Source organism: Salvelinus alpinus, chromosome 38 (genome assembly GCF_045679555.1).
Source record: "Salvelinus alpinus chromosome 38, SLU_Salpinus.1, whole genome shotgun sequence".
Lineage (NCBI taxonomy): Eukaryota > Metazoa > Chordata > Actinopteri > Salmoniformes > Salmonidae > Salvelinus > Salvelinus alpinus.
In genome coordinates, this window is record NC_092123.1 from 9,155,344 (window position 1) to 9,299,522 (window position 144,179).

The 144,179-nt window shown below is 43.2% G+C and overlaps 1 protein-coding gene and 1 long non-coding RNA gene across 5 annotated transcripts; one reads left to right on the top strand and one right to left on the bottom strand.

Moving 5' to 3' along the window:
- Nucleotides 1–12,539: 12,539 nt before the first annotated feature.
- On the bottom strand, nucleotides 12,540–95,306 carry LOC139566454 (zinc finger E-box-binding homeobox 2-like). Of its 4 annotated transcripts, none has more exons than XM_071387637.1 (9): nucleotides 95,169–95,306; nucleotides 33,924–34,175; nucleotides 26,379–26,447; nucleotides 23,834–24,040; nucleotides 22,612–22,826; nucleotides 20,386–20,494; nucleotides 17,953–20,039; nucleotides 16,368–16,470; nucleotides 12,540–14,659 (listed from the first exon to the last, which is right to left on the bottom strand). In XM_071387637.1, exons 1-9 carry the CDS (start codon nucleotides 95,239–95,241, stop codon nucleotides 14,070–14,072), a joined length of 3,705 nt encoding a protein of 1,234 aa, XP_071243738.1. In that variant the 5' UTR covers nucleotides 95,242–95,306; the 3' UTR covers nucleotides 12,540–14,069. The 4 variants fall into 4 exon arrangements, with proteins under 4 accessions (XP_071243738.1, XP_071243736.1, XP_071243737.1 ...); XM_071387635.1 differs by having other exon boundaries at nucleotides 16,290–16,470; XM_071387636.1 differs by having other exon boundaries at nucleotides 33,924–34,178; nucleotides 95,169–95,305.
- Nucleotides 95,243–101,483, top strand: LOC139566455 (uncharacterized). Its single transcript, XR_011673106.1, has 3 exons — nucleotides 95,243–95,349; nucleotides 97,078–98,477; nucleotides 99,769–101,483. It is a non-coding gene; the product is annotated as an uncharacterized lncRNA (long non-coding RNA).
- The last annotated feature ends 42,696 nt before the right edge of the window (nucleotides 101,484–144,179 follow it).

A 144,179-nucleotide genomic window follows, 5' to 3' on the forward strand; every position in this document is an offset into this window, starting at 1 on the left:
AATTTTTGAATCTCTGCAGTCTACTATTCTTTCGCACATGAACAACTATAATCAGACAAGATGCCTGTCCCGAACTCTGTTTCCCTGATAGCCGATCAAAGTATAATTTATTGCTCTTCAGCTTTAACAAAGTATCTCGCTTTTCCTCCATCGACCAGCCAACATATCATGGCAATTAAAGAACAAAGGAAAGGGTTACCCCCCCCCCCCAAAAAAAAAAACTCTACAGTATGATGAATGCTATTAATAAACTGCACCTCTAGTCCCTTCCAATGTGAAAGGCGAACCTATGAGTCTTTGAAGCTCCTCGGTCTTCCTAACTTAACCCAGTCCCTGCTCGTCTGTAGCTCTGCAAGGCCCTTTAATGTGGTGAGCCCACGAGCCGTTCCTACTGCCACACAATCACGTCACTGTACATCTTCAGAATAGGGATTATTTCCACTTCCTGGTCCGTTTGAGCTTCAATCAAAAGGCCCAGGACCCACGTACAAAAGAAAAAGTAAAGTAGTCCATAAACTGAAACCAGATGAAGCTTCTCTATTTTTACCTTTTCCTGCCAAGAATAGTCTGAGACATCCTGTATGGTTAAGGTTGAGACCCAGTGACTTAAGAACTCAATTGACTGAGGTTCGCTGAAGGAACAAAGACTTTTGGTGAAGGAACGAATTTCCTATCCAGGTGCTTTTGTACTCTATCGAATGTATTTTGATCTTGATCTTTGGCCTTGCTAAAAGATAATCCTAGTTGCACATTTACTTCAATGTGGCTGGTCTTCATCTTATCAAGCATTCTGATGATCATTTTTTTATGATATAGAATAACAGGTGCAGGAGGAAAACCCTTATCACACACCCTCATCTGAGATGTAAAACTTTTCAGAATGTTTTGTTGTCAGGTGTGAAATAACTTAATTGGGTACTGGGTATTTCAGAGTTCTCTTCTCCGCTGAACGCTGCAAATTCCATTGTGATTTGCTGCTCATTAAGGAGTGTCCCCCTCGGGCAACAATTCTACACCTGTGACCATTCAAAAATGGCTCGCACAAACTACGTACAATCAGTAACTACCGTACTCTAAATAGGAAACAGATAACAAATATAACTAGAGATACCTATCAGCTCCTATGGTTATAATCAGATTAAAACATAAAGAGGTTGTACAAAATTAGTTTCACGCTGAGACAAGAAAGAGAATCCAAATGAGTTTGCTATTGCAAAATGTATAGCACTTGCTTTGTCGTTGTACTATGGGTTTCTATGGGAGTACAATTCAAATCAAATCAAATAATCTGTTTCCTAACTACTCTCAGATCCATACGCATTCAGAACCGGAAATTGAGATTAATGAATTGTATTTAATTCTAACCTTTTTTATAAGTCAAGAGTTCTGCTGGGTTATTTCTAATTTAAAACTGGAGCTGTACCAGCCATTAACACCCCCCGATCCTTATTAAAGACATTTCAGGGCATGCCATAGCCACAAGGCATGGTTTAAATATATATCATTTAGTGTCATTTCGAAGGGAAGGTTTTAGAGAGAACTATTGTTACTCTAATTCCGTCCTTGCTTCTATGTGTTTTAAAAACGAAGACATCATTTTAACTGGATCCGTTTACAAAGACAATGTATTTGAATGTGATGCTTTTGGAGAATGTATTGATATTACACAATTAACGGAAATCCTGAAATTGTATCAAATTGGTACTGCTTCTAATGATTGCTAGTCGACGTTCTGTGTAACAGTCCATACGGTAAAGGAACAGTGTAAATGTTTTGTCGTGTGTTGTGTGTTGTGTGTTTAGAACTGTGCTAATTTGAGGGCCATAGGATGTGACAGTAGCCTGGGAATGTAAGCCAGCTGGAGAACCAACCATCCAGCCATCCAACCATCCAGCCTTACTGTTTCCTTAGCTAGCCAGACAACATGTGGTCACCAAAAAGAATCACATCAAAACACCGAACAAATCAAACTACACCAAAGACAAAACATAACAACTCATTTGCACACAAAGGAAAACTGAATTAAATATGGCCTTCCTCTGAAAATGACTCTTGTAAACAAGGAGCTGTGCTAAGATGATACAACTGGATAGGCACTCTATAAGCAACGGTAATCATCACTCACTGTTTTCCTCAGCAGCCAGCCGGTATCCCTCTCTCCCTCTACCAAACAGTCTTAGGATTCCAAAACAGACCAAACAAGGACGAAACACAAGTTCAGTTGGTAGGCTAAATTAAGTTGGCTTAACTTATGAAAAGGTCATGTATCCCTCTATTTCACCTTACGGTAGATTACATCAAATAAAATAGATAACGGGACACTACGGCATCTATTCGTTACTGTGGAAATTACTGTTTTGTCGGCCATGGCTCTATTTCTGTAACTAATCTCTGGTTATTCAAATGTGCCAGATGTTCACTGGGGGAAAGAAATGCATGAGTTTACTGGCCATCCTTGAATTCATGATGTCCCAATAAAGAAGACTGTTCCCTCCCAGTCAAGTTAGTACCTCCATACACCGTGTCGCCGCCATTGGCAATTACGACTTATGGTGATCAACAACAAGAGACGCTGCTCAAACTTTCCTTTTCAAAATATTGTGCTCTAACTCCAAACTTGGAATAGAAACCCGGAATAGTAACCCACAAAACAGTTGTCATGCCCCTAAAGTGAGACAAAAATAAGAGTTGATCTCCATTCACTATGTTCAAAGTCTTCTTAACGTCTTGCTTGAATGACTGGGAAAATATCCACAAACACTGGAAACCATTCAAAATGGAATAATATTCATTTTTCCAAGAAAAAAGATTATCATATGCAAAGTGTTTTAATGTCTTTATATTCATGTTATAGAATTTAAACTACTTCATCTTCTCCTCAATTCCCCGGGGAACGTTCTCACCAAGTTTTCAGTCGCACATTTTTTTGGTGACTTTAATTCAACTTGGCACATATTTCTTAGAATACAGTGAGGCTCTGGGGAAAACATAAATGTGGTCTCACTTGTTAGTGGAGGTTTTGTACTAAAAAAGAATCAGACAATGGCTGAGGGAAAGGCCCGCCGTACGTCTTGCGAGGTATTGACACAGGAGCTATCGCAGAACAAAGTGGATCCGTGAGAAAGGAGAGAGAGAGAGAGAGAGAGAGAGAGAGAGAGATAGAGAGACAGAGAGAGAGAGAAAGAAAAGATTATCTTAATTATCATTCAGAAGCCGCTTAGAGCAGCACCTGTGCATGAATAATATCATTTATAGGCACATTGAGATGTGCATAATTCCCCTTAAATCACACACATTAACAGTATAACAAGGGATGAACAAGTCTGGCTCTCTCGCAGGCTCAACTCGGAGCGAGGGGTAGTCATTGTCAGCCCCTCACCTCCTCAATAAGAATGTAGTTCTTTATTCAAAGGTTCAGGCTTTCTTTTCATTCCAACATTTGACTACTCAATGTCGTCCGGTGGAAAGGTCTTATTAGGCTGCATATGCCCGAATTTCATATCTCGTTTTGGAGTTTCAGTTTCTCAGCACATGAAATAACTACGAGTGTGTTTGAGATTGTATAGCTTCAACCTGGATTAACTTCAAGAGGTTACGGTGAGCTCTACACGTGCCATTGTCTAGGTGTGAGAGCCATTTTATTTGATAAACAGTATAAGCGAATGACTCAGATATTCCCGTGTCTCACACATTCCCGTGTCACACTTCACCAAACCATACAGGATCATTTGGTGAATTACAATAAGCTTAGGTATACAAACCTTTAGGTGAAAAAAGGGGAATACTCATGCTGTGCAAGACCTTGATAAATGCAAAATAAAGCATGGAACAAGATTATCAGAATAACCTTCCCTACAAACTGTATAACATGTCTGTCTTCACAATAATGCATACGAAATTCCATGACACAAGAAGACCTTGGAGCAGCATTTATTGTACAAATATTCAGTAAAGGTTAGGATACACACAGAATCTGCAGGCCTGTTTTACACAAAGCTCATTGGGGGATAGGGAGCAGTACAGACGGTGCAAGGCATGCATCGAGAGATATAGGAAGGAAGGAGAGATTAGAGAGTTCAATATTCACATGTACAGGGTTGCAGATATAAATACAGGGTACAAAGTGAAATAAAACAATACAAATAGATAATAATAACATTTGAAATAATAATATATATATACGGTACAGCAACAAATGAAAGTAGAGTAGATCAGCACACCGAAATGTCAAGTATTCACCCACTGCAGACCACAACCCGCGCTGTCAAAAGTTCAGTGTAATAAGAGAAGCCTTTGTGTGGTACTAAAATCCAACAGGCCTCCGTCTGGGTGGAACACTTCAGGCCGAACAATGCCAACAGAGATATGGAATTTGCCTCCATACATCATTAGCCTGCTGACCGTCCACTACAGTGGGATCCATGCAGTGTATGTGTGTGTCTGTGTGTGTGTGTGTGTGTGTGTGTGTGTGTGTGTGTGTGTGTGTGTGTGTGTGCGTGCGTGCGTGCGTGCGTGCGTGCGTGCGTGCGTGCGTGCGTGCGTGCGTGCGTGCGTGCAAAACCTACATGTTAATGACGCTATAAATGTCATTTATGGGAAGTGAGAAGATCAAGTTTTTAACAAAGGATGAACCTCAAGGTTGAACTGTAGCATCCCTCTACCCCTCTCAATGAAGCATGTTCTAAATAACTATGGGTTCTTACGGCTGCTTATAGCAAGCGGTCATATAATTAAAGGAGCTACATGTATAATTCCTCGTTGTAATTTCAGAAAATGTCCATAATACATCTGCAGTATATATTCTACAATGCAGACATTCTATTTGACACAAAAAAAGTCAGACCGGCTTCTGTTGCACCCTTCCTATCTTACATCGGCATCACTAAGGAAATCCAGACGAAATCAGTTCGTATGAATATTCTAATATTATGAAATATATTTGAACTCTGCTTTATTTTTCTCCCCACTGTTTGATTTCTATAACATATTGCATCACAATAAATTATTCATGTCAATTAGCTTTTCATCTTCGAAGATCCAAACTCATGTGATCCTTTCAACAGCTATTTATTTCATAGCGGCACAGAGCTCTCCCTAGAAGCATACTACTATCGCCTGAGGACATACCTCTTAAATAAAAGCATCAGATCTTTGCATACCTACGATTTACATATTAAAGGAATGGGAGATGAATGTTGGAAGAATTGGGCATAGCAGTCTAATCATTGCCTACCTCTGACTGGAATTCTAAATTCTTCTGGGTCTCCCTTCTGAGACATAACAGAAAGAAAATTAAGAGGATCTTTTCAAGTTCATTATTCTCGAGACTATTCGAGTGCTCAGCACACTTTTACTCGGAGCGATCAGACTCGGTTGGTTGTACGGTGCTCCGATTCTATTTCTGACAACTCAATTCCCAGAATTCATGGATAGCCTGTATCCTATCGACATGGAGTGAGTGTCGTTGTCTTGCAGAAAGACTGTTGTTCTGACAAATTGAAGATGCTTTGGACGTTTACCAGATTCACTTTCTGTACTGTATATACACTGAGCGTACAAAACATTAGGAACTCTGCTCTTACCACGACAGACTGACCAGGTGAACCCAGGTGAAAGCTATGATCCACTTCAATCAGGGTAAATGAAGGGGGTTAAAGAAGGCTTTTTTATCACCATGAAGATAATACCTTTGACAAGATAGAAAAGATAACCATTTATGAAGTACTACGATACCACCTATGACCAGAGTTACAGTATAGAATATAAATCTCATCCACTAGTCATTGTAAGGTCATTATAATAGAAACTGCCCTTGCAATTACAACCTATGCCGATAGAAGGTCCAGCGAGATGGCATGAACCAAACGTATCACCCTTATCAAGCTGGCACACCATTGACTCATGTACCCTATGGGTATGCATGCCCTGTATATGGGCAGACAGGAAACGAGGTTGCCTGACCATGGCTCCAATGGGTCAACGCCGTCATGGCATCACTGCCATACCATGTATCGTCACTTTGACCAGTCCTGAGTCTGACCCACTTGTCTGCCCGATCCACCCATCCACACGGGGAAGTGCGGCCTTCCACTACGTCATCCCCAATTGGGCCTGACACTACAGAGGTCAACAGTGATGCAATCTCACCACAGGGCTAATTAGGATATGCCTTCGTAGGACACCAGAGGAAGTAGATGAAGTATCCCCCCATTAAAGTCCCTCTCGGGGGAGACAGCAGATTGAAGCTCCACTGATCACTTAAATGAAGGACGGAGGAGACACTCAACTCAACAAACTTCATTCCTGTCCACTCACTGGCTAACTTCCGCTTGAAAGACGTCAGCAATACAAGCAGTCCCCCGGAGAGATAGTGTGTGCGTGATTGGACTCAACAGTTACATGTCAACATTGTAAGCATGACAAAATTGTGCATCTAATTAAGCAACGTTACCCATTGAAAATATAGAAAATGCCGTGTTGTTATAAATCCACATAATGTGGATAGTTCACTAGCAAATATCTAAAAGCAGCATTGTTTCTCTATTCAGCTGTAGTCCCTCCGGTGGAAGTTATCATGTTTCAATTGAATGTGCATGTCTCAAAGACAGCAGAAACACAAGTGTGCGCTGTTGTCTTAACTGTGTAAACGCATTCATTTTGAAGGCATCGGCACACACAGAGGGCTGTGGAGCATCACCCGTCTATGGATGGATCCCATTAAAAGTGTTCCCTGGAAGGTCATGTCTCATATTACACACGGGACAGACATGGAGAGTTACAGTAAGACTGGCTTTGTTACACACAGAACAATCTCAGCTACCGCAGCGGTACAGCCTGGTCCCTGCAGATAGCTAGCGGCTGCCATGGTGGGCCACACCACCCACTTCGCTCTGGTATCCCCATCGGCACAGCACAAACACAGCACAAACACAGCACAAACACAGCACAAACACAGCACAAACACAGCACAAACACAGCACAAACACAGCACAAACACAGCACAAACATGGCACAGAGGCACTTCCCAACATTCTTCTCATTCGACTCAACTCCAGTCTTAACAGACACAACCAACGTCTTTTTGAAACGGTTCAGTGCTGAATCACGTCTCTGGCGTGAGAGGTCTCTGGGATTCACAAACCCTGGTTTTTAATGAAGTAAAAACAACACCCACACAGCCATCGCTAGCTTTTCCCGTGCAAATGTGGAGATGATTACAAGTGAGAAAAGCAGAGGGGGTCTGGCTTTCTATCAAATAAATCATGTTTTTTTCCCCCCCCTTCCTCTTCTTCTTGTCCACACATATTTCTAGGTGATTAGTGATGATGTACGCTCACAACCACAACTAGGTCTCATTTACAGCTGATACGAGATAGGTCAAAAATATACTTACAACCCTTAAATCAGAACCTGCTTGATATTGACAACCAGTCAAGCGTATCTCTACATGAAGGAAGCATACAGTATATTTTAGAAGAAAGATATACTGTAGATATTGAAGGTTAGTGATACAGGTGTCCACCTTACAAACCCTCCATGAATTAGTAATCTAGTACTAGTAGCCTACTCAAAGGCTTTCTGCATGTCCTGGCAGACAAAATATAGAATGAATTCCTTTACATAAATACAGTTTAACCACATGAAATGACATGCAAATGAAGTATGCATAATATTATACCCAGTGAATAAGTTGGCGCTACAGCCTCAAAACCTTCCTTTTTAGAGTGAGAAAAACACTTTTACAATACCGTTTTTGTGGTTTTACGTAACAGCCTATGATTGAATAATCATTTCTCGGGGGTCTTTGATCTCATAAAGGGGAGGCAACTTTAAACGTTGTGCAGATTAAGGTTTCAAAGCAAAAGAATGACACAGGACTTTGCAGCATGAGTCAAGTATCATTACACTTCAAAAGTGCAGGCCTTACAATAAAGCTAATCATTAAATAAAAGGAAAAATACCTAATTATTGGGAGCCAAATACATATTATGAATCTCTCTTGTTCGCAGAGCTGAGCGCTAGGAAATACATATTAGCCATGGGGGATTATTACTATGTTCACCAGCCTCGCCACTTTCGGCATTATCAGCCAGGTTTGTTCCACTGACATCCATAGAAGATGGCTGAAATGAATTCCTTTGAGTACAATATTTATATATGCTTACAAGCAGATGACACTGTCCCTATCTCAAAAAGAAAGAGAGACACAGACACTGCCTTTACAAGATGGGCAGTTCAGTTAATAAAGTTACTTTTCGGTCCGTCTCTATCACAAAGTACATCAATCTCTTTAGCTATAACAATATTAATCCATAATTGGTCAGTGTTATAGGTGCCCAGCTACACTTTATCATACAGTCTCCTTCAAACAGAACAATGTGCTCCAAAGACTTATTTTATTGAAGCATGTCGTTGTATTAGATAGCCACTTCAACCTAACGAATCGATGATAATTATGTGATATGATCAACACTAGCATACATACATATCCATGGAATGAAATTATACTCCCGAAAAAGTGCTTTATCTCAACAATGTTTGTTATATTCTTTCCTTTTTCTTGAGATATTAAGCTATTTAATTACTGTTAAGATCATTAAGGAGTGATTTTAAGTATAATTTGCAGTTCGTGAACTGTTTAAAAAAAATTACACTTAATATAATTAACTGCTGTCATTAGGCCTAATCCCAGTAGGATAGGAGGGAATGCTTGCTTTAAGAAATTACATATATGTAAAATTGCATACATTTCAATCCAACAAAAAAAGGTTTGGGCTGCAAAGGTTCGGCTCCCTCAATGGCATAATTATCTATTTCCAGAGTGTCCAGTGTAAAAACAGCCCATTAACTCAGGGACTTATACACCGTGCATAATCATATACCTACCATGTACTAACCTCATAAATTAATTGCCAATGGCCTCTTCAGAGCCAGCGCTAAACGTTGTACTGGGGTTAGAGAGGCCATACGAACATTTGAGCTTCAATCATTCTAGCTATTAACAATACCCTGTTTACTATCAGTCAGGCTGTGTACAAATCATAGCTTGACATCAGAAAGGAGGGCAAGCAGACAATGAGTCTTGCGAGAGTTAAATGACTACATGAACCGTACTTTGAATTACATCGTCCTTTTTTTGTCTGGCGGTGAAGTATCTCATTAAAATAGAGATATTTTCCTGTCAAAAATAGTGGGGACCATGTTTAATTAAGTCAAGAGGACAGTAACATATTAGTGATATGAAAGTCTAGGCAGTCATCCACCATTCGCATGATGCCTTTCATAAAAAATGCATGTGCCCATCTTGAAAGGATCACTATAATTTGTGACGGAGTATTGTGCCCCATTGAAATTAATATCCCTGGTCAAATTTTGTACAGAAAACCCTGAAGGTGATCGCTAGCTTTCAGAAACCAGGCTACTATAGCCTAATCACCCTATACGGTGATGGGATCATGTGGTTAACCGTTTCATTGATAATGTTAAAGAAGTGTCACTTTGTTTTGGCCAATAGTTTAATCACCTCGGAATCATCCCATCCTCCTGTCCTATGGCATCGGAGATTATCATTGTCGTCGGCCAAAACTGACCAGTAATTTAAATAGATATGATTACACCTACACCGGCATGCTGGGCCTAGCACGAATTAAAGTCCCCTAGAAATGTGTAATGAGTGATGTTCCCTGTACCCAGCTGAGGCCCTGCAGACACAGCCATGATCCAGCATTCTAATCGCCCGTCAGCCGAAGCCGCTGTTGCTTTGCATTAGAATCTGTGTTTGTGCATATCAAAGATTCCACAAACGCGTTTGGCAAAACACATAATCACTTTCCCCTCAGAGAGAGAGAGAGAGAGAGAGAGAGAGAGAGAGAGAGAGAGAGAGAGAGAGAGAGAGAGAGAGAGAGAGAGAGAGAGAGAGAGAGAGAGAGAGAGAGAGAGAGAGAGAGAGAGAGAGAGAGAGAGAGAGATTTTTATAAAGGGGTGAAAGTATGGATGGATAAACAGTGCAGACTGATTTGCAAGAGAAGAAAAACAAACAAAAAGAAAGGAAGTCTTGGTAGAGAAACTACCTGAAAACTGTATCAATGTGTAACATTGACTCAACAACAGTGTGCCTTCTCTATGTAGGGCAATGATTTGCTATGGTATGAGAGTGTATTGATGGACTGGGGGAGGAGGGGTCCAACTCACCATATCACAAGACCAACATAGTCGAAATAGCTTACTTACATACAACGCCTGCTTTTCCCGCCATGCCTCCTTTCCATACCATGTCAACTATGCGGCGAGGGTGTGAACAAGTGCATCAAATAATACATGCAAAATAATAAAAGTCTATGCAGGGGTCTTTGCTCCACGCAACGCCCAACCCCCTCCGATTTTGGAGAGCATTGTTGTCTTTGTGCCCTTTACTGCTCGCCTGCCTCCTCTCCACTCTGCACCTGCTGCATTCATCAGAGTAGGGAATGCAGGCAGGGCAGGCTTGGACCTCTAGTACTCCCTCAACTGAGAGTGATGGTATTCAGTCTGCTTGTCCTGATACTTTATCTTGGAAATCAATGCATGAGATAATGTTGAAATATGTCCGAATTGTATGTTATTGGTAAATAATGTATTGTGGTCAATGCATACTAAACATTTACAGTTGAATTTTTCGGTCGGTGAAGTTTTCCTGTGTTACAGCCCTTTTGCTAAATCGAGTATTTTACATCATCAGGCAGAAATCCATGTGTGTTAGCATCTTTGTCGCAGATGGTGTAGCCTTTCATGATATGCAACACATTTAAAAAGTTGAGAACTCCTTGGCTTGCCATCATTCTCAACAGTGCATTGGAGCACAAACTTCACGAGGGACTCTGCCCTTCAATAAGGATATAGGTCTGGTTGGATGATTTTCTTTTATTATTATTATCATCATTTTTTTTGTCTGTTTTTGTCCCACCACTGGCACACTGGTGCACCACCTGCTCTGGGTCTCTTTCTGCTTGGGCCAGACTGAACAGCTAACAGCTGGCTGCTCTTCTGACACTCTGATTGGCTAATCCCTACTGGTCACTTGTGCTTCTCCTGCCTGCCTGCCTGTGAACTTTCTCTCTCCCAGTGCCAGGTCTGGGCCTTCTTCACAGGGGCCGTCCTTCATACGCCCTGAGAATGATATGGGCAGCATATGGGGATATGTAAATAATTTAATGAGGTCAAAAGTCTGAGCTCTCCTCTCTACCTCTCTTACCCTGGATATATCCTGGATCCTACATCAACCTCCTCTTATTTTTTTTTGCTATATGTTTACTAAATGTTTTGGAAATTAACTAAACGTTTTGGAAATAAGCTGCGTATCCTTTATTCAGAGTTAATTCTACTGAAAATAAAAAAAAATCAGTTCAGTGGTACACACTTCTATTTTATTTTCCTTCTCATCTGAGAACTTGGGAATCCCAAGGGCCATAAAGTTGCCCTATATAACATGTCAGCGAGGTACAGTATGTGTTGAGCCAATGACAACATTAAGTAATGTAACCATAGTAAGACTCGGAGATATCAATGGAAGCAAATTGCACACCCTGAAGGCAAAATCTACACTTAATGTCTGAGTCTATACCTAAAACCAGGGATGAGTCATCAGAGTTCATATGTTCCAAACACACCACCAATCTGGCCAAAACGTACGGCAATATGCCATTATTAAGAGTCACTGTAACAGCATGTTGTCATGAGGTGTTTTTTCCTCCCAAACATTCGACTAGCTCGGTTAAGTATTTTCAAATGAAGTTTGAAAAGGAAATTGTTCTTTACTTCAAAATGATTGACTGGGGCGAAACAAATAACAGTACAACTTCCCTCCTAACGTCATGACCTTCCTTATTGTGGCGAGGAAGGTTCTAGAATGTGTCAAATACATTCCACCTGTAGTGTTCTATCCTCCTTGAAGGTATCTCCTCCTTACCTCTGATCTCTGTGGAAGCGTTGCATTCTTAATCGCCCCGAACAGTTAACAGTAGATGGTTAAATTCAATGGCTAATCGTTTAAGACCTCCCCTTTTATCTGTGAGATAGCACCGAATGATCAGATGGCATCAGGATCAATATGAAAATTGGAATATGCAAAGCATGCTCTGCGTTTGGCATTGCTCAACCTTTTCCCTTTCATCTCAGCCTTTTGATGTTGCTTTGAATCTGCATATGCAGTGTGAGCAGTTAATAGCTGTAAGTATCTTCACACGAAAGTACTTTTACAGTAGCTGGCGTCCACCTTTTCATTTTAATGACTAAATTTGTTTCTTTGCTTTTTTTCTCTCTTGGTAATGTGACTGTCATTAAACAATCATTAAGTCTATTGAATGTTATAAAAGTATTGAAAATAATGAATTATTGTGTGACTCAGTATGTGAAAAGTTGAAATCATACGAGGCAAACTATACAATTTTGGGGGATTGTGGGTCTTTTACTTTCAGACAACTCCTTTTCTGAGTGACAGGTGTAGTTATGTGGTTCTCGAGCACTGCTACAAAAGCACAAAAAAAAAAATTAAACATAAGGCATTTGTGTTCTGTAATTTGGCTACTTTTATTCGAGCATGGTCATTTCCAAGAGAAATTACAAATTAAAAATTCAATAATACTTTTACAAAGACATTTCAGGAAAGATTTTCTTCAGTCATGGTGTCATACATTGTATCTTAACAGTCCCTCTTCATTTTTTTAGCAAAAAAAAAAAAAGATGAAGAAAGTGGAATTTTTTTCGTTAAAAATACAGTGTTTTCACAATATTGTATAAAAGTTCCCAAATTTGGAATTTCCAGTAATTGGAAAATAAAGGAAATAAAACAAAATAATATAGTTGAAAATTTGCATTTCACAATTAATGTTTCAAAACACAATAAATGCTCTCTTTACGTAAAATTTGCCCAATGATCAACGCCAAGTTCATTTTTACTAAAATATATCTATATATTGAAGAACTATAATACTGTACACTACAGTATGAAATAAATAAAATTAGGAAATATAAAATGGGCCACATAAATAAAATGTTATTCAACCTACAAACAAAATGAATGCAATTTTGTTGTTTCAAAAAATCGTTTGGTGTAATACTGACAAAAGTTAATGAAATAAACCTGAAAATTGCACAGACATATGTAAACTAAGGAGCTGCTGCCTAGTGTCCTAATACTGACATGGGTGCTTGAAAGAGCAAGGTGAGCTATCTCTTAATACCGAAGCTGGTGAAGAGGTAACATGTGTCACCCTCCTTTCACACAATACAAGGATGGCACTTGCAGAAACACACAGATTAAAAGGTTTGCATATAAGGCTTTTTCTTATCAAAAACACCTTACAAAGGCTTTCTCCTTCATTGTTCACACGATCCTTCCATCTACTGTACTGTACTGCCAAACCGTTTCCCCTTCATTTCAAGGTCTCTTTAAGACTTCAGTATCTTAAAATCAAACAGGTAATATCTGTTAAGTTCCTTCACAGAGAAATTCGGAGGCCTAAAACTGTGTGGCTAGCTGGCCTGACAACAGGGCAAAACTATAGACAACACATTAAGTGAAAGATAAGTAATACAACTGATGGACTGTAGCGTGGTCACTACTGCTTTTTTCAACACTGTATAAATATATACATAGGCAATACTTTTTTATTATTTTTGTAGTGATTATAGAAGCGAAGTGCAATTTGTACAAGTCACTAGTTTGTGCTATAAAGACTATGGAACACAGAGTTTTTAGGATGTTAGCACCACACATATTTTTAGGCCTTAATACTGTACAATTTTTAAAATGGATTCATTTATTCATTTTTCATTTTTGCATAATGCAGCCTCTTCTTACACAATTCCCCCCCCCCCCACCCCCCCACCCCACCCCAAAATCAAACTTCTAATCAGTGTCTCCTTGGGCAGACATATACAACCACCACCCCTTGAGTCCTTCAATACAAAGCTTCCTAGAAGCTTCAGGCACGTGCATGTACAGCTTCAACTCAGCAGCGTTTTAAAACCAAGCAGGTAACAATACTGAACAGAAAAGTAAGATGGGAAGCTTTTTAAATGCAGTAGTTTTATTACATGCCGTCCTCCATATTGTCCTCGTGATCCGATTTGGTTTCTGTTTTCCCGTCCAACGAACTATCGTCCATTGAGTGCTCGCCGTTCTCCTCCTCATCCCTCAACGTGTCTGGATCTGTGTCCATGCTCTTGTTCTCGCTCTCCTCTTCCTCCTCCTCAAAATCCTCTTCCCTACGTCCTATTTTCGCGTACGTTCCTTCAACTTCCTTCTGACGATCTCTCATGCCTCCGTTCATCCCTCCGTTCATCCCTCCTTCCCTCAGAATGCCCTCGCGCTCCTCCAGGTCGGGGTAGCCCTGAGGAGTCATGCCCTGTAAGTAGGCCCGGCTCAATAGTAGCTCTGTGGGCTCTAGGTGGCCCTTCTCTCGGGCCTCTCTCTCGGCCGCTTCCCTCTCCTCGGCCTCCCTCTTGCAGTAAGAGTAACGATGGTTCATGTGCTGGGAGTAGGAGCCCGAGTGAGAGAAGCGCTTCCCGCACTTGTCGCACTGGTACGGTTTCTCGCCCGAGTGCAGTCGTGAATGTTCTATGAGGTGGTGCTTGTGTTTGAATGCCTTCTTGCAGATTTGACACTGGTGTGGCCGTTTACCTGAGGAGACACAAAGGGAGAGGAAAGCAGACATGAGTTTCCCAGCTCGCTACGTTGTTACTACATTTCACACAATTATAAACATCAGGAGGAGAACAAACACAAACTAAAAGTACATTCAGATGATTCGAATGGTACGAAGCAACTTGAACTATCATTACAATATCAATGCTAACTTTGTCATAACTTATTTGTTTATTCTGAATGAGGAGATAAACAGCTTAAATAAACCACAGGGTCTGTCATGTGTTTACACTATGAAATTCCCTCTTATCGCTAAAGCATGGAGGAACAGAATCACAAGCACTTATTTTCGGCGTAAGTGCCACACTGATGGATGCAACGTAAATAAACCACCGCAAACTAAACAAACAGAAAGCTGTGACAAATAAGTAAACAAATAGGAGATGAAAATTGAACGAGAGACTCCTATGGCTACCCTGATAATCTCAGAAGAATAATTCTACTTTCTAGACGCCTCTGTCCCTCAATTATATTGGGACTCATCTCTACTCTGCTCACCGTGTAAGACGGGACACCCTGAATGCAAAAGTGTGAGACGAGAAACTCGAGCCGCCCTACATTGATGGAGTGAAATTTCATTACATCATGCTACCAAATGATCTGGCTAAATCAAAACTCTCCTAGCAGCCAGCGATGGTGGCTGGTCATGGTGTATATCATGGGGTGGGGAGTCGGGGACAGTTGCACCCCTTTTGAATTTGCTACACCTCAGCACATCCGGAAATATAACAGTCTATCTGACACAAATCATAAGACAGAGTTTCTCCTTTGGCATTTCAATCCGCTCGTGACGCCACTTGTGCCACAAAGCACAGACACCAAACACATCTGGCCAATTCCTAGCCACAAATAGCCCTGGAATGCCTTCGACACTTTCCATAACTGCCGTTCTTGCAACACACACCTGCTAATACAACAACCAGATTAACTGCAGGCTACATCAAGCATGTTCTGCTGCGTGCTGCACATAGTCATGTGTGTAAAGAATGACGCAATTTAGTGAAAGAGTTTAGTTGTGAGAAGTGTCAAAAAAATAAAATAATCAGCAACACACAAATGTTCAATGGGTTAAACCGATCTGTCACTGATTAGAGTGATAGTCAACGAAGGACCGTTTTGGTCAAGTGATACTGTCAGCGGTCTGTCTCTGTCTCTTTATTAGTTAAATGTGGGTGCGCTTAGTGTGTTTTGCACAACATAATAGGGTTAATCAAGTAGCATGTGATGGATATAATTAGAAACGGCCAAGGATGACATTTACCTCAGACAGTGCCCTCATGCATTATGCAAAGCAATGACACAACATTTAGCTAGGAACTTTCTACCCCATTTTGATTTAAGTATGGAGCTTATATACGCAGAGAAAGGTATTTCAGCCATAACCCCGATAATGTAATGTCTTGCTCTACATATTTTAGTAAGTATATCTCCTCACCCCTGTCAATGAAGAAACAAGTTAGGTCTCGATTTACATACAACTGAAAAAGAACAAAGCAAGAAAGAAGCGGGGAATAAACCAAATGAAACAATTTGAAAGGGTTTAGTAACACAAAACATTAGAAATAAAAGCAGTGGGGTAAAATAAGTGTTCCAGAACAGTATATACCTGTGTGTTCATATTTGTGTCTTAGGAGGGAACTGCTCTTCTGGAATGTTTTGTCGCACAAGTCACACGCGTACATACCACTTTCTGTCTTCTTAATCTTCTTCCGGGACAGACAGGAGTCTGAATCGGTCATATCATCCAGTCCTGACATATAATCTGCTGTTCCGTCTAGCAGCTCCCCCTAGAAAATGACACATTTATCAATCCACACATGTCAACTAAATTTAGTACCTCCTGATGTTTGCCTGAATGAAAGACAGAATGGAACTTACTGTTTGACCTAATTACGAACACTCCAATACAGAGCTCAGGTGTAAATACACAAATGAATATATAAAAGGCAAGACTACATTGTAATGGTTGAGAATCTACCCTGAATGTTATTTAAAAAAAAATCTCCATATATTTGAATCCACATCAGTCTAATTTTATACATGAAAGAGTTTTAAGTCTATATGTATCTGTTCTTTATAAGGGAAAATGAACCCGAAAGGCATAGACTTAAATTAATTGGGGGGAAATATTATTACATTAGAAGGTCATAACAATAAGAGAAAGCCCTTTGCGGGGCATATTGTCATACTCTTCTAATTTCCAACTCATAATGATTAAATCAAGAGGTGTTCTAAATGACCAATATTGAGAAGCACCATTGCTCTCATTAAGAAGTGCTCGCTCTGGTCTGACAAGGATTCCTTTGGCGGGGACATTTTCTTTCTTACACTGTTTTTAAAGAACAGAGCCACTATCATTCCGCCATCAATTTGAGCTAAATGCCCGTAGCTGTATAAAAAAAAATCTAATTTAATAACTTAGAATAGGAAACATTATTAATACTTTTTTTATCAAAATGGTTCCCTCTATGTTAAACAGCCTTCAGCATTCAGTGGGAATGAACATGGAGCCTGTGCATTATTAACCTGCGTGTAGAAACTCATTTTGGCTTTAGAGTGCTAATCTCTTTCAAATAAAATACAAGAAAGTGGCTGAGAATTGGAGTTGGAGTCAGATCCTCGGCGCTGTGTGCAGCTCCGGGGCTTACCCTTTTCCCATTGCACAGATCATGTACACTATTTCCCTCACACAATTCACAACACAAAACACCTAAGGAAAAAGAACTCAAAATAAACTAGGCTGAGAGATTGATTTTAAAGGGTACGTAGTCTATGTTTTACTCTGGAATAGACTACACTGAACAGCTGGAGACGTGATGCTGCCTGCACTCTGCGTTAAGGACAATTCACGGTGGAGTCTGGCAACAACTGAATCCCCCACATCATAACCTCTTCTGAAACGGCAATTATATGCTGATATCGCTAATGATGCCTGCTTGGAGAACTGAACAACTCCAGGCTCGTTTGACAGCTGGTTATCTACCTGACTGTGTTTTCTCCCTGGTTCAATGTGCTGCAGGTGAGCATTTGAGCTCATTAGAGTACCTTTTAATTAGTGGCACAATGAGCAGATCATTTTAGAGAATTTGAGGGGGGAGGGGGGTAGAGATGGAGGGAGAGAGAAAGGGAGAGAGAGAGAGAAAGGGGTTAAAGATGGGGAGAGAGAGAGAGAGAGAGAGAGGGGGGGGGGGGGGGGTTAAAGATGGGGAGAGAGAGAGAGGATAAACCGGAGGCTTAAAAACTAAACCACAAGTGGCTTATCTATTTACCTGGAAACCAGGCTTTCGCTGGTATTTTCTCCTCTGCTGCATCTCAGCAAAGGTAGCTGCTCCTGTTGCATAAGTGTAGGCCATGTGTGGTAGGAAGCTCATCTGATCCAGCCCTGGGTATGGCCTCAGCCCAGGCATGCTGGCCTGCATTGGAGACATGAAGGTGGCAGGTGGGAACGCGGTCTGTTGCGGAAGCGATGTGTACATAGGTTTGGCACCGAAGGGGTTCATCCCGAACAAGGGGCTGGTGCTTTTGTTGAAGTCTCCATTGAGGTGGTTCTGGCCTCTGCCTTCAAACTCCTTCTTGAGATAGGCCAGGTTAAGTGGCTCTTCGAAGTGTTCTCGTGGGGAGGGAACACTGGAGTGGTCATGGTGGTTAATACTGTTTAGTTTAGGCCTGCTCTTCACGGTCATGGCGTGTTTGGGCTCCTTCATGAGCTTTGGCAGTGACAGGTCCAGTGGTTTTTCAGACAGGTTCATGTTGAGGTTCAGGTCCTCAGACATCAGGCTGTTTGGAGTATATGAGCTACTCTGGGAGTTTTTGGAAGATGTGGAGGAAAGGTTCAAAGGAGAAGGTGTGCTGCTCCTGGAGAGGTGGTCCAATTTGGAGTGGTCACCCATGTGTTTGGTGTGTCCACTGAACGTGTTGGCTTTCATGAGTCTGAGCTGGTTCTCACAGTTGCTGACGTTGTTATGGAGCTCTGCAATGGAGGGGGACGTGATACGGTGGTTCCGGTTGCGGTCCCGGTCATTATACTTGATCAGGGACACTGGGGATCTAGCTGCCATTGAGTCTTTAGTGGGAGTGTGGTTGTGGTTGTTTGCGGCTAGAACCATATCTGCATGGTTGTTCCGTTGTTGTTCTAGTGGTGGAGTTCTTGGGGTGCCGTACTGGTAGACTTTCCTCTGCTCGAACCACTCTTTGACGAATTCCTGAGGAAGGCCGACCGCTATGGAGATCTTCAGTAGTTCCTCTGAATTGGGCTCCATGTTCATAGCGAAGTAGGCCTTGAGCACTGACATGTGGTCCTTGTATGGGTTGATGGGGCTTTTCTCAGACAGCATGGACGAGAGCAGGAGGGCATGCTTCTCCGTAAACATCCCCTGTTTTGTGGGCATAAGGTTCTCGCTAGTCTGGAGAACTGTCTTGATCTCCTCATTCATTTTACACAGGTAACGTTCATGCTGATGCAAGGGAATTGGACCTGGGAAGGCTTCTTTGCAGTATTGGCAAGAAAAGGGTGTAAACATAATGTTGTTCTCGTGCATCTTATCCTCTGTACCTAAATCTAGCATGTGGTTGGATTTCTCACGTTTGATAGTGCTAATTTGTCTCTTTGAGTCCGTGGTCAAGCTCTGGAGACAAGCTTTGGCTTCGTTCACTTTTTCTAATGTGTAGTCGATGATGCTTTTAGTGGCACCGTTATGGCTGACGACTGGAAGACCAACCTGGTGACCCCCCTGTGACGTCAGTCCCTGTTTCTGCTCCTCGATCTGGTTCCCGAGCTCCTTCATGTAAGCCTTGAGCCTGGAGATCTCCTCCGGTTTGCAGTCCATCTTCTGCCTGCACACAGTGTTGTCCACGATCTGGAGCACCTTCTGGACCTCGCTCAGGTTGTTGCTCAGGGACGGGTAGCCCAGGAGCTGTTGTTCGATCCCCAGCCCCAGGTGCTGCATGGGGCTCTGGGCTGAGCAGTGGATCCCTAGCGGGCTGCTATTTCCGCCCATCCCTCCGTTCATGAAGGGCCCAGGTGCGCCGAAGCCATGGGAGGCCATCATGAGTTTGTAGTCGTTGAAGTCTAGTGGTTCTGTTTTGATGTTCAGGTGGTGGTTGTTCTGGTCCTGGTGGTGGCCCAGGGGCTTGCCGTTTCCGTTTCCGTTCTCTAGCTTGTGTCTCAGCTGGGTGATGGCGGTGTTAGTGGGGGAGGACGAGGCTGACGTAGGGGATGAGCCTGTTTTCATGTTGTTGCGCATCCTCCCGTTGACTGCGATAAGGCCGATGCACTTCTTGCTGCTGATGTGAGAGCTGTAGGAGCCTGAGTGGGAGAAGCGCTTCTTGCAGTTCGGGCATTCGTATGGCTTCTCACCTGAAAAGAGACAACGTATACTTTTACAAATATCTGCCATGAACACAATTGGAACGGGATAACGAACACACATATTCTCATGTATTAAATACAAGTGGGCTAAGGGAAAATGTATCAACAATGAACACCTTCGATTAATGCCAAATTGAAGTGTAAACACTGAACTGCTCAATTGTGAGATTGGCAGATAGAAGGAAACAAAGTAGCTCAAGTCGTCCATTGGAACAGTGGGAGAGAGAAAAGAACAAGGCAATCGAATTTTTGTACAACCTGTGAAGTTCACCACAGTCTTAAATCAAGGTTATGCTTATTCAAAGAGGAGTGCACAGGCCCCCTTGCTACCCACCACTGTGAATCCGCAGGTGTTCCTTCAGATGGTGCTTGTACTTGAAGGCCTTGCCACATTCTGTGCATTTGAACTTGCGGTTGCCAGCCCCCTGGTTCAGCAGTTGGTGCTATAGAGAAAGAAGCAGGTATTGACATGAGTTCTGCAAACAACATTACAGGGGGAAAAGAGTTCACTAAATAATCACAATCAGCCCTCGGTGCAATCGACCGACAAGCCAAATGTCTCGCGTTGCTACACAGCCCATCTTGCCTCTTTCTACTTCCATCTCCAACGAGAGAGTACAAGAGTGGCGCTGATAACAGAGGGAATCACATACCTTTTCATTTCCTGGCTCTCGAGCCCAGGAAGCATGCCTTTAGAATTTGGCAGCCAATAAAATAAAATAAATGAAAGGGGCTCTTTTTTTAAATATAGTTTCCCCCTCATTAGAGACAAGCAATCTGATCTACTTTTATTAATTTGGGGTAATCACTCAAAAGATATTCTGACTATTTCACAAGAAGTCCTTCCCTGTATTTCACATACCTACATACAACAGTAATTATACATGAAGAAACATTACATTTCCATAAATGTTGAAATGTCTTAATTGGAACAGATTTCCACTAATCATTTGAATCCTCAAACGTCTCTTTAATAATCGTAGACTATGCTGGATAGGATGGGCCTAGGCCTTGATTCTCTGTTCAAAGGTAAACATCAGTTGCGGCCCCTCAAATTTGCAATTCAAACAGGGGGAGGCCTCTGCCTGTTTAAAAATCCAAATATAATAGTAATAACAACAACAGTAACAGCGTACGTGTAAACGGGGGGCACACCAGGCGTGCACAATTAATTCTGAGTGGGAGGTGAACATGTTAAATGCTTAGGCAACACAAAAGATCTCTCAGCAACACACGCTACGCAGGCAGAGGCATAGCAGGAAGAAGCAGCCAGCGTCCTGATCCAGCCTGACAACTGCTGGGGTGTGCTGACTCTACCCACATTCCTGGGGAGACAGATGGCGTAAGGGAGGACACAGGGAGGGATTGTTCAAACGGCAGCAACCTTCAAAGATCGAGCGGGAGTGGGTCTGTCTGTCGCTGGGGCCGCCAAGCGCAAGTCGGGGACCCCACCGCTCGTATGTTGCTGAGTTGCGTAAACAAACAGCAACAGCTGCTCTGGCTCCCGCTGCTTCCCTCTGAGGATCGCAGTAAACTTTAGTTGTGCCAATAAGATACAATCATTTTCTAACTCTAATTGTCAATGGCACCAACACCAGCAAATGTGTTTTTTGGGGAGGGGGACTTGCTATCCTACATGACTCAGGGAAGGGATGGGATGGGATGTTGGATGTTGTTGTCAGGGCGCATGGGCTGGGTATTCAAATATTATTGGCTCGTATTAATGACACATTTTCTCTTGATTGGTTAATTGGATAAGGAGAGTTACAGGTTATTTTTAGAATTTTGTATGGTGTTTATGGCGAGGGCAATTTTTCCTAGGTAGAGACAGCTCTCACGGGACATGGGATTGGGACTTGCCTGTAAGCGATGACACAATGATTCACTAACTTCACAACACATTTTATTTCTCTTTCTTCTTTCTTTTTTACCCCAAGAGGATTTAAATAATCACTACCGGTTTTGTTCAGATTCACTTATTTTTAAACATGGTTGGCAAGCAAATGTAACGTCTATGAATAGAAGGTGTTTTTTTTCCACACAGGGAGTTGGATGTGATGCATGGAAATTGCCAACAAATTCCCAGGTTAGTTTATATTAAAAAAAATACATTGAGAGTGAGTGAGACTCAATAATAAGTGTACATGTTGATTCTGTTTATGCAATGTAAGGAAATGGTGGAATGTATGACATAGTACTGCATACAGGAAATGCTTGATTTTAAAGAACATAAAATCTACCAGTTGAAGTGAAATTAAGGAGCAGAAAAAATGTCTAAATTGGAAATTAACATAATCATTCGATCGTGAACATAAGACGGCAAAATCATATCAGACGGGGCCATCAAAAAACCATTTAGGGCCTCAATTAAAGTTATTACCATTAAAAGATCTGCATCTTCAAAATGTCATGAAAAATTAATAATGACTGCCAATCAAATTATATAATTTCCTCCAAGGGATCATAGCACATTAGAAATGAAGTGATAGGGGCATATGATCCTGAAAGTGATTGAAAACAGCAACCCCCCCCCCAAAAAACGAGGGCATATGATCCTCACCTGATCTCTACCGGGCTTGTGCGTGGCCATATGTCGCTCAAGCTGAGTGCGGTAAGCAAACGTGTAGTTACACAGGGGGCAGGCGAAGTTCTCCTCGTTCTTCTCGTGGCGGTACTTGATGTGCTCCTTGAGCGATGTCAAGCGCTTGTAACCCCGGTCGCAGTAGGGGCAGGTCAACAGTTGGGCGAAAGCATCTGGAGTTCCAGGTGGCAGGTCTGGGTAGGGGAGACGGGGGGGAGAAAGGGAGGGGGGTTGGGGAGAGAAAGCGGTCCAAAAGGTCAGCAAATCAATGGCAGCTAATGGGCGTACTGCCCGGAATGGTATGGGAGGTATCACTGCAATCTGCTCTACAGAGTGCCATCGTCTCAGGCTGGCATCCATGCCCTGACACACACGCACACATACGCACACACACACACACGCACACACTCTGCCCCTCCTTTTTTATATCACATACTAAGACACGTGAAAGTTCACGCGTACTAAATTGAATTAGCTTTTAATGGACCTATACACTTCAGAATGTGTTGCATAACATACTTTTATCTTAAGTAATTGTGTTTTTTCTTTGACTTTTGATTTAAGACACAAACTAAACATGATATCTAATCTTACACTGATATTTTACAAATGTCAGTCTGAAATAAAGCACCTTGACCTGGTTTTTAAGAACACTACCTTACCCACCCTCCCTCCTCGTCCTTCCTTGCTCCCCTTAACCATAGTCCCCTCGCCTAATTGCTTTAAAGTGGCTTATTTAATACCATTTTTCCCCCACACTTTCATAATTTCTGAAGTACGTATCATAAATCCATTCTAATTCAATCCCTGTTCCCCCGGGGTCTGGGAGGTGTACTATCTTATTTCAGACCTCTGGCAGCTGCTGCTGCTTAAAGACTGAAGGACCGAAGGTAAACACAGAGGCATCCAGTGAAGAATCTGTGAGACCAACAGCTGCCCATGTCACTGAGCCACAGAGACCAAGAAGAGTCCAGCCACACCACTGCTGCTCTGTTCTCTTCTGGGGACGTATGTAGCTAGAGTCTTATAGGAAGAGTGCTGATCCAGGATCAGCTCCCCCCTGTCCATGTAATCTTATTCATTGTGATCTAAAAGGCCTAACTGATCCTAAATCAGCACTCCTACTCCAATACGCTTCATACATACAGCCCCTGTCTCCGGTTCTGTTCTTGCCCTCCCTGGCTGGTCTATGGATTCGTACCATTTTCCTCCTGGCCGTTTGTTTCAGATGCTTCGGGCGTGCCCAGACGGGACAGCTCCTCTCCCTCGGGTGCTTCTGGGTAAATGATGGCAGTGTCACCCCGCTGCAGGTACTCAGCGATGCTGACCACGTGGCTCTCCTCCTGGAGCTTGCTACGCTTAGCGAAGAACTCCTCAAACTCGGAAGTGCAATCAACAACATTCTTAACTGGAAAAGAAGAAGAGAACGAGAGAAGGAGGAGGGAGAGAGAGAGAAAGAGAGAGAGATGGGTTTTAAAAAATTGGATTCTTCACTCCCCAAGAGAAATGTGTGTTACAGCAAAACAGGGAACATATGGGGTCTAAATGTGATGAAGAATACATCTGAATTACTGTTTTATCTTGTCACACAACAGCCTCTAAAACAAGAAATATAAGTTGAAGTACAACCTTAAATCATGGGGAAAGTATTTTACATAAACATATTGTATTTACTTGAAACATATTACCAGTTACACAATAAATGTGGGGAACACAATTTAAACTGGTCAAATTACTTCAAATTTTCCGTATCATACTTGAAATGAAAATCATTTGTATTTTACAATTTTGAATCTTTAAGGTTATCGAAAGACATCCAACTATTTAATTAAGCGTCAGCATTTAAGCCTCTCGATTAACATTTTATTTACACATTGTGTAGCAACAGTACAAACAAATTCCCGTATTGACTTCCACACAAGGGGTCAATAAAAGGCTCTGGTTAGTTGATTGGCTGCGGAACAGATTACTGAGGACAAACCACAATGTTGCACAAAAAAAGCTTTAACCATAGTCAAGAAAATACTTTTTAAATCCGCCTTTCTGAAATTGCTGAAGTCACACATTATGTGTTTTCTCATATTCTCCAGTCCCTTCTCTTTGGGGAATCCCAAAGCTGCAGAGGAGAGATAGCTGTGGCTCCAATAGCAAACAAAGCCAATCAAAAACTGCAACCTTCATTATTCAACAGAAGATGATAGACTCTCAAAGGTTCACGTTCATTCAAAGCTATACCATACAGCATTGCAACAATCTGAGACGAGTCCATATTCTATTACCCCCTATCATATCACTGTTATACCACTTGTCACATATCACATTGTTGTGCTAAATGTTACAGGAAGTCACACAAACGGGTTTTATTTGACTGAATTTAGATAGTTACTTATTTAATTAGACATTTCCAAGCCGAGGTACATTTTTATATTGTGATTTGTTTGGCAGTGATTATTTTACGGGCCCAATTTGTGAAAGGTCAAGGTAGTAGATTTGGTTGTCAAAAGTGGCATGGAAATGTCACTGGTGCCAAAGGATCTTTTATTAAATCGTATGAAACAACTATTAACTAGGCAGCTCAATTTCCTGCATTCTCATTAGGACTTTGTGGGAACAATTTGAGAATCATCTCATGTAATTTAGAGACAAAACTGTGAGGATGCTTGAACTCTCTACGTTGGATTCACAACTCACCCGTTAAACAAATATGTATCTTAAGGATTACAAATACATTAAAAAGATCAAATATAGACTCATTTGATTTTGCAAATGAAATGCAATTTAGGAAGCCGCTGTATTGCCAACAAGCGACAAGCTCAACCTCGTAGTGCCTCCTTTGAAATGTCCCCTCTAAAAAGAGGGGCTACTTTCTTCTCTGTAATAGAGGAAATCACCTGGATAAAAGAGTGCGTACAACTTTCATTTCTTAAATGAAATCACATGTAATCCAGTGGTGGGTTTTTGTCTTCCAATGCAGTGCCACCACATAGTTTCCACAACTTTAATGTCCTGAATGGAAACATTTGCGATGTCTAAATTTCCACACTAAAAAAAAGTCACCACACATGCACAGGACCGCGTGTGCAGGAAGGCGTGTGCGCGCACGCACACTCACACACGTGCGTGCTCACACACACACACACATAAAATCTAAAAATATATAAATAAATAAAAAAGAAGAACAGAAGATTCCTAAGGAAGGATTCCCATTATGTGGTGAGTGTTTACTCAAATGGTGCCGAGGCCAGTTGTCAGCAGCGGTCAGGATGATATCATGGAGGGAAAACTTAATGCCCAAGAGACTTGTGGGTGGAAATCAGCTTTGTTTACTTAATTAAAAATGGCAGGTAGGATTTGGTTCCACAGTTTTGTGTAGAAAGGACCATACAGGGACACTGATGCTCTACACGGACACAGAGACACACAGCCACCCACACAAGGATTAGAAGGGTGGTTGGTCTCGGCCTCATCTTTCAACACAATACAGATGTAGGATCTTCATTTGAGCCAGTTTGCTACAGCAGGAAAATAATCCTGCAGCAACAGGAACTGTGAATTATTATGTGGATTATAATTAATGGAGTACAATACATTTTGGTCCAGGACTATGCTTAATCTGTGTCTGGGAAACGGGCCCTACAAGTTTTACATTTCCTTCATTGCAGAAAAGTTATTCTGCAACAGGCTGATCAAATTAAGATCCTACATCTGTACATCAAATCACCTCACAATGTATTAAATCAACTCACCTGTACCGTTTCCAACTGTCTGAAGAGTGGCGTCAGGCCCCATAGTGTCATAATCATCTTTAATTTCATCTGTGGAGAAAAGTGGGAAGGGAGGAAGGGAAGAGGAGGAGAAGAGAAGAGAAGTTCAATGTTCAGTGCTGTAGTGTACCAAGCAAACCCAAGCGTCACAATGAAGCCTTCAGAGGAAGGTACGGAGCTATAAAGGGCTTGCTGTGTTGCACTGTGCCGAGGCTTTGTGTGGCATTCTAAATGAATGCTATCATCAGGACCAGACAGAGCCTTATTTACCTTAAAAACAACAACGAGCAGTGGGAAAGAAAGCTGCTCTGCCATTCCGGGGGTAGCGAGAGTCGCCAGAAAGAAAAGATTAATTCAAGAAGCCAGCCCCATCCACCTGAACAATCAGACAGGAGTAACCGGCACAAAAGGCCTTGCAGTTGTTATTCCCTCACTGTGACACTACTAACTATCTACATGCGGCAGAAAAAAATGACAAACTATACAGGGGGGTTTTCGCAGAAAAACGTGGGCTGTGGGCTTAGACTCTATTACCAATCAGCGTAATGCATAGTCTTAGGAACACCAAAGGCAGACTTGCATTTTGTCCTGGCACAGGTAAGACAGCCATAAATAAAGGACCCCAGATTGACAGACAGGCTCATAAACAAGTGAGAACAACTTTGGACATTGGTTGGTAAATTCTCTTGCCGTATAGGTGGCGGCGAACAAGAGGACATTGTTGGTGTTCATGTCCACAGACAATTAACTTAAGGAATCCTCTGTGACTCCTTTCTTCCGTCCTGTCTTTGAAAATTAAATCAAGGTACTTCCGAGAAGATAGTGGCTGGAAATAAAAATGGCTCCTGTCTCTCTCTGTTTCATCCTTGTTTTAGCCATGTGATTTCTATCGTCTCAAGGATACTGTGTTGCCATGGAGGGGTAAACAAACAAATCAATGGATTAAGGGAATAGAAGATTTCTCTTCTTTACTGGCTCTTGCATCTTGGACTTAACAGAAAACATTTTGGAAATGAGTTTGAAAAGTAGCTGTGTAAAATCTTCAGAATAAAAAGTGAATTAGCAATCACGAATCAAATGCAGAAAAATGAAAAATAAATATATATATATACACCGTATATTTTGGTGTAGAGCGAAAAATCTGTTGTTTTAATGGTTTGGTTCATTTCAATCATTAAGAGAGAGTTTTTTCTGTCTCTTTCTCTTAAAGTGAGATGATTTCCTTCTGTACCAAACAGATAAAAAAATATAAAAAACAGCCAATAGCTTCAGAGAAAAAAAATTGACTCTTTTGAATGAAAAGTACTCAACTTTCCCTTGACATGAAGCTTGACTGTGTGGTGAAGAAACTTGCCAGCCATTTTCATTTGCATATGAGGGGGTTTGGAGTGCCGTTGTCTTCTCAGTAATGACATCAAACCAGGCTGCACTCTAAGGAAATGGCCCTTTAGCAATATTGTTAAAGATACACTGGAGTATTGTGAGCAATCAAAAAGAATCCTCCACCACAGCCACAAATATAATTCTGGTGTTTAAGAGACCAGCATATATGAATAGTTACTTTTTTTGTCATTATAATTTACTGAATGTTAATCAAGCTCTCTTTTCTTCTTTCCCCACGTTTCTTTTTCCTGGAAAGTGGGAGAGTTTGCATGGATTGCAGCCATTTTGGTTTTCGTAGCCTTTAGTAATCCAATTTCACTGCATATTTTTGATATGACTCAAGGAGCACAAGTGGGGATTTGCTTTTTGTCCCCTCTTTACCTTGAACAGTCCCTATTATCTGTATGTGGTCAAGGAATGAGAGTGAGAGAACTTCCAGCAGGAGGTAGGCTAAGACCACTTACACCTACCTCACTTCTATGGCCATTTGCACAGATCCTTTTTGGGCCATTTCTATTGCTTCTGACAGCTACACATCCATTGGAGAGAGACCGTTTTTATAGTTGAAAGTGTAATGTGAGTTGAGAGCCAGTCTGCTCTCTCTGTCTGTCTCTACCTGCTAAATCATGTAAGGAGAGGGGGAGTGTGAGAGAAGGCCTGCATCTCACTGAAGGACAATGTTTAAGTTTCTGACTGCGACCTAGGAGGGGTCCAGAATACCTTTCCCCTGCCATAAGTCCACCTATTTACTTAACGCCATTGATGCTGTTTGTTTTGAAAACATTCCTATTTTTATGGCCAGTTACCAGTGGAACAGGGCGCAATAAAAAACAAAGGTCCTCCTCCTCCTTTCTGTTAGTTCTCTGGACGTCCTTGAACAGAGCCGGGCCAGGAGAAGAAAGAGACAAGGGCAGAAAGGGGAGAATGCAGGTGATTTCTTTTAGAATGATAGTGTGATAGTGATGTCATGTATTCCAGCCCACTGCGTCCACCACCCCATTGTGGGATGAAAGAATGCCAAGGACCATTCTAGAACACAAGACTCTGATTGTGCTGGCACGCTAAGAAAGCTAAGAAACTTTTGCAGTGCTCTTCCGTTCAAAACCCGCATCCTCTGGACAGAGTACTAAAGCTGACGTAGAAAAGGCAGGGGAGAAAAGCACAGCTTATCTCCGGGTAAAGTTATGTGCTGAGGTATCATTGTAGACAGTAAGGCACCGTGAAAAAGGAAAAAGGACAGTCTAACATAGTGCCCAGAAGCTTGGGAAAGAGAAGACTCCCATCATCTGCACTAATTAACTACACAAGGTCTCAGAAATATGGCAGACGACGTTTTATCACATGAGAAGCAGATTATCTGGGAATTGCGACATAGTTGAATTACAGACATTAAGGCACCACAGGGTTTTATCAAATAAACAATTACTGTACGCTTTGACTACTTGTTTATTTTTGATCTTGATTTATTTGAACATTTCTATTTTGAAAGAATCAAACCCCGTATGAACTGTTACTAGTGGGGCAGAAATAGAAATATCCGTAAACAGAGCAAAATAATACATCGATTGTCTACGACAACTATGTTTCCGGTTTGCACGTCGATAATCAGTAACCACAAAGTGAACTTCCTCCTTTTCAATAGATTATCCTTTTTTTTGAGCGTAAATAACATTTTAGATGGTGAAATATTTCCCCCTTTTCAGCACTCTACAGAGCCCAGTTCATTAGTAGAAATGAATAGCCAACAACGGCTCATTTAAATGGGGTGTCTTACATGAGTTCTCGCTACACTCTGTTTCTGTCACACCGCTGCAAGAATCATTGACTCTTATTATACATGTAAATGGCTATCATAAAAATAAAAATTTCATTTAAGATTGTTAATGACTTTTACAGCAGTCTGGCTTCCTTTAATGATTATCCCCTAGACCTAATTAAAAGTATTTATCTTTCAAGCATCCATGACTAGGCTCTCTGCTATCAGTGATGCTCCAAAGAAAACAAAATGGAAGGCGCCACCAAAGTTGCATGTATCACCTGCCTGAAATGATCTAAACTAGATTATTAGCAAATGAAGCTATATCAATCACATACTGAAAGTCTGATCATATTGCGATAATATAGACAATCAAAAGAGGCGATTCTAAGAAAACATCATGTATGCTCTTAATTCTATGATTGAAAAGCTATCTGTTAATATCATCTTATATAACTCTGGTTTATTTTAGTGAGGATAAAGATGAGAATAAATATGTTCGAGATTTAGCATTGGGACGAGCCGAGTGAGTTTCAGTCATGTGGGGTGTAGGAATCTCCAAAATTCCTCTGCAATCTTAAGTGGCACCGTCATACGTTTCCTATTTATCGTCAAGTTACAGTAATGTCTCCTGACTCTGCTTGCCCCTGTCAACTCACTGCATGTCAAAATGTGGTTTGATCTCATACACTTCTTATGACTGGCAAGCGCGGACAATCGCTGCCCCTGTTACTGCGGAGGTGGTGATGGTGGAGGGGGGTGGGGGGTGGGGGGGGTGGCTAACCTATCATCTCATGATGATGATAGGCTAGTACGCAGGCGCCGGAAAGAGATGGCTGCCTCGCTTCGCGTTCCTTGGAAAATATGCAGTATTTTGTTTTTTTACGTGTTATTTCTTACATCGGTACCCCGGGTAATCTTAGGTTTCATTACATACAGTCGGGAGGAACTACTGAATATACGATTAACGTCAACTCATCATCGTTCCTACCAGGAATATGACTTTCCCGAAACGGATCCAGTGTCTTGCCTTCCACACAATACAATGGATCTGATCCCAGCCGGCGACCCTGTGCGTCGCCGGAAAAGGGGAAAACGTGGCGGTCTCGTGGTCAGGCTTCGGAGACGGGCACATCGCGCTCCACTCCCTAGCATACTACTCGCCAATGTCCAGTCTCTTGACAATAAGGTTGATGAAATCCGAGCACGGGTAGCATTCCAGAGAGACATCAGGGATTGCAACGTGCTCTGCTTCACGGAAACATGGCTAACTCAAGGGACGCTAACGGAGTCGGTGCAGCCAGCTGGTTTCTCCATGCATCGCGCCGACAGAAACAAACATCTTTCCGGTAAGAAGAGGGGCGGGGGGGTATGCCTTATGATTAACGAGAAGTGGTGTGATCATCATAACAACACACAAGAACTCAAGTCGTTCTGTTCACCTGATCTAGAACTCCTCACAATCAAATGTCGACCGCATTATCTACCAAGGGAATTCTCGTCAATCATAATCACAGCCGTATACATTCCCCCCCAAGCAGACACATCGATGGCCCTGAACGAACTTTATCTGACTCTTTGTAAACTGGAAACCACACACCCTGAGGCTGCATTCATCGTAGCTGGGGATTTTAACAAGGCTAATCTAAAAACAAAACTCCCTAAATTCTATCAGCATATCGATTGTGCTACCAGGGCTGGAAAAACACTAGACCATTGTTACACTAATTTCCGCGACGCTTATAAGGCCCTCCCCCGCCCCCCTTTCGGAAAAGCTGACCACGACTCCATTTTGTTGATTCCAGCCTACAAACAAAAACTCAAACAACAAGCTCCCGCGCTCAGGTCTGTTCAACGCTGGTCCGACCAATCTGAATCCACGCTTCAAGACTGCTTCGATCACGCAGATTGGAATATGTTCCGCATCGCGTCCAACAACAATATTGACGAATATGCTGATTCGGTGAGCGAGTTCATTAGGAAGTGCATTGACGATGTCGTACCCACAGCAACGATAAAAACATTCCCAAACCAGAAACCGTGGATTGACGGCAGCATTCGCGTGAAACTGAAAGCGCGAACCACTGCTTTTAACCAGGGCAAGGTGACCGGAAGCATGACCGAATACAAACAGTGTAGCTATTCTCTCCGCAAGGCAATCAAACAGGCCAAGTCTCAGTACAGAGACAAAATCGAGTCGAAATTCAACAGCTCAGACACAAGAGGTATGTGGCAGGGTCTACAGTCAATCACGGATTACAAAAAGGAAACCAGCCCCGTCGAGGACCAGGATGTCTTGCTCCCAGACAGGCTAAACAACTTTTTTGCCCGCTTTGAGGACAATACAGTGCCACTGACACGGCCCCCTACCAAAACCTGCGGGCTCTCCTTCACTGCAGCCGAGGTGAGTAAAACATTTAAACGTGTTAACCCTCGCAAGGCTGCAGGCCCAGACGGCATTCCCAGCCGCGTCCTCAGAGCATGCGCAGACCAGCTGGCTGGTGTGTTTACGGACATATTCAATCAATCCTTATCCCAGTCTGCTGTTCCCACATGCTTCAAGAGGGCCACCATTGTTCCTGTTCCCAAGAAAGCTAAGGTAACTGAGCTAAACGACTACCGCCCCGTAGCACTCACTTCCGTCATCATGAAGTGCTTTGAGAGACTAGTCAAGGACCATATCACCTCCACCCTACCGGACACCCTAGACCCACTCCAATTTGCTTACCGACCCAATAGGTCCACAGACGACGCAATCGCAACCACACTGCACACTGCCCTAACCCATCTGGACAAGAGGAATACCCATGTGAGAATGCTGTTCATCGATTACAGCTCAGCATTTAACACCATAGTACCCTCCAAACTCGTCATCAAGCTCGAGACCCTGGGTCTCGACCCCGCCCTGTGCAACTGGGTCCTGGACTTCCTGACGGGCCGCCCCCAGGTGGTGAGGGTAGGTAACAACATCTCCACCCCGCTGATCCTCAACACTGGGGCCCCACAAGGGTGCGTTCTGAGCCCTCTCCTGTACTCCCTGTTCACCCACGACTGCGTGGCCATGCACGCCTCCAACTCAATCATCAAGTTTGCGGATGACACTACAGTGGTAGGCTTGATCACCAACAACGACGAGACGGCCTACAGGGAGGAGGTGAGGGCCCTCGGAGTGTGGTGTCAGGAAAATAACCTCATACTCAACGTCAACAAAACAAAGGAGATGATTGTGGACTTCAGGAAACAGCAGAGGGAGCACCCCCCTATCCACATCGACGGGTCAGTAGTGGAGAAGGTGGAAAGTTTTAAGTTCCTCGGTGTACACATCACGGACAAACTGAACTGGTCCACCCACACAGACAGCGTTGTGAAGAAGGCGCAGCAGCGCCTCTTCAACCTCAGGAGGCTGAAGAAATTCGGCTTGTCACCAAAAGCACTCACAAACTTCTACAGATGCACAATCGAGAGCATCCTGTCGGGCTGTATCACCGCCTGGTACGGCAACTGCTCCGCCCACAACCGTAAGGCTCTCCAGAGGGTAGTGAGGTCTGCAGAACGCATCACCAGGGGCAAACTACCTGCCCTCCAGGACACCTACACCACCCGATGTCACAGGAAGGCCATAAAGATCATCAAGGACAACAACCACCCAAGCCACTGCCTGTTCACCCCGCTATCATCCAGAAGGCGAGGTCAGTACAGGTGCATCAAAGCAGGGACCGAGAGACTGAAAAACAGCTTCTATCTCAAGGCCATCAGACTGTTAAACAGCCACCACTAACATTTAGCGGCCGCTGCCAACATACTGACTCAACTCCAGCCACTTTAAAAATGGGAATTGATGGAAATTATGTAAAAATGTACCACTAGCCACTTTAAGCAATGCCACTTAATACAATGTTTACATACCCTACATTACCCATCTCATATGTATATATACTGTACTCTATATCATCTACTGCATCTTGCCATCTTTATGCAATACATGTACCACTAGCCACTTTAAACTATGCCACTTTATGTTTACATACCCTACAGTACTCATCTCATATGTATATACCGTACTCTATACCATCTACTGCATCTGCCATGCCGTTCTGTACCACCACTCATCCATATATCTTTATGTACATATTCTTTATCCCTTACACTTGTGTGTGTGTGTAAGGTAGTAGTGTGGAATTGTTAGGTTAGATTACTGTTGGTTATTACTGCATTGTCGGAACTAGAAGCACAAGCATTTCGCTACACTCGCATTAACATCTGCTAACCATGTGTATGTGACTAATAAAATTTGATTTGATTTGATTTATTCATGGAAAACAAAATAAATCTGAAAAACATTTTGGCTGTGATCCGCGCGCTTTTGTGTGTGTGTGTGTGACACTCACCAGTACCGTCGACTGAGGCGTGCAGCATGTCGTTGTCATGCCAGACATGGTCTACTCCGCTGTCCCTCATGTCATCGTCCTCATCCTCCTTTGTCATCAGGGTGTGGCCCACCCTCGGGGATCCAGCGTCGTGGTTGTTCAGGCTGGCAGGGCTGCCCACCCCGTTAAGTAGGCCGTCTTCCTCCGATACCAACAGCTTGTCCTCATCCTCTGTCTCTGAACCAGTATCCATCACATTCTCATAATTCAACGCTGCAATGAGGGAGAACACAAAACAAAACAAGATGGGTCACTGCAGAGGAATACATTTTTGGTGTTCATTGTACTGACCCTGAAATGGAAAAAGGTCAAAGAGGATTATGTCCTTAGATGAAGTCATTATTGCACTGCACTGTTAGGAGCTAGTAACACAATACTTTCGCTGCACATGTTATAACATCTGCTAAACTGTTTAAGAGACCTATAAACTTTGATTTTATTTGATTACAGGTTTAAACCCATGCCTGTTTGAGACATGGGCCCTTTCTTGTGGGGGTACATCCCAATTACAACAACACCCACCGCGACAGACTGGAATCTGTAACTTTAACCATCATGGTGTGTGGAGTCAGTCAGCTGCTACGTAGACACGCCAAAATAGCCACACAGTTTTCTCCTGCAGTAGACTGCCCGAGATGCCAACCTAGCTACACCTTTCAGTTGGGCTCACAGATCTAACGCATACTCAACGTGGCTGAGATACTCTGCACTTTTTACAAATGTCAAATAGTCATACCACCCTGGATTGACATGGCTTAACCCCTAGTCATTTCATCACATTCACCACTCCTAAGTAAGTGACGCACCTACTGTACTGTATTTTCCCCCCAGGACTTGACAGATATCAACAGTCAAGTCAGATCTTTACAATGATAAATGAAATAATACATCCAGTATAAAATCCCCCTAACTTAATCAAAACAGGACCTGCATCCCACTCCTTTCCCTCCGTTCCCTCTCCTCTTGTCTTTATCAGGGAGTGTTTTCAATGAGTCATGGTTTGCGGAGAGAAATACTGCGCAGTCAAGCCCCACATTAAAATAACTCACACAAGTAGCGGCCCGCTTGATTCCACAACACTTGGTCCCAGACACATGGCAGCTTATCTTAAAATAGGCAGCCTGTAAATAAGGGCTGTGAACTCAATTGAAGGTGGCTGTTTGTGAATTAGTCTTCCCTCACAAGGGTGTCTCTCTAGCCTCTCCAGTCTACGCACAAGGTCCATAAATTGTCTGTCCTACGAAGGAAGTCAAACGACTTATTAGAGGAATAAACACAGGACATTAGCTCAGCGAGAGAAACAGGACCGCCACATCACCGCATCACACACCTCACTGCTAGTTCCTAAAACACTACTCTGGAGAAACAGACTCAAAACAACCGCAGAGGGGGGAAATCGGAGTATGACATCATGGGAACCAATTTTAAATGTGGCTAGGGGAAGGCGAGGAAAAAGCAGAGTGCAAAAATGTTTAAGGTCCGTTTTAATTGCTGTACTGTAGCTATAAATGACTACTAAATACAACTCTAAAGCCTTCTAAATTTCCAAAACTGAGAAGGGAAAATAAATCCGATATTTTCTTGTTATATACTATGGAGAGAAATAAGATTACGTTGAGCTTATACAGTACGTTCATACATGATCTTTGCATAATCCGCGGGTCTGCACTTGCCTTCCGAACAACAGGCGCAAATTAAAATGAAAACGGCTGCGTAGACAGGGCCAGCAGAATCAGCTGACCTGGTTAGAATACCAATTGACGGGGGAAACAAAACCTTTTCAAGAGGTGTGACCACAAGGGTTTAGGCAAGTGCAGACTGGGTAATGCCCTCAGACACGAAAAAAGAGAAAGCAAAAGAAAAGCCAAAAAGAAAGTGAGACATTCAAACTCCTGCTGTGTGGTCCCCGATATACCTTGGCCCACAATTGATAATATGTTATTATTATTTTTATTGTATTTCCCCTTTGGTCCCTTCCCAACTTACCCCGAACCCCCCCCCCCCCCCCCTTAACCCCCCCACACACACACACCCTAACCCCCCTTCTTAGCAACACAACGTGCTGTGGACTCCCTACTCCCCTTTCTCCCAGGCAGGTTTCTAAGGGTGGCCTAGCAGGCGGGCGGCAGGGGGTAACAAAGAAGCAGGAGGCCTGGGAAGCTATTACCCCGCCCCTGCAGACCTGATCTCTGGACACAGCCTGAATACTGACAAATACCCAGGAGGGGTGAATGACATTATCTAAGGATGGACAGGTTTTAAAAGGCCTTTCTTTACACCCCAAAACTCTCATAGGGCATTTTTCAGTGTGCTATAGGTCTATGTATAGCGTATTGGTTAACGCATGAAAAGAGGCGCCACAATGTGACGTCTTCAACATTGAGCAACGGACCTGGAGACAATGGACCTTGGACATAGAGGAGAGGTGAAGATCATCCCACTCCCTGCAAACCTCTAGACATCTACAGTTGTCCAAACCAAACCATAAAAAGCTTCTAATGCCAGGTTGGGGGATCTGTGCTTCCATACAGGTCCACATGTTTTAGGGGAGAGGTAGGGAGTAGGAGAGGGGAGATCACTGGATGTGATCTCCAAGCTAGAACATTGGCTATCAGACAGAACATTACTCACCAAAGAGCTTGGAGAAGACAGAAATGACAGTGTGCGACTTGTCAATCAAAGGAGCAAGTAGCATTGACATCAGAAAGCCTGCTGTGTCTCGGTGACATCTCTGACAGACGCCTCAGTATACTATAAGCACCAGCCTGACGTCGGGCATTGTACTCTGAAACAAAGTCATTTCGAACCTACTAATGTTAGCCTACACTCTGCCATTATTTTTGTTCTATACCTCACCGCTAATCAATCTTTTGTGTTTCTAGACGAGATAGACAAAGAAATCATCATGTTTACTTTCTAGGGCTACATTTTCTTTCAGATGACACTTTCTATTTTTCTCCTGCTTTAGTTTAAGTGCCACCCTCAACAAAGGCAATTATAGCTGGCATTTTGACTGATGCTACCTGTTACCAGCTGATTTCACCAGCTCTCTTCTTTCTCCTGATTGGAGGTAAATAAAGGGAACGACTTTTACAGATAATTAAAATGACACTTGTAATTGCTCACTTGAGTCTTGCTTAATATCAGGCTTATACGTGTCTGGCGTAACCCTTTCAGAACTCTGGTATTAGGCTGTCAGGCATACCAGTGCAGAGGGCAGTTTCAAAAGTGCATTGATTATGATGTCTATAACCTTCCAAAATGACCGTTTTTTGTGGAAGGATGAGAGAGCGAGTTCTCCTTTCAATGTCTGTGCTAAAAAAAAAGGAGTCCGATTGAAATCTCATCAACTTTCTTAAAACAAAATAAAGACATTTGACAATCGATATTTCTACTCTGACTGTTTCTCTGTGCCCATAAAATAAAAAAAGGTCATATAAAGTCATCCAAAAAGAAAATATTCTTCCAAAAAGAAAAAACAGCATGTTAAGAACAAAAATATGACTGTGTTTTCCTGTCGAGCTGTTAAACAAACCCTAACTCTCCCACTACGAAATCTGCGTGTCATACACTCAGACATCAACCATACAACCCTTGAGGCATACACTGACCATCTGAACATACCCAAAGGACACACTCATATAAACATACCTTGGGTGAATGTGCTGCAAACGTCTGTGTGCCTACTCTTCCCCTACACTCTTCCTCAAAGCCCTCTCAATAGGCTCCCGAGCTGGGAGGCGCTGGATCTGCACTCGATCCATAACGAACAACACAGAAAAATATCCAAATAACCACTTCTGTCTCATGGAACACATGAGACAGAAGGCGCCAGAAGATCTATTCCACCCAGTGTGTCTCTATGTCCATCACAGTACCCTATATTTAGGGGCAGAGACTTTCCAGTTTCCAGCCAGTTTCCCGTTAGATGTGATGGGGAAAGGTGGTAGGGGACTCACACTGAGAGCCTGGCTAACTGGCCGCTGAGGCTTAGCTCCAGGTAATGTTGTGTTTCCTGTAGCTATCAGTGTCGGTAATGAGCAAGGACATTCACCCTATTGGAGGATAACTGCCCTGTCTCATGAATGAGAAACATGCAGATCACCTGAAATGCTAGGAGGGCAGAGGGGGAAGGGGGGACGAGGGGGGTAGAGGTGGAGAACGGGGGAATAGGGTAGGTAAAGAGGCATTAAGGTAGAAATTAGATCATAGCCTTGTAGCTATCCCACTGGAAGGGGTTTTAACAATGACCTTTTATTTTTCATAATTCCTTTTCACGACAGAGTTTAGGGCTCTGAGTAGGCAGTTCCGTGAATATTCATCCTTTTAGGGTAGGAAGCGTTTGGGGGTTGTACGTGGGAGGAACGGAGGGAACGTTTAAATATATTCTTCTGTCTTTGGAATTTTAAATATGTCTAACTTTGGCTTTTTACTCATTAGGAGTACTGGCTGTTTTACATTCATTAGAAATACCGAAAATGCTTTTGACTGTCTGTATTCCAGTGAGATACACAAGAATGCTTGAGATCTTGTCCAAGTCTACTGGCCTGGTGTTTCACATGGGCCAGACCAAGCAAGCCATAAGCAATAAAAGGACAGTTGCAGAGGGCAAACAAAGAGCTGAAAGGAGAGGGACAGCTTTGTAGAGGCGATGAATGGTGAAAATTCAGCAATGTGTAAACCAACCTGGGAGTGTGTGTGTCTCTCTCTCTGTGTCTGTGTGTATGGGAGTGAGTAGTGTGTGATTCTGAGTGTGTCAGGAAGCGGTTGGTTATGTTCAATAATGTCTGCCATGAGGCACCCACAGTAGCCTGATTCTAATTGAATTAAACTCCCATTTATTTGCAGAGGCCTGAGCAACAGGCTGGAGAAAGAAAGCTTCAAGGTTTGCTCTACTGCTCAGAGGGCCCACCTTTACTCGCCCTGTACAGATCCACCATCTGTACATCCCTGCACACATGTTCCTCTTCCTCGACAAATGTTCTGGGCCTCCTCCTCCCCAACGCAGGAGCCAAAAAAAAAGGGGGGGGGGGGGGGGGGAGAGAGAGGCGAGGCACACAAAAGCTCTCTAGGCTGCCCTCAGGCCTGAAAATGAAATTATTTTTTTATTTTTATAAATAGAAATAACAATATCGTAAGATCACCGGCTCAGGTGAGATCGATTTCCAGCTAAAGGTTCCTCTGGCTGCTGACATACGTCAAGCAAAGGAAAAGGTTAAAATTAGAAAATGTAATTTATTTGATAATTTCCCAGAATAATTCGTGTTAATATGGGTTAATTAATATGCAAATCTCTCAGCAGATGTTCTGCAGCGGGTCCTTGCTACGAGAGTGTGTGTGTGTTTGTGTGTGTGTGTGTTTGTGTGCCTTTGCAGCCTCTACTTTCTCCTGTCTGATTTTGGCTGTCACTTATTGGCTATAATTACTGTAACTAACCAAATACACACAAAACCTTTCGGAGGAGGAAGGATGAAACACTTTCCAGTTTGAGTCGTTCATCGTGGGCAAACTGGTACTTTGCTCACATAAAGGGAGACAATTTCAAATTTTCTTTGACTATAGTATAAAAGCCCTTTTTAGGCTTCTTACCAATTTTCCCAATGAATGCAGCAAGCGGGTACTTAAACTATTCGAAATGTGTGTGCTTTTGTACGTAAATGTGTACAAATGTAAATTGTATAGTAATCACTACTGGGAATACCAAGGGAGCACCACCTGCACATCAATGTCGATGTTGGACTGTTGACAAATCACCTATGCCTGCTCAATTTATGCAGATATTTATAAGCAGATAAATAATGAAATGTCCTGAAATAGGAATAGGGGATCAAAGAAGTAAATGAACTGTGCTTTATCCAGAAGAATCAGGTTTCCTATCAAATATTCATGTTACCCCAAAAAAGCGCTCAGCTGGAAGACTCCCCTCAAACACACAAACCCTTGCTTTAGTTTTATTCACAATCAAAATATAGCATATACATCCAATGTGTAAGGCACAGGGAGAATTCATCTTACAGTACGAACAAATGTAACAAACTTATTTTGGAATCGTATTATTTCTTGTTATAATTTAGCTTCCTAGATGTTCTCAGCCTGCCAGCTGGGTACAGTGCTCTGCTCTGGAGGCCTGCTCACTCAAGAAGAGAGTATCCATGTTCTTGATAGTGGAGTAGTGTGTTGCTATAAGCTGAGAATCTTATCTGGACCTGTCCTCTCTCTCTCACTCTCTCTCTTTCCCTCCGTGGCCCTGTCTCCGTCGGGCCTCCCGTCTCTCCCTCTATCTCCCTCTCCCTCCCTCTCTCTCTCCAGCCCTCCTCACCACTTGCAAAGGGACACGATGGCTCGCTGCCATAGGTTCACGCCCCCCCACCCCCGCCTCCCCGCCCCAGTGTGCCCTCCCCTCCGAATGCTCTTTATAAACACACATACACTGGCATCGAGAAATACACACACACACACACACAAACACAAATACACACACAGAGATACACACACACAGTTACAGTTCCGTTCCAGGTAAAGGAATCTGCTGACGGGGCCAGAGTAGGGCCAGGGACTGATGTTGGTTTCATGTGAGGGGAGGGGGGGGGCAACAAATTGATAGTCACAGCACAGTGTTATCAGCTAGCTGCTTAATATGACCTGACTGTTGCTCTGTCTGTCTGTTGTTGCTGTGAGTGAGCTCAGGCCCTCAGAGAGCCAGTGGGGCCTTGCACCTTGTTTACAGCCACCAGCATGACACCACTAGTTCTCCCTTTATGCATCCACGCATCACTGTCATCAATCACAGTCTACTGTACTGCAAGTGAGTGCTGCAGTGTGAGCGCCCATGTGTGTGTGTGTATGTGTGGGGGGGGGGGGGGGGGCGCGTGTGCGTGCATGTATGTCAGAGAGAGCGAAGAGAAAGAGAGATGTTCTTCGGAACGTGTCTTCAATCACATTTCTATTTATCAGGGACAAAGAAAGGAAAGGTGCGTCACGAGGAGTATCATCTAGTCTCACCAAGGCCACAGAGCATGACAGTGACCGCAGTAGATGTCAGAGACATGCCTCTACAAACTCTCGAATCTATCAAATTGACAAAATAGAGCTTTTTGTTGTTGGATACAGGTCATATTGATAAGTCATAACCTCGTCATATAAGGCAGACCTAACAGGAAGCAGTTTTAGCTGGAGACTTTGCTTGCATAAAAATGGACATAGTATTTAATGCAACTAAAGTGAGGATGTTCTGTGGAAAAAGCAGCAATATGTTTTTAGCTCAAGGGCCCCATTTTAATAAAAAGGAATCCATGAAAATAAATGACTTGCACTAAGTATATGCAAATTCAAATGTAAGCAATCAGTGCAAAATTAATTTAGCCAGAACTGATTAAAAGATTTAATAAATCTATATACAGTATTGCTTCAATCTGATATTGTAAATGTATTACAATTCCTGTAAGATTAATTAGTATGCTACAATAACATATTGCCCTGCCAGAATAGATTACTGTAGGTTTTTGTTAATACCAGCTAAGCAGAACCTGAGTTGTAATTGTGCACTCTTACAAAGTAATTTGACGGTGATTTCCTTAAAATGTGAATAAAATAGGCTAAGTACCAAAAAAACTCACAAAACGTATAGGCCTGAGGTTAGTTAATTTTTTATTTTGCTGGCCTTTGAGAAGCTACAAAAGCTCAAATCCTTTCACAAGTCTGACAGGTTGAGTTGTTTTGTGTTCCCACAAATGCCTTTCACCTTTCCTAACTCGCCATAACTATTGTACAGACCCTGAGAGAAGTAAATGGGTAAAAACAACAGTTTGATCTGGTCAAGGTTGTTATGGTTTCCTGTCCAGGCGGCTGTAGCCTACAGCTACATTTATCTCAGGAACACTGAGTTTGCACCTGAAGCCTAACAGAATCTGTCAGATACTCTATTCTCTCTCTCTCTCTCTCTCTCTCTCTCTCTCTCTCTCTCTCTGTCCCTCCAATGGGGCATTATTGGCATGGGAAACATACAGTTGAAGTCGGAAGTTTACATACACCTTAGCCAAATACAAATAAACTCAGTTTTTCACAATCCCTGACATTTAATCCTAGTAAAAATTCCCTTTCTTAGGTCAGTTAGGATCACCACTTTATTTTAAGAATGTGAAATGTCAGAATAAAATTAGAGAGAATGATTTATTTCAGCTTTCATTTCTTTCATCACATTCCCAGTAGGTCAGAAGTTTACATACACTCAATTAGTATTTGGTAGCATTGCTTTTAAATTGTTTAACATGGGTCAAATGTTTCGGGTAGCCTTCCACAAGCTCCCACAATTAGTTGGGTGAATTTTGGTCCATTCCTCCTGACAGAGCTGGTGTAACTGAGTCAGGTTTGTAGGCCTCCTTTCTCGCACACGCTTTTTCAGTTCTGCCCACAAATTTTCTATGGGATTGAGGTCAGGGCTTTCCAATACCTTGACGTTGTTGTCCTTAAGCCATTTTTCCACAACTTTGGAAGTATGCTTGGGGTCATTGTCCATTTGGAAGACCCATTTGCGACCAAGCTTTAATTTCCTGACTGATGTCTTGAGATGTTGCTTCAATATATCCACATAATTTTCCTTCCTCATGATGTCATCTATTTTGTGATGTGCACCAGTCCCTCCTGCAGCAAAGCACCCCCACAACATAATGCTGCCACCCCCGTGCTTCACGGTTGGGTGGGTGTTCTTCGGATTGCAAGCCTCCCCCTTTTTCCTCCAAACATAACGATGGTCATTATGGCCAAACAGTTCTATTTGTGATTCATCAGACCAGAGGACATTTCTCCAAAAAGTACGATCTTTGTCCCCATGTGCAGTTGCAAACCGTAGTCTGGCTTTTTTATGGCGGTTTTGGAGCAGTGGCTTCTTCCTTGCTGTGGGCCTTTCAGGTTATGTCGATATAGGACTCGTTTTACTGTGGATATAGATACTTTTGTACCTGTTTCCTCAAGAATCTTCACATGGTCCTTTGCTGGGATTGATTTGCACTTTTCACACCAAAGTACGTTCATCTCTAGGAGACAGAACGCATCTCCTTCCTGAGCGGTATGATGGCTGCGTGGTCCCATGGTGTTTATGCTTGCGATGTATTGTTTATACAGATGAACGTGGTACCTTCAGGCGTTTGCAAATTGCTCCCAAGGATGAACCAGACGTGACAATTTTTTTTCTGAGGTCTTGGCTAATTTCTTTTGATTTTCCCATGATGTTAATCAAAGAGGCACTGAGTTTGAAGGTAGGCCTTGAAATACATCCACAGGTACACCTCCAATTGACTCAAATTATGTCGATTAGCCTATCAGAAGCTTCTAAAGCCATGACATCATTTTCTAGAATTTTCCAAGCGGTTTAAAGGCACAGTCAACTTAGTGTATGTAAACTTCTGACCCACTGGAATTGTGAAACAGTGAATTATAAGTGAAATAATCTGTCTGTAAACAATTGTTGGAAAAATTACTTGTGTCATGCACAAAGTAGATGTCCTAACCGACTTGCCAAAACGATAGTTTGTTAACAAGAAATTTGTGGAGTAGTTGAAAAACGAGTTTTAATAACTCCAACTGAAGTGTATGTAAACTTCCAACTTCAACAGTATGTTTACATTGCCAAAGCAAGTGAAATAAACAATAAACAAAAGTGAGAAGAAAAATCTCTATCTCTCTCTGTGTCCTCTGTCTTTGTCTCTGTCTCGCTCTCTCTCTCTCTACTAGATATCATCTCTCTGCCTCTCTTCTCTCACTCTCTCCCCCTCTCTTCTCTCACTCTCTCTCTCTCTCTCTCTCTCTCTCTCTCTCTCTCTCTCTCTCTCTCTCTCTCTCTCTCTCTCTCTCTCTCTCTCTCTCTCTCTCTCTCTCTCTCTCTCTCTCTCTCTCTCTCTCTCTCTCTCTCTCTCTCTCTCTCTCTCTCTCTCTCTCTCTCTCTCTCTCTCTCTCTCTCTCTCTCTCTCTCTCTCTCTCTCTCTCTCTCATTCTCTTCCCCGCCTATCTCTCTACTAGATTCTAATGAACAAAAACAAGAGAAACATCTGCATTCACACAGTTTTAAACACTGCAGGAGACAGCTTGTCAACCTGACTAAACCCACAAGAGAAACACAGAGCGAAACCATTACCATACAGAAAAGTTTATTTATGAAGATTTCTTTCCAAATTCTTAACTCAAATAATTTACTGTTAGCCAAAATGATGACCAAATTTTATTTATTACCTTTTACCACATAAAATATACGAATGAACTGTATCCAACGTATGAAATAGAGGCTCACTTGGAAGACTTCCAAGCAAACCGGCATTGTTTGGGATTCATTGTCAGGGGCCGGGTTAGTCGAATTTTCCTGATGTGTATTAAACACAATGAACGAGGTAAAAAACTAAATTGGTGTGAAGGCACATTTTCTGAATCGCATCTGTGCTCTGAGCTGGAGAGACAGAGAGAGACAGAGAGAGTATAAAGAGGAGAATGAAAGAGAGAGAGAGAGAGGGGAGAGAGGTGAGAGAGGAGAGAGGTGAGAGAGAGGTGAGAGAGGAGAGAGAGAGAGCAGAGGAGAGAAAGAGAGAGAACGAGAGAGAGGAAAGACTGCTCACTGTCATAAAACGCTGCCGGTCTGCCAGTCTGTCACCAGCTGGGGGCCGGGGGGAAGGGAGAGGGAAGGTAGGGGGGTTTAGAAGGGTGAGGGATCAGGCCCCTCAGATGGGATAAAGATCAGAGGGGAGAACGGGAACCCATCCACCCACACAGGTGAGGACCAAGCCAGGCAGTGGGAGTAAGCAGGCCCCCCCCCCAACCCCACCACCCCCGGTCTGGTCTGCATGGCCCCCAATCTGATCTGATCCAGCCTGGGTCTCAGCCTTTTCATTCAGATGCTAATGAGTGTGTAAATCACATCTGGTCCCCCCTCTGTGCCTGGATCTTTGTCACCTGAATAGCATCCCCACCAGGTATCAAACGAGCTGCAGGAAATGGGCCTCTTTTCATCCCCTCATCCCCTCTTCCCCGCCAACCTCTCTCCACCTCTCTCCAATCAGCAAATGAGCGGCGGGCGAACCCCCTGACAACGGGGCGAACCCCCTGACAACGGGCCCCAGCAAGGCTCTGTGTCCTACAGGGAGGGAAACAGCCTCGGGAGACTCAGAGGGACACCGACACTGGACCTGATACTGTTACCCCTTCCCAATTAGCCAGCGCAGCCAGGAGGACGTGGCTTCCACGAGGATACCAGGAAACACATTGGATGCAAAAACTAGGACGCTCTTATTTGAACAGAGACATTGTATGATGAGTCACAAGGATTTCAGAACCATGTGTACTGCATGCGAGATGAGCTGCGTTAGTCGATAGGCGTTCTTATCGGAGGCAGATGACAGAGGTGTAAGTAACCTCTCTCTCTCTCTCTCTCTGTTGAACTAAATTAACAACATCATCACGCGTCCCAGCCCATAAGTTATGGATGACGTGGGTGTGTGTAAACACTGTCAGAGACACATTTTCTCACATTTTCTGCCTCCCGCCTACTACTTCCATATTTCACCTGCCTTTTCACCACCCAGAGCGGAGCCTACACCTTTAATTACCTCACAGGAGGGTCTCCTCGTCCCCACAGTAGCAAAAAAACAGAGCTGCTTCTTCCAAGTCAATTATAATGATGATTTCGGACCAACAGAGCGGCCAATCCACAGGAGGACCCACGGGACACATGGGGACCCGTTAAGGGTCTTTGTCATGCTAAACACACCTTTATAAGACCTAATCTTTAACCAGGATGCTTAGACAAAACACACCCCCTCTAGCGTATTACGTAACAGAGAGGTTCCAACATAACAAAGAGCTACCTATATATCCATTCAATCTGTTTCTTCATCATTAGAGTTTAAGAACGTCATTGCTTACTGATGTTGCTTTGACAACAACATAGTACTTAAAAAAAAAAAAAAACGTTATATCACCAAATCAAAGTTTAAAGTCATACTGGGACATTTTCTAACATACGGTGTAGAACAAATGCAAAACAAATGTTGTCTTTAAATGCACACAGTCCATCAAATCGGCAATACCTGAGCCAATTTTGTTTGAGCAGTCGTTTTTAATAATAAAGCACTTTCGTTGAATTTTGCCAAAAACATTACCTCTTGCCTGTCAGTCCATGGAGAAAATGAGCCATCATTTAAAAACAGTTGTTTTTCCATACTAACCACACAGACCCATTTCCCTGTCAATTACATGCAACCTTGGCTACGTACTATATGATATATAGTACATGCTTGTGCGTCTTACATAATTGAGCAGTTTCTTTGGCATAGATGATGTGGAAAGGGACCTGGGAAACTTAACGCTGCGTGCATACACACTGTGAGTTACTTTTGTCGTAAAAGAGTATAAAGGAAATTTTGATCTGAGGTTTTTTTCCCCCCGCCTTAGCTCTACCCTTGGGTTCAGCCTCCCTGTGTTTCTGTCAATCCGTTTCCTTTTTTGATCAGGAGCATCAAAGAGTGAGCATGTGTGAATGCTGCAGGTACCTGGGGTAATGCAAGGTGCTAATTAGCTCAGCGGGATAATTGACGTGTATATTACACCGCGAACAAATGCTTCGACTTGTTTGTGCTTCTCACTTTTACCCTGCTTGCTCCCTCACTCCCTCCTCCCCTTCCCTCCCAACACCCCCTCTTTACCTCAGCCTTAATTAACAATTCACCTGCCTTGTTAAGAAGATGGCAGGGCATGCCAGGCTGCCAAGGCAGCAACACAAAGTGGTTCGTAGGAGGAGGGGAATTCAGCTCCAACAGGTTGAGATACCTTACATTCTATAGTCTATTCCCTGTGCCAATAAGCCCGGCCTGGGGAGAAAAACAGCAGCTATTGCTGTTATATACTGAGAGGCGAGAGCATTATAAAAGAGCAAGACGAGCTCATAGAAATTCTAAAAGGAAACCATTTCTAAACGAAAGAGCATTCCATTAGTGTTTCCAATAGGCCTCTATTGTTATGCCTCCTATAATGCTATTTCCTTAATCTTTTGTCTTTAGGAAACTATTATTAGCTAAAGCACTCACAGCTGCCTGTGAATACGTTCTGTAGAGGGGGCTTGAATTCGTTCATTAACAACTGAATATCGGCGAACACATTTGCTGAGGCTTGCTAATAAACTAATAATGACTGTTTCTTTTAGTTGGGAAATTGGAACGAGGGAAGAAATTAAAAAGGTGCCTGAGGTTCGGTAAGACAGAGAGGAGAGAGAGAGAGAGAGAGAGAGAGAGAGAGAGAGAGAGAGAGAGAGAGAGAGAGAGAGAGAGAGAGAGAGAGAGAGAGAGAGAGAGAGAGAGAGAGAGAGAGAGAGAGAGAGAGACTGGCCCATTAGCAGGACAGATGTGAAGGCAAAAGGTGAACAGTTTCAATGTCGCCTCCTCACCTCCCTGCCAACCGCCAGTAATCTGTCTCCGACTAGTTTACAAGTTAAACACATTATAGTGCTTATATAGTCTCATGTTGAGACCGCACCGACACACACACACACGCGCACACACACACACAGGGCTCTGTCACTGCCTGCGAGCTATCACCATTTCTCTAAGACACACGATTTGGACCAAAGGACGAGAGCTAAGCCAGGCAAAGCATTAAGCTCATTGTTTCTTGATACTTCCTCAAAGTTCCTTGGAAACGTCCTTCTCTCTCTTTAAGACCCCCAGTGACTTAGCTTTTATCAAATGTTCATCTAGACCGGAAGTCATATTAATTCTACTTTCCCTGTTAGAGCTCTCTCAGGCAGAATGATTTGTACAATGTAAACTAGAGGAAATGTGCTTTGGGAGAAGACTTCCCTACTGGCCTCGTTTAACTCTATACCTGCTAGGAAACTGCTTTTAACCTACACTTTACACTTTTCCACAGATTTAAAGGAAAAATAACTACAGAAAATAAGGATGGGATGTCTCTGCACACAATTGTCTACAATATAATCCCTAAATATTCTATAATCATGGTATGTTTTCTTCATATATATTTTTTTCTTCGGTTTTCTTTTCAAGATAAAAGATATGTGGGGGGAAATGATTAGATATATTATTAACTTTTTTACACGTCCACAATGTGCCTTTTCTCAGACAGATAGATGACTCTGTCCTCCAAAAGGTTCGAGAAACAGAGAAGCTTATTTGTACATATTTGAGTCAGACAAACTGGCAGTTTCCGTCACCAACCTGATAATTCTCCCAACATCCCTCACCCACCCTGGCCTTTGTTTTCCCTCCCTGCCTTTTTCCTGTCGCCATCTCGGTATTTAATCTTATACAGACAGGCGGCACGGAGGGTTTACTTTCCCCCTCAAAGACAGGGTCGGCTACGAAGAAGGCAGGAGGAAGAGAGTGGAGCTAGGAACTTGCTAGGGACAGACAGGGGAGTTAGCAGAAAGGCACAGGAAACCTGTCCTGTGCGTAACTTTTAACAAAAACCTTTCATCTTCCCAGCTTTCCTCAAGACAGTGCACTTCCAACTGAGTTTCTCCTTTGAACTATTACCTGATAAGGAAACTTTCCTTTTTTTCTTTCGAGAGCCACAGAATGAAAAAGGGGAAAAGTATCCCCCTCTGTATACACGTTAAACCTCTCATCGCTTTGAACACAAGCTACTGCTCCTTTTATCCCTGCAAAACCAGTTTCCTATGGTTATTAACTCCTTCAAACCAGGTAATTACAGCTGTGGTAAACAGAGCTGTGGCAGATCAGAGTAGGGTAGCAGCTCAGGACCCACTTCACATTTGCAATCATACGCCGTCTTAGACTGCGTCCAAAGCGGCACCCTATTCCCTATACAGTGCACTACTTTCGACCGGGGTCCTGGACAAAGGTAGTGCCCTAAAGAGGGAATAGGACGCCATTGGGGACACAGGCACTACACTTAGGTAGTTAACAGGACAGAGGTAATAATGCCAGGCTGCTGCGGGATCCATTTGCGGATAACTGCTTCGGTCTAATCCATTTAAGTCACGAGGTCTTTGTGTAAGGAGGGAGCTGTGTGTGTGGAGAGATGGTGAGAGGGGAGAGCACCCATGGGTATATCTGATGGGTGGGTCATAAATCACATGGAGAGAGAAGTTTTAAAAAGTGGAGCTCAGGCTCCCACAGTGAGAAGTGGACGTGGGGAACACCCGTCGGAGGGAGAAGGGAGAGACTCTGAGCCTGAGACAAACACTGGGGCAATCAACACTGTGTTAAAACAGCAGTGAGCCCGGAGGAGTGGAAGGGGAGCTGCATTACTACACTCGTCGCCCTCTCTCTCTCTCTTTCCCCTTCCTCTGCTCCACCCCTGCCTCCTCCCCTCCTAGCTGCACTCAAATACATTGAGAGAAGGAGAGACGTTAACCCAAATAAAAAGAGGTGACGTATTAGTTTGCCTCTCGCTGATCTACAGTAACAGGAAGTCCAAGGCACTTTCAGCGGTGCCCTTCATTTATTCCTATTTTTTCTCTCTCTCTCTCTCTCTCTCTCTCTCTCTCTCTCTCTCTCTCTCTCTCTCTCTCTCTCTCTCTCTCTCTCTCTCTCTCTCTCTCTCTCTCTCTCTCTCTCTCTCTCTCTCTCTCTCTCTCTCTCTCTCTCTCTACTCTTTCTTGGTTGTTGTTTCAGTTAACGAAAACAAAGAGCTGACGAGACATTTTATGTTGTTCTTGTGACACACACGTCATGCAGAGGACTCCCACATGGGTGCTCAGGGTCGGACAGGAAGGGCCAGTCTGACAAGGTCCCTAAATGTTCTGGTAGTCTTTACCTTTCTGTTTATGTTGTCAAATCTCCCCGATACTGATATATATATATATGTGTGTGACTTTTCTAACATGAAAACACAAAATCCTCTGTAATGGACAGCTAGTACATCCCTGGGGCTTACACAGGGCAAAGATAGAGCTTTCTGTTGATTCTTGTGACAGACAGAAAGGTATTTGATTGGCTCAACCATTTTGTGTAGCTGCTGTGTGGTGTTTCAAAGGTGCTATATATATATGTCTGTTTGTTTCTTTTCTAGTTCTTATCTGTTTTGGTCGGTGTGAGGTGTGACAGAACGAACGGGTAACCAGTTCCCCTTTCAACTGTGTTCAGAAGGGTGACAACCACCCAGCCGATCTACTGCAGAGAGGGAACTAATCATGCATTGACACCTTGAACCGTTCAAGTCTCTCCCTCAGAGAGTAGCGACCACATCTCTCCCCCTGCTTGGCCTGTTCGCTCGCTGTCACTGCCACAAATTGGCTTCAAACTTGAATCCAAGGTGCCAGAGAACCATTACCCAGACAAAGGCTTGAATTCCACCCAGGGCCTAATGTGTCAAAATCCTTACCCTGCACTACAGAGGAATAAACCTCTTCATTATATCTCGTTATAGACACTATTGTACATTTGCTTTGCCAATACCCTAGCTTGTTAGACTCGGCCGAACTAAAGCTCTTTTCCTATTGCTTTGGTAAATGTCTGTGGATCACTACAGTGTTTGTCTGTGTCTTACTTGAGAACAGGATATTTAGCGACAAAATTCACGAAAGATTTCCGACAGAAAAAGATGCTCTCATTTACCCGCAAGAGCAGAACCATGTGGAAGTAGAAGGAGGTTTTTCTAAACCTCAATTCTCAATAGGGTTAAAAACAAAGAAGAATGCAACAAGGGCATACCCAACCAAAACAGACACCTGCACCGTTCGGTAAACAGTCTACCGCTGACGGAAAGCTGTCTGTAATTAGACAAAGTAGTAATCTTGTTCTGACAGAGAGGATTATATTTGGTCCCGGTGTGTCTGGGGAAGCCGATTTCATTTCCTGGAAAAACCTTTCCTTCCTCCCTCTCCGCTCCTCTCCTCAGATCCTCCACAGTTACCTGACTCAGCTGCTTGTAGGAATCAAATTCAGTCGACAGATAACAGCTAATCATTTGTCACCCTGAGAAGCAATTCCCTGCAATTGCCAAGGAAGAGTGCGCCACTTTATTCTGGCGCTCTGTCAGATGGCGAAGAAATTGCATTCCGCCGCGCCTAACCTCTTGCTCTCCAGAGTCACCCGTAACAACAGTTGACTTCATCAGGAGGAAGCCAACATGGCCAACCCTGAACAGCATCGATTCAGGCGAGGCCCACCCCTGGCCCCCTAAGCTCCCCTACCAATCCCCCACCGCACCCCTTCCAACCCCCAGACTACGCAACCCAGTGGAAACACAGACAGACTCCACACAGCTGTTCCCTTCCAGTATTCCTTGAGGTGTTACACCGTGTCGCTCCTTCTGCCGTCTTAATCAACTGATCGTCGTTGTCGTAGCTACGGTATCAAAGTAGCAGAACATATTCTAGAAAGAGAATCCCATTCCAAATTCCAAAAGAGAACCATGTTTGTTGGGACTGGAAGTAGCCTAGGCTGCTTATTGCAGAGAGAACTGTCAGGGCTTTGCTTTTCATGTGACCTGAAAATAATTGACGGTTTTAGAGCGAGAAAAATACAAATAAATTCCCCAGGTTCATAAGGGTTTTTAATTTGTGTTTGTTAACTGGCTCCTGGAATACAGCCACGCAGCGACTTAATTACATTACACATGGCATGGAGATGTTCGTAGCAGACAGAAGGCAAGAGAAAAAACACAATATTGCCAGCGTGCAAGAGTACCTTTAACAACTAGCAAATTTAGTGATTTATTTGAAAGGGACTATTCTATTAGATTAGCAATGGCATATTAGCGACAATTTGGTAAAAGAGGCTAACCGAACGAAAGATCTGTGAAACGGCAGCGTCTCAGGGAGAGTGCTCATGTTGATTACGTAATGCTATGTCTGTGTGTTGCAGATAAGAGCCAGGTACAGATACAGAGCTGGGGCCAGATGGTTTGTAGCCTACAGTATGTGTGTCTCAGTGAGTACAGGAGAGAGACAGTTGGAAGGAAGGTCAGAGAAATGAAACAACTGTGGAGTTTTTTTTTTACTAAGAAAAGGGAATGAGTCAGCCCTTCTGTCGAACAAGTGTCTAAGCACAAGCAGGAACTAGTGAACCTGACACCTTCACAAGGCCTCACCGTTTCACACTGTAGTATAGGGTGCAACATTTCTGTCTGTCTTTAAATAATGTATCTGCAGTACTGTAGATATTTCTAGAAGTAGATGAGTTATCATAAGTGACTCACTACAGCCTCCATGTACACGATAACTAATGGCTTGCCTTTGCAGAGTAAATGCAGTCAGAAATATAATGCATCCACCACTGAATATTTCAAGGATTTTCTTCAAAAATCAGAATATTTGACAATTTCCAAATATTTCCACGAATTAATTGATGTAGGCTTTAGCCATTGTGCTGGGAGGAAAGAAAACGTCCACCCCTCTGAAATGTAAGTAGGCTGCAAACAGACACAAATTCCCAGGGAGAAGTTACATTTTCTCAGGTTAGACTAAATAATGTATGCATACATTCACTTTGGCATGATGAAGCAATTTTAGCCTTTACAACCCAGGAGTACTCAGGAGGAACAAGGCCTAGCTTCCTGCATGGCTGAATAATTCAAACATCCAGGTGGAGGAGTCTCAGAATACTTCTGGTTGCGTAGAGGAAGAAGCAGAGGCTTCAATTGGCTAATACCTAGGAGAGTGTCCAACGAAATCTCACCAGATTTGCCTCTTCAAACAGACGTTGGAAGAATCTATTTTTGTAAGGAGACAGGTATTGACACAAGGTAACGATTAACATCTGTGTCAAAACATGGTTTTTGGAAATCTCATGTAAAAAAAAAAGAAGAGAAAAATAGAAACGACGGGCGAGGTAGAAACAAAAACGTGGCGAAATCTAAGGTGTGGAAATGAGAGAAGGTTTGGTTACCTCCCCACTCGGTTTGTCGGTCGCAGAGCGTCAGAAGTCAGAACCCAGATGAAGGTTAAAAATTGCATTCTGACTCAGTGTGTGTGTGTGTGTGCGTGTGTGCGTGTGTGCGTGTGTGCGTGTGTGTGTGTGTGTGTGTGTGTGTGTGTGTGTGTGTGTGTGTGTGTGTGTGTGTGTGTAAAAATGGCATTGTGAGTGGCATTGCTGGCTTCTTGTCAGGTTTCAATATGTGCCACAGGGAAATGCATACGCCTTCTCTCTCACAAATCTGTGATGACATGCTCACTCCCAAATCACTGCTGCCTAAAAGTTGCTGGAGTCGCCCTTGGTGAAAGAAAATGCTTAAAAAATACATTCATCCTGAGTGAAAAAAAATATATACAAAATAGAATTGAGGTGTTTCAGAGATCAAACGAGATGGTGTTTGGCAGTTCTGATGTGGTACATGGTCTGCGGATGGATGGATGGACACCTAGTTGGTTTGTGCTCTGAACAGATGTAGGCCTCCAGGACGGAACTGTGTGGGGGATTCGGTGACCAAAAGTGAGCACGTTAAAGGGTATTAAACGAAGGACATAGCTCACTATCTGAATCCCAGGAAAGCTCAATCCTAAATTAAGCCGATGGCTGCCAAAGTTCACAATGAGCCGAGGTGTCCAACAAGCCTTCACAAGTGGGCTCACTAAGGAGAGGGAACACCTTCATTATCACAGTTTAAATCTCAATAACGGCAACACTTGAATTATGGTTTCATTATTGTTTGAAACAATACAGAAACTAGAAAGGGAAGAGAAAAGGGGGAGAAAGAGGGAGAGAAGAAATGGAAAAAGAAAACAATGTTTACCCGGACTAGAGGGGGGATGTGTGAGTCTGTTTATCCTTCTACCTCATACTCAACACCCGACCGGCGCTCAATATTTACTGCCCTTGGTGGCCAAACAAAGAGAACTATGTCGTCAGAAAGTAATAAAAATCAATAAAGCAGGAAATCTAAGGCCAAAGGGCCCCAGTGATAAGTTGTATATGTTGTAAGAGCTCGGATCATTTTCCACATCCAGGCAGCTAGGCCCTGGCTTCCTACGCCAAGCCAGAGCAGTGCGCGGAGAGTGGGGCCGCTGCAGCAAGGCCATCTGGGAGGGCCTGGAGCAACATGGCTCATCCCACAGAGTTGTCCGGATGCCAGCTCCATTGCATCAGCGTCAGTACCGGAACGCAGGATCACGCACTCTGCATGGAGCAGCAACTGGACACCTCTGACCCCGTTCCCCGAACCACCCTGCCGCTACGAACCTCGACCCCCAACCCAGTCACCACCTACTCAGCCTGGCAGGTCTGCATCGAACCTTCACAAAGTGTTAAAAAACTTCACAGGTCCCCGGGGATGAGTTCTTGCATGGCGGACGTGGTGGAGGTTGCCTTGGCTAATTTAATAGTCAGGTCTCCACACTCCCCCGTGGTGGGTGACCTCCCTCCACACACACACACACACACACACACACACACACACACACACACACACACACACACACACACACACACACACACACACACACACACACACACACACACACACACACACACACACACACACACACACACACACACACACACACACACACACACACACACACACACCTACTTCTTCTCCCGGCTTAGGAAACAAGGCAACTGGCAACATGTGGCTAAACAACATAAAAAGCTGATGTGTTCCAATAGCGGTTTCAAACTAAACCTCGAATCATTCAAATACTAGGCCTATACAGCGTGTATTTGACAGAAGATCAGAGGAACCTAGGCTCAACTCTTATCCAAGAGAGCCTGTTGCTGTTCCTGTGTAACCACAACTAAGGGCAGGTGAGCAGTTGGATGCTCTTGTTGAAGACTGTCATATTTTACTTCTCAGTCCTCCGAGGATCCAGACTAATACATTGTGGGGGTGAGGTCTGTACTGCTGGGTTGGAAGCTTGGCTTGCTGTTCATTCCTGGCATGCAATCGGTATTAAAAAGCTAATTAGATGGGGAGCATCGCGCTCTCACAGAAGTTTGGTTGGAGCGTAAAACCTGTAAATTCAGATAAATAAAAAAAAGGTGTGATGGGTCCTCACTCAAAACGATGTCGCATATATTTTTTCTTAAAAAAAAAAATATTTTCACTGCATCAGGGATAGCGTCCACAGATGTTTTTGTTTCACGGCCTTCTTTAGTGTGTAGGTGCTAGGAAGTAAGCTTTACGCAACATCTTTTTGAGTGCGGACCCCATCACTCCTTTTTGTTTATGCAACCTGTAGACAGTCTTCAGCGGGCTGTTCTTTTCTCTAACAGGGGCTGCTTCCAAAATGGCACCCTATGCCCTATACGTCGGACTACAAAAGTAGTGTAGTAAAATAGGGAATAGGGTGCCATTTGGGATGTAGCCAGGGCCTGGCCGAGGATAAGCCACATTTGCCAAGTGAGATTCCTGGGATATGTTGGGCCCGTCCATACATACCCTCCTCATCGTGAGTGGATATGCTCGGGTCACAGATATGAACACGACCTCAATTCCGTGGGTCTCTGGAGCTAAGGACATTACAATGTAGGTGGATGTTGTTCTGCTGGAGCCAGAATATCTCCACAGTGCATTGTTGCTCCCCTGTGAACTGCATGAAGTGTATTCTTGGTTCACTGTGAACTAACTGTACATTATCAACATAAATGCTGTAGGGATTTGACGTCATTAGCTATTTACCGACCAGGGATTCTTTTTTTGTTGTCGTACACTTTTTTTGGTTATGAGCTAATTCCTTTCATCTTTCTTTATCTCTAAGTGTTACCTGAAGCTAGTAAACAACATGCGTCTCTTACAAGAAGACGTGAACAGGGATTATTGAGCACGGTTGATAAATAAATGCATCGATAACTAGGTCTCTGGACTTTTTGGGTTGAAAAGAAGCAACAGAAGAAGAAAACAAGCTGAACATTTGTAATAAGCACCGAGGCTAAATATATTTCCTCCAAGTGTATCACATCCCATACAACTCTGCATTCATTAAGCCTTCCTCTGTCTTTTATCAGCTGCAGTGGGGAGAGGGAGAAAAAAAGAGATTCAAGCATGATGTCTAATTACAGTCCCAAAAGGAGAGCTCCTCGCTCCCCCACTCTCGCCCCGCCTCCCCTCCAACCTTCCCTTTCGGAGAGACAGAACATTTTGAGGACAAGGGCAGGCATTTTTGGAAATAAACATGACCCTTGTGAATTCTCCCAAGGAAAGGAGTGACTATTTGCTATTGGCTCGGAAGGGCCTCGGAGAGAAAGAGAGGCAGGAAGAAAGGCTCTTGACGGTGACACCTCCCCTAGCAAAAAGACAAGGGGCTTTATCAGACAGAGGTTGCCCGTGATAGCACTCAGGCTACGGAAGTGCCACTCACTGGCACTTAAAGCTGTGCCACTCCATAGCCTCCATAGCCCCTAAGAATAGCATAAAGTTCAGTTGATAAATGAGGAATTATAACGCACCACAACTCTAGGCCTCCTTCCTTCTTGCAGGTTAGGATGGCAGAGGAGAGGGAGGGAAACTGGGTGAACAGAAGTTGTAAAAAGAAGCAAGAAGAGACTATTTGAAACTCTTCAATCTGATAAAGGATTATGACACAGATAATAAATATATTCAACCTTATAAATATTTTAGCTTGGCTACTCCCTGGGCTTAATGTGCTGTACAGCGTCTAATTAAGCATGTATCTGATAGATGCCACTACATAATGATGTGCTGATGTCGAGGGGGTTGGTCAGGAAGAGTAGTATCCACTGAAAGGCATGATTTGTAATAATGATAGCCATGATAATGATGCTACTACTACTTCAATTAAAAGTACTTACGAGTACAGCTGCTACGACTTCGACCAGTACAACGGCTACACACACACACACACACACACGTGCGCATAAACACACACGTGCGCAAACACACACGTGCGCAAACACACACGTGCGCAAACACACACGTGCGCACGCACGCACGCACGCACGCACGCACGCACGCACGCACGCACGCACGCACGCACGCACACACACACACACACACACACACACACACACACACACACACACACACACACACACACACACACACACACACACACACACACACACACACACACACACATAGCACACACACACACACACACACACACACACACATAGCACACATACAGACACACAGACCACGTGAAAGGCATTGATTTACATGGCTCAGTTACACTCTCTCCTCGATTAAGTAGAACTACCTTTTCAGCAGTTAAAGGGACAGTGTTATTTCAGGGCACCTAGTTGTGTAAATTTCCTGCTAAATTTTGCAGTAGTGAAACTGGTCTGAGTTCTGCTGATCAGGGCAGTTTGGCCTTCAGGACATGCTTGGCCAAGCACTATTTAGGCTGTGATACACTGACGCTGAGGACTAACACACACACACACACACACACACACACACACACACACACACACACACACAGACACAGACACAGACAGACAGACACAGACACAGACACAGACACAGACACAGACACAGACAGACAGACAGACAGACAGACAGACAGACAGACAGACAGACAGACAGACAGACAGACAGACAGACAGACAGACAGACAGACAGACAGACAGACAGACAGACAGACAGACAGAAACACTCGCTCCAACCAATGTCAGAATTCTAACACACACTTACACACACAAAACGGGAAGTGTCATGCTAGCAATAAAATATCTTGACTGAGCAGGACAGAAGTGTGAAGTCCTGTGCTACTAATTCACTCTAATACCAAGGACCAATAGCTCACCGACCCAAAAATGTTTCTTTTTTTAGATAGCGTATTTTTCAACTGTATGGGTCCTAATGTCATTGGTGAAAGCCCATAAAAGGCCTAACAATCAAAATAAAGAAAGGAAACTTAGCATCGTTCTTACACAGGATCTAGAGACAATTTATAGTCCCTGATTACATACAAAAATCACCAATCGTTCTCTACTCTGGGGAAAATTCAAATGTGGACCCACACTAGTTGATTCTTCTGAGTTTCCCTTTGTTTAAGGGTCAACGGGGTTAGCAGGGTAAGATTGAGAATGCACTTTTCAATGCCCTTGGTTCAAAATGTTACCTATTGTCCCTTGAACTTCTGTTCCAGCTCCTGCATTAGCTCTGCCCTGAGTCAATTTAGACACTGCGGGAGAACGAAACGCTAGCGAGACAACAACAACCAACACGACTTCATTGCTCAAGGATTTTAACATTTGACTCGTGTGCTAACCAGCTGATCGACGCAGATGAATACATGTAATTGTCGTTTTGGAAGCCTTCCACCCCTCCGGCTACCTTTTAGAAGTGAAGCCTATAGACTAGACTAGCGCAAGTGATAGACACAGCGACGGGGACTACACTATCCCCTCCGCTCAGGTAGACCGTACACACACTTGATTTTTTTAAATTTTTAACCACACCAGTGCATTACACTATTACACTCAGAGTGTTAATGCCCCTCCCTCCCTCCCTCTACATCAGTGACCTGGTCTGTGTCTGACAAGCTCTGCCCTGCTCTTGTTTCTCTGCAAACACGGCCGCCAAGTGCCCACGAAACAGGCCTAATGAGAACATCATTGTATTTACCTTAGATAAGGTGAGCTGCCTGAGTAGATAAAGCCAAGATAACACATTGTTTGAATGGAAAACGGATGCGTGATGTACATGCAGGTTCTTTGGCATTCGAAGCACTCCTTGGAGCTCAACGTTTCACTGTACTCTATAGTTTTCATATACAGTGGGGAGAACAAGTATTTGATACACTGCCGATTTTGCAGGTTTTCCTACTTACAAAGCATGTAGAGGTCTGTAATTTTTATCATAGGTACACTTCAACTATGAGAGACGGAATCTAAAACAAAAATCCAGAAAATCACATTGTATGATTTTTAAGTAATTAATTTGCATTTTATTGCATGACATAAGTACTTGATACATCAGAAAAGCAGAACTTAATATTTGGTACAGAAACCTTTGTTTGCAATTACAGAGATCATACGTTTCCTGTAGTTCTTGACTAGGTTTGCACACACTGCAGCAGGGATTTTGGCCCACTCCTCCCTACAGATCTTCTCCAGATCCTTCAGGTTTCGGGGCTGTCGCTGGGCAATACGGACTTTCAGCTCCCTCCAAAGATTTTCTATTGGGTTCAGGTCTGGAGACTGGCTAGGCCACTCCAGGACCTTGAGATGCTTCTTACGGAGCCACTCCTTAGTTGCCATGGCTGTGTGCTTCGTGTCGTTGTCATGCTGGAAGACCCAGCCACGACCCATCTTCAATGCTCTTACTGAGGGAAGGAGGTTGTTGGCCAAGATCTCGCGATACATGGCCCCATCCATCCTCCCCTCAATACGGTGCAGTCGTCCTGTCCCCTTTGCAGAAAAGCATCCCCAAAGAATGATGTTTCCACCTCCATGCTTCACGGTTGGGATGGTGTTCTTGGGGTTGTACTCATACTTCTTCTTCCTCCAAACACGGCGAGTGGAGTTAGACCAAAAAGCTCTATTTTTGTCTCATCAGACCACATGACCTTCTCCCATTCCTCCTCTGGATCATCCAGATGGTCATTGGCAAACTTCAGACAGGCCTGGACATGCACTGGCTTAAGCAGGGGGACCTTGCGTGCGCTGCAGGATTTTAATCCATGACGGCGTAGTGTGTTACTAATGGTTTTCTTTGAGACTGTGGTCCCAGCTCTCTTCAGGTCATTGACCAGGTCCTGCCGTGTAGTTCTGGGCTGATCCCTCACCTTCCTCATGATCATTGATGCCCCACGAGGTGAAATCCTGCATGGAGCCCCAGACCGAGGGTGATTGACCGTCATCTTGAACTTCTTCCATTTTCTAATAATTGCGCCAACAGTTGTTTCCTTCTCACCAAGCTGCTTGCCTATTGTCCTGTAGCCCATCCCAGCCTTGTGCAGGTCTACAATTTTATCCCTGATGTCCTTACACAGCTCTCTGGTCTTGGCCATTGTGGAGAGGTTGGAATCTGTTTGATTGAGTGTGTGGACAGGTGTCTTTTATACAGGTAACGAGTTCAAACAGGTGCAGTTAATACAGGTAATGAGTGGAGAACAGGAGGGCTTCTTAAAGAAAAACTAACAGGTCTGTGAGAGCCGGAATTCTTACTGGTTGGTAGGTGATCAAATACTTATGTCATGCAATAAAATGCAAATTAATTATTTAAAAATCATACAATGTGATTTTCTGGATTTTTGTTTTAGATTCCGTCTCTCACAGTTGAAGTGTACCTATGATAAAAATTACAGACCTCTACATGCTTTGTAAGTAGGAAAACCTGCAAAATCGGCAGTGTATCAAATACTTGTTCTCCCCACTGTATATATATATATATATATAGCATATTAAATGTGCTATCATTCTTTTTTCGTGGTGTACAAAAATGCATCTAGTACATATTGGCTAGGGTATAAACCGGTGAAATAAACTGTCAACAATTCAACTAAGGGTCAGTTAGCAGTAGTATTAAAGCAGTGTTTGTCCATGCGTGTTTGAGACCTCATATCGCCTCTTAGTGTTCTAATTGCTAACTGATATTTCTCTACCAAGTGACCCAGTAATGCTCACACTGGAGGAAAGGTCATCGATGAGTCCTTTATTTTAGCATCTCTGGCCGCCCGCAACACATCACCACATTACTCCCTGGAGCGCTCTCTTCAGATTTAAGGCATCTCTCTATTTATCAGACGGGGGATCCTTAAATGTGTCAACTATTGACCAAGGTTCAGCAGAAGGTCATAAACCCATGGATGGACCTTGACAGATAGACAGATGGACACTTGGAGCGTCTCGCAGCTCAATAATAGAAATAGGATGCATCCATCCATAGATGAGTAACAAAGCTGAAGTGTGGCACGCTCCATGGAGGAAAAGGAGGTATCCACCGCTGTCAATTTTATGTATTTATACTTCCTGTTTCAAAGTATTTTGTCCCCCGGTGGCACCTATAGTGTGCCAGATGTGTGCCTCCTGCATGTGACCTGAGACAGCCCTGGAGCCAGGAGCTGGGGTAATTTCTCGCTCTCATTCTACACCGTCGATCGCGGCAGCTTTTTGAGGTGAGAGAAACTGACAGCATTAACTCTCCAGGGCAGAACTTTCCAGTCAAGTGGATCAGAGGACTGAAACATCGCTTATGAATAGTCATTAGGCCTTCATTACAAACCCCTCACAACCCACTTCTTCCTGTGCAACACAATGCCTTTTGTCATCTTCACAAGGTGCATCATTTAATTGCCAATTGATTTTCTTCCCTATATGACAACATGTCACATAACAAAATGTAGCCTCAGCTTCCCTTAGGGGCAAGACGGCAGTTGTTACTCTTGGCATCCTGGATGGCTGTTGAATAGTCTTTAATAAAAAATATATATAACAGAAAGAAGAGGATACTTCGCTAAAAAAAAGCTTAATCTGACGATTTCTTTATTTTAATTTGTAATAATGACAATTACAACAATACTGAATGAACACTTATTTTAACTTAATATAATACTTCAATAAAATCAATTTAGCTTCAAATAAATAATGAAACATGTTCAATTTGGTTTAAATAATGCAAAAACAAGGTGTTGGAGAAGAAAGTAAAAGTGCAATATCTGCCATGTAAGAAAGCTAACGTTTAAGTTCCTTGCTCAGAACATGAGAACATATGAAAGCTGGTGGTTCCTTTTAACATGAGTCTTCAATATTCCCAGGTAAGAAGTTTTAGGTTGTAGTTATTATAGGACTAATTCTCTCTATACGATTTTTGTATTTCATATACCTTTGACTATTGGATGTTCTTATAGGCACTTTAGTATTGCCAGTGTAACAGTATAGCTTCTGTCCCTCTCCTCGCCCCTACCTGGGCTCGAACCAGGAACACATCGACAACAGCCACCCTCGAAGCAGCGTTACCCATGCAGAGCAAGTGGAACAACTACTCCAAGTCTCAGAGCGAGTGACGTTTGAAACGCTATTAGCGCGCACCCCGCTAACTAGCTAGCCATTTCACATTGGTTACACCAGCCTAATCTCGGGAGTTTATAGGCTTGAAGTCATAAACAGCTCAATGATTGAAGCATTGCGAAGAGCTGCTGGCAAAACGCACAAAAGTGCTGTTTGAATGAATGCTTACGAGCCTGCTGGTGCCTACCATCGCTCAGTCAGACTGCTCTATCAAATCATAGACTTAATTATAACATAATAACACACAGAAATACGAGCCTTAGGTCATTAATATGGTCGAATCCGGAAACTATCATCTCGAAAACAAAACGTTTCTTCTTTCAGTGAAATACGGAACCGTTCCGTATTTTATCTAACAGGTGGCATCCATAAGTCTACATATTCCTGTTACATTGCACAACCTTCAATGTTATGTCATAATTACGTAAAATTCTGGCAAATTAGTTCGCGACGAGCCAGGCGGCCCAAACTGTTGCATATACCCTGACTCTGCGTGCAATGAACGCAAGAGAAGTGACACAATTTCACCTGGTTAATATTGCCTGCTAACCTGGATTTCTTTTAGCTAAATATGCAGGTTTAAAAATATATACTTCTGTGTCTTGATTTTAAGAAAGGCATTGATGTTTATGGTTAGGTACAGTTGTGCAACGATTGTGCTTTTTTCGCAAATGCGCTTTTGTTAAATCATCCCCCGTTTGGCGAAGTTGGCTGTCTTTGTTAGGAAGAAATAGTCTTCACACAGTTCGCAACGAGCCAGGCGTCCCAAACTGCTGCATATACCCTAACTCTGTTGCAAGATAAGTGACACCATTTCCCTAGCTAAAATAAATGTATGTTAGCAGGCAATATTAACTAAATATGCAGGTTTAAAAATATATACTTGTGTATGGATTGTAAGAACGGCATTGATGTTTATGGTTAGGTACACGTTGGAGCAACGACAGTCCTTTTTTGCTAATGTGCAGCGCATCGATTATATGCAACGCAGGACACGCTAGATAAACTAGTAATACCATCAGCCATGTGTAGTTAACTAGTGATTATGATTGATTGATTGATTGTTTTTTCTAAGATACGTTTAATGCTAGCTAGCAACTTACCTTGGCTTCTTACTGCATTCGCGTAACAGGCAGGCTCCTCGTGGAGTGCAATGTAAAGCAGGTGGTTAGAGTGTTGGACTAGTTAACTGTAAGGTTGCAAGATTGAATCCCCGAGCTGACAAGGTAAAAATCTGTCGTTCTGCCCCTGAACAAGGCAGTTAACCCACCGTTCCTAGGCCATCATTGAAAATAAGAATGTGTTCTTAACTGACCTGCCTAGTTAAATAAAGGTGTACATTATTTTTTAAAATTATAAATACATTTTAAAAATCGTCCAAATCGGTGACCAAAAATACCGATTTCCGATTGTTATGAAAACTTGAAATCGGCCCTAATTAATTGGCCATTCCGATTAATCGGTTGACCTCTAGTCTTTATGACCCCTTTTGAGTTTCACTCTTTTTTCAAGGCATAACCTTCAAGCTGTGTTGGCTTATTGTTTTACATAGTGGAGGCAGACCCTGTCTTGCGTTTGGAGACAGTAGAATGTACAAACATGTCCATTCACTAAGGAATATACCCCTCTCTGTCCATGACACTAAGAGATGTGCCATACCTATTTGTCGCACGATAAATAAAGGACAAATGCCCTGATCGCAATGGAGGCAAGCTATCAAAAGATGTTCAGGTTAACATTTTGGTGACAATTTATCAGACAGCCTTTCAAATGTATCTTTTAGACATCCCCCTTTTCTGTCATCCTGCCTTACCCTCCCCATGAGCGTAGAAGATGGAAAGGGTGTGATACTTCCCTCCTGATGCACAGTGTGTATAAACCTATTTGATATTGCAATGCTCAACATTCTTCTACATCTGTCCTGTCATTGTTATAACCCTACTGGTGTTCTTTACTAAAGAATTGGAGCGTGTGTGCTCCCTATTGTAATGACATACAATATCCAAATCAACAGGGTTATCAGTCAGGTGCACTTCGCCTGGCTCCGTCTCCTTGGGACACCAGTATTGTGTCAGCCGGGCAAAATATTATAACGTCACCGTATTTACAGAACAATTTCATCTGCCTGCCTGCGCTGAGCGGATTGAGTCTGAGCCTGCCTGCATTCGTCTAGCCTGCCTTCAAATGTGGGTAAATCAACACAGTTCCCCTTTGACACAAAATGCAGCGCGATTACCGAGTTGGTACAGCCTTAATAAGCTGAATAATGAGGGAATTTCAGAAATGCACAAGCGCCATTATAGCCCAACAATGAGAGCTAGGAGTGAGTAAACCAGCGCAGGGCAGAAGGTAGGCGTGGGGATATAATGAGGCCAGTGTTGTAAGTAATGTACTCTCCATTGTGCTACCATGTAAATGCTGCTACCCATTTCTTCTTCACATTCATGCACACACAGCCCCGGATTTAAGCTAGTCTCAATCTGAGATTTCTTCTCTTTCTTCGAAGAATGGCACAGTGGTGTCCCTCATTCTTTTCTCTCTTTCTCTTCTCCTTCACCCTCTCTCTCTCTCTCTCTCTCTCTCTCTCATTTTCTTCTCTGTTTAGTGACAGGCAGTGACAGAAAATGGCACTAGTCTTGCTTCTTGAAAGCAAACATTAAAGCTCATTGGATGAGCTGCAGGTGTGTTACTGCCAGACTCGTAAACACGCCACTAATTACATACACCCCCCCCCCCCCCGAATGACAATTAAGGTCAGTGAAATAATTGCAGTCCTTTATAATCCTTGCTGCTCTAACTGGGAATGATAGGGACGGTTAGGAACGGACTTTCTGCTCCTACAGTGTTTGGACTTCTCTTCCTTTGTTGAGGTGCTCCTCCTTTCCCTGGTTTACTATCATACCAAACACTGTCTGTGAAGCCCTGTGTCTCGTATACCTGACAACCCTCTTATGATATTCTCTTATGATATTACAGGAAGATGTAAACAATTACAACGTCATCATTATCGTCATTAATTACATTGACATTTCGCGAGACAATATTTGTCTTACCAGTTGAAGTATGTGTCTACATGATACTGAATTATGTCACGCCTCTCACAAATCACGTCTTTGGCCGGCTCAGTCATTTTCTCATTGGCAAATGGTTGGAGGAGTGCAGCATTTCAGCTAAAACAATCTCAATCTCTTCTACTCTACTGTCAAGAGGCAGGGGGGCACTCTGTGAACAGACACATGCATCAAGAGAACTGCCAAATAATTGTCTGTTTTTATTAATAAGTCCCAAATATTGCTGTTGGACAAGGCCAGTAGAAGTGCCTTGGTCTGCACTTCTTCTTCTTCTGTCCTCCTCCAACAACTTGCCTGTTATTGTAACACAACGCAGGTGCAGGATTTAACAACACACACTCGGTTGTCTTGACGAGGGCCATAAAACTGTGCTTGTCTATCAGGAGCGCTGTGCTTGTCTACTGAGACAAGCATCCAGCCGTGCTTGAATATCTGTTACGGGTTTCTGGGCTTGGGCCTACGCCATCCAGGTGGATCACATTTAACAGCTAAGTTCCGCCAATTCCCCGTAAAGGAATGAAGAGATAGCCCTCTCTTGTCCATAGAATTCCATAGAACTATAGTACCATTCCATAGAACCTGAGAGCCTGAGACGGATGATCAACCTCCCACCCATGTTGGGTGTAAGACAGATGCCGCATATGACATACCAAGGAAGCTTTATAGGAACCCAAAATAGTACGGACTAAAATGATAAGTTTGAAAACTGAGGCTTGATTCAGTGCACTTTGTTTAAAGGTCTCTGTTCCATTTGTTGATGCTAATCTTTGCAGTGCTTTTTACAAGCTGTTAATATTGATTGCTGCAGAGAGAGAGGATAGGAGGGAGGTGGTTCAATCACAATAACAGCATTCCATTACGAAGACGCAACAAAGAACCGTGCAGTGTGCAGCATCTCTCGCTCATATACCGTAAAGCCATGGTGTTGAGAATATTATCAAGTAGATACGGACTCAAATTGATTTGGGTAATGAATGCCTGCACCTTGAAATATAATGGCCACTTATAGTAATTACCTTCACAATTATCAAGGTCACCCAACAAAACAATGGCCGACATTTTGAGGACCCTAGCAGACACACATTTACTGTGACATGATGCTATCTTCGTACCTTTATATATTTAAAGTGATACGTGGGATTTTTTTTTTTTTTTACAAATACATTGGTTTGTTTTCTAGTGTTTTCTAGTGTATGACAGAACTGTGGGTTGTATATGCTGTACCAATTCAATAAAATTCAATAAAATTATTGAACTATGAGAGAAACGCATAAAACTATTTATTTTCTCTTTTTTATATATATTTTTTTGAAACTGTCCTTTCACTCTGTTTCCTTCACCCAAGCCCTTGATGCATGTCAACGTGTCGGCCAAATTGGGATGACAACAAGTCACTCAGAGCACTTCAGCTTGCTCACTCCCAGATATCGAAACCTATTTGTATCAAATCAAACATATTCATATAAAATTGTGTACACACTTGAAGAACACTGCCCCCTTTTTAGAATACAGAAAGAGAAAAAAAACAGCTGAGCCTGACATCTCTTTTATGACACATTCAGGCTGGGAATTCAGTATTCAGCGCTAGTATTCAGCGGTCAATATGAAACATAAACCAGCCTTTACTAACAAGCAACTTTTTTCAGACTAGAATTAACTTGCTTGTTAGGAAAACCACACAGCTAGCCAAGTGAGCTAGCCAATGGTTTTCCCAATGCAGTGCTAGAGTAGAATATTACTCCCACTATCTTTTACAGGATCATTTGACCATCAAACAATGTTGGAGTGGGTTTCCTTTCACACACAAAGCCCAGTAATAAACACTTGGCCTTTGTCTCACATACGCTCAGCTAGAAAGATGACCTCAGCTTCAAAACAATAAAGGCCCTGTAATGCACTCTCCAGAGCCTTGTTGCACTAACTTTGTTTCACTTCAATACAATTTCTGAGAAAAAAAAAGAAGGAAATACGTTGGACCTTATCAACTCCTTCTCTATCACAAAGTGTGTCAAATCTGACATCAGGGCATACCAGTCAGAGAGGCTACAACAAACTGGGACTGTAATAGAAATGTAATGACTTTCAGTGTGTGTGTGTGTGTGTGTGTGTGTGTGTGTGTGTGTGTGTGTGTGTGTGTGTGTGTGTGTGTGTGTGTGTGTGTGTGTGTGTGTGTGTGTGTGTGTGTGTGTGTGTGTGTGTGTGTGTGTGTGTGTGTGTGTGTGTGTGTGTGTAAGAGCGAGAGGGGGGGGAGATCGAGAGAGAGACAGATCAACATAGAGAGAGAGGGAGAGCGTGACTGTGCATTTGGTGTGTGGTGGTATAGTGGTATTGGGGGGTGAAGCGGGGGGCACCCTGAACAACTAAGAGGATCAAATATCTAAGCAAAACAAAGGCTGTGTCACAGGGGCGTTCAAGTCACAAGCTCTCTCACTCCTACAACAACAGACCACCCCCCCCCCCCCAAACGTCTAGTCCCGTTGCCCCGACAGCGCCGGTCACAAAGAGACCCCAGATATTACAAAGAACAAAACAGAGGACAGATGTAGGTATTGTTATGCAGAGTATCTTCCTCTTCCCCCAGGGCTGACCATTTCCACTAAACGTCAACAGTGGAAAAACTCTGATCTCTGCAATCTATACCACTAAAAAGAACCACAAAATACCTTGCGTTTCCTTTTTGACTTGGGCCTGTTTAGCAGTCTACACTCTAGATCAAGCTGACCCACTTTCTATTTCTGCACTTGCTAAATGCTTCTTTTTGTCTTGGCCTTACAATAGGTTGATGGAGTCTGGACTAGGACAATACGGCTTGCCCCCCCCCCCCTCCCCGCCCACCTCTCTCTTCATGGTCATCTCGTAGGATCTGACCCGTGCCTGAAGTGACCTGAGATGAAGCTGTGTATTATTACAGCTGGGAGCCCAGCGAGACTCAGTGAGACTCGGGGATAGGATGAGCCCTGATTGATTAAGACCAGATGGGCGTCGTCCACCGTCCACACATGGCAAACAACAGATACAGTGGGGAGAACAAGTATTTGATACACTGACAATTTTGCAGGTTTTCCTACTTACAAAGCATGTAGAGGTCTGTAATTTTTATCATAGGTACACTTCAACTGTGAGAGACGAAATCGCTGGGCAATACAGACTTTCGGCTCCCTCCAAAGATTTTCTATTGGGTTCAGGTCTGGAGACTGGCTAGGCCACTCCAGGACCTTGAGATGCTTCTTACGGAGCCACTCCTTAGTTGCCCTGGCTGTGTGTTTCGGGTCGTTGTCATGCTGGAAGACCCAGCCACGACCCATCTTCAATGCTCTTACTGAGGGAAGGAGGTTGTTGGTCAAGATCTCGCGATACATGGCCCCATCCATCCTCCCTTCAATACGGTGCAGTCGTCCTGTCCCCTTTGCAGAAAAGCATCCCCAAAGAATGATGTTTCCACCTCCATGCTTCACGGTTGGGATGGTGTTCTTGGGGTTGTACTCATCCTTCTATTCCTCCAAACACGGCGAGTGGAGTTTAGAGCAAAAAGCTCTATTTTTGTCTCATCAGACCACATGACCTTCTCCCATTCCTCCTCTGGATCATCCAGATGGTCATTGGCAAACTTCAGACGGGCCTGGACATGCGCTGGCTTGAGCAGGGGGACCTTGCGTGCGCTGCAGGATTTTAATCCATGACGGCGTAGTGTGTTACTAATGGTTTTCTTTGAGACTGTGGTCCCAGCTCTCTTCAGGTCATTGACCAGGTCCTGCCGTGTAGTTCTGGGCTGATCCCTCACCTTCCTCATGATCATTGATGCCCCACGAGGTGAGATCTTGCATGGAGCCCCAGACCGAGGGTGATTGACCGTCATCTTGAACTTCTTCCATTTTCTAATAATTGTGCCAACAGTTGTTGCCTTCTCACCAAGCTGCTTGCCTATTGTCCTGTAGCCCATCCCAGCCTTGTGCAGGTCTACAATTTTATCCCTGATGTCCTTACACAGCTCTCTGGTCTTGGCCATTGTGGAGAGGTTGGAGTCTGTTTGATTGAGTGTGTGGACAGGTGTCTTTTATACAGGTAACGAGTTCAAACAGGTGCAGTTAATACAGGTAATGAGTGGAGAACAGGAGGGCTTCTTAAAGAAAAACTAACAGGTCTGTGAGAGCCGGAATTCTTACTGGTTGGTAGGTGATCAAATACTTATGTCATGCAATAAAATGCAAATTAATTACTTAAAAATCATACAATGTGATTTTCTGGATTTTTGTTTTAGATTCCGTCTCTCACAGTTGAAGTGTACCTATGATAAAAATGACAGACCTCTACATGCTTTGTAAGTAGGAAAACCTGCAAAATCGGCAGTGTATCAAATACTTGTTCTCCCCACTGTATAGAAAGGCTGTGTCTACATTCCCGGAGTAACACTCACATTGGATGATTTGATTTGATTGTGCTCCTCTGTAGTAGTCAGAGCTGGATAAACATTGTCTTCCATATTACCTTACTCCCTAAAACCGTTGATCCATCTTTAACAATAAGGGAATATTACTTACAGTCAATCTTGGGATAGATATATTTTTTTAAGCGTACAAATACTGTCCAAGCAAAAGGTTTGCTTTAAACCTGAGGCCCCTTATGGTCTTACCGTAGATAGGTTCAACCTGCTAGGGTACAACCTGACCTGGCTGTTGTGGGTCTGTAAGTAAAGCTCTCTTAAATTAGACATGACTCTATCTAATTGTTGAATGTCATGCGGTCCAAGCCACAGTGTAAATCCTACCCCAGTCTAGACAGAATTCTTGACAGTCCTACACTAATGTCTGTCGCAGTCAGATGGGGGTAAATGCAGAATGGCAAGGTAATTTGACATAAGGCACTTCTCCCAGCGAGTAATATAATGTGGCAGCAGAAGCAGCTTTTTTAAAGGAATCAATTACGTTTTAAAAAGGTGTTCCCGGCTGGCCAGGGTGAGGAGGGTTATTATTCTGGAGGATTGAAGGGGGTGGGTGGGGGCTGGTGGGTAGTTGGGTGGATTCTCTGGAGGCAGAGCAGACCTCTGTCTTTCAGTGGCAGTGGTCTCCCAGCCCTCATCCTCCTCCTCACACAGCATGGTTTATTTCCTGCTCACGCTGTGGCCTTAAACTGCTACCTTCTCGTTATAAATCTTCTCAGGTTTCACCTCCAAGTGTCTGTGCTCTTGATCTCTGACTGGCGTTCCTAGCAGCTATGTATGACTCCGCGCCTGGAGGGCACTGATGAACTGCCCCCTTCTGCCCTTGCTCTGTCACAACCAGTTTAAGATGAGCTATCAATTTTCAAAGGGCTGCTGCGATTGGTTCGGAGGGGGGCTTTGGGATTGGGGCGCAGCGGTTGAGGGGATAACAGGGGAAATCTGGACTTCTGGCTTCTGACTCTGGGGAGAGTAAAAGGGATAAAGTGGCTTTGTAACAGTTGGGTTCTGTTGGACTTTTTATAAAGCCCTCCGTCTTCGTTACATATAAGGTAAAACGAACCACTGTTGGATTTCAATTGGTTACAACATGGTAGCCTTCCCTATCAAAGAGGTAGACAGGAAAAAGGTGCCTCTACACCTAACATAGGCTATAACTGTTGTCTTCGGGCTTGGTTCTTACAAACACCTTAGCAAGCAATCACGTCGTCTTAAAGTTTTCCCTGTTTGATGTACTCATAAACAGATTGTCTACTGCTTCAGTGAGCGTAGACAAGGTGTGTTGTACTCAGCAAAATAGCCATTGCTTCTTGAGCCTCAACTGTCTGCCCCTCCCCTCCCTCCTAGTGCTTGCTAGGCTACATGGATACACATCAACCAAAAGGGGAACAGGCTAAACACATAACTCTTATTTATGCCGTTCAATTCGGCCTCAGCAATTCCGCAATTCATTTTCATGATCAATTACAAAACCTGAAGGCATCTGTAAAGCATTTTGTGTGACAGCACGCACACACACACACATACACACACCTACACTGACTAGCTGTTCATAGTATTTGCCTAGTGTTCCTGCAGGAATACACTCAACTGCCTAATTTCTTTTATGACATTTGTTTTGTGTTTTCCCCAGAGAGTTTGAGAGACACCTAGATGTTTGGTAATTACTGCAGGATTTCTGTTTGGTACTGCAGGATTTCTGTTTGGTAGAGACTGGTGAGTTTTGAGAGACACCTACATGTTAGGTAATTACTGCAGGATTCCTGTTTGATTTAGACTGGTGAGTTTTGAGAGACTGCTCAGGAAGAAGTCCAAATATTCTGGAATGAGAATGAGGTGAAAGCAAGGAAAGGAAGAGAACATGTGAGGGAGCCAGGTACCAAGCTCCTAAGACTTGACCTTCTACATTAAAAACATACTTTTAATGTAAATATATATATATATATATATATATATATTGGCTAATGTCAGCATTATTCAGTGCTTCTCATAACATTACTTCTCATAACATGTTAGATTTTATAAATCATTACTTGGTTCTCTAGGGAATATTCTGCATTCAGAAAGGCTGGTCTGAACAGCTTCTTTCTCACGGACAGGAAAATTCATTTCAATATATTTATCTTCATGAATACATTTTTGTAGTGGAAAAATAACACAAAATCACAAAAGTGTGTTGGGGGATGAATAACCCTGATGCATGATGGTAGTTGGAAGCTCCACAAAACATTAGAAAGGGAAATTGCACACAGCAGGAAGAAAAATCATTGTGTTACCCCAGGTGAAAAATATTGTTGCTTTGCTTAAAAGTGCATGCAAGGCAAAGGCAAGCTACATTATTAGAATGTTTAAATATTAATTATTCTGCTGGGTAGTAAAGATGATTGAGTCACAGTGTCAACTACTTTATTTTCCTTCCAGAAGCCAGAGGAACTCCTTTCTGTGAAACGTGATCCTGTATTGTTTCACCATCTTGCCAAACAAACCAATGTTTTTACTGTTCTGCGGTTTTACTGTTTTTGCAGATTTTGAGATATTTTAGGACTAATGGTACTTGCTTTAATTTTCTTCATTTTTATGTATCTATAAATGTCTCAATGCTTTTAGCAGGACTACTGCATAATGTACATAGGAGAATGTGTGCCATCTTATATATGGCACAGCGGCTATAGAACTTCTTTCAGGGTTTTCGGACAAATGACTTTACACAGAATCTGACATCTTCATTTAAAAAGAATTTGGAAGGCAAATTAGAATTGATCTCCAGTTGTCAATACCTACAGGTACCAGTCAATACCTAAGTCAGATACATTCATATTTCCTTACAACATAGTTTTTTAAATGACTTTAGAGTAATTCATGTGAATAGTGTCACTCCTTTTTCCTTTTCTAAGGATGTTAATATGAAAGGCTTTCTGCTATCTTTTGTCAGAAAGGCAATACAAATAGACTCAGATACATAGGGCTTGCCCAACAAAGCCCAGTATTATTTCTGAAGATCTTTTCTGGCTCTCAGGTAAATCAGAGAAAGCTGCTAGTTTCCCCTCTGTATGTCAGAGAGAGATTCAAAGCCGCTGGCTTAAAGATAGGTATTAAGGCTGTAAGATCTAAAACACTTTGGGAGCCTTCAGAGTGAAATGGATAAAGATACAGAGGGCTGAGGGCAGAGACTTGAGGGAGAGAAAGAGAGGGGTTGAATAGAGAGAGAGACAGAGGTGGGGGAGCGGTGGAGGGGAGCTAGAGAAAGAGAGAGAAGAGGCCCCGGCTTCAGCTCTCTGAGACTCCTCGCTCCTTGCTGTCACTCATGGCTGCCCTGCCAGTATTCCCCACCTGAGACGGATTGCGATGCATGTTCGAGTCACTCATGCACAAGAAGCAATACACAAGTTCGGTGTAAAGCCACTTTAAAAGCTCATCAGGCGCATACTTTGCTTGTAGGAAATACCTTATTCATGACGGAGGGAGCCGTAGCCTAGGTAATTACTTGAATCAAGGTGGCCTCGGAAATGTTTAAATCTACAAGGACGTGCGGGAACATGAATAATGCAAAATAATTTGCATCTAAATTTTTTAAGTGTGCTTTATTCAAAAACTAAAATGCGGCTTCGATTAAAGTTTGATGAGTGGAAGCTGAGAGCTCTGTGCACGCTGAGAAAAGCTCCTTATTGGTAGAAATGATTTAGAATGGTGATAAAGGGGCAGGGAGAGGAGAAGAAGAAAGGGGGGAGAATAAGGCCAGAAGAAGAAACTGCCAATAAATAATCATTAAGGTAGAAGAGCATTAGTGCGTCAGAGAGGGTGTATTGTATTGAGAGAGGGATATTGCAATACGCTGCCTTGTAAGAAAAAGTTTTTCAGACAAGATGTTTGTAACCACATACAGTACACGCAGTACAACCACACAAAGGAGAATACAGTACGTAGCTGTGCATTACTCTTCCACATAGTAATACATTTTTCTTAAAGATGGCATTGGGAGAGCTATTTGTTTTCTATGTGGATGCATGTCATATTCAAAGATCTAGGGGTGTATATTTTCCATAAAATCATGTTTCTTAAAAAAAAAAAAATCATGCACACTTTCATTGCATGGAAGGAAGTTCACAAAAGTTGACAGTTTGCCTTCTGTTTGCTTCACAAAGTACAGCTACAACATAGACCACTTCACAGTGCTTACCTGCTTCTTGACGAACGCAAATTGGACAGCACCGAGAAGAAAAGAAGAAAAAAAAGAAAAAAATTAATAACGTGTCATAGGTCATGTTATTGAGACAGAAACAAGGAACTCTTTCCCTTTAGAAATAAGGGACAAAATGATGCTACACAACATTGCACTGACTACTGTGCTACAGAAAGGCACACGACAACAGATAGTCATTGCAGGTTATGTAGTAAGGTCATGATAGGTGATGATGCCGTACAGGTCTAAAGAGACATTGTACATTTAGCTAATTCCTTACAATGACCTCTTAGCTTTGTCAAATGAGCATGGCACTTGGAAGAGCAAGTGTGAGTTATTTTTGATATTATTCCTTAATAGTAAGTGTGAGTAATTGTTTTGTCATCGACACTATTTGATGCAATATAGTCATTTGTTGTCCTATAGATAGATTTAATGGGTAAATTCAGAAAATACCATCTCTTCATAACTCCTTCTGGGCCACAGCACATACAGTGGGGAGAACAAGTATTTGATACACTGCCGATTTTGCAGGTTTTCCTACTTACAAAGCATGTAGAGGTCTGTAATTTTTATCATAGGTACACTTCAACTGTGAGAGACGGAATCTAAAACAAGAATCCAGAAAATCACATTGTATGATTTTTAAGTAATTCATTTGCATTTTATTGCATGACATAAGTATTTGATCACCTACCAACCAGTAAGAATTCCGGCTCTCACAGACCTGTTAGTTTTTCTTTAAGAAGCCCTCCTGTTCTCCACTCATTACCTGTATTAACTGCACCTGTTTGAACTCGTCACCTGTATAAAAGACACCTGTCCACACACTCAATCAAACAGACTCCAACCTCTCCACAATGGCCAAGACCAGAGAGCTGTGTAAGGACATCAGGGATAAAATTGTAGACCTGCACAAGGCTGGGATGGGCTACAGGACAATAGGCAAGCAGCTTGGTGAGAAGGCAACAACTGTTGGCGCAATTATTCGAAAATAGAAGAAAATAGAAGAAGTTCAAGATGATGGTCAATCACCCTCGGTCTGGGGCTCCATGCAAGATCTCACCTCGTGGGGCATCAATGATCATGAGGAAGGTGAGGGATCAGCCCAGAACTACACAGCAGGACCTGGTCAATGACCTGAAGAGAGCTGGGACCACAGTCTCAAAGAAAACCATTAGTAACACACTACGCCGTCATGGATTAAAATCCTGCAGCGCACACAAGGTCCCCCTGCTCAAGCAGGCGCATGTCCAGGCCCGTCTGAAGTTTGCCAATGACCATCTGGATGATCCAGAGGAGGAATGGGAGAAGGTCATGTGGTCTGATGATTCAAAAATAGAGCTTTTTGGTCTAAACTCCACTCGCCGTGTTTGGAGGAAGAAGAAGGATGAGTACAACCCCAAGAACACCATCCCAACTGTGAAGCATGGAGGTGGAAACATCATTCTTTGGGGATGCTTTTCTGCAAAGGGGACAGGACGACTGCACCGTATTGAGGGGAGGATGGATGGGGCCATGTATTGCGAGATCTTAGCCAACAACCTCCTTCCCTCAGTAAGAGCATTGAAGATGGGTCGTGGCTGGGTCTTCCAGCATGACAACGACCCGAAACACACAGCCAGGGCAACTAAGGAGTGGCTCCGTAAGAAGCATCTCAAGGTCCAGGAGTGGCCTAGCCAGTCTCCAGACCTGAACCCAATAGAAAATCTTTGGAGGGAGCTGAAAGTCCGTATTGCCCAGCGACAGCCCCGAAACCTGAAGGATCTGGAGAAGGTCTGTATGGAGGAGTGGGCCAAAATCCCTGCTGCAGTGTGTGCAAACCTGGTCAAGAACTACAGGAAACGTATGATCTCTGTAATTGCAAACAAAGGATTCTGTACCAAATATTAAGTTCTGCTTTTCTGATGTATCAAATACTTATGTCATGCAATAAAATGCTAATTAATTACTTAAAAATCATACAATGTGATTTTTGGGATTTTTGTTTTAGATTCCGTCTCTCACAGTTGAAGTGTACCTATGATAAAAATTACAGACCTCTACATGCTTTGTAAGTAGGAAAATCGGCAAAATCGGCAGTGTATCAAATACTTGTTCTCCCCACTGTACATATACTGTAAGTAACACGTTAATTACTGCTGTCTGGTACTCCTGTTTAATTTGCATTTAACCTAGATTTAGTGTCAAACAGGAGTCCCTGTTTACAGCCTAGTGTTCACATTTCACATGTCTCTCGTTTCATCCAAACGTCCTCAATCTGGCTTGGCAGTCACTATTGAATCTACTGAGACTGAAAAAGGAGACCAGGGCCTTATTTCTGATCTTAGGTCCCAGTGTGATCCTTACACTAAATAGCATCTTAAAAGAAACAACCTGAACCGAGGCAATATTCTCCCCTCTATCCATCCACACGCCCACCCAACCAACACACACACAAATCAGCTCACACACCCCTCCTTTTGTTAAAACAAACCATATATCACCAACTTTTTTTTCCTTCCTGCCTGCATTGCATTAGCCAGCCAGACTAAAGAAGGGGGACTATTTTTAACGTGGGCAGTCCAGAAACAAAGGCCTCTCCTGAGGCAGACCCCCTGCCTAGTGGGTCACCTAGCTCTCTGCGACACTGCTTCTTTTCCCACGCTAACCTCAGGGCTCATTTGCATCGCGCTGGCTGTTGGGGCGATTATGTTCAGGTGAGCTGGTTTGTATGGGGCCGGGGCCATAAGATATGACAGGCAGAGAGGCTTGGGGGCTGGAGGCCTGCCGCCTAACCGTGATCCTGTCCTTAATTGTGACTGACTGGCACCAGACACAATCACCCTCTTGATTCAGCAAATTGTCCTCAGAGTAGCTTGTGGTGACCCCGACCTGCGCAAATCATCTCCCAGCAGCTGGCCGAGGTAAACAAGGAGTAATCTCAATTCACCCAGGACAAAAGAGAGGGCTTATATATGATCTTTTTTTCCTATTCTATCAGTACAGGTCCTCCTTTATATAAGGACAGCACCAAAAGATCACAGCTCAGTGAATCCAACTGTATTTGTCATATTGCAATATAGGTAGCGATGTTGATGCCTATACAAATATACAAATATCCTCATTAGTTGAAAACCAAACCAATCTAATACAACTACTATTTGAGATGTTACATACTAGACGAGACAAGGGGAAAGGTCCTCAAGTAGCCAGTGTGTGTGTATAGTGTACGTGTATTTCTCTAATATAATTGTCAGCATCTGGGCCTGTCCCTCCCAGTCTCACAGAGTGCCAACAACGTCAGACAGGACAGGGTTCTGTGTTCACAGAGGAGTGTAATTATCATGTTTCCCGAAAGGGAGGATGGAGGATGTAATCTCAGGCCTCTGATTAAAGGGGAAAGAAAAGAAGTGAGCAAGTGAAGGCTCCCTTACAAGTGTGTTTACAGGGAGACAAACCTTTCACAACCATAACACTTCCACTGACCACTGACCAAGGAGATTACACTTAGCAAGAAGGAAGGTTAGTTAGCATTTAGCCAGAGGCGGAAGTTGGACTCACACTGTGAATAAACATGGCATCCAAATGATAATAGATTCCAAATACAAGGTACTACAATGGGATCCTTTGAATATGCTGCTGTGGTATCTTTTGTATTGGCAATGCTAAATCTATGATACCGTAGTTACCTTGTATTATCAGGAGAACATGGAATGTAAAAGGGAGTGCAGCTTTGCTACCAACAAGATGGGGAGAGAAGGGAAGAAAAAAAACTGGATAACTGTCAACATTGCCCCTGCAAGGTTTTCAATCTGTCAGTGTGTCAAGCTACCTTCATTTCCCTCTCCTCCCAGAGAACTGACCATTTGAACCCGCCCAGAGAAACAGCTCCAACACATTTCAGATGCAACATCTCCTGTGACAGATTTTTTATTTTTTTTTAGACACCCTTTATTCACTCAGTCCAAGAAAAAAAAAATCAGCATGAAGAATCGAGCACACTACATTTGTCCCCAGAACATCGGCCTATCAGTCATGCCGTTTTATCAACGGTAGATTTGGAATTAAGTTGAATTTCAAGACGTTATACCATCCCCACCCTCTTTCAAACAACTGCTATTCTCAATCTTCCCCCCACAAGTAAATCATTTTCTACCGTTTTGTCAGTTTCGTGTCCTTTTCCCTAGATTAACCTGCGATTGTGATCTGTTTTCACGCTTCCAGAGAGGTTGGCATTGTGGGGAAAGAGATGTTTATCTCTGGAAGATGTGCTAACACAGAGTATGACCAACAATGAGATGGGAAATACAAAAAGGCAAAGTGTAAGAAACGACAGATAAAACTCCATGAATTGTTGGGGGACGTTCCTCTTCCTCACTTTCTTTCTATTTCATGAACAGCTTTTCTTGTTTCACTCTGCTTCAGCTTCTATAGGGACATGAATGCTGCTTGTCTCTGATTGGATGGAAAGAGAAAACAACAACAAAAGCAGCCCATTTAACCCGCATGCATTACCATGGCTACATCACATGATAACTCCACAGACAGAAGGTTGACTGGATGAAAGCTGGAACTTCAGAGCCAAATCATCCATTTTAGTAGCATGGATGATCAAATAGCACTAATAAAGATCCGTAATGATGAAACAGAAGAGAACATTTCTTGGAGTCCTCATTTGGTAAATAAATGAGCTGAAAGAACTGTGCAAAAGTTAAAAAAAAAAAAAAAAAAAAAAGGTCTTTCAAGCTCTTCTAAACACGCCTGGGCTGAGCTACGCATCACCGAGGCTATAATCTTCACTCAATCTCAGAAAATTACCCCCATCCTCCTTCTTCCTCCTCCTTCCACCCCCAAAAAACCTTATCAGCAGATACTCCCCTTCACTTTATTTCATTTATGAATTACAAGAAAGATGTTATTATATATTATTAATTTTGGTGCTGTTCTTTGGCTCTGGCTTCGTTCGGCGGTGAGCTACGGATGTCGGAGCGGTGTAATTATGTTCTAGCCGGGCAGCCATCCGTTTCCTTTCAAAAATTTACAGGATTCTTAATCACGTTGCTCATTTGGGTGCACAGTAGCGAGGATGGCGCAACACAAACAGGGCACGTCTGTTTACACAGAAACACCTGCTTAGCATTGATAGCAGATGTCAGTCAGTGAACAGAACAAAAAAAAGGAGGAAAATGGAATTAAAAAGGCAAGCATCACCAACTTCTTATTATTTACTTTACTGCGAAAATGAACTACTATAATGGTGGATAGAGAGGAGAGGGAGGAGAAAGAGAGGAGAGAGAGAGAGGAGGGAGAGGAGAGAGAGGACCGAGAGAGGAGAGAGAGAGGGGAGGGAGAGGAGAGAGAGAAGAGAGAGGAGGGAGCGTATTACAAATGCCAAGAAAACTAGGACTAATAATTATGCCTAGTTTTTTTTTTCTTCCCTCATTTATTTATCTATTTCCTCTGGTTTTCTCCCACCTGCATGGAATGAGAGCAGGCAAGCCAGCATCTTAGACATGATGAGATTTGGAACCCGTTTTTCTCCTCTCTTTTCCGGTTAAGAAAACATCTATGGCCTTATATTTCTCTCCGTTTGCATCAGTCTTTACTGCATTATTCATTAGCATTTTAGCGGGATGGGTAATTAAATCTCTCCTAGCTGGGATGCTGTTTGTTCATTTGTATTGAAATGAAATGTGAATATTTTTGGGATGAAAATGCAGAATGCTGTTAATCAACTTTCCTCACCTTATAAATGGATGACTATGGGCGAGCAAGCTTTGAAAATACTTTATTGTTCCTGCCAGTCTCACTAAAGGGCTTCTTCTTAAGAATAATATTCACAAGTCAACTAATGCATTGACAAACATATTTCACTGGATGAATGTGCTCGGCCAGGGATATTACAAAATGGCCACCGAGGACCTTTGTGACACACTGAGAGACACAGAGACAAAGATACAAATAGCGGAGACGCTGTGCCTTTAAAGCCCATCTGGCCTGGAGACGTAATAAAATTGACGTATTGATTCCTTTGAATTTACGAATGCCTGTTTCATAAACTCCATTTCCAAAGCCTAGCCCTCTTTAGAGCGCTGTCATTTCCCCCCCCCCAAATGGATCAATTATGTGCCCACGTAATCCCGTTACCTGTGAAATCCACGCATACTTCCCCCATTTGCGGCGGGTTCCCAGGCGGACAGACTCACATTAAGCGCACATAAACAAACTAGAGGTTTTCCCTGATATTAAGGATTGTTTTCTCACTGTATATTACGCACCGAAGAAGAGTTATTCCCTCGGGGTTTAGGAGAATATCAGAAAGAAGCTCTCTCCCTCTTCTCTTTACATATGAGTACGGGAGGCATACCCACCTTTTTACATCCTATTCAACATCCCCTCCTCGCTTACCCTGCCTTGCTGCCCGCCTAGGAAAAACTGAATTCAATAATAATGTCTCATCTTTATCTGCTCACAACAAGTAATGCTAATCTATGACACAGCAAATAATACATCCAATAAACTGATAGGGATTTCTTTGCTCAATCACACCATACAATTTCCTCAATATGTGCCCCTATACCCTCTAAACATTTAACATCGATCTTTTTGTCGATACTGTATTCCTTTGCATCCATTTTCCACACCCGCTGTGAAGAGTGAAGTGATAGCTTGTACGGTATCTCCAGAAATACAACATGTTTATGGAATTTCTACCTTCTCTGTATCACATCGAAAACAAAAAGGTGGGAAACATCCAAGGTTTTAAAATGTGGTACCTACATTACCCGGTGTGTAGACATACATGGAATGTACTGTACCAAGGCAAGGTAGCTAGGCATAATATGAAAGGCTAAGCCCACTCCCTCCCACCCCATCTCCAGCCACTACAAATCTGTTTTGCTATTTTACATTCTTGAAGTAAAAAAAAAAAAAAGAATCAGAAAGAAATCTGTCCTGGATCTTATTTGCCACACTCCAGCGGGCAACAAGCGGCTCAGTTACACTACACTTGCACTGAACAATCTGTCTGGTGGAGGTTCACAAAACTATGAAATACCTTGTCACATACTGCCTGACCTGTTCAGCAGAGTGACTCTGAAAATAATAAAATAAAATAATAATGAAGGGATATAATAATAATGAAGGAGAGAGGTGAGGCGGACGGGAGGAGGGAGAGGAGGGAGAGGAGGGAGAGGAGGGAGAGGAGGGAGGGGAGGGAGCATTTATGAAAGGGAGCACTTTCTGCCTTTCTACTCGGAAGCTCACTGCTCTCTCCTCACAATCAGCCATGCACACCCCAGCCATTGTGCGCAAGGGGCTTTAAAGATAAATGTCTGCATGTTAACCACATTTGACATGCTGTACAGTAGCAGCCACCTTGGGTCTCAGGATGCAGCCAAACAAAAAATACAACAAGGATGTCAAACATGAGGAAAAGCACAACAATTTGTCACATATCTGTAAAAGTTGTGGCTCGCTCGCTCGCTGAGTGCACCAGAGGATGGAGAAAAAAGGGAGGGAGGGCGTTTGTGTGCGTGCGTGTGTGCGTGTGTGCGTGTGTGCGTGTGTGCGTGTGTGTGTGTGTGTGTGTGTGTGTGTGTGTGTGTGTGTGTGTGTGTGTGTGTGTGTGTGTGTGTGTGTGTGTGTGTGTGTGTGAGTGTGCTGTGAGGCCCAGAGATTGATGTGCTGGGTATCTAAAGGCACACACCTGAGTAAATGTTGCCACTATCCCAGACTGACAAACTTGTGTCATATCACAAAACCTCTTTGATAAAACAATCAAAAAGTGATATTGTGGGGAACATCATGTAACATTTTATATCCCTCTCATGCCAGTGCTGACGTCACAAGGTCAGTCAAGTGATGAACACTTAGTTAATTAACAGACAACATATTCAGAAGTACGGGCCATCAGTAGCTAGCCTGCAGTCTGCTCCTTCCGTGGATTTCTCTGGAAATCGGACTGAGGTCGTAACTGAGGCCAAGAACCTGACCATAGAGTTCTGGAACCAAATCGAGTGGTTCTGGAACCTGACCGTAGAGTTCTGGAACCAAAACAAGTGGTTCTGGAACCTGACCAAAGAGGTCCATCCCAATGTGCGGTGCTGCTAAGAAACTGTTGGATGGAACAGGACACTGGAGAGAACTGAGATAATGGTGGATTGTTTTAACAACTGGACAATTCTTCCATTATCCTAATGACACACACATGACCTTATTCCTTGGCCCTGCTTTTCTGATGGATTTATCAGGGGGAAAAACACCTAAAAGACCTTTCAAATGCCACATGTTCCTATCTCATGTGTTTATTTTATCAGTAGCAGCCGAGAGGAATTGCTAAAATGATGCTAACGAAGACTGAATTCCAAATAGGTTCAATGTTTTGCAAACAGCTTCAGCTGCATGCTGGGAACAGGGAAGAGGAGACAGGAGGAGGATGGCAATCTCAGTTTACACAGTCTCCGCAGTGCTGCTCCTTTTATAAATTACCTCATCAGTGACTGAAATTAACACCGATTCTTGCAGGCAATTTCTCAATTTCCAATGCTAATTACGTTTTTCTCTTTACTTTTAAATTCTGTACCACCTGTTTAGGGGGGGAAGACATCTTAGGCAACGCAGATGCATTTAATCACAATTTTAATTAACCACAGTGTAGATGTGAAAAAGAAGCAATTATAATGCAGATGAATGATGATTTTGCCACATTAAATTGTTTTGTTTCTTCGTTATGTTGATTGCATAAATACAGACGGGGAACAATTTTTATCTACTGTAATTTTGTAATTGTTTTGCAACAAAAAAATTATTTGGACAGACAGACTGAGTTCATCTGTTTACAGATTGCTTAATTTTGTTTAACCCTGTAATTACTGCCAATACGTGTTTGGGGTAAAACTTAATTTTGACAAGCAGAAGCTAGGCAGCCCTGCTACTGATGTACTTACACGGTAACAAGCCCAACACCTAATGTCTGTACACATTGTGGCATCTCTGTCACACTCTCCCTCTCAATAAAAGAAAGCAAAAAAACATAACTACATCTTTACCTCCGTCGACCTTTTCCAACTATTTAACTAAATGAAAGTCACTCTCCCTCCTCCCTCCCCTTTTACAATCGAGCAGTTGCGAATGAAAGCACAGATGGGGACTACAAGAATGGACTCATAATCTTTACTGGCTCATGAAAATATCATTGGGTTTGAAGAAGACTGTTGTCTTAGAGGACTTTTACCAGCTGCGTTCTCAGGAACTTGCTTTTATATTAATGTCACAAGCACTGCCACAATAAAGACTAAAAGACATCGACATAGCAAGTTCCCCTAAAATGGTATTGTTTCTTTCCGCTAAAAGGCTAACAAACTCAACTGAGATAGAGATGCACCTATAAGGCAGATGTGTTTGGCACAGAGGTGAATTAGATTGACCTGAGTCAGACACACACACTGTCGTGGCTTGAAATGGTGGAACCAACATACCCATTAGAGACCAGAGGACTGTTCGCATTACTGTCCACATATGATGGGGAGAGGAGATATCTGGCATGGCTGATGGCTTGGGGCCTGCAGGCCTTTCAGCCTGACCTGGCTAGCGTGGTCTGCTACCGGACATCTTTCCCCCCTTCCCCTGTCTACCTTCCCCCAGCTAGCTGCCTGCCTCCCCCTCCCCTTCACTAATCTCACTGCAAACAGCTTTCAGTTTGAGCAGAGACCATAAAGAGGTGGAGAGAAGGGAGGGGAGGCATCGGAGTCCTGCAGCCACAGGCAATGCCGTGAAGCTTCTCTCTGAACAAAACTTCAGTATGAAATAGGGGGGGGCTCAAGTACAGTATGTGTATGCGACTATAATTTGTCGCTTTTGTATGGGTTTTGAAAACTGGTTCGCGAGAGAGTTTGAGCACAGTGTGTAATTCCAAAAAACAACAACAAAATCCGTAATACTGGTCATAAAAATAACCCATATATACTACGCAGTAAACACCTAACTTCAGAGCATACATCAACACTAAAAAATAGAATATTTATGAGTCTCTGCTCTTCTGACTTTCCAAGAGCACCTCAAGAGATTCACAGCAAAACTTGGTATATATATAATCATATCTTTGGAGAAAAGAGGCAACCCCATTCTGAATATTAGTGGTGATGGCTACGAATAAACAGAGCATAAAATCCGGAGGAACTGTGACAAGGCCCATATGCACGCAGACAATACCAGGCCGGCATCTCCATGCCTTTGTTCCCAGCTTAACAAAACTCTGCCGTCACACCACTTTGACTCAATGCTGCCTGTCGAACGGCCATCAACCCGTCAGGCCCTGGCTGTCACATGCAAAGCTCACAGAAAGAGAGGGGGAGTGAGAGACAGAGAGAGGGGAGAGATGGAGATAGAGAGCAAGAAGGAGAGATTGAAAAAAAAAGATGTGTGAAAGTGTCATACTTCTCCGAGGCTCTACAGCTGTTAAAGGGGCAAACACATTTTAAGCATGTGTGCGGAGGAAAGATAAAAAAAGAGAGCAAAGATGAATACAAGAAACAATGATAGTCACCTAGATCTCTGACTTCCCCTTTAATAAGAATATATGTTAAGAGGATTTCAACTCTGCTCCTTAGGGGATTTGAAACATTTTACAGCGGAATTCTCGTCCTGCTTTGTGACGTCGCAGAGACAGAATTGGAGCAGCAAAGAATCACTAAAAGTTTCATCAAACAAATCCTTATCTCGATTTCTCTCAGGGCTATAGAGGAGAGTAATTCAAGAAGATAACAGTACTGCTCATCTGTGTCCTGCTACAACCCATTTCTATGTAACTCAGGCGATTCAAGGTGCGACAATTGCATTTGTTCTCTCTCTTTGTGTGTGTGTGTGTGTGTGTGTGTGTGCGTGCGTGCGTGCGTGCGTGCGTGTGTGCGTGTGCGTCCGTGCATGCATGCGTGTGAGTGTACAACTTTTTCTGATGCACAGAGTAACTCTGAAAGCCTGACGTTTAATATCCACCACTGCACTCACTCACTGAGTGGTTTTGATCCTGAGCAATATCATCCATTGCACTAAACCAATTTTTCCAAGTCACTATTCCAGCTAAACAACAAATGCTTGTCTTCATATCCACCGCCCCCCAAAATCCAATAAAAGACAACACTAAAGATGGCCATTACCACAGAGATTCGGAAGCAGAGGCGAAAAAGGGAAGAAAAAAGTAGAGGAAAAAGGCCTACTCATCCCTTCATCCGCCTAACTTTGCGCCCATTACCCCTGTGACCTAGCTCGCTCAGGGCCCTTTTCTCTCGCTTCTTTCCTCCACCCTGGCCAAGCCAGGGAGAGATTTGTCTAACCCTCCCGCCCTGCCACTGTCAGTTCCTTGTCTCTTTCCCCGGTCCCTACCCTGGCTGTCAGGTTCTGGCCTGCCAATTTCAACTTGAAGCTTGACTGAGCTGATTTGATGCAAATACCTCAGGGGAGAATCCTGAAACTGATGAACAGTTATGTCAAGTCGATTTTGCACCGTTGGGAAAAGGTAACCTCTGCGTCAGAGAGGAAGAAAAAAAACACAACAAGGTTAAAGAGAGAGAGAGGCTTTTGGTGCACATGTAATAGCGCCCGGCTCCGCGTCCCCCCGCCGCCCCGTGTCCCCTCGCTGCCTCTTACCGCTCCTCAGAAATGGTAACTGTCAGTAGAAGTACTAATTGCAGATGTGCCAAGCTGCCATTATAATAAAATCAGAGGCAGTGTGGACATTAAAAATGGCTGCCTCATTTGAGAGACTGCTGAAAAGGTAGGCATAACTGAATATTTCATGACTTTAATTACTAAGGAATATTCCTTTCCGGCAGTATGGACCGAGTGTTGCTGTAACTAATTATGAAAAGTACTAACATTAGAGATCCTGTGATTGCCAGTTTACAAGGTAGCCTACTTGGCATGTTGAGATACTATAATATCCCAGACCCATATAATATTAGAATACATACAGGGAAATTATCTCTCTCTCTCTCTACCTCTCTACGTTTCTCACACTCTCTCTCCCTCTACCTCACCACCTCTACCACGTGTCCCTGCCACTTGAATGAAGACCGACAGAATATTAGGAGACTTTCTCCTCCTACACATTTCCTTAACAAAGCCCTGATGCAACCAGGTACCTGGACCGTGAAGTGCAACTTGATTCATCCTTTAATTCACAAGACTAAGTACATGTGTGGCTCTAATCGAACTTCCGCGCTACCAGCCATATATTTACACAACTTCATCATCCTGACTCCCTGTGATGTCAGCGGCTCAGTTCGATACGACTCTGCCCGAACATTATTCAACTATGCTGCCGCCAATGGCGCATCCCTGGCGTAATGTACGACCACTGATATGGCCGTGGAGAGAAGGAAAGTACAAGGTCTGCTTTGATGGGCATGCTAATACTAATACCCCTAAGTAGTAAGAATAACAAAGTGATGGAGAATTTATCTCAGGAATGTTGGAACAAGACGCTGGAGTGATAAGAGGGAATCTTCCTTTGGGTAGGAAAGCAGGGAGTAGCCAGTAATTACTGACGACTGGGGTCGAGCCTGGACTTACAGAGGGTAAACAGTCAGTGATAGTGCAGGTAGAGGCTAGGGTAGTCTAGGCACCGAGTCAGCCCAGGCCTTTTTTTAGCCGCAACTAGTCCCAAACCCAGCCCCAACCCTAACCTTAGCCCACCACCCCTACCCCATTCTCAGAAACATACCCTAGCCCTCAACCCCAGCCCTTTTCCCCTGACCCTGCCTCCACCCCATGGCTCTGGTCCTGTGTGTCAGAAAGGCTGAGGACAGGCCTGTCGGTGTGATTATCCTCCAGCTACCTGAGGAGGTGTTTGTTTGACATTGGTGTTTGACAGCGGCGGGGCGCAGGCCGTTCAGTGGGGGCTCCATCGCCAGTCAGAACCTATTAACACGAGAATTCACCTCTGAGTTTTTACGAGGCCAGACTGGTTCACACACTATCTTTACACGTGTCCTTACAACTGGTGACATTTAAAGGGGGGAGGTGTGTGTTTTTTCTCTCTCCTTGGCTCACTTCTACCAAAGGTTAAATGTATGTTTGAATAACAAGGGGAAATGTAATTTCATACAATTTCCTCTATTGCTGCAACGTTCGGTTAGGAGCTCAGTTGATCAAACGATAAGATGAAAGCGTTTAAAGTGACAAAAATGTAGCGCTACAAATGACTGAATCTGCACAGCAATCAACTGCAATTACAAAAAAATAACAGTGGCACAGTTACCTTCCATAATATTCAACACGGACCCAGTACGTCCTTAATCAAGACAGACACAACCTTCTCCATTTCCAACAGGGCAAAGGTAGGAAAGGAGAAAATCTCTCTAGGTGACTTGGCTTCCAAATGATTCAAACAAATGGAAGGAAATGAGCTGGAATGAGGCAACATGTTCTATTAGGTGTTCGTAAGGGTAATAGTATAACAGTGTAAAATGCATTGAGTCATATGTGGAAAAAGTCCTACATTTCCAGATGTCATGATACCTTAATCTGACAATCTCTTATTGATTGTCCCATGTGTCCATGACCTTGCCAGAAGTGCTCTTCCACCCGACAATCAAACATACATCAAAGTGTGTGTGTGTGTGTGTGTGTGTGTGTGTGTGTGTGTGTGTGTGTGTGTGTGTGTGTGTGTGTGTGTGTGTGTGTGTGTGTGTGTGTGTGTGTGTTTGCCTCGTGTCTGGTCAGACTAGGTGAAAAAAACAAAATCCACCGACTTCAGAGGACGGAACTGGAAACTGAGGGACCACTTTCAGCACTGTTTTTCCATAAAGGTGACAACTTTGAACATGCAGATAACGAACAGCGGACAGAGAAATACAGCGCCATTCATACACTACCAACCAGATCAAAAGGCATCTGATGAGAAAAAGCGCCTCTTATTTTCCTCACAACTAGTGTTGCTACCTTCCTTTTTAGCTTTTTAGTAGACCCCCTCCCCATCCCCGACAGCAGTATGGAGTGATATACTCTTAGCCATTATCATTAGCACACCAATATTTCTATAGGCCATAATACAGTCATTATTGAACTTGCGGAATACATGCTGTTTAGGCTATGGGGGATGTGGAGCAGCCACAAATGTCATGCATGTGGGCACTATACTTACTCACTCATGAGGAAAATCCAGATGTATGTTGTAAGAGGACAATCAGCCGAATGGGAGATCTCCACCGTGATTTCCATCGAATTTTTCTTGTTCTGAAGCACAGACGGTGTATTGCTGGAACTGTCGAGTTGCTGTGTATTACGCTGAGTGTCACATGCAATACATCATAATGAAATATAAGATTATGCGCACAAAACACGGTGCCTTTAAACTTCTAATTTGTTTAATTAAGAAATCCAAAATGTTAATTCCCACCTGCTATGCAACCTGCCGCGAGTCATACCAAGTGTACCTTGCAAATAGGAAAGTTGACACGTGGAACATTTTGAAAATCACACGCAAGCCATTGTAAACAACTAGATGTGTGCAAACAGTGGGATGGGAACCGAATGGATGGGCCGAATAAAGACTTTGCATTTTCACTTGAGAAAATGTCAAATGAGGCATGATATTTTTCTAAAATGTATTTTTCTCACCCAATGCATAAAACATTGTGGGCTTAGGATATGGAAGTACACACACAAATGAAAAATCCAAATGCATGCAATTATTTGCCAGTCCACTGAAGTTTCAATTTCAGTGTTTGCCTTGTGTCTGTATCGCACACACAGAAAAAAAGGAAAGGAGCCAAGGAACGAACAAAATAAAGAAGAGAGAGACATTCGACTGAATATTTTCCAACTTCAGTTGTGTGTGAGTTCACCTCACCTTACAGGGGAGTGGATATGAACTGTCAAGTCACAAGAGGACGGTGACAGAGACGGGCTTAGAGGACGAGTCACGGCGAAACGGCGCCGCAAACACCTTTAATTCTGTCACTTCTCCTCCATCATTCAATCTTTCACACCCGCGAGTCGCTAAAGTCCTCACACACACACACACACACACACACACACACACACACACACAACTACGGACAACACACACACACACACACACACACACACACAACCTGAACTACGGACAACACACACACACACACACACAGCCAAATACAGCACGAGATGATCCAGCGCAGGACGAAGAATTAGAGGTGGATAAAGTGAACCGAGTCTTAAAACAAGTCAAACTTAAGACTTGATCCTCAACAAAACATGATCAAATGTCTATTCGCTTGAAGCATTATGAAAATTGAGACATCAAATCAACATATCAAGCCAAGGGGCTTGAGGACTGCCTTCTCATTGGCTATGATTCATGCATTTGTCTTAGTCACTGATGACGCAAGAAACTCAGCAGTACTACTTGCATTCTGTGGTCCTCAGCAGTGACATAAGTAAGCAGCACAGAAAACATTGCCAGCAGAACATCAACTAGAGCTGAAGCTATTGCAGAGGGAAGGAATTTCAGCTATAATGATGGGGTTGGGTATTCTATAAAGCCAAGCGAGTCCCCTATCCAAGATCTCGCAGCTTTCCCACACAAAAAAATACAGAGCAGAACATGGAACAGGCTGTCCTGACTCTTTACTTCCTAAAAGGTACATAAGAAGAAGGCAGCGGAAAGGGAGAGAGGGAAAGTTGTCAACAGAGACGAGAAAATGTTCCAATGCATGTGAAGAGCAGAAACCTGAACTGTCCAAGTAAAGAGTGAGTGTGTGCCCACAAAGAGTTAACCACTTCCCCTGGTATCGAAAGCATGGGTTAATATCACGCCTGCCTAGTAAAGAATTATCCCTGCACCTCTCGGAACAAAAGACTCCTTTTGCAAACAGACTCCTACTTTCCCCCAGTGTCCAAAGGTGTTTGCTGAAGTAAATCTGTCTAAATCCCGGCCAGCTTGGGGAGGGGGGGGAAGGTGTACCAATAACCCTTTATTTTCTGAACAAAAAGTTCTGGTTGGAAAAGAAAAAAAGAAATAATCTGGAATTCATATCACATGATGCATTTAAAGTTGTAGGCTGAAGCATCCCCCCCCTTGGAAAGCTTGGCAACGGATTTGCATACATGATTCTTTAGTCCGATTGAGAGAGAGGAGAGAGGAGAAATAGATCTCACCACGCAATAAAGATATCTCGCCAACCAACTTAAAGAGAAGAGTGGAAGCATGCGGTTAAACTGTGGTCCACATTTCTAGGGGGGAGACCAAATCTAATCTTAAAGTAGAGAGAGTACTGAGCTATAAAGTAAAGAGAAACAAAAAAATGGCAACACTGTTTGAATGGGTTTATAGTTTCATCACATAACACAACTACTAAACTTTTCTCGGTAAACCCGGCATAGTGTGTCAACTAACATGATACTTTGACAGATCACACTGCAACAAGTCCAGAAATAGTCTCTCCTATTGACCTCTGACACACCTGCTCTTCTAGTGACATTACAAAACACACATCCCACAAGGAATCCCTACAATATCACGTGAGAATGCAATTTGACAAATAGCAGTAGACATAAGCACTGCGTTGCTCCCCAATTCTGATTTCAAAATGGAAAAAAAAAGAAAAAAAAAAAGAAGTAATTGTGTAAAAACACACCTGCTCCGAGCTAGTATAGACTTCTTAAGTTAGAATCTGATACGTTTCAGACATGTTTTCATTTTTTTTTTTAAGTGTGAGAGTGAGTGTCCATAAATAGTACAGGCATGCCATCTCGTAACACTATCTGACTGTCAGGAGGGCCAGGCCTACCCCGGTAGAGTAGGAGCTATATTAGGCTAGTAACCAGGGGACGCCCAACAAACAGCCACAAACACCTAAGTTATTTTGTTCACCACCCACCCTTCTGCCTTTTTTTTATTTATTTTTTGCTATTGCTCTCCTTTCTTGCGTTCCTTTTTTCCCCCCTTTTCATCTCGGCCTTTCTGATGCTGAATGCAAATGTAGCCTGCTGGCGGTGAAAGGGCTGAATTGTGATTAAGAAGAAGAAGAGCTCCTTTCTTTGTTCTCCCCTCGGGGGATGTTTACTGGGAGAGACACGGCGGATCAGATATGAAAGACATTCAGGTCAGCATTGATGTGAGCAAAAGTGAAACCATACCTAAGGCATTCCAAAGACCGTGGTGTCAGGGGTTCAGCTAACGGTGCCTCTGCTGTGTGTGTTCTCCCCGTTAGGCGGAAATATCTTCACAAGCCAGAGAGGGAGAAAGAAAAAATATAGAACCCAAAACAAAACAAAAAAATATATATATTTTTTTTAAACAGACAAAATGTTTTGGGATAAAGTTGCGTATTGGTGTCCGACTGAGGAGATGGTCATTAGTGTTCTGTCAGATTCATAATCGTCTGATACTGGCGTGAATCTGGTTCCTCACAGCAAACACAACATGTGTTTGTGGCTGAACGTGATGTCAGGGAGATCTATGTAGTTTTGAATGAACTAAAACCTTTACTAAGTCGAAAGTCACCACACTAGGCAATGGAATGCATATGGAGCTTTTTTATTATTCGGGAAGTTCTGAAATCTAACAGGTAGAGATCCAGCAACACAAATGTGTTCAGTGGTGTACGTCCGACTATAGTCGTTTTAGCAGAAGGATATATTTAGATCATGATGACCCGCGTTTGATAAAAAATGACAAACATCTAACTACAGTGATGCGTCAAGCAAACTGTATCTGCTTGAAAAGCGTGAAAAAGGGCAACAAAGGTCTCTCGCATAACGCCACGCCAGAAATCAGGATCCGGATGTTGTTTTGGGAACAGTGCACAAAAAAAACACACATCCTCAACATGCTGCATCTACCATTACCAGACACCATCAGTCGATGAGTCTAAAAGTAAATAATCTAATAATATCTCATCATATGAAATATATGAAATAGCTTTTCTAAAAAACCCTGAGTCTGTCTGGACACCTCATGCCTCACCACTGTCACTGCTGCCATGCGAACAGTGCAGGCCCCTGCCGAAGGGAGATTATTTCCTGCTGGCTCGTAATATCTGCAGTAATTATTTCACTTGCTTAAACAAAATAATCCTTTTCTAAACACTGATGCACCACGGCAACACCGCCCTTTCCATTTTTTTGCCCGAGTGAAAAAGCCATCAGAAAAGGTGACTAGCTATGGCCGCTTAGACAATTGCACCCTTGTGGGAATGGCAGCATGAATGGTACAGTGGACACCCCAGCACTATTGACGTTATAAACATGTAAATGAAACACATTACGACTGACAATCAATTGTCCGTGAGCGCCAGAGAACCTGCCCTCCTTTTCCCTGTGACAGCAACAAAATAGTGCCTACCTTGGGAAGAGGAAAAATGTCTGAAAAGGGAAAGGGGGGGGGCGTGGTGGGGGGGGGGGGGGAAGGGGAGCTTTTTCTCTTCGACTCGGGAGCAAATGCACCTTAAAAGCAAATGAATAATAGAGATGGACAAAATGTTTAGACTGGAAGGAATCTGCCATTGTTTGGGCTGAAGGCAGGGCTGAGGCTAAAGAATTAGTAGCACTCCTTTATAGCTTTAGCGTGAATGCACACAGGCTTTTATAATCACATTCACAGCATTGTATTAAACTATTGGAGCCAGAGAGAGAGAGAGAGAGACAGAGAGAAGCTGGAAAGCTTCTTCTTTTCTGTATACCTTTAATTATGTAATCAATATATTCTGGAGCATGGGAACATCTATGGAGAGGTTTTCTGTTGATTGAAAATGTATAGGTCTTTGCATTGTATTACTGGAAATGTCAGAAAAACAGACCTTTGGAATTGCTCCCTTTACATTTGAAACTTCTCCTGAAAAAGTGGTATCGTTTTTATGTAGCAACTCATAAAATGGCACACCCTGTACAGGCAAAACCACATAACGCACACAACTCCAACATTACGCCGGAGTTGAGCGTCAACAACATAGATGAGCGGGAGATACTGATCAGTACCACTCTCTGTCATTTCCATAGTCAATTTATCTTTACCCATACTGAGAGCGCAATAAAAGTGTGGAAACTGAAAGTGTGCCATGCAAAAGTACGACTTTTTAACAGTACTGATTTGACTAATCAAGTTAGAAGGGAAAAGGTTTGTGGAGTACTTTGCCAGCTGTACTTATAAACACACAGTGAGGTAGAGCCCCACAGCTGGGTCTGACGTGCAACACCTGGGAAGGCAGGCAGAGAGAAAACTCCAACAAAACTACAGGGTTGCCAATATCAAGTTGCACCGAGCTGTGAGATTGACTTTACACTCTTTAACTCTGGATGTGATAAGCATGTACAGTATCATATGTGGGCCTATAGAATCACACGCCAAATGTGTGTTATCAACAAACAGTGAAGCCAAATACACCATGCATGGCTAGAAAAGCATTATTACCTACTATAATGGGACCAAATCACCTAATCTGAATAAATTGACCTGGAATTCCAGAGTCTCACTCTAAGATCAGAATACTGGCTATAGAATTTAGCTATAATTGTGAATCGAAACGTTGAAATCCTACTCAAAATATTCTATAACTACAGATAAATGTCTTCTGGAAAACACGACAAACTGTCATGCAGGGAAAAAAATCATTTATTTCTCTACCCATATCATAAATAAATAATTTACATCATCAATCTATCAATATTAAAAATATTTAAATCGATGGTCTATTTTTTTTAAATCTTGTTTACTGCGTTCAAGTCATCTCAGTATGTAGGCTATCGGTCTGATAAGGATCCTCATATATAGCTATATAGTGGTGTTATCTATCGGCCAGACACACAAGCTCAGCTCCTATGACATCTCTCCATGCATCCAGGGGAGAAAATAAAATCCACTCTGTCTGAATAGCTCAACCACAGCATTCCCAACGGGAGAGAGCTATTGAAGGCATCCCATGACGAGAAAATGTAAATGGGGGGGGGGGGGGGCAACTCCGGGATCACAATTGCATATTCAAAAAATATGATAGAATCAAGAATGTCGAATTTCTACTTGCTCAGTCAGCCTATAATACGTGCACGCTGCACACCACATCGGCACTGAGGGGGAAGCGACTAAAATAACATGTTAATTATTATTGCATTGAGAGTGTGTGAAGTTGCTTGCTGCTGTTGCATGGAGGGAGTTTGAAAGGATTTTTGTTTCTGACAAATGCAAATGTCAATCATCAGGTGTGTGTTTGTCAGAAAACACTTACTTGAATGGAGTGTTTTAAAGTAATCCAAACTTTTGTTTACTGGAACAGGTGGGAACTGGTGCTCAGAGGCAAGAAAGGAGGCAAGAACATTCTCATCTCCTAGAAACTACAGTGAAAAGGGGAACCTACTTTCACTCCTATCTTTTGTTATTCAGAACAACGACAAGCTTGAAGCTACGCTTGTAAGCATCAATGACTCTCCTTGTATTGATTGTACAAAATCAATACACAACATTTAATAAGGAAGAGAGCCACGTAAAGGGAGACATTTCACAAGTATAAGCAAAAATTCATACGCATTTGATAAGGCTACTTTGTACAACAACAGAGGCTGAAAATCTCAGGGACAAAATAAAATGCGAAGCATTCCCGTGTAAGAAGATATCTCGGGACCTAGACATGTGGTGATGCTGGATTTACTTGTGCACGGGGTGTATTGTAGTCTACAGTCCACAAAAAGGGAAAGGAACAAACGTATATTCCCTACGAAAAGCGATCCACGACATGGTTCAATAACTCCAACGTGTAACACAGTTCGGTGGGTGGACAAACAGTTGACAATAATAGAGTGACAAATGTATCCTTCACCGCTATTTGCTCCACACAAAGCACTTCATATTGCTAATAATACAATAAATGACACGAGACACACCACCGGTCAATATCACCATTTTAGCGCACATGCAATCTTATTTGGTTATAATAAATGAGCAAACTAAGGTATTGCAGCCTGTTCACTGCCAATTGTCCACCCATGTTCTGTTTCATATTCTTGTCAGTTGCCAACGGTGTGGGACACTAATCGTTCCCTACTTAAAGGGGACTATGCTTCGAGAGAAAGTAGATAGACACTATAACAAATCATTTGGGAACAACGCGAGAAGTAAACATAGCAATAACGTTTAGACATATAAAAATGTATTACATTAATGTCATAATATACTCAGGGGTGTGTGAGTCTAAGCAAAATGCTCAAACAATTAAATCTACAGGTACGTCAACTACAGAACAGCAAATAAAATCAGTCCTCATCTAACGGGTTTGGCTTGGTGGAAAATAAGGGACTTCGCGACTGAACCGTTATCTGGGCAGGGAAACTTTCTGAAATTCCTCCCACTGCTACTCAGTCTTTTCGCACAACGATAAACTCTCAACTTATTACAACTTCCATCAAATGGTCTCTGTAAAAATTACGAAATGAGCAAAGACGTTGTGCTCCTAATTTCACAATGAAGGATAGACAGTCCCGCCTGTGCACAGCACAACACTGACACATTACGCATTCTTTCCCAGTTAGAATTGTCCCTTTATTTCCTATGAGACGAGAGCAGAACAGAACGCGCATTTGGCAATTCGCAGCCAGCCCCTCTGAACTACAGCCACAGTGACAACATTACAACTCTAGATCCACAACAAACATATTTCGCAAATGACAGTTTGTTATTTTCATGTCTTTTCTTACCGTTTTTCCTTCTTGGATTGGCTTGTTTTCGCCTCTTACACCTGGGGCCATCCGCCATGATCTCGTGCTTCATTGATAAGAGTGGATCAGATGGCAGCTCGCATGGACTCGACTCCTTGAATCAGCAGCAGCAGCAACACGCAGGCTCAATATCTAACAACCAAACACAGGCAGCAACAATGTGGATACACTGGACTGACTGGGAGTAACCATTTAAATATCAGGCGCCAAATAAAACAGAAAATAATAGAAAACCCAACTAATATACAAAACATTTATTTTATACCTATGCTAAAGTACGATAAGGGGTCGATTAATGTATTGTTGATCTGTATAATGCCAGTGATCGGGATGATGATAAGTGGAAGTGAACATTGACGACGGGGAAGGAGAGGAGGCAGAGAAAGGGGGAGACAGGGAGATACACCTTCAGTATGAGGCATAATTCACACGGACTGGCCGTTTAAGCATGCGTTTTACATTGTGTTAATTTAAATAAGAAACGGTTTATCATTGCTCCTTTTCTTTCTTTTGTGCTGTTTTCATTTTATGTTCTGCTTCGATATATATATACAAAAAAAAGAACTCGTACATCGCAAACAGTAGGCCTACATTGATTTTTCTGGGTTCATATTTTTTTAACCTACATTTTTTAATTGAGAGTAACCTATATTGACGATGACACAATGTTAAAGTTATGAGTTCAACGATTTGCTTTGTGTCAAATGTAAATATCACAGGGTTGAAAGAAGAACAGCTTCACTCCGCTAGGCAATATATATCACTTACAACACAAAACAACAACAAAATAAATATGATACAAAAAGCTATGTTGTGAAATACGTAGGCCTAAATGCCTAAATGTAAAAGTACTCCACCATTAATTTACGAAAATTACAAAATGTGTTCATTTAAGATTCATTTTAGATAGCATGCATATTTTACGTTTTAGGCCTAGCATGCTGAAAAACGTACATAAATAAATAAGTAGAAACAGACAAAACATGAAAACATTCATGCTTTCAATGGACTAATCGTGCAAAATGAGCGGGTTAATTTCTGCCATTGGATTGTATTACTATGGGGAACGACCCACGACCGGAAAAACAAATAAACAACAATAAACGAACAAATACCACAAAGTGATGTGTCAACAAAAATACAATTATCCAGACAGGATATGAAACATATTATAGCTATCTGAACAAAATAATGTAAATGACATTGATATGATACGCGAATATTTACCCTATTGTGAGACAGACAACTTCTACTCTACGAAGCCAAAGGATACAGAAAGACACTAACAAAAACGAGTTGGATACAAAAGGGTGCATAAATGGCTCGGTGAAACTGAATCCAAAGCTGAATAAGACCGAGCTTATTCTTTTTTTTCATGGTTTTTCGGCTCGAATAGTAGGCTTTGCATCAAATTCTACAAAATTGCACCTTCTCTGATGAAACGCACTGCAAGCCTAGATACTTAAAGCGCACCGCTCCCTCATCCACCTGTGCAGGTAGAGAAAGTTTCACGTGAACGGAATACTATAGCACCAAAGCCCCTACAAAAGCTCTATGTCGCAATCTCTAAAACTATAAATGACCCATTGTATAAAGGTTATTAGTCGAGGTAAAGAAATGGACACATACCTGATTTCCTATAGTAGTATCTTTTCGGTTGACTTCGGGTTGTAGTGGTAACACGAGACTGCAGCGGTAAGCAATTGTGCAGGGATCCTTGCAATGATAATAAAGCCTTAGAAATAGTGGTTCGAGAAGGACCGTTATTCCTGCTAGGGCAGGTTAGGACTGATCTCTTTCAGACACTCCAGGAAACAAACCTGGGGACGGACTGACGTGTTACGCCTCTTCTAATGACATTTTTTTCTTTCTCTTTTCTGTAATACAGAGAGGAGAGAACCAACCCTGGGACACGCGCCACCTATCGTCACGGGAGGGGATAATTGAGCAGGACCAAACGTGAGCATCTTTTGCTAAACGTGATACGTTTTCCCCCCCTCTCTTCCAGGCTGTTTGATCCGAGTGAAATGAACTGTGACTATCGGACTATGACTACCATGTATAGGAGCCGAAGAAGAAAGAATATTACCCAGAAGAAAAAAAGTTGGAACACTCTCTTATTCAACCCACAACTGGAAGGGGGAAAACGGACCAAAATGATAGCGTTGGAAGTTTGACAGACTCACACATACCAGGGATGAAAATATAAGGTTTGCAGAGTGTTAAGGAAGTGAGCATCAGCGGTTTGGGTTGTTGATGTTTTATATTTGTTAACGTTTATTTATTCGCCTCCCTCTACGGACGTGCGTTTATTTTTACTATCGCAATAACCACTATGAGTGGAGCGTGTATAACGGCGCATGCCCCATGCATCTACAAGAGCGACAGAGATGTGTATACTGAGGTGCTTCTCGCACGTGCCAGGTGCAGTCAGGTGCGTACAGGTACTTTAGTTGAAGTTTTCCCTGCGTGTTTTAAACAAAGTCTATGTGAACTCATCACTCTGACCAGGTTTGAAAGACGTCAAGTGTGTACTTTATACATTTTTTTCACAGGTGTTATTCAAGGTTATATCGAACGAACATATTTCACTCTATTGCAACTATATGCCATGGCTATTACTCCAATTAAGGTTTCTCTATTTGATGTATTTACGTATTTCCTTGTGATGCTGCTGCTTCAACGTCTGTCTGTCTCGCGCTATAGATGGAGAGGAAGGCTCCACCTTTGCAACGCTGTGATTGGTTATGTAAATAAAGTATTATATTTGCTGTCCTGTCCTATGCAGTTATCAACTGTATGGATAATTAAATCATCAATCAAGACTGCTCGACTGTTTGATGCCTTTTGTCCCAAGCCAATCAGATTCCAGAGAACTCGGAAGCACAGCTCGAGAGGAAAAGGTGCTCAAACATCTGGCATTAAATGTTCCAAAAGACGGTCGATATAGACAACACAGCTGAAAATAGATTGCTATTAGAGTATTTTTCAATATTTTTTATCTGCAATTAATTTGAATGAATTATATATAACTGTACTAATTATAATTCGGATTATTATTAACAATATGAATATAATGTTTTAATTTTATGATTATTATGTTAATTATTACATGTACAGTATTGTATTTATTTACAGCCTACTACTCTATTTATGTTGCACTGTTATATTTTCATTAGCAAGTTACGTACAAAATAACTTTGTTGTCATTTATGCAGCGGTTATTGGTCACAGCCAGGTGATAGAGCGTTACAGACTTGAAGAAGGGGACCCGCTTTACTGCAGCTGGTAGGTAGGCTACTCCTAACTCAAGTTTTGCAGCTCCACGGAGTTATCTACGTTGTGTGTTAATGCTATGTACAGCGTGTGTGAGAGATGAAGACTGATGTAGGCGTGTGATTCGCTTCCGACTTTGACAGCAAATAATAGCCTACAATTGCATGCCAGATAAAGACGCAAAGTCATTCATTTTAAGTGCGCACTGAATGTATGTCAAGCAAGTGCAGGGTCTCTGTCTGACTTGTCAAATCCCTCTCTGCTGCCGCTCTACAACTGGAGCGGTGTCCCTGCTCATTCATCCCCGCGGGCTCTGAGTGACACCGCTCCTTGCTTTCAGCTTGAATATTTTATACAAACACATACAGCGTGAAAAGGGATTACTGACGATAGTTGACCTTTAGGGGGGACTTTAGGGTTAATGAATCTGTTAATTTAATTGAGAGGAAACACAACACACTCTTGTGGCTCTAGAAAGCAAGGTTCTTTATTTGTACGTGCCATGTTTGCTAGTATGAGTATCAATACAGCATATACATGCCCTATATGCCCTTTGTCCGTTTTATCATTACTTATGTATTTAGCAAGGAATCAAATATGACCGTTTCATGAAGCAGTAAATGCATATAGGCTATATGTCAATTTCAACTAGGTTGACATTTAAATGATCATGTGGTGCAACAATTAAACTGTAAAGCTTATATCCTATGCACCACAGAAGCAGTATTGGCCTATGGTTTAAAACATAGTGTTGCAGTACAGAATACACAGTGGAATCAGTAATGATCCTGGTATTTAACCTGGTACTTATTCAACCAGTCAACTGGCTTACACACCTGTCAGGTATAAGGATTCTAGCGTTAAAATACCGTCCATTTATATTTTTAAACAAGCAAGGATTACAAAATATGTCAAAGTCATTACTGACCGTTTAGGGTCCCGAAATCACCCTCATTAGGTGGAACATATTTTGCAAGAAAAGGGGAAAGGTGGAGAATGACGAATGAATCCAAGACCTTTTTTTCTGCCACACTTTGAAATCAGAGAACAGATGGTGACTCCGTTCAGTTCATAGACTACACTGCTGAAGCACACTACTGTTCATGATTATATCAGGCACCAGATTGTATGCTGGTGTATGCTAATAAGATGTTTTGTCTGACCACAACACATTGGCGAGATAACTTGACAGGTAAAAGTACAGCCGCTACACAAATCACAGTCTGTTGTATGATTACGAACCAGCCACAAAATGATTATATTTCCCCAAAGATATATCATTTCTGTTGTCCTCCCCATACAGTCCCATGGAAACACAGCTATATCTTTGGATTCCAACTCCCTGCAGGACTACTGTTCTGTGCTGAGAAAGGAGCGGCAATCGCGATGGAATTTGCTCCCCGGAAACGTTACATCTATGCTAAAACTTAGGAGGAGGAGGAGGAGGAGGATGCACAGGTGGTGGTGGGGAAAGAATCGAATGGATTGGAATCCCCAAACTAAATAAGAGAGCGAGGGGTGAGGGGGACGAGTGGCGGAGGAGGAGAACAGGACTGTGTCGTTTCCTGTACATGAGAACATACCCCAAAGCTGCTCTACATTTCACTGCTTTAATGTCTCCCCTGAATCATTTCACATACCACAAGTACGGTATATGATACATTATGTTCAGTAAGATTTATGTCGAAGACAATTCAACGTCTTCCACCAGGTCTGACTGCCTTTATGACTACTTATATCCTATATACCCCATGACAGCTCCTTACAGCGATGGTGAGTATACATTATGTCTGAGGCCCTAAACACACAGCTGACAGCCTTCTAAAGGTGTTCGGTATACAATACAATGTATACGGGCCTAAATGATAATGGTGTGACACAAAGCATCTTTCCCAGATCACAGCTATCCATCTAGTTTGTTTGTAACTCTCCCTCTCTCTCCCGACACTACAGTGACGACAACATTGCCTGTAGATCTCTCTATGGGACCCGTTCTGTGATATTCTGATCCCACTGCTCTAAATAGCTGTAGATATTATGCCGTTTTAAACTCCGCCCGTTGCTCGCAGTGTACCGAGTAAAGAACATGAGCGCTTGATGGACAATTAGAGAACAGAGGTGACCGTGTGTGTTTGTGTGATCTTTGCGGAGAAGTCTCAAACGAGCAACATGAATTTGGTTTACATTCGCCACAGGCCTTACAGGCAAACGAGCACTTCTCCTTTTGCTTGTGCTTTTCTCAAAAACACTTCAGATGTTTCTCAGTGTATATAAAAGAAAGTGAGAGAGAGAGAGGAGAGAGCGAGAGAGAGAGAGAGAGAGAGAGAGAGAGAGAGAGAGAGAGAGAGAGAGAGAGAGAGAGAGAGAGAGAGAGAGAGAGAGAGAGAGAGAGAGAGAGAGAGAGAGAGAGAGAGAGAGAGAGAGAGAGAGAGATCACAAAGTAACAGAACAGATTGCTTAGAAACAAAAAGCTTACATCAGAAACGTATTGATTTTTCTTCTGTTGGTTGCTCTTGTTAAAATCAACAGAGTAAGTGCATGGTGATTGAGACTGCGAATGACAACGTATTCATTTGCGCAGCTCAATAAGAGACAGATCAGATGTTCTGCTTTACTTTGTGTCTTTCCTGCGGAGAGAGGTCAGGTCCCCAGTGGCCAGAAAAGTAACAGATTGGTGGAGAGAGGCTGTGAGGGACTCAGAAAGACCAGCGTTTCTGTTTTAATATTTTGATTGTCCCTCTTTATGAAGCATATATACCAAGAAAGGATAAAGACAGAAAACACAGTCAATTATAATGTTTGGCATGGACAACAGTTAGTCCTCTTTTACCTAAAGGTAAGCTGTTCAGGAAAACAGGAAACGTATTTCACTCTCGACTCTAAAGATGACTTATCACTCCCTGCGATTAATAAATGAGGGTGGCTATGATGCGTTATTAATAAAACATTTGAACAATTGTTGTATCTCTAATCTCTACCTACATTTGCATATCAGTCTTTTAAAGTCTGCTTCCATATATGATGCTAGCTACTTCCTCTTAGGACATAGAAATATAATTAATATAACTAACTGATATCCTCAAACCAAACCATGTCTACTCTCTCTCTCTCTCTCTCTCTCTCTCTCTCTCTCTCTCTCTCTCTCTCTCTCTCTCTCTCTCTCTCTCTCTCTCTCTCTCTCTCTCTCTCTCTCTCTCTCTCTCTCTCTCTCTCTCTCTCAATTCAATTCAATTCAATTCAATTCAAGGGGCTTTATTGGCATGGGAAACATGTGTTAACATTGCCAAAGCAAGTGAGGTAGGTAATATACAAAAGTCAAATAAACAATAAAAATGAACAGTAAACATTACACATACAGAAGTTTCAAAACAATAAAGACATTACAAATGTCATATTATATATATGCAGTGTTCTCTCTCTCTCTCTCTCTATCTCTATCTCTCTATCTCTCTCTCTCAGCAATTTCAATACAGTGTGTTCATTTACACTAACCTGGTCCATAGCAAGGGTAATATGTCACAGAGAAAAAGCCAATAAACACAATTTGATGAGGTAACAATGCAAAAAACGACATGTAATTCTCCCCACCCTCCCAACTACCAGACACTGTTAATTTAATGGAATTATGGTAGGACAATTATCAGATTCAGTCGTCCTAAGAGAGAGGGGGGGGGGGGGGGGGGTTACTTTGACTCTCAAATGACCAGGACGTAAAATAATAGAGCATACTTTAGTCATTGTGAGTTGTAACACTGTCTATCATAACATTGTTTGTGATTTATTTTCATCCTCAGTGAAATAATATTCACAGTGACGCTGCTTGTCACTGCAAGGTAGGTAAGGAGTGTTTTTGTCTTATTTACAATGACGGCATACCCCGGGCCAAACCCTCCCCTAACCCGGGCGACGCTGGGCCAATTGTGCACCTATGGGACTTCCGATCACGGCCAGTTCTTATACAGCCTGCGATGCAGTGCCTTAGACCGCTGCGCCACTCGGGAGCCCCACAGTTAATAACAGGTATACCTGCAATAGTTTCTCCTACACGGGCACACTTAAACAGTTCAGGCAAATAGAGGTGTAGATATAGTTTTTGTTTCACTTTCGTCAAGAAAAAAATGACAATTGCTAATACAATATTCTGTTAAACAATACATACTGTACCAATATGTGAGTCAAGCTTGTTATCAGATGTAACTGTCCTGTACACGGAGCACATCAATACTGGAGCGCTGTCAAATATCAGGGTTATAGAACTATAATGAACAAATGACTATTGTGATGTGATCATTTCCTCTCTCTCTCTCTCTGTAAAGCGGTGGTCTGGTGCCCTCTCACTCTCACCTCTCACTGCAGTCTTTTTGGCACCTCCATAAATAGAGAGAAATTGAAGGGAGTTGGATCCTCTTTGATCCTGGTGCTTGTTGTCAAAGCGCCTGGGATTGAAGAGACTGTTGGCCACAATTGACTGCGACAATTAGGAGATGATCAGAGCCCTGGAGTGGAGCACTTAAAGGGTAATTTACATGTCAGTTTGTTGAATAAAAAAAAAAGAAAAGGCCCGAAAAAAGATATTCAGCTCAGATTTTTTCCTTTATTTATTTTTTATTCTATGCCCGCCTTGTAAACTGTAATTTGTCCTCTTGCTAAGGAAAAACCTGGCAGAGGAGCTGGATTCTCATTACCATTTGAAAAGAAGCAATCATGGGGCCACTGCTGAGCCTATTGTCCAGTGAAAATGCTGATTTGCAGGCAGTGAGTGAAGGGAAACCTTCTGCTGAGGTAACTCCTATAGTAGCATCCTAATGGTCTCCTCTCTCTTCTTCTGAGGTTTCTATTCTAAACACCTTCAACCCCCAACACTGCCTGTCCCATTATTGGGCTGTTTTATAGCTAGGGGAAGACAGTGGACTCTAGGCAACCTCCTGGTCACTGAAAAAGAAGAGAGGAGGGACGGAGGGATAGAGGGAGGGAGGAAGAAGGGAGGGTGGTGGTGGTGGTGTAAAGCTAACAGCAGGTTGATAGGATAATACCCGTCATCTGTTGCCTAGGATCATTCCTATTGCGCCCACCCCTGCGCCTGGTCGCTCCCTTTACTTCATTTCTCCTGACTGCCATGTCAAGTCCACTACCGCTGTTTTGTCTGTTTCGTCTGACTGGTGTTGTAAACTCAGTGGGACAATACAGGAACTAGGGAGAGAAGGTGTAAGGTCTTCGAGGTGTTTTTGTCTGGCCAGGTCTCCCTGTTTGAATAATCTCTCCCACAATAATCTAACTCCCCTCTTTTTCTACTGTAAATGAACTAATCCAGATTTTCTTCTTTCCTGTCAACATATAAACACATCCCTAATCTACATCTGTCTAATGTCCTTAGAAGTGGAAATGAGTGGGGCCTCCCGGGTGGCGCAGTGGTGTAGGGCGCTAGCTGTGCCACCAGAGACTCTGGGTTTGCGCCCAGTCTCTGTCACAGCCGGCCGCGACCGGGAGGTCCGTGGCTTCGTCACTCCCGAGCCCATACGGGAGTTGTAGCGATGAGACAAGATAGTAACTACTAACAATTGGATACCACGAAATTGGGGAGAAAAAGGGGGGTAAAAAAAAAAATTGAGAACAATAAAGAAAAAATAAGTGTAAATGAGTAAAATGAGTAATCAGCATGCCAATTGCTCCCTTGAGACATCTGTGGCATTGTGTTGTATGATAAAACTGCACACTTTAGAGTGGTCTTTTATTGTCCCCAGCACAAGGTGCACCCGTGTAATGATCATGCTGTTTAATCAGCTTCTTGATATGCCACACCTGTCAGGTGGACGGATTATCTTGGCAAAGGAGAAATGCTCACTAACAGGGATGTAAACACATTTGAGCACAACATGTGAGAGAAATAAGCTTTTTGCGTGTGAGGAAGATTTTGGTGATCTTTCCTTTCAGCTCATGGAACATGGGACCAGTACTTTACATGTTGCGTTTATATTTTTGTTCAGTGTAGTTTACTAATCCCAGGAAAATCCGATTGATTCATCTCTCTGCTCTGGAAATTAAACCCAGCTGAATTAGGAATATAGAGACAGGTTGAGGTGGGATTACAGATGACAGATTTCCCCAGATTGGGAATATATGCCCAGTCATTCCGTTCACACTCAAACAACCATACTGTATGGATCTACACAAACAGACACAATAATAAAGACATGCATGAATACAAATATCACAATTTGCAATGCATTTATTCCTGAAACACCACAATTTGTGTTTAAGTGTTTAAACTCTTAAATCCTCACCACTTAATTATGTTGTTAGTGATGGACTGGCTGTGTATAATGCTCTATTCTAAACAGGCAAGATGGTATTTGGTAAAACACGCACGCACGCACGCACGCACGCACGCACGCACGCACGCACGCACGCACACACACACACACACACACACACACACACACACACACACACACACAGGTTAATGAGAGGTGGAGACACACAGACCGATTTGTGCGTGTGTTTGAGTCTTTGTCTTGTTCCGTCGGAGTAGACACAGAGAGGCGCTGGCAAATCTGGATCAAACCTCAGCCACAGCAGGAGGTGTAGGTCTCCCAGGTAATGGTTAAATGATGAGCAGATGAACTGTCAACCTATTGATTTAAGTGTTTTGTTCCAGCCAGTCACTATTAACTTTGACTTGTTTTGTCCCTTATATTCACAGTGAGGTACTGAATGAATAGGTGGGTGTAACAAAATACCAGGAATTCAAAGACTCTTTTGTTTGTTTGATGTGTGTAACAGACAAATGGAGGTGTTTCCTTTATGTAAATGGTTATGTCTGTACTCTGTGCATGGGGCCTTTCTGCTTTCGTTTAATGCACACCATATCTGTTGTCAGAGCATTAAACTACATCAACTACTATCCATTTAATGAAACATAGCAATAAAGTTAGCCTTTTTATAATCTCCATATCATCTGCTGAAGGTTAACCATTGCCCCTGACCTGATCTTTGACATCACTGATCTGACCTGATCTTTGACATCACTGATCTGACCTGATCTTTGACATCACTGATCTGACCTGATCTTTGACATCACTGATCTGACCTGATCTTTGACATTGGGGCTAATCAGTTGTCTCAACACTTGTTTTGCAAAGTTGTTTCCAAGTACAGGTGAATTGTGGGTGGCTCAAACCTTTTCTCACCCCTGTGTTCACCTCTTTGGCCACTTTGACATGTTCTCCCGCAACCCAGCGTACAAGTCTTAGCCCCGGTATGAGACAGTCCTCAGTAGCGTGGTCTAAGGGACAGTCCTCAGTAGCCTGGTCTATGGGACAGTCCTCAGTAGCCTGGTCTATAAGACAGTCCTCAGTAGCCTGGTCTAAGGGACAGTCCTCAGTAGCCTGGTCTATGGGACAGTCCTCAGTAGCCTGGTCTATGAGACAGTCTTCAGTAGCCTGGTCTAAGGGACAGGACCAGGACCTGAGCTCGTGGGTTTTGAGGTCTGTGGCCTTGAACCATAAGCATGACCTTCTCTTTTCTCGCCGTCTCACTTACTCTCTCTAACTCACCCCCTCTCTCATTCCCTCACTCCCTCTCTCTCTCCATCTCTTTCTCACTCTCTCACTCACTTCAACTCCCCATCACCTCTCACTTGCTGACCCCCCCCCACCTCTCTATCACCCCTCTCCCTCTCTCTCTCTCTCTCTCTCTCTCTCTTTCTCTCTCTCTCTCTCTCTCTCTCTCTCTCTCTCTCTCTCTCTCTCTCTCTCTCTCTCTCTCTCTCTCTCTCGCTCTCTCTCTCTCTCTCTCACTTCCACTCCCCTCTTTCTCACCCCCCCTCTCATCAACCGCATCCCTCTCTCACCCCCCTCCTTTCCCTCCTCCCTCACTCCCTCTCTCCCTCGCTTCCTCTCTCCTGTTGGTTTAGCTCTATCCTAACAAATAGGTGTTTGTATCCCAAACAGTGTCACAGTAAGTTTACGTTTGATCCTCTGCTAGCGATGGCATGGTCCACGGATATTACAGTGTATTGTCTGGCCTGGTGCTTTTTTTAAAAGGTGGAATACTTTATCAATTGCGATTAATGTTCAGGAAATAGATAAATACTTTCATTTTCTCAGAGAATTTACATAAAAACGTACTTGTTGTATTTCAGTGCGCAACAAAAACTTTATAGTTTGACTACCTATGACGTGTCAATGGGTCTTTGAATATACGTATTACAAAATATTTCCCCAAATATTTTGGTGAAATAGTAAGGTGACGATAATCTTTTTTTTTTTTTTATCCAATTATATCTTAATTTTCTTGCCAAAATAAAAAAGCTTTTACAAAAAAATTACACACCAAAATCCACCCTAAACCCATGGGCTCTTCTCTACCCTGGTATTCTGTCTCCCTCCCCAGCTTCCTCCAGCGAGTTATATTTGGCTTTTTTGGACCCTCATTACAGAATTGTTTATCAATAGGTGCACCAAGTGTCAGTAGTTTTTCTCATCAAACAAGGTCTGACAAAGAGAGTGCGGTGCATGGGAAAGAGGCAGCTAGGTGAAACTAATGCCATAGATGTTTGATTCATCAGGGGCTTATTGTTAACAGGGACGTCTGATTGTAAAGGCTCAGTCAAGCAAAAGAGTGCAGAGTAATCAGTCGGATTTATAGTTTGCAGGGTTCAGAGAAATCAACGCCACAAACCTTTGGGTCTGGCCGAGATGGGTTTGACCAACCCCCCACCCCACCCCCCTACCCTAACCCCCTCACGCACGGGAGTACGCATAGGGGCACATGCATACAGACAGGCGCACAGATGCAAACACACACACACATACACCAGGCAGTTCTACTAACCTGCACCCTGCATGCCAAATAAAGGCTTCCTGTCAGTTGGTAAGAGGTACAGTGGGATTGCACCTATCATACTTTCTGATTTAAAAATAGCAAAGACCTGGTTTGTACTCGGCTGTGTTCTTATTTTCCTGTTCTTCCTTGTGGACAACGTTTGTACTTTTTCAGGGGGCACAGGAATAGGGTCAGTGGGGTGGCGGGGGTTGGGAGTGAGTCGGAAGTGTGTGTGTGTATGTGTGCGTGCGTGCGGGTCTGTATTTGCGCATGTGCGGAAGAGAGAGAGGGAGCAAGAGAGAAAGAGAGCAAGAAAGAGAGATTAAGAGAGTAAGATGGACATGGATAGAGGGAGGGAGAGGGAGGAAGTGAGGGAGGAAAAACTGCCAAGGGTATGAACACGTGTTATGATGCAGTGGATTCTTCAAAGCTGGCTTTGTGTTTCCACATTCTCAGATTCTCAGAAAGTCAGAGAGAGAGAGAGAGAGAGAGAGAGAGAGAGAGAGAGAGAGAGAGAGAGGGAGAGGGAGAGATGGGTGACTACGCTCACTCCTCCTGCTTCATCCACCCACCACCACCCATCCCCCAACAACTGTCACACACTGCCCACCCTGCCACTGACGTCCCTCTCTACAGCTCTGTCCCCTCCCCTTTTCACTCTGTACCTTGAAAATTAGAGACAGGCCTTATTGAGAGGCAGATGTGGCCCTCCTAGCGAATGAGCAGTAAGCTGTTGTACTTTAAGCCTAATGGGAAGTTTTATATGCAAGAGGCCTTGAACTGATTAGTATAATTCCTGCTTTAATACAGCAGTCCCTCCAGATTAAGGTAAACCAAATGTTGCAATCAGAGATTAGTGTACCTTGCTGGTTAATAACATCCCTGCTTGTTCCCAGCAAAGCACGTCAGAGAGAAGATAGAGAGAGAGAGAGAGAGAAGGAGAGAGATAAAGAGAGAAGGAGCCTTACTAAAGCTGTGCATTTATTTTCCGAAGCAGCTCCCCCAAAAAAGTGCTGAAACTTGAGCTTCTGCACCTGTTGGGATCTTGGTGGTGTGTGCTGGGAAGGAGCTTGCTATGAGGGAGGTCTGGGGACTGGAGTGGAGAGAGTAGGGAGAGTGTTCGGGCAGGAAGCAGAGGTGTTCTAGCTCTAGTACCTGTGCACCTGTTTGGTCGTGTCACGTCTTCCGGGGAGCTCTGCCAAATATGTCACATCCTGACTGGACTCTTAGAAGGCTTTGTGCGTTCGACTCCGCTCGACACACTTGGCCTCTTCTGTCTCTAATCCCATTTCCTTCCACTTCAAGACACACAACATTAAACAAGCACGTGTCAGCAACAAGCAGCACATACAAGACAGAGGTTTGGCTTTATAAACAAGATGTTTCATCTCACAAATACCTCAAAGATGTATCTGTGTCGGGTGTCTAAAAACACTTCCAAAAGCATAGACGATAACAACCTTATGTTATGTTTAGCCATTGGCTGTAACATGTTTGCTGGCTGAATATGTGCCAGGCCATGCAGTGGTATTTGTCTTTTGGTTAGCACTGTTTGGAGGAACATAATTGGAGTTTTGCAGTTCAGTGAGAATGCTGAAATGCCTCGGCAGCATTTCCATAGCGAACTCGCTCGCTAAGAGCATCTATGAGATCTACCAAAGGTGACAACACCACACTTTCTGCCTCTCTGACATTGGTTGAGACGGTTCGCTCGCTAATCCTCAATGATAATGCAGGATATCAAGGTCAGCTGTGGGCCAGCAGAGGAGAAGCCATTATGATGGACGCTGACCCAAACAAACAGATAATTAGAATACAAACAATGCTTCCCCCCCCCCCACCCCCCGAGTATGTGCAGGAATACTTTACACGATTAGAACATCAAATGGCAGATTAGAACATCAAATGGCATGTTTACACATTCCGCGCCGCGTTCCAGTTCACCTGAGTATCGGACGGTTGATTGCAGACAGGCTAATAGGTCAAAGGTTAATAACACTTGACTCATCGGCCGCTGTAGTCGTCTATGCAGCTTTAATGTCGAGCACAGACTTCCCACTGTAGATCCCATTAACCTGGCAAAGACCATTTAAACACTAAAAACCTATTAGGTCCCATTTGAAACCCTTTGCTAAGTGGTCTATACCGTTCTACTGAAGTGATCCTTAAATGACTGTGTCACCTATCGTGTGTAGTTAAACTTCCCGCTGAAGAAATAACTAAATATCGACATTAGCACAGGCTTCATTAGTACAAGGTGTTCAATGATCGTTACCAACTGACTGTTGATGAGAACGTTACACTCTCTGAACCCTTGTCGCGCGCGCGCGCCAGTCAAGTCAATACCAAGAACAAAGACATCCCAGAGGTAAAAGTCAAAACGTGTTTTCCCGTAACGTGTTCATGTTGAAAGCCTTGTTGTAGAGGAGCCCGTGAGTCTAGATGTAAGAGTAAAGCTCAACATTTGCACCGCTGCACTGTGCGCGGCTGATTGTATTAAGGTTAGATGCCGGAGTGGAGGTAAGTGAGGATGCTCCTTCACAATGTTCTCCTACATCTGATTCAATCTGGGCGACGTACAGTAATGTGCACAGCAAAAGGTAGGCCTATGCTAATGTTCTGCCCCATATTTCAGAATAACACTCGCATGTAACAAGCACAGTTCTGACTCACTCTTGCGAGCTGTCACCTTATGATGAGGACTCTAGGCTACTTAGGGGCTAGGAGCTAGGACCTAGGACCTAGGAGAATTATAATAAGATGCATCACTCTGGTTCATTAACCTGTTCCGAGGTGAATAACAATATTCATGAATGTGTCCTTTGATAATTGTTAAGAGGAATGTTGTGCCACACTATTCCTATCCTATGTTTGCGCTTATCTGGTGCAGTGCATGTGGTTCTGGTGTCTATTTAAGCATTCTAAATATTCTGTGATAATTAACATCCATTTGGACTCTGTGCTAGAGCGAAACGGATACAGTTGAGCTCTTCATTTCAGAGCCGTACTGAAACATGCAGGAGAACAATACAAAACCGAGCCTCATGCGACTCCTCACAACATAATCAAATGGGGACATGGTGACAGTACGAGCGTCTGACAGGTCGACAGTTCGGATGGGTGCCTGCCAAGCAAGCCATCCCTAAATATACACAAGGGTCGGTCTTTGGCAGCTCTTCTCCATTGTCAGTTGCTGGGGCTTCAGGTTTTCTGATAAAAGAGGGCTGGTTGCGAAAGTCAAGTGACAGCCATGACAGTGGAGAGGACGTGGGTTGGGGCCTCCTAGGCTGGGCTGGGGGTGTGGGAGTGTGGGGGCTGGTGGTGGACGTGTGTAGAGGGACCTGGTGGTCGTGACCTGTGGGAGGTTGATAGCTAGGCCCAGGCGGCCGGTAGGGAGATAGGACTTGTCATGGAGGTCCCCAGGCGTTGTGGCCAGCTAGAGTGATGGTCCTGACTGCTGTGGTTGTCCTGCTCTTTCCTGTCCTGTCGGGGATCTGTGGCTCTGGGCCGCGGCCGCAGAGCTTTGATGAACTCAGCACAATGTTGAATGGGAGTGTTTTGGCAGCTGAGACAGTGGGGCTAAAGCTGCAGGTCAGAGATAACACAACCTTACAGAGCTCCCTGCGTGCGCCCACTAGTGATGGCCATCCCATCACAGACGAGGAACAGGAAACCGTCCAACAGGTTGTAGTTAAATAGGCTAAACTTCTGGGCCTCTCTTCTCCTTTTGTCTTCCTTAATTTTGGGGGAGGTCGTTGTCTAAATGTAGTCTGACAACTCTTCCCCCTAACTGTACCAGTTACACACACACACACACACACAGACGCACACACGCACACACACACACCACTTTTGGTATTAATCTTAAATTGTGTCATGAAATTGTATCATTACGAACTGTATCCCCAGCGTTCTATTCCATTTTGTTGCAACTCGAGCAAATACCTCTCCGTCCATTCTAGCAGCAGGCTACACGGAGAATGGAACGGTTGGAAAGGGGAAACGGCTTGAGTCTCACAAAATGGGATATAAGGTTGTGGATATCTAAAGACCGGCATTATTACTGAGAACTTTTCCGTTTCTTAAAATGCGTATTTGGGTGTTTTTTCAGACCCCCTGTACTGCACAACGAGGATGAGGAAGTGACTCGCCGGTTGGGGTAAGTTTCTCAAAAACAAGTGAAATCGCCCAAAAAAATTCTGGACTCTTCTACAATATGACATTTAGATTTGATTGTAAAAAAATAATAATTCTCCTTCAACTACTTCACCTCTGAAGTAGTCTTCAGGAAGCAAGGTCTAATCTCAGTAAGAAGGTGGTGCTTGATTTTTCAGTGGAAAACAGAGAGGATGTGACTGGCCAATGGAAGCACGCAAGACCTGTTGACCTTGTCAATGTGTGTGTGTGTGTGTGTGCGTGCGTGCGTGCGTGCGTGCGTGTGTGTGTGTCATCACATGACAAGTCAGGTCTCTAGGGGAAAAGCAGGACTGTGTCTCAGTCAGGAAGGAAGTGAATACAAGGAATGATAATAAAACACTATCAATTATAACCTATGTAAGTCAACAGTTTAAGCCTCTGTCTATGTCTCATCACGTCCAACCATTGTTGTGAGATTTCATTACTGAAATATTTACTTATATTACTGTTTTTCAGCGTCTTGCTGTGTTCTGATGTCGTATATAAACTCTGAGAGAAGCAGTATTATCACACAAGATTATACAGTGTTTGCCTGGTTGTTTAGGGAATCCCACACGTACTGTATCTATCACACAAAAACCTGACAAACGTTCAACAAACATAATCTGAGCGACATCGCGCTCACGCTCCGTTTTGACGGCGGCTGATCTCTCACAAGGTATCAAAATGTTGGATTTGGCCTTTTCCCGACAACATAGGAACCTGAATGTTACAGTAACCCGGCAACACAAGAAATGGGATAAGGGCTTGATCTCCCCTCAGAGAGAGAGAGAGAGGAAAGGGGGGGGGGGGGGGTCTTCCTGACAGTTCCGAAACTGAATTAAATCAGAGGGATTAAGGTTACCTGTAAAGAGCTGTCAGGTAGATTTACAGGGCCTGCTGATAAGTCGAGCACGAGGGTCTAAATACATTCTGGCATCCTGTTGCTAACAGCCAGTCAAAGGAAAATAAAACTCTCTCATACACACACACGGACACAGAGCAAACACACACACAGCCACCACCCACTTTAATATCTGCCTTAATCGGGGGGGGGGGGGGGGGGGGGGGGGGGACAGCTGCCTTGATCCAGGGGAAAATACACACATTTCAGGCAGAGAACACTGACATACAGGATTGGTCTCCAACGTACACAGCAACATGACATACAGGATTGGTCTCCAACGTACACAGCAACACGGCCCAGAACCTGTCCCCCATGAACCCCTGCTTTGCTAGATCCAAGCCCTGGCCTGGCCATGGAGGCACAGCTGCAGTTTAAGCAATCATTCAACGCCACCAGATAGCTGCACCATATCGCTGTCGTACGGGATATCTTCTTCTATGGGCTTTCTTTCAAGAGCTGTAATGAACATTTAGTAGAACTTTCAATTCAAAGGCATTTGGGTATTCAATGTTTTCTACTAGCTAAACACACCGTTTAGTACTTATATTCAAGGTAGCAAACAAAAGTGGACTAAACTGTGAATCTCACGGAATGTTATGTCACGTGTGCACATGCACACTCTGTCACTGCTTTTGAGAGTCTTCACCTGATAACACACTGTAGGAAAGAGTGATTAACAGTGTTGTGGTAGAGAATGTGCCAAGGCTGGAGCCCTGTGACATCACCAGTAGGCCTACAACAACATCCATGGTCCTCGTGAGGAACTGTACAGTCATCTGAGAGCAAAAGTGACTAAAGGTTCCTCCCACTAATCTTTGCATATCTTGAACCGATAATTTCAGTGAATCTTTGCTATATGAATCTTTGCTATATGAATCTTTGTTATATGAGTCTTTGCTAAATAAACCTTTGCTATTTGAGTCTTTGCTATATGAGTCTTTGCTATATAAGTCTTTGCTATATGAGTCTTTGCTATATGAGTCTTTGATATATGATTCTTTGCTTTATAAGTCTTTGCTCTGTACGTCTTTGCTATCGTGAACTGATATTCAGGACATTCAGAACTTTCTGTTGGCCATCATGGACAGAGTTATGAAAAGTAATTATTTGCAGGTCATCAGGTATGCAGGGTTATCTCCGGAGTAAAGCGAAGGCTTTTGAAAACGTTTTGCTACACAAGGAGGTCAAACCCCCACGCTAGCAGTCTGCACAGATAGTTCAAGATATTTTCCCCAATGTGAAATATGTTTAACATATGATAGCCCCCAAAGGGCAAAGTAGCTGTTAAGATGTAACATGAATGGCAATGTACAGTATTTGTTAATATAATGCTGTAGTACAATTTAATTACTTATATCATTAGGTTATAGTTGGCAGTTCTCCTTTAGAGAAAAAGGTGCTATCTAGAACCTAAAAGGGTTATTTGGCTGTCCCCATATGAGAACCCTTTCAATAACCTTTTTGTGTTTCAGGTAGAACCCTTTTGGTTCCAGGTAGAACCCTTTGGGATTCCCTCTGAGGAAAAATTTCTCCATGGAAGCCAAAAGTGTTGCTACCTGGAACTAAAAACTGGTTCTACCTGGAACCAAAAATGATTCTCCCATGGGGCCAGCCGAAGAGCACTTTTGGAACCCTTTTTTCTAAGAGTGTAGTGTGTACACTGCCATAGTATTTTCCATAAGAACAGGGGTGAATTGCATCGTGTAAAATCAAATAAATCTCATTGCTATGACCTGTCAGCTAGTGTCAGTTACAGCCGGTCCTTCAAGACCACTCAGAGGCTATGTGAAGTGGTTCAGGTCCAACTGGGGAAAAGATCTCCTTTGGTGTGAGGCTAACTCCACCTCCACTATATGCTGTCTTCCTCATGAAGCCATATTTCCTCATAACATCTGAGTTATGGCTTGCTGAATTCTGCTTCCCAAATGCCACCCTATTTCCCCTATTTCCCCCCCACTCATGGTGTTTGGTCAAAAGTAGTGTGCTGTTATAGTGAATAGGGTGCCATTTGGGACTACATCGAAAAGCCATTAAAGCTCTGAGCAATGGATTAAAAGGTCTTTGCTTATTTTAGGCATCAAGGGTACGAACCCAACCATTTCTGAGTCATTATAATTGAAAACATCAGTTTGCAACATTTACAAGGCCTCCGTAAAATGGGTATTCCCCCGTGCTGTATTAAGTCACTGCACCTCTGTGTATCCACAAAATATATCATCACTCCTGTCACCGCCTGCCGCTGAGGTTGGTATGGGAAAGAAATTGACGATTGTTGAGCTATTTAGCCTACTTTTCCCACTTTATTTATGTCCTGGGTGTAGCCAAGCATCCTTGCGAGGGTTGGCTTGGAGGGAATTGCTACAGGTCGACTTTCAAAATGCTTGGAAAATACAAGTTAAGATAGAGACCAAGTCCCTTGTGGAAATGTTCTCACCCCTACACGATTAGGTAATACCTAATGTATACAAATGTTATTTTATTTGACATCATGTCAGTGAACTGCAGGTGGGGAATGCCAGCTAGGAAACTAACGTTACAGACTGATTTTGCATCAGGTGGTTTGACTCAAACAAAATATGAGCGAAGTTTGGAAAGGTTATGTACAATGAATACGTAAAGGTTTGTTGGTTCATGGTGTCTCACAGTATTCTAAAGTAATATTTATAAACATAGCCGGTTATAGGTTACAGAACCTGTATGGATTTGCATATTTAGGTGTGTTAGGAGACAGGATAAAACAAAACCAAATTCAATACATATACATGAATATCCTCTAGAGCATAACTTGGCAGACTGATATACAGTAGGTGGTCACAGGTGAAGAGAACATTCTGTCTTAGTTTTCCAGGATATATCAAGAGCAATACATTACGTTAACAATCACCTCAACCTACAGAACCACCCACCATCCTGCTCTCCTCCCACTTCCTCAGAATACCCTACGTCTGAGAGAGCTAATGTTTTCTAACCATGACTACATGTGTTTAGCTTGGACCAGGGAACGTTCTCTAGATTTAACACAGACTATGAGCTGATAGGTTGGTATGGGTCAGACCGAGTGTTTTTTTCTTCCACGAAGATTGCTGGCTTCCCACACGATTGGTCATAGACTACTAGACAGACATAAAATGTTTGGTTTGAATATGACACCGACAGGTTTTAGCTGCTCGAACAAAAGTGTACAGAGCCTTTCGTGGAAAGCATTTTGAAGTTTCTGACGGTTATTTATCAAGAACAAGAAAGATACAATATTGAGGGATGCAATTGTATTGAAAGCGTCAATTTATTACATCGGAGCACAAGGCACATGTGGTTGGCTGTACAACACAGTGAAATACACGTACTAGTAGGCCCCACGCGACCATGTTTCCAGCTATTCCACTGATAATCACTGCAACTCAGGAGGAGCTTTCTGAGTCGTTCAGTCTTTGTTGAGCGGCTGGTGGAGACAGATGGAAGCAGTGGGCTAGCGTTCACGTCGCACCTCTACAACGGATGCATAAACAATTGCATGACGGAACACAAAGAGCTTTTACGCTGGCAAGGCTTTGCCCACATCAGCAGCTTCATCAGCGAGCGGTCACAAAGAAACCGAGAGCTAAACGGCCTCTCTTGTTGAGGAGGGAACGGGCTTTGAAATGCAGATTGGGTAACTATCGACTGTCACCTGTTCGGAGCACTCCTACTCCTAGGTTACATCCCAAACGGCAACATAGTCCCTATGTAGTGCACTGCTTCTCAAAGGGCCCTGGTCAAAAGTAGTGCACTATATAGGGAATAGGGTGCCATTTGGGATGAAGCCCTGATGTAGCATCGGCAACTGAAAGTAGTATATTCAAGGACCACTGTTTGATCTTTATCAACCGGCAAAGCCAATTGGGGTTGATAGCTGTATTTTTGCTGTCATGACGGAGTAAGGTGTTTTATCCTCAGTCACTATGAGTTCTAGTGTCATTTCAGTTATGACCAAAAGGGATAGCCTACAACCATATATCACAAGGGAAAACATTTATCTTCACCCTAACGTCATAAACCTTTAGAATTTTTACAATATTAAAATGAGAGTTTTGAGCTAGAAACCCCACTGCAGTAGAATTGTATTTTTTTGCATACAGGTTTAATAGTTGGTCTTTACTGTATTTAACCTAGCGTGTGTTGTCCTTTTTTCAAGTTGAAATACTTCCAGCGATTTGACACAATTACACCGTATCTTCCCTCTGCATTACCGTACGTCCCTTTGGAAATTGCTCATTATCACGAGGCTTTGCCTTTTAGATAAGTTATAATGAGGATGGTGGTGTTACATTTTGCTTTTCTGAGTACACCCGACTTCAAACAGACCTACTTCAGCCCAATTAGAGCTGCGTTAGCACTGAAATGCCTTTTTCTCTTCCACATAGATATACTGTAGGGGCAAGCCACGGTCAGCCAGTTGCCACTTGATATCGTGGCACATTCAGTCATTCATTCATTCGTTCGTTTTTTAAATTCATACATGTTTATGTTCATTCATTCATTCATTGATGTTGAATCTTTGACACCTATCATTCATGCCCAACACATACAATCTATAGTAGACTTTCACTTCCCCTCTTGTAACAATCTCATTGGGTGTCACGGTAACGCTCTGATAGGTAGATACTTCACATAAGTACAATAATAAAGAGGACGCCCTTTGCCCTTGTTTGACTCGACACTTTTCAGCTGTTAGGTGTGTTTGGTTCGTGGGCGCCAGATTGTTTCAGTTCAAATGAGCAGCACTGAGCTGGTCGCTGAGCCCAGTGTTTTACCCGACTGTCTGTCTGGGACAATAGCCAGCTTCCTTTCCCATAGTGCAGTTCCTCTTTCCGGGGCACAGAGCCTATAAAGCTGTCAGTGAGCATGTAGGCCACGTCACCTTTGCCACGGTTTTACAGACGAATCCACCTTACTCACACACACACACACACACACATGGACGGATGGACTTGCAAACGTCCACACATGCACGCAGACAGGCAGTCACACTCACGCACGCACGCACACATACCCATGCACACACACACACACACAAAAACACACAGCTACAGATTTCATCAGGTTAATGAATTCCTAAAACAACAAGCATTTTGGAGTCAACTCTTACCAAATGAGGCCATGCAACACATTTCACTTTCCAAGAAGTATTGCATTATGAAATGGATTAGGTGTATTTCTTGCAGTAAGAGTAACTTACGAGGAAGCATTGACGCTGAAAGGCTAAATCCAAAACTGCTGCCATGTTACAAGAATGAAGAGTCAGAATGATCTGGATAGATGAGCTGATAAATGTCTTTCGCCTTTAACTGTGTTGTAGCAGTCCGTCACACACACACACACACACACACACACGCACACATAGAGAGAGAGAGACTGTATACTAGCAGTCCAGTCCAGGCAGAGTAGAGTATAGTATGCAGGGCCAATGGGCTCCTTGCCCTGACAGGGGATTATAGAAAACAGATGACTTACGCTTCTAATTTGCGGGCTTAAATTGCAAACAGAGTTTCAGGAGTCTGGGAGAGTAAAACATGGCAGCAGGGGAGAAGCCACACACAGCCACATCACTATGTGGCCATTGTAGGTGAAAGTAAATGAGAACAGACAGGTTACGATGGTATAGTGTATTACCATACACAAGTCTTGAATTGCCACAGTGGAGACATCATTACACTGAGTGGGGGAACCAACACTAACAGTAACTATTTACTATCAGTTATTTAAGAATAATGATCTGCTTATTGTCATAACCCCAGTACATAATGAAAGTTCAAGCCCATACCAACCGACAGGAGATCGAGGCTAATAGGATAGGCAGTAGAAGTGCATCTTTTCCTTGTAGTGTGGTCTTGGTTGCGTCTACATTACTGGAAGTGCTCAAACAAAGTTGCATTGAAAGTAGATGTAAAAATATTCAAGCGATGTGACTTACATAGCTGCAGCATGATTTGTAGGGCGTTAAAGGCCACAGTCAGCAGCACGTTAAACCTCCACCTGTTGGCAATTACCCTCGTTACTGGTCTTCAAGGTACGGAGAGAGACATATCTGGTTCCCGTGGCTGTTCCTGGAGAGTTGTGTGAATGGGACCATGAATGTGGCACTGGGGTCTTGGAAAAGGTCTCGGAACCGAAACATTGACAATGAATGTGAGGTGAAATTGTGTGCGCGGGAGTCATATTTATTTTTGCTACATGGCATCGAGCTGAATCCTCCAGTTAAACAAGGGCTTGGAGTCTTGAACGGTTGGAGGCCACAGGAGCGCAGAGCAAGAGGAATGGAAATATACTCCTCGTCTGGGACAGATGGAGGAGGCTGGGGGTGGGTGGGGGTGGGGGGGTGCCACCTGGCACCTGTTTGGGTCCGGCTGGGGGGCGTTACAATGTTGGCCTTGTGGCCAGGCGGACTGGGGGAGGGAGGGGGGCTCCTGGATACACCGCAGGATTAGCCCCTAGCCTGCTGCACCATCTGAATCATTAGCCCTGTGGTAATGGAGTTACTGTGAAGGCTAATAGTCAGTGTTATAACACATTATAAGTGTATTATAAGGCATTATATAGGATAGTGTATGCATGTGCTTCAAATAAAGTGCTAGTGATAAATGTAACCAGATTGCTTATGAATTTAGAGGAGCTTCTGTTCTGATTCTGAATGAGGAACAAGGGAGAGGGGGAGACTGACTGTGACAAATGATGAACATGTCATGTCTTATGACTGTGTAGTGACGCCCGTATGTAGGTATTCTTAAAGAAGGGTTACCCCTTATTGTGTAAGTATTTAGAGGTCTTCGGATCTCATTGTGAGTAAGAAACAGGTTGGGGGAGACTGTTCTTTTGGAGACAGGCCACGTCACTGACTGGTCTGTCTGACTGAGAGTTAACCGCTGTGTGGTTTGACGGATCAGCCCTGTCCAGTGTAGTTGTCCGCGGTAGAATGGTTAGGTAGACCTGGATAGACACTCATGTCCACATTGTGCACAACAAATGACATCCCATCAAGTCGATATCGGACTTGAAATGTCGATCGGGGGCTTGCTGAGAGGGCTGAAGATTCGGTATGAATTTATTTGAATTCCAGGGTTAAAGATGTCCATTGTGCTGAGTTCATGGTGTCTAAATAATAGTCTTGGGGTAAATATGTCCCAAGCTGAACACACAGTATATTACATCTGGGTTTCATTTGGATTCCTATGGAATACAAATGTGGAAGAATAGAGCAGGTATTTGCTAACACACACTCACACACACCCCACACACACACTCAAACACATGCACACATTGCAAAGGGGAAATGCAATTTACTAGAGTGCCATACTTTATAAATGTAATGTTAAGAGGCCTGTCTTTTTACAATGTTAGTGGTGAATCCTTGACAACCATTCAAACACTGAAAGAGATATAAGACCTCTTTTCACAGTGTGGGTTCTATATTTAACAGAAGAATGCTGTGCTCTTTGAATAAAGGGGGGGGGTTATGCACTTAGGAACTTACACATACAAAACAACTATAAAAAAAAAAAAAGGTCAACTCTGTCTGTTTTGAAAGGGTGACTTGATGATGAAGCATTTTTCCTCAAATATAATAAAACATCCCATTCAAATATGAGTGGATAAATCAGCCTGGAAAAGTTCTCTGATCATAAGTGAATTAAAAAGCAGGAATAGTCCTGGTTATTCATGGCGTACAAGGAGGTAACAGTATGCTAATAAAGGAAATATTCATTGGGAAAGGGTAAGCCACATTGGTGCTGGAATGCACACACACACACACACACACACACACACACACACACACACACACACACACACACACACACACACACACACACACACACACACACACACACACACACACACACACACACACACACACACACACACACACACACACACACACACACACACACACACACTGTCCCGCAGTCGGCCCTGCTGAAAGGTACATTTCTCCAGGCATCACACACGCTAGTTCACAATTGCCCAGACAACACGGCCTGGCCTCCATGGTTAATTGTACAAAAGTTGGCGGACAATCGCAATGGTGGTCCACACTGTACTTGACACTGGGGGTGAAGCGGGCTGCCGGCTCGACTTAGTCCATTTAGCAGCACAGTCGAAGTGTTTACAATCGGTGTGTCTGTCGCCCCATTGTCTCAGAATGAGGACATTGGAATCACCTGGTGGGGGGGAAAGGGGTCCCAAAGACGAAAGCCTTTGTCTGAGCCAGGGGTGGGCTGGGGGTACCCAGGGGCCTTCCCTGTCGCCCTCTCCCAGGGTATTTTTGTGTTGTTGATAAACCCTTCCTCAGTCAGTCATTAGTCGGCTACAGTGGGGAGGGAAACGTGAGGCCCTTAGCGGGACCTCAACCTTTTCAAATAGGAGGAACGCCTTTTGTTTTTGCACCCCGTCAAAAACGGTCACCTAATTAAACCTGATATCTCTGGCCAAAGAGAAACCATTTGTTAATGGCTCTTTTGGAATGTACTTAATGAGTTTAGATGCCCATTGTGTTGGCACGGGAGCTCCTGTAAGACAACGCTCTGAACAAGAACGCACACACAAGCACACACACACACACATAACTGAGGGGTAAAGATTGAGCAATGGAAGCAACGAGCTGACATGACTGTGGGCTAAACAGACAGGGTGTAGCATGAGGGAAGAGGGCTATGGAATCAAGGCAGGTCATTAAAAGGGGGAACAAAAGGGTATAATACCCAGGGGCCTGGTTCTACTGTTCCAGCCTGCCTGGCATTGTGTTGGTGCGCCGCGGACTTTTCAGGAGCTTTCTACACAACACCTTGATCACATCAAATCGCTGACACCATTTTCTTCCGCAAACTCCAGCGGCTTTTTTTGGGGGGCCCTATCAGTTGTTTTTCCCGCACCCCCCCCGCCCTCCCCTTTCTCCATTCTATTTCTATGCTTTTGTTCATGTCTCAAGGCTTCACGTCTCTCTTTCTTCTGGGGTCTATGGAGAGGGAACAAGCTTGTTAGCTGCCATGGTTATTTTGACTGGAGCTTCACTTTGGCCACTTGCCTATGGAAACAGTGTCAAGGAACAACCTGGTATAATTGTCACATGGGAAAGTCCTGGGGGAGATCTTTGGTGAGGTTCAGCCTGATAAATATCAAAAGATCCTCACATCTCTTTTCTTTATCCCGCCTTTATTTTTCCAGTGAAGGAAACTTGTAAATGAATCTTAGAGTCAAAACAAGATTTTTTTTTTTGTTGCTTTGGATTCTCTCTCTAGTTATCTTTCAGTTTTTTCCCCCAGAAGTTTTCATCAAAGGGGCATAGTGTCTGAAACCTAGTGTAAGACCATGCTTGCAATTCAAAGATTACATGTTTATTGAGGTTTGCAGGCCACAGTTTATTTAATGAGATTCTGACTCTAAGCTTCAGGAAAATAAATAAAGAAATAAAATGTGGATTTTGGTTTGGGAAAGACTATGGAATGGAGAAAAAGTCAAGAAAGAAGAGTGAATGACATTACTACAGACACAAACAAATAATTAAGGCATATAGTATGAGGATATGTGGGATGTGTAATATACAGGTAGATTTATGTTGCATACACACACACACACACACACACACGCACGCACGCACGCACGCACGCACGCACGCACAAACGCACGCACGCACGCACGTACGCACGCACGCACGCACGCGCACACACGCACACACGCACACACACACACACACACACACACTTATGTTGCATAACAAAAATATGTTCTGTTTCAATGCCATAATATATTCACAAACATAATATACATAATCAATACACTTTTGACCCTGGTCTTCAATATCATCCTATTAATAATAGTAGAATCAAATGTTTTTTCATCATTGCTATCTGAATGATGGATGACGAAACGCGTCCAAAATACATTTGAACCAATTTAATGTATGTTTCTCAGCATCTTCAATATGTTATTGCATGTGAAGTACATTCAGTGCCAACATCATAGAGGCCTTGGCCTTGAACGTTGAACCTGATGCATGTCAAGCTATTACTGGCCCTGGTAAAAGCACACTCTGATGCTGCTTAGGTTTCCGACAGAGACACTATCCTCTCGCAAACAACCACACCACCAGGAAATGCAACTGAGAAAGGCAGATGGTTCAGATGCTTCTTCCAATTAATGAAGAAAGGAAAGCATAGGAAAATTGGAGAGAGAGAGAGAGAGAGAGAGAGAGAGAGAGAGAGAGAGAGAGAGAGAGAGAGAGAGAGAGAGAGAGAGAGAGAGAGAGAGAGAGAGAGAGAGAAAAAGAGAAGTGCGGCTAGGATTTTTTTATAACCCCACTCTTGTTCGTGCCCTTGCCTTAGTTAAACCAGTTAGGCCTGTTACATTAGCCACTGGAATGGTTTATGTACTTGTACCAATTCAATTATTTGTTTCTGCGAGTCAGCTGTGGAGGAAGCCAGGGAAGGCACTCACATAAATTCTAGCTGTTAATGTCCAAGTAATGCAGTGGCCGTGATCATTTAAGACAGGACAATTGATACTGCTGTCAGTGGAGCGGCCTCCGTAAAGGATGTTTTTACAGAACATCATGGTGACACTTTTCTCAGATGAATGTCCAGGAAATGCTCTTGATTAATGTAATGTAATAAAAGAAATGGGGGCTCAAATGCCTCCGCACGTCTTGTTAAGAATATTTGATTCATCATATGAAATCCGGAGCAGTCCTTGTCTCCCAGCCGTCCGCCGAGGCCCTTCCTATCATTGTTGTTGTCATCAGTCAATATATGTGACATTGACAACACTTAAAGCCCCCCTCCCTCTCTCTCTCTCCCTACAGCATTGTATAGCTTCTCGTTGTCAGGGCCCTCAATAGATATGTATTTCCATGTCATCTTTCGGAGGTGTCAGACTCAGAGAGATGGTGGTGGATCGTGGGAGAAACAGTAAATGTCAGTTCATTTATGTCACTCTGAGCTGGAGATGAGGAGGGGTGGGACGGAACACTTACACTGAAACACACAAGAAACGCCCCACGTCGGGAATATTAGACGACACAAGATGATAATATTCCGTGCTGAAGCACCCATTCAGTTGTGTGACTTGACCCTCATGTCATGTGCTTGACAGTATTTGGACGTGACGTCTGAACCGCATTGATCTCTCCCTGTGACTCTTTGTGGCGTAGAGGCTTTACAAAAGGAACGCTCTGAACGTCAACAGAAGGCTGTAAACTCCAAGAACAAGAAACTATTTCCATGTCACAGATCTACACCAGGTTGGCTTCTCTCTCGGTTCACTTGCGAAGTCAATCTGCGCCACTCCAGAAAATGAGTTCCTTTCTTCCCCCGTCCCGTGGATCTGCTTCTGTTAACCAAATTCACTACCAAGAAAAATCCTCTCCATTTTGGCTTAAGATTCGGTTCACATTCAAGGTATAATATACAGTATATCTTGTCTCTGTTTGCAGTAGGCAGCACTAACATTTGCTCGCTATACCGCCTCAATGGAGCATGTGTTTTATTCTGTTTTAAGGGGCGCATCAGCAGACCACTATGGAGTATGGAAAGTAACTCCAGCTGTGAACTATATGAATATGTTACTCATCCATACCGCTCTCGGGAATAACTAAGGCCACCGTCCTTAGGTGTCATCAGTTTTGGGGCCTAGCAAGTCACATCTTTTTCAACCTGAGTGACTTTTAAACATATCACGTTAATGAATAAGTGTTAACTGTTTGTCTAACGATAGGTGAGGCCAAAGTCAAGCCAAGGTTCACTTTATTGAACGTCACCATGTTGCAACTCACCTGAAAAACAACTAAGGTAAGGTAGCACGGGATGTATTGGCCCACTGAAGAAGTTACATATTGGAACAGAGTTCCATACTGCATCTCAGGTGGGTCTGTTAAACTGTGGCCAGCACCACCTCAGTAATGTCATGATAAAGTTACCTTTGAGACAGCAGGTTAACGATTTTTGGCAGAGATACTGATTGACTACCATCTTCCTACCTAGGTGTTCCCTGATAAACTCATTCTCAGAATGACAAAAAAAATGATAATCTAGCTATATATGTTGTGTACATTTTTACCAAGGGTTAAGGGTTAATAGTAGGCCTAGCATTTCCCAGCGTTGGGTTCAGAACATAGAGAACCTGTACATGTATTTCTGGAGTATTTAAGGTGACACCTTGCTTGGTAATCCACTTACTGTCTAATTTCTGCCGTCTTGTAAACAAATTGTAGGTTATCAATTGTGATGTTGGCAAATATGGCATCCGATCATCTGCTTGTTGAATGTTTATCTACCCTCACACTCTCCCACCTGCTAAGAGATGCCACGCTTTAATGAAATTGTTTGAATATCCCGGCCTGGTTGCTAAGGAACAGTGTTTCTTGGTTCCTGGGGATGGGGATGGGATGCTTACAGATTTCTGTCATCAAATAATGATTAGAGATGTGCTAACCTCAAGGTGTGCGGAGCACTGAAGGGTGTATTCAGATGGAGATTTGCAAACAGCTCCAAGAAGGGGGGGGGGGGGGTAGGCCTTTGCGTGTGTGTGTGTGTGTGTGTGTGTGTGTGTGTGTGTGTGTGTGTGTGTGTGTGTGTGTGTGTGTGTGTGTGTGTGTGTGTGTGTGTTTTGCAAGGCATGGCTTAGGCACCAGTTCCAGTTCTGGCACTTTAAAAGGACATATAATGGTTTTCTCTGTGAACCAAGGGTTTGTCATAGCGACAGTACCTCTGATGGATTCATATCCTAATGTAATTGACAATGGTTTAATGTTGACATTTTTTAAGGAATAGCTAGACAGATTTTTTTGTGGTGTTATATTTGTTGACAAGGTGGCTATGGAAAAAAAATGGCAGCAACATATTTTCAGCGATTATAACTTGTCACAGGACTCTTTTTTTTTTTTACCCTTTTTTCATGTTTGATCTCTTCTCTTCAATCACATCCTTTCACATATTCATATCAGAAAATATATCGCCGTTGAACACAACCTTGCAGAAAATTGGTACTATACAAAACATTTTGACGTCAGGTATCCATGCATGCATCTATGAATAACATACATTTGTGTGTGAATGGTTGGCAAGTCATTTTTACATTTTGAAAATTTCAAACAGACAGAAAAGGTCTTATGAAATGCTCATGTACTACATACATGTGTTATGTATGGCTTATGAATGTGTTAAGAAGTCTTAATGTAGCTGCCCTTCAAAAGCAACGTATACAGAGTGCTACCTAAGAAGTCCGGTCTTGTTTTATCCAACTCTGTGACGGACAGTCTGTCCACTGTCCTCCAGCTTGGCTTCCTGTTTGCGTCACATTGATTGTTGTCCCCCATGACTGCAGGCGAGCCTTTGAACAATGGCATACGGAGAGCAGCACCTCTCCACAGGCTCTCAGAATGGGAGTCAATCAAAATAAGGCAGGAGGTCCCCAGATTGCATAGCTCCAGAGCGTCTGATCCACGGGGGCACTAACCCCCACGCACCACCCCCCAAAACGTGAAGCCTTTCAAGGTATCATTATTGGCTTACTCACCACTGGATTGGATCAATTGTTCCTTCGTTAATGGATAATAATTGAAGTGAGAGTAGCGTCGTGCCACCATACCGCCTCATACAAAGACAACACTGAAGGATGCGTTTAATTCAAGTTCAGAGTAGCATTAACGGGAGCAGGACCTAAATTGACATCTCTGTACACTCAGAGTAAAGACATTTCCTTCATTCACTAAGGCTCCGAGGCACACTCTTGATAATTACAAATTCCATGGTATAGGCTTCCTTCCCTTCTGACTACAAGCCTGAAATGCAGACACATCAAGACTAGTGTCAGGCAGAAATGGCTCCTCTCGTGGGCTATGCATTAACGCCAATATCAATTGAATGGTGTTTAAGTGCTGTGAAAGGAGCCCGGTGCCAGGCGTGAGGGGCGGAGGCGCGCCGCGTTACACAGAGCAGCACACGTTCGGTCAGCACATCTTGTGATCTGCGTCTCTAATGTGGATCGAGAGGGAACGTTAACTGTGAAAAAGGAAATGTCATCATCGAGTCCTTTCATTCAAGATGTTCCCCTCAAGATAAGAATTTCTATGGGTTCGCACTCAGCAACTCTAATCAATCGACACAATTAGAGGCCAGAGGCTATTACCATTGTGCACGCTAACACATCCGCTACACTGAATAACCTCTTCTCATTGAGAACAGGAGAAGGCCAGTGGAGTTGAGTGGCTCAATGGTGGGAGGGAACCTGAAGAGATACGGCTTCTAATATGAGCCAATAAACCCCCCCGTGACTGGAGGTGAATCACATGTTAACCTCAGTCGCGCCGTACATGAATACAGTCAGAGGTTACAGCCTCGAAACACAAACATACAGGAAGTTCGTAGCCACCCAGTAGGATATGGTAATCATGAGCAAGTGTTTTGGAGAGGTAAGGAGAGCACGAGACCAACTGCGGATGGCAAGAGGGGTAAGGAGAGCGACTCTGAGGTGGAGTGACTCATCACCAGCAATGGGTAACAGGAAAATGGGGTTGTGCAACCGTGACCATTGGCCATCAAACACACACATGTACGCACACACATAGCGTCTGTTTTTTCCCGTGGCATGAGCTGAATGGTGGTGGTGACCGATTATACACACCTGTTCTTCTGCCTGGGAGATTTTTGCAACCAGGGGAACGAAAAGAGACACCCCAAAAACCACAGCTGTGCTTGCAGTTAAACAGATAGAGGAGGCCGGCTGTGATTGTGTAACCTTAGTGTAACACTTGGTATGGTGTGTGGGCAGAGAGGGAGAGAGAGAAAGGATTTCGGGATGGGGCCTGGGAGATTACACATCATTTTTGTTGTATTTCTCACCAAACATTTGCCAAATAAGAAATGAATAGAACAAATCTGCCAGCGGGAACAAGTAACAGATACGTTTCTGATTGGTATTGTATTGTGGCTTATCACTGAGAAATGCCCAAAGGCACAACAATAGTATGTCATGTCTAATATGCTACAAACAGTAAATAATTACTCATTAAGATTAGGAGTGAAAATATTTACAAGTACTTGCTAAATGCTAAATATTGCTAATTCTGTTTTACACAGCAACAGCAGCAGCAGCTATATATAGAGAGTTGAACTGCCATTGTTTATCTGTTTTTTACAGATAACGAAAGGGCTATCTATTTCCTGCATTACTATCTCTATAGGACAACTTCTATAATGACCATTTCTATATATAAGCCATACTGTATATAAGGACTATTTCAACAAAAGACATGTTCCACAATGACATGGCATAAATGAATACTTATGTCCAGTACATATATACTATTTGTACCAGGATCTTCTCGACGTAGACTATTTCTTTACGGATTATTTATATCAGAACTTATTTATTTGAGCACTATTTCAAGGACAATTGTCACTGCATATCTTCTCTACAGAGGTCATGCTATGTCATTTCTTCCTTAAAAAAGCAACAGGCAATAGAGTCGGAGTTGGGATCTTGCGTAAGTGAATGCAATTAAAACCTGCCGGTGTCAGATGCCAGGGTTTCAATCATAAAAGGCTCCTGTGAGTCTTACCCTAACAGGCTGGCTTGGCAACACTCAGGTTGACTCCAGAGCCGAGACTTCCTCAACTAAATGAACATCGGGACAGGCCCAGATTAGTCCTTAATTGAGAGGTTTGTCTGAATACCGCTCTGAAACCTGTGGTAGAAGTCTCATCGAGCCTGATTGCCCTGGTGTTACACCATCCACCATCCACCCACAGTGGGTTCATAAACACAGAGCACAACAGTAGGTAAGAGAATGGAAAGAGGATTCCCTACCAAACCTTGGAATGATGAAATAGCCCATTCACACAGCCTAGTGATAACAGGGTGTATGAGGGGGAGGACTCGCTTGGTGCCAGCCAGCCAGTCACAACAGTTCCCCCTCTCATCTCTCTCTCTGTTACTGTGAATAATCAGGTGTAACATCATCCCCACCGCCACAGCCCTGTGTCGTAACGTCAGTCTCTCTATTGATATGAGAAGGTGAAGTCCCACTTCATATGTACCTGATGACTGATGACTCTCCCCTGGAGGGAGCTGAAGGGAGACGATGTGATGGTGTGTGGCAGCGTGGAAGGAACGGGGTACAGGTGAGAAAGGAAAGGGGGCAGTTAGGCCACGCTAGCGGGCAGGTTGGGGGAAAAAGGGTAATAATTAATGATCAAATTTTAATGGTGGCGGCGGTGGGTGGGCCTGGCGGGGCCAGGACTAGCGGGGCTGCTGATGCCATTAATTCAGCCCAGTGGAGCCAGGCTCTGCTCAAGACCTGCCGCAGCTGTCACCGCGCTTGCTTAATTATCCTCCTGCCGGCGGCCGCCTCTCCTCGTCGCTCGCCGTGCCTCGCCGCACTGCACGCTCTGTGACGCTGACTGTAGGACAGGACAGTACGGTGGCAATCAAGCAGCAAGGGGACACACAAAGATTCCTGTGCACTACCATGCTGACTAACAGGCACAGCAAAGAGGGCAGGGCATCATGGGTGAGCAAGAAGGCCCTGTTCATTGCGTAGACATCGAGTCACAATGCATATTACTGCTGATGGATTGGAGTGCCACTATACATACAAATGTATGTGGACACCCCTTCAAATGAGTGGAGTTGGCTAATTCAGCCACACCTGTTGCTGACAGGTGTATACAATTAAGCACACAGCCATGCAATCTCCATAGACAAACATTGGCAGTACAATGGCCTTACTGAAGAGCTGTGACTTTCAACGTGGCACCGTCATAGGCTGTTTGTCACATTTCCGCCCTGCTAGAGCTGCCTCGGTCAACTGTAAGTGCTGTTATTGTTAAGTGGAAACGTCTAGTAGCAACAACAGCTGAGCCGCAAGGTGGTAGGCCACACAAGCTCATAGAATGGGACCGCCAAGTGCTGAAGCACGTAGCGAGTAAAATTGTCTGTCCTCGGTTGCAACACAAGTTCCAAACTGCCTCTGGAAGCCATGTCAGCACAAGAACTGTTCGTCAGGAGCTACATGAAATGGGTTTCCATGGCCGAGCAGCCGCACACAAGCCTAAGATCACCATGCGCAATGCCAAGCGTCGGCTGGAGTGGTGTAAAGCTCACCGCCATTGGACTCTGGAGCAGTGGAAATGCGTTCTCTGTAGTGATGAATGGCGCTTCACCATCTGGCAGTCCGACGGACGATTCTGGGTTTGGCGGATGCCAAGAGAACGCTACCTGTCCCTTCGTTCCAGTGAAGGGAAATCTTAACGCTACAACATACAATGACATAATAGACGATTTTGTGCTTCCAATTTTGTTGCAACAGTTTGGGGAAGGCCCTTTCCTGCTTCAGCATGACAATTCCCCCGTGTACAAAGTGAGGTCCATACAGAAAGGGTTTGTCGAGATCGGTGTGGAAGAACTTGACTGGCCTGCACAGAGCCCTGACCTCAACCCCGTTGAATACCTTTGGGATGAATTGGAACACCGACTGCGAGCCAGGCCTAATTGCCCAACATCAGTGCCTGACTTCACTAATGCTCTTGTGGCTGAATGGAAGCACGTCCCCGCAGCAATGTTACATCTATGGAAAGCCTTCCCAGAAGAGTGGAGGCTGTCATTGCAGCAAAGAGGGGACCAACTCCATATTAATGCCCATGATTTTGGAATGACATGTTCGACGAGCAGCTGTCCACATACTTTTGGTCATGTAGTGTATCACATAGGAGATGGCATATGTCTTTAGTTTTTACATCCAGCTTTAATGGTAAGTCATGGATGATTTAATGGTAAGTCTCTGTACATCTCACACTGAAAACATACTGTCTCGGCTGGCTTAAAAAGACCAGAGATGATCTCGATTACATTAGTTTCCGCTCTCCTTGATATAAAATGATGAGAAAATTGGGCAAAATATGATAGAAAGAATTTACATCTAAATTATACTTCTATAATTGAGTTAATTCCAAGAGTAAAACGCAGGGAGCCTCGGGCCCAGAAGATGAGCAAGAAGAGAACCTCCTTGGCTAACACACACTTGCATCCAATATTTACTAGTGTCCGATATCTCAACCTGTCTACCCTGAAAGAGAGAGGAAAGTTTACCTGCTCCTCTCAGTGCTATCCGAGGGCATGCTCTCACGCTAACCAATAACCTTTAATATTTTATCTTGCACCGGGGTGATATGTTTAAAGAGCTCTGGCTCTTCTTCACTCACAAGTTGTTGTCTCGGAGGATGAGACAGAAGAGGGGGAGAGGGAGCAGCCTGGCCTCAAAGACTAGACGTAACATAACATATAACCACTAACCCTAACCTTAATCTCCCTAACCCCTAGCCTAGCTAACATTAGCCACCTCGCCACCTAGCTAACTTGAGCCACAACAAAGTGGAATTCATATGATATGTTACGTATTGCAAATGTGTAGCATATTGTGCAAATTGCTTTTAGTAACAAATCATATAAATTGTAATTCGTAACATATTTTTACGGAAATGGTGGACGACGATAGACATCCACCATTTAACATACGAATCATAACACACATTAAATGGAGGGAGACAGGTTTACGTTTACTATATTGCATCTATCCAGGTTGGAGGGAGAGAGAGGGAGAAAGAAAGAGTGAGAAATAGAGAGAAAGAGAGAGAGATGGCGAGAGAGGGAGAGGGAGAGAGAGGCAGACAGAGAGAAGCGAGAGATGATAAAAGAGAGAGAGATAGAGAGTGACAGTGAGAAAGATATCCACTCTCGCTTTCCTGGAGGATTATTTCCGTACCTGTTCAAACACGCTCCTGTAAATAATTCATCTTGTTGAGCCCCAGCTCTCTTGTACATACTCATGCTTTTACCTCTCCGGTGGATATGTACCATGGACAAAAAGGGCCAGGGACGACATCAAAGCAGTGATGTCTGCCTATGGGAACGGCAAAACAACATTGCTTGTGTAAGAAACAAATGCACCACTCTTCACAGCCTGTGTTCGCAAGTTGTAGTGGGTTGTGAGTTCAATTAATTATAGATATCTTAACTATGCCATACACCCACCAAATGGATCATGTAAGGTTGTGCTGCGTGTTGCATACCCAGAGTTAACTTGATACTCCCCATACCTCCCCTTACAGACAAAGTGAGCTTCTATTCTTAGTCCACTTTTGATGTGTTTTGAGGAAAGGTTTCAGGTGAGGTGAAGTGAGAAACAAAGTACACTGGATTGGTGGGGCAAACTCCCTCTATTTTTTTTTAGATGCATGCCAGCAAAGTCACCACATAACACAACACTAAACAATACATTAATTGGACTATAACGGTGACAAACAGTGCCCACAAACTGTTAGGGCCTACATCAAGCTGTCCCAACAGCAGAGTCCCAACAGCAGTCCCAAGACCTATTTTGTTGCATTACACGCTGGAATTATAATACATTTTTGGGGGGTTTTACACAACATGCCTACCACTTTGAAGTGGCGATTTTTTTTTTCTTGTGAAACAAATGAGAAATAAGACAAAAAAACTGAAAACTTGAGCGACAATAACTATTCACCCCTCAAAGTCAATAGTTTGTAGACCCAACTTTTGCAGCAATTACAGCTGCAGGTCTCTTGTGGTATGCCTCTATAAGCTTGGCACATCTAGCCACTGGGATTTTTGCCAATTCTTCAAGGCAAAACTGCTCCAGCTCCTTCAAGTTGGATGGGTTCCCCTGGTGTACAGCAATCTTTAAATCATACCACAGATTCTCAATTGGATTGAGGTCTGGGCTTTGACTAGGCCATTCCAAGACATTTAAATGTTTTCCCTTAAACCACTCAAGTGTTGCTTTAGCAGTATGCTTTGGGTCATTGTCCTGCTGGAAGGTGAACCTCCATCCCAGTCTCAAATCTCTGGAAGACTGAAACAGGTTTCCCTCAAGAATTTCCCTGTATTTAGCACCATCAATCATTCCTTCATTTCTGACCAGTTTCCCAGTCCCTGCCGATGAAAAAAACATCCCAACAGCATGATGCTGCCACCACCATGCTTCACTGTGGGGATGGTGTTCTCGGGGTGATGAGAGGTGTTGGGTTTGCCACAGACATAGCATTTTCCTTGAAGGCCAAGAAGCAAATTGTAGTCTCATCTGACCAGAGTACCTTCTTCCATATGTTTGGAGAGTCTCCCACATGCCTTTTGGCGAACACCAAACATGTTTGCTTACTCTTTTCTGGCCACTCTTCCAATAAGCCCAGCTCTGTGGAGTGTACGGCTTAAAGTGGTCCTATGTACAGATACTCCAATCTCCGCTGTGGAGCTTTGCAGCTTCTTCAGGGTTATCTTTGGTCTCTTTGTTACCTCTGATTAATGCCCTACTTGCCTGGTCTGTGAGTTTTGGTGGGAGGCTCTCTCTTGGCAAGTTTGTTGTGGTGCCATATTCTTTCCATTTTTTTATAATGGATTTAATGGTGCTCCGTGGGATGTTCAAAGTTTCTGATATTTTCTTATAACCCAACCCTGATCTGTACTTCTCCACAACTTTGTCCCTGACCTGTTTGGAGAGCTCCTTGGTCTTGGTGGTTCCGCTTGCTTTGTGGTGCCCCATGCTTAGTGGTGTTGCAGACTCTGGGGCCTTTCAGAACAGGTGTATATATACTGAGATCATGTGACAGATCATGTGACACTTAGATTGCACACAGGTGGACTTTATTTAACTAATGATGTGACTTCTGAAGGTAATTGGTTGCACCTGATCTTATTTAGGGGCTTCATAGCAAAGGGGGTGAACACATATGCACGCACCACTTTTCATTTTCTTTTTTTAAATTGTATTTATTGAAACAAGTCATTTTTTTCATTTCACTTCACCAATTTGGACTATTTTGTGTATGTCCATTACATGAAATCCAAATAAAAATCAATTTAAATTACAGGTTGTAATGCAAGAAAATAGGAAAAATGCCAAAGGGGTGAATACTTTTGCAAGGCACTGTACTACACAACATACATTTAGTATTACTTTCTTAGCTACAGTATACATACCTTCCTGGCATATTGCATCATTTATGCAGCAGCATAAATGCCTTACTCAAGAAAGCAAAAAAGAGACCATGTTTGTATATAGGTAACTCAATTATTATATTTTTTTACATTGTTTGCAAACTGATATATGACACTGAATGACGGGTCACCACTGACAGTATGTCAGACAGCCAAAGAGTATATATCATGCCGACTACTCCAAATGAAGCACATTGCACACTATATGCTACCCTGTAGTGTCCCTCTTATGGAGAGGACAATCGGAACGGCCCTAATTGCAAGACGAGACGTGATTCTTTAATAACTATGGTGTGGGCCACTTCACTTTGGTATAATCAGGGAAGAAAGTCTTGAGATGAGAGATTATCAAAGGGACCGCTGTGCGATAGCTCACAAATTAATACCATCAAATGCTCTCAATGTTCACTTATCTGAAAGGTTGCATGATAACTAAATACAAAAAAAGTTTGGAATAACTTTTTTTAAATGCACATTATCATGATTAGAGCTAGTTTATCGCAATGGAACATTTCATTGTCTATGCAAGGACAATCAGGAGAACTTAATAGCAATGTGATTAAAGACAGATCTTCAGTATGTCCAGAATTTATCCTGGCATAATGTACTGTAGTACAATTTATGATAGACAAGGTCTAGATATTGTAAACCAAAAATATTCGTTCAACAGAGGAACAGAGGAATACATTATGTATTTTGAACTGATGGACTGATTTAGTTGCATTTCACATTATTCTTGCTGACACAGTTTACTGTCTCGGATAAAACTGAGGCCCCTCTCTTTGACAACAGTGTATTTCAGATTCCAAAATTCTCATGAAAATGTATTTATTCAATTATATATCATTATCATTTCTGACTCAGTTAACCAATAACTACAATGTATTTTCAAAGTATTTTGTAATGAGTTTGATTCATTCTTAAATGTTGTCAATAAATCAAATCAAATGTTATTTGTCACATACACGTGGTTAGCAGATGTTAATGCGAGTGTAGCAAAATGCTTGTGCTTCTAGTTCCGACAATGCAGTAATAACCAACAAGTAATCTAACCTAACAATTCCACAACAACTACCTTATACACACAAGTGTAAAGGGATGAAGAATATGTACATAAAAATATATGAATGAGTGATGGTACAGAATGGCATAGGCAAGATGCAGTAGATGGTATAGAGTACAGTATATACATATGAGATGAGTAATGTAGGGTATGTAAACATAAAGGTGGCATTGTTTAAAGTGGCTAGTGATACATGTATTACATAAAGATGGCAAGATGCAGTAGATGGTATAGGGTACAGTACATACATATGAGATGAGTAATGTAGGGTATGTAAACATTATATTAAGTGGCATTGATATATTACAGTGACAACAATGATGTACTGTAGACCAATCCTGGTCTTACAAGTTACAAAAATGGGGTCAAAACAGCAAGGTCTCAGTGTAGGGTCACAGTTCAGCCATCCCCAACACTCAGAAAGTCCCTTAATTTTGTCTTCCTCTTTAGCCAGGCACATCACCACAGTATGCACGTTCTCCTCTCCCACTTCTCTCCTCTCTTCCTCCCCTCTCTGCACTGGGGGCAGCTTTCTGCATCGGAAGAATCCTTGGCAAATTAATGCGCTACCTCTTGGGCTAATTAAATTAGAAAGGATCAAAACTACAGACCAGCTTTTGTGGTGGACACAATGTTGTGCTTCATGCGTCTTTGCCCGGGGTGGAATTTCTGCCATTTAGCCCCTTCTTTGCCCTCAGCGCGATTCTGGACTTTCTAACACAGTCAAGTTTGCTAATTTGCTTGAATGAAAAAGAATTATTAACTGATAATAAGAAAGGGAGCAGAGAGGGCTCCGGGCAGGGATGAGTGGATAGGGTGAACTCTGCAGCACCTGAAGCGCATGCAATTTTGATTAATTCCTGCCTAAAACGAGGCATTCAGGAGTAAAATTTCTGTGCAAATGACAAGAACGATTATGGTCGTAATTCCTCTGCTTTGTAAATGTGTGCAGCTTTGTTTCAGCTCTAACTGGATGACATTACTAACAAGTACACCACTTGCTTTTGTTATTAGCCGCATATTTCCGACCCCGCTGAGGCTTGATCTTTCATTTAAAAGTTAGTGCTTAATATTGGAGACTGACTACAGTGCTTTAAAATGGTGGTGGACTTGACATGATAAACGTGTATTATTTTGAAGTGTCCTTTCTGCATCTTTGTTTAGAAACGAACTGCAGACGTGAATTTTTGTGAAATATAACTATTAGACCTACAGTATGTCATGTAAGTAGGACTGCTAGATACGCATTGGAATTAGTCAGTAAACTATACCTGTAATAAATATGTCTACAATTTTCAATGAAAATGTGGAATAAGCATTGAATAGCTGTGTTAATATATACGGTTGAAGCCGGAAGTTTACATACACATTAGCCAAATACATTTAAACTCAGTTTTTCAGAATTCCAGACATTTAATACTAGTAAAAATTCCCTGTCTTAAGTCAGTTAGGATCGCCACTTTATTTTAAGAATGTGAAATGTCAGAATAATAGCAGAGAGAATGATTTATTTCAGCTTTTATTTCTTTCATCACATTCCCAGTAGGTCAGAGGTTTACATACACTTAATTAGTATTTGGTAGCACTGCCTTCAAATTGTTTAACTTGGGTCAAACATTTCAGGTAGGCTTCCACAAGCTTCCCACAATAATTTGGGGGAATTTTGGCCCATTACTGCTGACAGAGCTGGTGTAACTGAGTCAGGTTTGTAGGCCTCCTTGCTCACACACGCTTTTTCAGTTCTGCCCACAAATTTTCTATGGGATTGAGGTCAGGCTTTTGTGATGGCCACTCCAATACCTTGACTTTGTTGTCCTTAAGCCATTTTGCCAGAACTTTTGAAGTATGCTTGGGGTCATTGTCCATTTGGAAGACCCATTTGCGACCAAGCTTTACCTTCCTGACTGATGTCTTGAGATGTTGCTTCAATATATCCACATAATTTTCCTGCCTCATGATGCCATCTATTTTGTGAAGTGCACCAGTCCCTCCTGCAGCAAAGCACCCCCACAACATGATGCTGCCACCCCCGTGCTTCATGGTTGGGATGGTGTTTACATTTACATTTACATTTAAGTCATTTAGCAGACGCTCTTATCCAGAGCGACTTACAAATTGGTGCATTCACCTTATGATATCCAGTGGAACAACCACTTTACAATAGTGCATCTAACTCTTTTAAGGGGGGGGGGGGGGGTTAGAAGGATTACTTTATCCTATCCTAGGTATTCCTTAAAGAGGTGGGGTTTCAGGTGTCTCCGGAAGGTGGTGATTGACTCCGCTGACCTGGCGTCGTGAGGGAGTTTGTTCCACCATTGGGGTGCCAGAGCAGCGAACAGTTTTGACTGGGCTGAGCGGGAACTGTACTTCCTCAGAGGTAGGGAGGCGAGCAGGCCAGAGGTGGATGAACGCAGTGCCCTTGTTTGGGTGTAGGGCCTGATCAGAGCCTGAAGGTACGGAGGTGCCGTTCCCCTCACAGCTCCGTAGGCAAGCACCATGGTCTTGTAGCGGATGCGAGCTTCAACTGGAAGCCAGTGGAGAGAGCGGAGGAGCGGGGTGACGTGAGAGAACTTGGGAAAGTTGAACACCAGACGGGCTGCGGCGTTCTGGATGAGTTGTAGGGGTTTAATGGCACAGGCAGGGAGCCCAGCCAACAGCGAGTTGCAGTAATCCAGACGGGAGATGACAAGTGCCTGGATTAGGACCTGCGCCGCTTCCTGCGTGAGGCAGGGTCGTACTCTGCGAATGTTGTAGAGCATGAACCTACAGGAACGGGTCACCGCCTTGATGTTAGTTGAGAACGACAGGGTGTTGTCCAGGATCACGCCAAGGTTCTTAGCACTCTGGGAGGAGGACACAATGGAGTTGTCAACCGTGATGGCGAGATCATGGAACGGGCAGTCCTTCCCCGGGAGGAAGAGCAGCTCCGTCTTGCCGAGGTTCAGCTTGAGGTGGTGATCCGTCATCCACACTGATATGTCTGCCAGACATGCAGAGATGCGATTCACCACCTGGTTATCAGAGGGGGGAAAGGAGAAGATTAATTGTGTGTCGTCTGCATAGCAATGATAGGAGAGACCATGTGAGGATATGACAGAGCCAAGTGACTTGGTGTATAGCGAGAATAGGAGAGGGCCTAGAACAGAGCCCTGGGGGACACCAGTGGTGAGAGCACGTGGTGCGGAGACAGATTCTCGCCACGCCACCTGATAGGAGCGACCTGTCAGGTAGGACGCAATCCAAGCGTGGGCCGCGCCGGAGATGCCCAGCTCGGAGAGGGTGGAGAGGAGGATCTGATGGTTCACAGTATCAAAGGCAGCCGATAGGTCTAGAAGGATGAGAGCAGAGGAGAGAGAGTTAGCTTTAGCAGTGCGGAGCGCCTCCGTGACACAGAGAAGAGCAGTCTCAGTTGAATGACTAGTCTTGAAACCTGACTGATTTGGATCAAGAAGGTCATTCTGAGAGAGATAGCAGGAGAGCTGGCCAAGGACGGCACGTTCAAGAGTTTTGGAGAGAAAAGAAAGAAGGGATACTGGTCTGTAGTTGTTGACATCGGAGGGATCGAGTGTAGGTTTTTTCAGAAGGGGTGCAACTCTCGCTCTCTTGAAGACGGAAGGGACGTAGCCAGCGGTCAAGGATGAGTTGATGAGCGAGGTGAGGTAAGGGAGAAGGTCTCCGGAAATGGTCTGGAGAAGAGAGGAGGGGATAGGGTCAAGCGGGCAGGTTGTTGGGCGGCCGGCCGTCACAAGACGCGAGATTTCATCTGGAGAGAGAGGGGAGAAAGAGGTCAAAGCACAGGGTAGGGCAGTGTGAGCAGAACCAGCGGTGTCGTTTGACTTAGCAAACGAGGATCGGATGTCGTCGACCTTCTTTTCAAAATGGTTGACGAAGTCATCAGCAGAGAGGGAGGAGGGGGGAGGAGGGGGAGGAGGATTCAGGAGGGAGGAGAAGGTGGCAAAGAGCTTCCTAGGGTTAGAAGTAGATGCTTGGAATTTAGAGTGGTAGAAATTGGCTTTAGCAGCAGAGACAGAAGAGGAGAATGTAGAGAGGAGGGAGTGAAAGGAGTGAAAGGATGCCAGGTCCGCAGGGAGGCGAGTTTTCCTCCATTTCCGCTCGGCTGCCCGGAGCCCTGTTCTGTGAGCTCGCAATGAGTCGTCGAGCCACGGAGCAGGAGGGGAGGACCGAGCCGGCCTATTTCTTTGTATTTATTTTTTTTCTATTTCTTTTCTTCGGTGTTCTTTGGCTTGCAAGTCTCTGCCTTTCTCCTCCAAACATAACGATGGTCATTATGGCCAAACAGTTCTATTTTTGTTTCATCAGACCGGAGAACATTTCTCCAAAAAGTACAATCTTTGCCCCATGTGCAGTTGCAAACCGTAGTCTGGCTTTTTTAAGGCAGTTTTTGAGCAGTGGCTTCTTCCTTGCTGAGCGGCCTTTCAGGTTATGTCTATATAGGACTCGTTTTACTGTGGATATAGATACTTTGTACCTGTTTCCTCCAGCATCTTCACAGGGTCCTTTGCTGTCGTTCTGGGATTGATTTGCACTTTTCACACCAAAGTAAGTTCATCTCTAGGAGAAAGAACACGTCTTATTCCTGAGCGTTATGACGGCTGCGTGGTCCCATGGTGTTAATACTTGCGTACTATTGTTTGTACAGATGAACGTGGTACCTTCAGGTGTTTGGAAATTGCTCCCAATGATGAACCAGACTTGTGGAGGTCTACAATTTTTTTCGGAGGTCTTGGCTGATTTCTTTAGATTTTCCCATTAAAGCAAAGAGGCACTGTGTTTGAAGGTAGGCCTTGAAATACAATACATCCACAGGTACACCTCCAATTGACTCAAATGATGTCAATTAGCCTATCGGAGGCTTCTAAAGCCATGACATCATTTTCTGGAATTTTCCACGCTGTTTAAAGGCACAGTCAACTTAGTGTATGTAAACTTCTGACCCGCTGGAATTGTGATACAGTGAATTATAAGTGAAATAATCTGTCTGTAAACAATTGTTGGAAAAATTACTTGTGTCATGCACAAAGTAGATGTCCTACCCGACTTGCCAAAACTATAGCTTGTTAACAAGAAATTTGTGGAGTGGTTGAAAAACGAGTTACATACACTTTCAACCTAAGTGTATGTAACCTTCCGACTTCAACTGTAAGGGTAAAGTTTTAATGTTTACCATTAAAATGCATATATTTAATATTAGTCCCATAGATGTCACAATATAATTCAGTTTGAAATATATTGTGACATCTATGGGACTAATATTAAAGACATGCATTTTAATGGTTGTAACGGCCATTGGTGGAAGAAGGTGAAGACCAAAGCGCAGCGTGGTACGTGTTTGTCATGTTTATTCGAAACTGAACACTAAAATGCAAAAACAACAAAGAGACAACCTAAACAGCTCCATCAGGTGCAACACACACTAAACAGAAATTAACTACCCACACCACACAAGTGGGAAAAGGCTACCTAAGTATGGTTCTCAATCAGAGACAACGATAGACAGCTGCCTCTGATTGGGAATCATACCAGGCCAAACACATAGAAATGGAAAACATAGAAAAACAACATAGAATGCCCACCCCAACTCACGCCCTGACCAAACCAAAATAAAGACATTAAAAAGGAACTAAGGTCAGAACGTGACAATGGTAAACATTTTCCACATTTGTAGACTCGTGCCGCATAATCACAACCTATAGGGGAGGGTCATGGATGGGTATTTCATCGCTGGCAGCTCTGGTGCGAGACGTAAACCTTACTTCACAAAAGTACTGGCTCACCTGTGCATGTTCGCCCACTCCAAAATAATTCCACCATCCAAACAGTGCACTGTGCACCCTTACCATTTGCACTGAACGGGAAAGAGACACTCTGTTAGCACCAAACACTCTTGCAAACTGCAATGACACTCTGGCAGCGCCGGACAGGTGGTCGACTTTGGCCTAGCGCTGGACAGTTGGGAGACTCAATGGCATCTCGCTGGACAAATTCGAGCCTCTTTTCTAACAAAGGACAGTCGGGCGGCACTGTGCATGCTAAACGTACTCAATGACAAATATATTTATTTATTTATGAAAAAATGACTAGTTAGTCAAGTAACTAGCTTTCTAGCTAAGCAGTTGATGTTGGATTGCATTTGCAACATTTTGTCCACCCACCGATGGCTAGCTAGCTACCTAGCCATCTGTTAGTGCTAGCTAGCTAACCTCACTAGCTACAGGTGGAAAAACTTCCTTTGTAGCACATTGCACATTAACATCCTATTTCACTCTAAACTAGACTTTAAACGCAATTACCTTTTCATCTATTTAACTCTTACTAGCTAGCGTTATTATTATCTATGTTATTTTCTGTGGCTAGGTTTGCTATCTACATGAGCCGACTTCTTTCTCTTCTCCCGTGTTATATTAGTTCTAACCTAATGTAGCAGGCGAAGAAAGATGTTTTCATCCCACTTTTCTTCTTCCAATTTCAGCGATATGATTAGCTGGAACAAGAGCTCTAAATAACTTTTCATTGGATCTCCAAACAGTCCATGAAGTTTCAACTATAAGATTGGCTGACACAAATGGAAAGTTTTTCAGATCTGATGAAAACATATACAGAGCTCTTGTGTCAGCGAATCATATTGGTGAAATCGGAAGACGAAGGGTTGGACTTATCATCATAACAACAACGATGACACATGGGAAGGGAGATGATCAACCCATGGCAAACCAACAGCAAAGAACATGGATGAGATAACATTAGTTAGATTGAGTTAAACAATGTGTAATAAGATAAAATAGCAATTGCATTTAATAAAGTGTATGTGAAAGAGAGTCTATTGTGTGATGTGCTGCAAAGTCAGATTTATAATTTGGAATTCATCCTGCTGTAGCTAGCTAGCTAAAATCAGCTAGCACTAGCTCTACTTAGTAAGCTAGCTATGCATCGATAGGGGCACAGCGGGGCTGCTAGTGCTCATGTCATGGCCATAGAGGTGAATGAATGGCTAGCTAGCGTTTACATTTTTTATAAAATTTTTAATTGAACCTTTATTTAACTGGGCAAGTCAGTTAAAAACACATTTTTACTTACAATGACTGCCTACACCGGCCAAACCCGGAAGACACTGGCCAATTGTGCGCCGCCATATGGTACTCCCAATCACGGCCGGTTGTGATACAGCCTGGACATGATGGTTCATGTCGGTCGGGTGACTGTAGTGATGCCTCAAGCACTGAGATGCAGTGCCTTAGACCGCTGCGCCACTCAGGAGCCAAGTGCCAATACTTTCAAATGAGTGTCAAACGAAACACTGTGTTTGGACTGTGTAGAGCAGGGCTCTCCAACCCTGTTCCCAGAGAGTTACATGTTGCAGTTTCTTAGTGAGCTAGCTACCTTCCCCATTTATGTCATTGTTACTGTAGCCTGCACAACTTCCTTTTTTCACAGCTGTCACAAATTCAGTTGTTTCCCAGAGTTTGATATGTTCATTTTAAATATACATATCTTTTTTTTATTTCACCTTTATTTAACCAGGAAGGCTAGTTGAGAACAAGTTCTCATTTACAACTGCGACCTGCCCAAGATAAAGCAAAGCAGTTCGACACATACAACAACACAGAGTTACACATGGAAAAAACAAACATACAGTCAATAATACAGTAGAAAAAGTCTATATTGTGTGCAAATGAGGTAGGATAAGGGAGGTAAGGCAATAAATAGGCCATGGTGGCGAAGTAATTACAATATAGCAATTAAACACTGGAATGGTAGATGTGCAGAAGATGAATGTGCAAGTAGAGATACTGGGGTGCAAAGGAGCAAGATAAATAAATAAATACAGTATGGGATGAGGTAGTTGGATGGGCAAAAAACAGATGGGCTATGTACAGGTGCAGTGATCTGTGAGCTGCTCTGACAGCTGGTGCTTAAAGCTAGTGAGGGAGATATGAGTCTCCAGCTTCAGTGATTTTTGCAGTTCGTTCCAGTCATTGGCAGCAGAGAACTGGAAGGAAAGGCGGCCAAAGGAAGAATTGGCTTTGGGGGTGACCAGTGAGATATACCTGCTGGAGCGCGTGCTACAGGTGGGTGCTGCTATGGTGACCAGTGAGCTGAGATTTATTTATTTTAATTTTTTTCACCTTTATTTAACCAGGTAGGCAAGTTGAGAACAAATTCTCATTTACAATTGCGACCTGGCCAAGATAAAGCAAAGCAGTTTGACACATACAACAACACAGAGTTACACAAGGAGTAAAACAAACATACAGTCAATAATACAGTCGAAAAATAAGTCTATATACAATGTGAGCAAATGAGTGAGATAAGGGAGGTAAAGGCAAAAAAAAGGCCATGATGGCGAAGTAAATACAATATAGCAAGTAAAACACTGGAATGGTAGATTTGCAGTGGAAGAATGTGCAAAGTAGAGATAGAAATAATGGGGTGCAAAGGAGCAAAATAAATAAATACAGTAGGGGAAGAGGTAGTTGTTAATGCGGGGCTTTACCTACCAAAGACTTGTAGATGACCTGGAGCCAGTGGGTTTGGCGATGAGTATGAAGCGAGGGCCAGCCAACGAGAGCATACAGGTCGCAGTGGTGGGTAGTATATGGGGCATTGGTGACAAAACGGATGGCACTGTGATAGACTGCATCCAATTTGTTGAGTAGAGTGTTGGAGGCTATTTTGTAAATGACATCGCCAAAGTCGAGGATCAGTAGGATGGTCAGTTTTACGAGGGTATGTTTGGCAGCAATGAGTGAAGAATGCTTTGTTGCGAAATAGGAAGCCGATTCTAGATTTAATTTTGGATTGGAGATGCTTAATGTGAGTCTGGAAGGAGAGTTTACTGTCTAACCAGACACCTAGGTATTTGTAGTTGTCCACGTATTCTAAGTCAGAACCATCCAGAGTAGTGATGCTGGATGGGCGGGCAGGTGCGGGCAGCGATCGGTTGAATAGCATGCGTTTAGTTTTACTTGCATTTAAGAGCAGTTGGAGGCCACGGAAGGAGAGTTGTGTGGCATTGAAGCTTGTCTGGAGGTTAGTTCACACAGTGTCCAAAGAAGGGCCAGAAGCATACAGACTTGGTTGATATAGATGACTGTTCATCCTATTGTCATATTATCTAATGTCAACTGATAATAAGAATTGCTATTACACAGTCTGTGTGACAACTCATGTCATATGTTATTACATGCTACATGGTGTTATATCATTTGCCAAACTCTGTGTCACATTAATACATTATTACATGTCATATGCCGTTATAGTGTGGACAGACACCTTCAGTAAAGTGAGGTGTTATAAAACAGTTATAAATGTGCTTAATACCACAAGATGAGTTGAGAATATCACAAAACCACAAATGGGAGCAGACAAATGGGCTCCTGAGTGGCGCAGCGGTCTAAGGCACTGCATCTCGTTGCAAAAGTCGTCACTATAGTACCTGGTTCGAATCCAGGTTGTCAATCCAGGTTGATTGGGAGTCCCATAGCGCAGCGCCCAATTGGCCCAGCGACGTCTGGAGAAGGCCGTCATTGTAAATAAGAATGTGTTCTTAACTGACTTGCCTAGTTAAATAAAGGTAAAATTAAAACAACATTATAACTACTTTTATGACATCATATACCATTACTCATAACTACTTTAAACTACTTATGACAGCTTATGACAAATGTTATTATATGTTATATAGCTG

What these genes read in the sequence shown, in the direction of transcription:
- LOC139566454 (XM_071387634.1), bottom strand. Translation starts at nt 95,241, where the DNA reads ATGAAGCACGAGATCATGGCGGATGGCCCCAGGTGTAAGAGGCGAAAA. An exon ending in ACACCTGCGGATTCACAGTG is followed by an intron (nt 20,040 to 20,385) that starts GTGGGTAGCAAG and finishes GTCTCTTTTCAG; the next exon opens with GTGAGAAGCCATACGAATGC. An exon ending in AGCGAAAGCCTGGTTTCCAG is followed by an intron (nt 16,471 to 17,952) that starts GTAAATAGATAA and finishes GTCATTTTCTAG; the next exon opens with GGGGAGCTGCTAGACGGAAC.